This window comes from Spea bombifrons, chromosome 3 (assembly GCF_027358695.1).
Source record: "Spea bombifrons isolate aSpeBom1 chromosome 3, aSpeBom1.2.pri, whole genome shotgun sequence".
NCBI classification, from domain to species: domain Eukaryota; kingdom Metazoa; phylum Chordata; class Amphibia; order Anura; family Pelobatidae; genus Spea; species Spea bombifrons.
This window is the reverse complement of record NC_071089.1, coordinates 916239-1060417: the sequence shown is the minus strand read 5'-3', so window position 1 is coordinate 1060417 and position 144179 is coordinate 916239. Positions and strand designations below refer to the sequence as shown.

At 46.2% G+C, this 144179-nt stretch overlaps 1 protein-coding gene across 9 annotated transcripts; it reads left to right on the top strand.

Moving 5' to 3' along the window:
- The first annotated feature begins 72454 nt into the window (after nt 1–72454).
- VEGFA (vascular endothelial growth factor A) lies at nt 72455–107429 on the top strand. 9 transcript variants are annotated; one of them, XM_053458723.1, is made up of 9 exons: nt 72455–73015; nt 83013–83061; nt 85902–86098; nt 87010–87086; nt 87210–87242; nt 91327–91374; nt 94465–94596; nt 95763–95859; nt 96541–97807. In XM_053458723.1, the coding sequence occupies exons 1-8, from the start codon at nt 72950–72952 to the stop codon at nt 95830–95832; spliced, it is 672 nt and encodes a 223-aa protein (XP_053314698.1). In that variant the 5' UTR covers nt 72455–72949; the 3' UTR covers nt 95833–95859; nt 96541–97807. The 9 variants fall into 9 exon arrangements, with proteins under 9 accessions (XP_053314698.1, XP_053314697.1, XP_053314696.1 ...); XM_053458722.1 differs by having other exon boundaries at nt 72456–73015; nt 91327–91392; nt 95766–95859; XM_053458721.1 differs by having other exon boundaries at nt 72456–73015; nt 91327–91392.
- Nucleotides 107430–144179: the final 36750 nt, after the last annotated feature.

Sequence of the window (144179 nt, the reverse complement as noted above, 5' to 3'; positions counted from 1 at the left end):
CGAGTCCCTAGTTTATTTTATGTCACTTTTCCAAACCCCATCCGTGTTCTGCTCCGTGCGCTAAATAAACCCACGGCGTCTACAGAATAAAATAAGAAACGCATTAGGAACCATGGGAGCGGCCGTCTTAACTTCCTGTTCTCAGGATCTGCAGGATTATTCCTCCCCAATAAGTTATCTCTCCCCTATTGTTGCTGATTGGTCCCGGCAGCCTTTGTAATGGTGGGGGGAAGAAATATTGTAAGTGGTAGGAGGGGAAGTGGGCGGGGAGTGGGGCGTTCTCAACCCCGCCCCACGGGGCCCAGAGATTCTCATCTGTGATCTGGAGAAGCCGCGATTCCCCCCGAGGGCTCCCGGGCAGCCGACCCAGAAACGGAGTCCAGAACTTCAGGGACCCCGATCTCTTCCTGTGTTCCGCGTTTCCTGTTACTTTTATTTCCCGCTTGGCAGCTCGCTCGTCACATGACCCCTGTCTGCCTCCGATGTCACTTTATGGCTATGCTCCTGCCGAGGCTCCGAGGTGATACACAGAGGCCGTCGGTCACTTTATGGCTTTGCTCCTGCCGAGGCGAGGAGTTACACAGAGGCCGTCGGTCACTTTATGGCTATGCTCCTGCTGAGGCGTTACACAGAGGCCGTCGGTCACTTTATGGCTATGCTCCTGCTGAGGCGTTACACAGAGGCCGTCGGTCACTTTATGGCTTTGCTCCTGCTGAGGCGTTACACAGAGGCCGTCGGTCACTTTATGGCTTTGCTCCTGCCGAGGCGTTACACAGAGGCTGTCGGTCACTTTATGGCTTTGCTCCTGCCGAGGCTCCGAGGCGTTACACAGAGGCCGTCGGTCACTTTATGGCTTTGCTCCTGCTGAGGCGTTACACAGAGGCCGTCGGTCACTTTATGGCTTTGCTCCTGCCGAGGCGTTACACAGAGGCCGTCGGTCACTTTATGGCTTTGCTCCTGCTGAGGCGTTACACAGAGGCCGTCGGTCACTTTATGGCTTTGCTCCTGCCGAGGCGTTACACAGAGGCCGTCGGTCACTTTATGGCTTTGCTCCTGCCGAGGCTCCGAGGCGTTACACAGAGGCCGTCGGGCCTCATCTCCCTCATTCAGATATTTGGGGGGATTTTCCTGCCGGCTGGGTATCGATGCGTTTAATCGCGTAATAAACAGAATCGTCTGCATCCCGGACAGGGGGGGTAAATTTACATTTTGGGGGAGTTTTTTTGCAATATGGAAAGTATGCAGGGAGAGGGGGCGTCGTTAACCCTTCGCGATCCGGGTGGATCTGCCGTCATCAATCCTCTGCGCTTGGAGAATTTATAACATAAACCAAATTCTTCGGAGGGGCTTATCAGAGCGCAGCGCGTGTTACGTAATAACGGAGAGGGAATGCAGGTGTCTGCGCGGAACATTCCGGAACAGATGTAAACAATTCAGTACCTGGGAATATCTTGGCACATCGAGACTCGTGAGATGTTACAGATTATGAGATGATTTGAGACATTCTCTGGTTTCTAGGAATGGGGAAAAAAAATCACAGCAGGAATTTAATGGAGCGACAAGAAATCCATTCCCCCATCTCTATGATCTATCTGTCACACCTGGGAATATTCCAGGTTAAGTTACCCTCTCTCTTAGTGGGAGTGGTTTAGTGAGGGGGCAGGGCTAGTCATGTAAATGAGTAGTTTTAGCTACAGGTGAGGGCGGGGCTATCCCAAGATAGCTTTAACCTCATGGCAGTGGGAGGGGAATTGGGCAAAGATGGGTGTGGTTAAAGGCTGCTCCCGTGCCCCGGGGACAGATCATGATGACCCCGGGAAGTGAGCTCCGCCCGGAGACTCCAGGTGAAAGACGCTGATTGGTTCAGGCAGCCGTGGTGTAAGAGTCTGGAGGAGAAGTGATCACATGATGCTGGTCCTGCCACAGGCGGCCACCAAGTCCCTGCTGCGAAATGGCCCCAAATATCTAAAGCTTTCAGGGGTTTAATGAGTTAATGTACTTCACGTCATTCTAGACTCAATCTAAACCGAACTCATGACTTTATTCTCTCCTAGGTTTATGATTTTTGGTGAGTTCCTTAGGAACCCCGACTACGGGCCGCGTTGTTACCCCCATCAGGGGCCAGGTCTGGGACGGGAGCGGAGGATTATTATGCGTCTGCCGCCCGCCCGGCTAACATTAGAAGTCGTCAGAACGCCTGCCTCGCGGGGGATAAAAACTCTATACATAGATTTCGCTTTTTATGAAATTATTCCCCAAGCTTGTAATTAAATGAGGTTTTCCGCCCCGGTGAAATTCAGGTTTCGAAGTGAAAAGTGCCAATTTTCTATACGGCAGCGAGAGGCGCTGGCGGCACCGGCCCGTAATGTCATTAAGCTTTAAATAACGTTGACTAATGGCTGGTGTTCCAGTCGTGAATCTGTCGGCAGCTAAATATGACTTTTCCCTCCCCGTCTGCCTCTGCCTCGTCTCTACCGCAGAATGCATTCATCCTTTCAAAATAGACTTATTCTCTTCTTATTAATCTCTATTCATGACTCATCAGCCCAGCGGCAGTTCCGGGTATCTACTGGACAAATGGTTTTTATGAATGATTCTGTGCACAGGGTTTTTTAAACATTTTAATGATAATCCCTCCTCTCTACCGGTTATTTCTAAACCCCCCCCCATTAATTCTGCCTTTATTTAGTGGGCTCCCCATTTACGGGGCCCCGGGCCGTTGCCCAACATCCCTCCATATAGCCCTAATCTGCCACCTCCGAGGAAGATACGCACCCCCGCAGCTCCACGTTTCGTGCCCTTTCTGTGGTCCAGGAACCCTGGAGGCGATGATTGGCAGTTGGCCGCGTTCCAGGTTACTCCTTTGACGAGCGTCCAGAACAATACACGGAACTTCTTGTTGGTGGTGAGTTTATTGCGCTCCCTCCGCGGGGCTCCCAGGGGATGGCGGTTGGGACCGGGGCTGCAAGCCAACTATCAACAGCTCCGTCCATCGGCTACATCGCAGACACGGGTTCGTACCCCCTGGGGGCTTCTCCCATCCACCGGCTCCTAGTTTATTCAAGGCAAGCAGATAGGACCAGCTTCTAACCGTCCCAGCCAGGGTTCCAGGACCACAGGGAGGGCATGAAATGGAGCCCCAGGGCTTTACAGCCATACCTGCCTCTGGCTAACCCCAGGTCAAGGGGACAAACCCCGCTCCCTGCCCACTTCCCCTCCAGGAGAGAGTCCTGTGATGTCAGCCGGACCTCCTACCCGTATCGCACATGGGGGGTCCGAATACCCGGAGCCAGAGAGTTCCCGGATACACCTTCTCTACGGCATGCGTATGGTCCAGCAGCCGGGACCCTCACTTCGCCCCCCGGGGTCTTATCGTTATTCATCCTGTTACCCAAACAGCATGGCTTTAAACCTTATACCTCTGCACGCCCTGCCGACCCCGGTACCGGACACAGCGTAACACAATGGGGTTCTAGGTGTTTTGGAAAACCCACCAAAGGGGGTCCGCCGGGCTTTAGCTGAGGGGAGTTTGGGCAGAAGACGGGGTCTCCATACTTTGTGAGCTCTTCAGATCCAAGCGACCAGCTCGAGTATTACCAGGAAACACCGAGGGATCGCAATATGTATGAAGAAAGAGACGGGGGGGAGAGAAGAGAGAGAGAGGGGACGGGGAGAGACCTTTAAATACATAAAGGGTTAATAAAGGACGGGAGGAAATTTATTTCAAAGGAGGAGAAAAACTACAACAAGAGAGCGGAATCTAACACTAGAGAGTCAGAGACTGAGATGGAATGGAAGGAAGTTTTACTTTACTGAGAGGGTGGTGGATAAGTGGAGCAGCCTCCCAGCAGAAGTGGTAGAGGGTAATACAGTGAGGGGATTAAACATGCATGGGATAGACATACGGCTCCTGAATCTAAGACGAGACCAACGACTGATTAAGGTTTGAGTCTTTTCAGCAGGAGAAACAGCAAGTAGAAGGGCCGGATGGGGCCGATCCGCCGGTGGTCTCCGTGTTTCCTATCGGTCCAGCTCTGAGCGCTGGTCCAGCCGGTGGTTTATCGGCAGCGCAGCGAGGGGTTAAGCTGAGCGGTGTCGCGTTTCGCTCTCCGAGGGTTTGTTTCTCTGATTTAGTAAACAGAAGGCGCTTTAAATGCGTATTTTCTCCGCTCATCAAAGTTCTTTCATCGCCCCTCAAAGGTTGCGCTCGGCTGGCGTGACGCACGGACGCGAGAATCATTAAGAAAAAAGAAACAAAGAAACAGATCTGGATAAACACGGCTCAGAACGGGGGGGGGCTGGCGCGGAACGCGTGTGTGCAAACAAACAGATCCTGCGGGCGCGAGGGTATCTGCCGACAGCGAGCGGTAACGCGATAATACCGTCAACTGCAGAAAAAGTCAGGGAAGCTTGGGGTTTCTGCAGAACTTTTTTTTGTTTTTCCGACCCAATTTTCACCTTTACCATGAAGAATGGGAAATAAAGCCATAGAGACATGCGCGGTCAGGAACCGGCAGCCTGAAGGAGAAACGCGTCGGAGGAGGGGAATCTTTATTTCAGACCCGCTCGGGACCCGCGTTTTACCAGCAGCTGGTGAAATGCACTCCTTCGCCAACAAGGATGATAGGAATTATAGTCTGCATATCGGGGAAAAGGACCTGCCCTTCCAGGAGGTGAAATCTGCGGTACCAGCAGAACGACCCCAAATGGGTATTTTTTACCCTCATTTTATTGTGAAACGCGATGGAATTTATGGAAAAAATTAGCAGTAAAAATCTTTGGCCCTGAGTCCTCCTTAAATGTCCAAGAAATCTCAGCCGGTAACTCCCCTCCCTGTAAGGAGTACCTGCTCCAGAGACCTCGCCCTGCCTGTGATGTAATAGCCCTGGAGATGCCATCACACACCCAGCTGACCTGAATGAGGAAATGGAAAGTCACGAGCTGATTCGCTCATTCGCCTCCCACCGATTAGTCTGACAGCTCCTGGGCCGAGACGTTGAGGCAGACAGGTGTATCACACGGAACGTTCCTGCCGGGGTATATGTGCCGGCAGGTATCGTCTCCGTGGTTTTGTCGCCTGCAGGTGACGTGTCAGATTTGTTTTACAAATAATGATGTAATCGCAGTCACATGAGTCTCTCCCCATCATGTGACAGAAACATAGTTGGAAAACGTGTTATTATTGTCACCTGAGCTCGGCTCCAGCTGAGAGAACGTGTCCTGCGCGTAGTGGCTACTCGATGAACGCTGGTGGCCTAGGAAGCCTAGTCAGGTGGACGTGGTTTGGAACCAGAAGCTTCCATCTACCCTGAGCCCTCCCTTGTCGAGGGGTCTGAGGGTTTGTATGGGGGTAGGAGGGGAAATGGGTGGGGAGTGGACCTTGTCTGTGAGGAACGTTCTCCACCAGGACGTCAGGACGCAGCAGGGAAGATTTGTGGGGCCCCTGCGGCCATCCTGTAAAGAGCATCTTCTCACTGCAAATGGGCCTGTCTGATGTTTGGGCCACTGGGATGATCTTCCTCGAACATGCGTAGTCACGGGAACGCAAGAAGAAAGCTGAAACTTCTGCTCTTCTCTGTGGCCATACGCGGGCCTTGAAGAGCCGCATCTGGCCCGTGAGTCTCCATGTGGCCAACAGCGCTACTGAATTTGCACGTAGGCATTTTGTGTGTATTGATGGACCCCTTATGTACTATATGTAAGAACATAGAACCGGTACCCCAGGTAGTGAACGTTCCACGGTGTATGACATCACACAACGTGAACCATGTCATAATTTCACAGCGTGGGCGGCACAATAATCTGAAACAAACTAAGTTTTTTAACTATTTAAGACATGAGAAGGGACAGGGTGTCGCTTGGAAGACACCGGCTTGCTTTCTCCTGCTGGGGCCAAGGGGGCTGTCGTTGGAGGCCATGTTTAATTTTTTGGATACAAGGTAGGAATAGTTTTTGTTGTGACACCAGTGGGTTAACGATCTCGCCTCAGCAAACAAAGGACATTGTAATACGAGCTCCGAGGTTCAAATAAGTTCATTTCCATCCCAGGGAAAAACACTCTTGGCTGTTTTCAGCACAATTTGTGCAGCTTGTTATTCCACCCCGTAGGTCAACCTCCTAAATAAACTGTCCCTCCGTCTGCTGGTGAGTTGTGTCTACCTGGCTTTCAAGGGGTTATTAGGCAGTTAATCAGGGGGTAAATATTCAGGGTTTCCGTCTCCCCTCCAGGCTGATGGTCCCATGAAGGGGATATATTTTGGACACATGAGCTCCTCGACTTGGCCGGCAGCCGGGCCATTGAGTAGATCGCTGCCGGGGATGTCCCACCGAACACTCGATGGCCACTCAACAGCTAATCCTACTGTAACGGTGACTCCCCTCGGGTATTGGTGTACGTCGAGGTGGGGCAAAACCCTACAGGCTCCATATATTAACTCTTTAGCACACAGAACACGGCTGTTGGAGTCGAGCTGTCCCGTTGTGCTGTTGTTGCCGCTCGGTGCCACTTTTGTCTGGGCCGGTAAAAGTTTCGCAATGTTTGGGGTTTCTTACCGTTCTCCTGATTCTCTGCTTTCATCTTATGGCTTTACCTCCTCAGATGTTTTACACAGAGGTTGGGGAGGATCATCGCATGGATAGAAGACCCAGGCTTTCTATAGAACACGGCAACGGGGTCAACAATTTAAATGGAATTCCTTGGGATTAGATGGAAGGAGACAGGAATGTTCAGCTACGGAATCAGAGAGTAATTTCAATCCCCAAAAGTATTAAAGAAAACAACAAAGTTTTAGAATTCGGTTAATCGAACAAATGAATCTTTCATGGAGGGGGGGGCACTTCAGGAACAGAACCCAAAATAAGTGCGTTTAGTGGCAGCTGGAACGGGGACACCGAGGGGCATCCCGATGGAATTAGGTGACGCCACGGCCGGCAGCTGGAGGATGATTCATAAGATCCCAGATTCCTTTGGCCGTCTTCCTCACCACAAACAGTCTTCGCTTCTCAGGTAGTCTTCTCCGTCGCGTTAGAAAACCATAATTAGCGGGTAATGGACGCCCCCGGTTATTCTCAGAGAAGTTGTGGATTATACTGCAGTCTGATCAGGACTGTGTTTTTGTGCAATTACATAAACTGGAGGCCGAGTATCGCGGTTTATTTTCCCGGAGGACACGCTATTCATTAACGCGGTCATCTCCAATATAGGGACACCGACCAAGGGAAACCCCAATTTTAATCCCACCCCTAAAATCACTGAGCTTTTATGTCTACATAGAAGAAGACATCTTAACGGACCTTCACATGACCGAAGCCTCGAGATCCCAGGCTTTGTATGTCGATGGAAAGGGGAGGAAATTGGTGCATGTAGGAGATGCTCCTGAGCAGAAGTTCCCCGTAGAGCATGATATTAAGCAGTTACCCTCCTACCTGTTCTGTAGGGAAGCTAATGGTTAATACTGTTTTGTTTCTCTGTGACGTCTGGGGTGTTTGGGCTTCTTAGTCCTTGCTCTAAAAGGTAGGGCCACAGTGGAAACCAAGTCCCCAATCGTTCAGGAGAACCGAACAGGGACCCACTGAAGTCTTCGAGGTGTAATGGCGGCCACAAGGCACAGTATTCAGACCCCTGGCTCCACTGTGGGGTTTTCAGTGAGAAACCATTGCATGTGAAAAAAAAATCTCATCAAACGCACGATCACAAAACAAACCGCATGCTCATCGAGATCCTGTGCATGCGCCATAGCAGGCCCCCGGCTCCCCCACCTCCACCAACCATAGGCCAGAGCTTATTAAGACTGCGGTGGAAGGTGGAAGGGTCCAATGGTATGAGGGTGTGTTTACCGACCCAGTGGTGTACAACGTGCCCTCACGAAATCACCGTGCGCCGAGGCCCCCTGCAGAACAAGCCAGGGGACACCGATGCGTAGCTTGGGTTCCCTAAACCTGTTTGGTCTCCAGAGGGCCACACAATATCCTTCTATCACCGGACAGCTCGGTACCAACAGTCTGAGAGGAACCCGGGCTGTTCGTTTGGAGCTCTGGTCCAGTAAGACCTTTGTCGATGTCACCAGCTTGTCCTGGATTCCGCGACCTTCATAACCCGGACTCCTGCTGGAAACTATTTCCCCATCTGTATAATAAGCATGTTTGACTCCGTGACTCATCTCCCGTGTCACACGACTTACATTTCACCATAGCCCGGCGTCTCCGCCTCGGAGAATATGATGAAGCTGGGTCAGTTCTGATAATTATGGATCCCTCGTGGTGGGGAGGAATGTCCGAGTCAAGGTGTAACATGGAAAATATGAGGCCGATGACAAACCTGGTGCCGTCAACCCGATAACCTGAACGCCAATCACAGGAGGGCCTCTTTCTGATCCACGTTAAACCAACCTTCTACAACCAAACAGGTGATGGTCGTCACTCAGCACTGCGCATGCTCGGGCTCCCCGCTTACTGATGGCCCCTGGGAGCCTGATGGCCAACATCCGCAACCCTTTGCCAGGCGGTCCAATTTCTAGCATTAGAATGTCATGAAGCAGTTTTCTGTCTGTGAATAAATCCTGTTATGGCCCCCCCGAGAGGGGCACTTTTGGGTTAGGGGGTCCGGATTGATATGAAATAGAATGAAAATCATCCTGAAAACAATCAAATCGCCTTATTGGTAAAAGAAAAACATTTCGCAAATTTTCTCCGTACCGCGGGATTCTTTTCTCTTTCCTTTTTTTTTTATCATTTTCATTACATTTGATCGATTCGGCCATTCAAAGGACGACCCCCCCGAGACGTTCCACCCCCCCCCCCGAGACGTTCCACCCCCCCCCGAGAAGTTCCAGGAAGGCTGTCAGCCGTCAGTATCGGGGACCCCGCATTAAAAGCCCAGAGAAACGTCCCTTTACGCTGATTACTATCTTCCCGTAGAGCCCTCGCCCGCTGGGGTCCACGGGGTTAATCTCTGTAATGTATGTTTTGCCCCATTTGCCCCCCTTGGCGCAGCGCGAGCCTCAGCCAGCTCCGGGTTCTCTGATAAGTGAGATAAAAGACGATTCCATTGAAACTTTTAAGATCTTTACGAATTCTCAGAAGATCTGAATCTGATTTCTTCCCGGAGATAACGGCCCCCATTGACAGCCCCCCATTCCGCTCCTGGGGGCTGCAGTCAGGGGCCCGGCCGCTAAATATATATATATAGTGCTGGGATAATTATAAAAGCAGATGGTGGCTCTGGGCACTCTGGGCACACCGTGCCATCCACTGCTCATCATCACCTGTGCGGGGAGACTGAATAAAATCCCCTGCCGGCAGATCGGCCCCCGGCGGCCCCCGTCTAGTCGCCCGTTTCTCCTGCTGTAAAGACTCAAACCTTAATCAGTCGTTGGTCTCGTCTTCAGGAGCCATATGCCTGTCCCGCGCATGTTTATTACCCTCTACCACTTCTGCTGGGAGGCTGTTCCACTTGTCCACCACCCTCTCAGTAAAGTAAAACTTCCTGCCACTCTATCTTAGGCTATAGTTTTAAATCATTGGCCTCTGGTTTAAACGTAATCGGGGAAAGTTGCCTTTTCTCGCATTGCTAACTGAGCGGGAATTTCAACCATTTCAGAAAAAAGAAATCACTATTTTAATATTTATAAAAAAATATTCTGAATCCCCAAAAATCGTTTTTTTTATATATATCTCTTCATCTTGCTTTATCTTTCAATCAGAAAAAAACTATTTTAAATGCTAGAAAAATGAAATAATGTATTTATATATATATATTTTTATTAGAAAACTTGAAAGTGAATTTTTTGGAATGTTTTTTAGCAATATTTTAGATACGTCCATCTTCCTTTTTTTGTAATTACAAAAAAATATTCGGAATCCAAAAAATTGGATCAAAGAGAATCCCTTTATTTATTTGTTTATTTATTTATTGGTTTGTTTGTTTGTTTGTCTGTTTGTGAGTTTCGGAAGGTAATGGGCAGCAGCAGCCGTTAACAGCTCGCTCGTGTCGCTGGTCTCCGGCCGGGGGGGGGGCATTGCCCGCGGGGGTCCGGCGGTCGCCTGGCTGGGTGGGCTGACGTCCCGCCCGGCTGGTGACACTCGGAGTGCTGCCGCCCTCATAAACAAGTCCGGGATGTTTATTTACAAACCTTTAACGCGGATCATGTGTTTCGGCCATCAGGACAGATTAACATCCAAATATCTGTTTTCACTCCATTAATCTCCATTAGAGCGGCGAAGGCCCCCCCCGGCCCCCCCCCCAACACCGAAGACACCGAACTGACAGATCCCGTCCGCGGCCGCGGCTCTGTGTGGGGGAACCGGCACCTCCTCGGCCCCGGAACCCATTCATCTGCCCCCGAACCCGGCTTTGATGTCCGGAAGCGGGGTCATCGCTAAACGCCCCACAAAGTCTCCGCCGATTCGCTAATAAAACAGACTTTTTAAAAGTATTGTTATTGTGACTATTATTTCTTGATGTGTATATCGCCACCATATACCGCAGCGATGTACAATGTGTGATAGAAGCCCACTGAGCGGCCGTCACGTCGGTATAAATGAATCGGTTCTCTCAGGATGTCTCCTATGGATTATTATTATATACATTATTATATTATTATTTTATATTATTATTTTATATTATTATTTTATATTATTATATTATTATTTTATATTATATTATTATATGTTATTATATATATTATTATATATATATTATATATTACGGTATTATTATATATTATTATATTATTATATATTATTATATTATATTATTATATATATATTATATATTACGGTATTATTATATATTATTATATATTATTATTATATTATTATATTATATTATTATTTTATATTATTATATATTATTATATTATTATATTATTATTTTATATTATTATATTATTATATATATTATTATATTATTATTTTATATTATTATTTATATATTATATATTACAGTATTATTATATATTATTATATTATTATTATATTATTATATATTATTATATTATAATATTATATTATTATTTTATATTATTATATATTATTATATTATTATATTATTATTATATATTATTATATTATTATTATATTATTATATATTATTATATTATTATATTATTATTATATATTATTATATTATTATTATATTATTATTATATTATTATATATTATTATATTATAATATATATTATTAAATGGCGCCATCGTATTCCGTAGGGTAGTTTATAAGCCCTTCAGATCTAAGTTTCCTGTAGATTGTAAGCTCTATGGGTCAGGGTTTCGTGTCCTACTACTCAATAGTAAGTTTCTTTTCAGATGTGGCTTCCTTTATGCAATAGATTGTAAGCTCTTCGTGGCTCTCATAAAGCGGCCCCAGCATCCTTGTTTGGGCGATATTATTACCCACAATGCCTCGGCGCTAGGGGTCAGTTTCTGGGTGTGAGATCTCTGGGGTACGCTGTATGTCGGGTTGCCGACGGCCGATGTCCGTCTCTGTAGAGCCGTTCTGTCCCTTTGGCAGAGGCGGCTCCCGGCTGCCAGGTAGAATGTAGCGGCTCCCACGGCAGCCTCACCTCTGGCCGCGGCTAACGCTCCCGGCACAGCCACCTCTCAGTTGCCCCCTGAGCGCCCGGAAAGTTAGACATTCATGTGTTAGGGAGTGTGTGTTAGTGAGTGTGCGGAACAGTGGGTGCGATGTAGGGCGACGATGTAGGGCGACGGGGCGGTGATGGTGGGGCGACGGGGCGCTGTGTTGAGGCCAATTTATTCCTTTTAAAATTTGGCAACCCTATCTGTATCCCAACTCCCATCACACACATCCAGCGCAGCAGCAGCTGGAGGGAGTTTCTTCAGAGTCTATAAAAGGTTATTAACAGGAATCCGACGTTTCGCGAGCAGGGTCCGCGGATCAAAGACCGAGTTATTCCGGGGGGGATTCCTGAAAGATGAATGATTCCTCCTCTACCTGTCCACGAGTGCCCCGGGAATAAAGCTTCGCATTAACCCCGCGCGTCTCCCCCTGCACTGCCTTCATATAATGTTACCGCTGACAACGGGACGGATCACACAGTCTGCCCCGGTCACCGGCGGACTGGCGTCTGGAGTCCAGGTGGGTGTTAGGGGGGCAATTCCTGCTCCCCCTTCCCACTTCCCAGGAATATTCCAGATTATATTAATCCAGATGATTAAATCCAACAAATGATCGCGGATCAAATCCCGGCATTCTGTGCAGCCTGGAACACATGAAGCCTCAGAGGTCTCCATCTGACCCACGCTCACCACGGCCGCGCATTCTGGAGCTTTACTGCCCTCACTGTGAGACGTACGGGGGGGCAGGGGGACGTCTTTTGTAAAATAATATAAATCATTAAAGATAAAGAATCAGACAGGGATATAAATCCGCGGCCGGACACCCAATTCCTCGTAATAAAACCTGTTTCGATGAGTTTGGAAGACGTTCCATCGCAGTGAAAGCAGATAAATGTATCCGGCTGAGAGTTGTTATCGTGGCATTTTACTTGCGAAGCATTTGGTGCAATAAGCGACTTTCCGCGATGTGCCCTATAGGTGGCGCTCTTGGGCTTCCCTCTCGGTCGCTCGGCGTCTATACAGAGGCTGGAACGCGGGACACCGTTAGTTAACGTTATGGGGGGGTGAAGCAACCGATTGGGTTTAATGCCCCAAGGTAGGGCAAAAACTTAAAGGGCCAGTCCAGCCATCACATCCACTTTCATGCATATGACAGCCGCGCGGCCCCCTTAACTTTACAAGATGCCCCCGGATGCATTTGCCCCCTCGCCCCAGTAGCCAAACGCCCCCCCCCGGCGTGATATGCTTCCCCCGAATCAGCCCCAGCGACGCTAGATCGATAAATATTGCCAGGGGTCTAACGCGTTCCCTTTTATTTCAATAGGAAAACTGTCCTGGGGACGGCTCGGCAGTCCTGTCCCCTCCTGCAGTTTGGCTTTCGGGATGTGAGCTTTACTTTAACTGTAAGGAGCGCTGCGGACATTGTTGGTGCCGTATTAACCCCTTAAGGACAATGGGCGGTTCCTAAACCCATTGAAAACAATACATTTTGAGCCCGTACATGTACGGGCTTTGTCATTAAGGGGTTAATAAACGATAATAATGATAATAACAATAAACAACAATAATAATAAAAATAAACCATAATGATAATAATAATAAATAATAACAACAATAATATTTAATAATAACAATAAATAACAATTATACTAATATAATAATAATAATAATAATGATAATAATAACAAACAACAATGATAATAAAAATAAACGATAATAATAAAAATAATGATGATAATAATAATAATAATGGGTACGAGAAATGTAAACAATCAGTATGATAAGTGGGTGACAGTTGAAGCCCCCTGCGCCGCCCCCTCCTGTGGGGTAAAAGTATTTGTGGCAAAGATAAAGAGAAAAAAAAAAACGGGAAGTCATCTGCCAGCCGACGACTCCGAGCCGCCCGCCGGGGGATAAAAATAGAAGGAAAGATAAATATTGTAAATATCAAAGAAAAAAGAAGGAAGTGCCACGCGATCCCGGCAGGTGATGAAACCGCTCGGCAACGACACCGCCGCTTAAAGGGGACGGCGGACATTTACCCCCCAAACCGCATGAAACAGAGCTTTTCTTTAACATTGCACTTTTTTTTACCCCACTTGTTTTTTTTGCCTCATAATATAATATTTTCAGCCGTTTGTAGGATTTTCGCTCTGTTATCTGTGCCCCGATCTACTAAACCCCCCGACTCCTTATCATACTGCCTGTGGGGAACAATCGAATGGCTCAGTCTTAATCACCCAGCCAGACTCTCTGACTGATGAAAGTCTATGGAGGACGGACTTCATTAGCATCGCCGTAAAGCGTCAGCTCAGTTTTCCATGAAAATGTTTGCCTTTGAAGCGAGTAACGAGTACGTCGGATTTTCCGGGTCTTTTTAGCGCGGGGGGGGCTAGCCAGGTGACTCTCCGGCCGCGTCGGGGGGATCTGACGCGGCCTCCGCGTCGGGGGGATCTGCGGAGCTTCTTCACGCAATGGGGGTCCAAGTGCCTCTCCATCTCGCTGGGATCACGACTCCGTCTCAAGTCACAGACAGAGCAGCCTCTAGATTGTAAGCTCTTGTGCGCAGGGCCCTCCCAGTCATTTTGTGATATACTACTTGTTATGTTCTGTCTAATCTTTGTACAGCGCTACGGAATCTGATGGCGCTATATAAAACAATAAATAACAATAAAATCTTTCATTCATACTTTCTAATAATCCTGATTTTCAGGCTCTGTCCCACTGTCCAAGTTAGCTGCCTCAGAGGTCTCTTCTTTAGATGGAATTTGGTGGCGAATGCAGCTTCATCCAGTGAAACGACACCTTCTACAAACACCGATTCACAACATCTCAATGACACTCGTTTAACATTCCCTGCAGCGCTGTATACAGTAATAACCCCCAGCGCTGTATACAGTAATATAACCCCAGCGCTGTATACAGTAATATAACCCCCAGCGCTGTATACAGTAATAACCCCCAGCTCTGTATACAGTCATATAACCCCCAGCGCTGTATACAGTAATATAATCCCCCAGCGCTGTATACAGTAATATAACCCCCAGCACTGTATACAGTAATATAACCCCCAGCGCTGTATACAGTAATATAACCCCCAGCGCTGTATACAGTAATATAACCCCCAGCGCTGTATACAGTAATATAACCCCCAGCGCTGTATACAGTAATATAACCCCCAGCGCTGTATACAGTAATATAACCCCCCAGCGCTGTATACAGTAATATAACCCCCAGCACTGTATACAGTAATATAACCCCCCAGTGCTGTATACAGTAATATAACCCCCCAGCGCTGTATACAGTAATATAACCCCCAGCGCTGTATACAGTAATATAACCCCCCAGCACTGTATACAGTAATATAACCCCCAGCGCTGTATACAGTAATATAACCCCCAGCGCTGTATACAGTAATATAACCCCCCAGCGCTGTATACAGTAATATAACCCCCAGCACTGTATACAGTAATATTACCCCCAGCGCTGTATACAGTAATATAACCCCCCAGCGCTGTATACAGTAATATAACCCCCCAGCGCTGTATACAGTAATATAACCCCCAGCACTGTATACAGTAATATAACCCCCAGCGCTGTATACAGTAATATAACCCCCAGTGCTGTATACAGTAATATTACCCCCAGCGCTGTATACAGTAATATAACCCCCCAGCGCTGTATACAGTAATATAAACCCCCAGCGCTGTATACAGTAATATAACCCCCAGCGCTGTATACAGTAATATAACCCCCAGCGCTGTATACAGTAATATTACCCCCCAGCGCTGTATACAGTAATATAACCCCCAGCGCTGTATACAGTAATATAACCCCCAGCGCTGTATACAGTAATATTACCCCCCAGCGCTGTATACAGTAATATAACCCCCAGCGCTGTATACAGTAATATAACCCCCCAGCGCTGTATACAGTAATATAACCCCCAGCGCTGTATACAGTAATATAACCCCCCAGCGCTGTATACAGTAATATAACCCCCCAGCGCTGTATACAGTAATATAACCCCCAGCGCTGTATACAGTAATATAACCCCCCAGCGCTGTATACAGTAATATAACCCCCCAGCGCTGTATACAGTAATATAACCCCCCAGCGCTGTATACAGTAATATAACCCCCAGCACTGTATACAGTAATATAACCCCCAGCGCTGAATACAGTAATATAACCCCCAGCGCTGTATACAGTAATATAACCCCCAGTGCTGTATACAGTAATATTACCCCCAGCGCTGTATACAGTAATATAACCCCCCAGCGCTGTATACAGTAATATAACCCCCCAGCGCTGTATACAGTAATATAACCCCCAGCGCTGTATACAGTAATATAACCCCCAGCGCTGTATACAGTAATATAACCCCCAGCGCTGTATACAGTAATATAACCCCCCAGCGCTGTATACAGTGATATAACCCCCAGCGCTGTATACAGTAATATAACCCCCAGCGCTGTATACAGTAATATAACCCCCCAGCGCTGTATACAATAATATAACCCCCAGCGCTGTATACAGTAATATAACCCCCAGCGCTGTATACAGTAATATAACCCCCAGCGCTGTATACAGTAATATAACCCCCCAGCGCTGTATACAGTAATATAACCCCCAGAGCTGTATACAGTAATATAACCCCCAGCGCTGTATACAGTAATATAACCCCCAGCGCTGTATACAGTAATATAACCCCCCAGCGCTGTATACAGTAATATAACCCCCAGAGCTGTATACAGTAATATAACCCCCAGCGCTGTATACAGTAATATAACCCCCAGCGCTTTATACAGTAATATAACCCCCAGAGCTGTATACAGTAATATAACCCCCCAGCGCTGTATACAGTAATATAACGCCCAGTGCTCTTCCCTTCTCAAACACCACACTGAGCTGATGCTTTATGGCGATGCTAATGAAGTCTGTTCCTCCATAGACTTTCATTAGTCAGAGAGTCTGGCTGGGTGATTGAGACTGAGACATTCTATTGCCCCCCACAGGCAGTATGACCAGGAGACGCAGTGTTTAGTAGATCGGGGCTCAGATGACAGAGCGAGAATCATACAAACGGCTGATATGCAGCTGCCTGAAAACATAAAATTATGGGGCAAAAACTACACCTGGGGTAAAAAAGAAAACAGCGCGAAATTTATTTTTTAAAACCCCTTTAATCGGGTCGGACTCCCACTTTAAATTTTAATGTTTAATGATCTGGATTTTCTGAGCGATTCCCTGATGTTCTATAAATTACAGATTGTGAAAGAACATTAGAAATAAAACAGGTTTATTAAAGCTGTAAATAAGAGTTTGACAAATAAAATGAGTCAAAATCTGGAAGAATTGGAACAAATTCACGAGCAATTTTCGGACAAATTATTTTCTTATCATTTGTCATTTCTTTATAAGCTGTTTTCGGGATAGAATTATGACGTCACTTCTGGGAACGTCAACAAACCCTTCAGCCTCAATCTGTATCACATTAAAGCACCGAATCCATAACCTGCCGGCAGATCGGCCCCCGCCGGCCCCCGTCTAGCCAACCGTTTCTCCTGCTGTAACGACTCAAACCTTAATCAGTCGTTGGTCTCGTCTTAGATTCAGGAGCCGTATGTCTATCCCATGCATGTTTAATACCCTCACTGTATTACCCTCTACCACCTCTGCTGGGAGGCTGTTGCACCTACGCATCACCTTCTCATTGAAGAAATGCTTCCTTCGATCACACTTAGTTTTGACAGTCTCTCTGGGTCCATTTAATGAACGCCGTTCTGTCTGAGCGCGTGGTTTCAGCTACTAAGAAGTTTAAATATGGGTGAAATTCTAACAAAGCACGCGGGGGAATCGCAGGCAGGAGGAAAGTACCGGGAATTACGGGAAGTAAATAACGTCCCAGAAACTGCCCCGGCGTATAATCTACCTGCCCGAGAGCACAGTATCCCCGCGCCCTGGGGCAATTATTTGCTGAGGGTTGAGGGGTGGTGTTTGGGCTGAAATGTCTCACTAGTTGCCCCGCTGGCTGGTAATAAATCAGTTTGGGGGCCGTGTCGTTCGCCAGAGCTTACACTCTAAAACCTCGACTCTCACGCCTGCTTCTCGTTCTTTACATCAACTCATGCTGTCTCTTCTCCGGTCCATGCTGTCTCTTCTCCTCATGTCGTCTCTCCTCCGGCTCATGCTGTCTCTCCTCCGGCTCATGCTGTCTCTCCTCCGGTTCATGCTGTCTCTGCTCCGGTTAATGCTGTCTCTCCTCCTCATGCTGTCTCTCCTCCGGCTCATGCTGTCTCTTCTCCGCTTCATGCTGTCTCTGCTCCGGCTCATGCTGTCTCTTCTCCAGTCCATCCTGTCTCTCCTCCTCATGCTGTCTCCGGTCCATGCTGTCTCTTCTCCTCATGCTGTCTCTTCTCCAGTCCATGCTGTCTCTCCTCCTCATGCTGTCTCCGGTCCATGCTGTCTCTTCTGATGACTGATGTTTATCTGTCTCTTTAGCTGAAGTGACCCGCCGCGGACAGATTATCAGCGCTTGTGGCACTAAGTGCTCTGTGTTTGCTGAGCTTTCTGGAAACAAACCGGTGGAATTCGTTCTTCCCAAACAATCCGCTTCCCAAAAAACACCGCATTCCACCCAAAAAGCAGGTGGATTCAGACCACCGCACGCAAACCTCTGTGAGATTGGCCCTTACTGCCCGGGCGCCAGGGTCCGGGGCCACCACCGGAAATCTTGGGCCCAGTACATCCTTAACGACCTCGGCCCCCATGCCCCTCCCATCAGTCCGCCCCATGTCCATCCCACTGCCCCACCCATCCTCCCATAAGCACATCTTATGACAAGAGGGGCGGGTCTAGGGTTAGTGGCCCCTGGGTGCCATTTCAAGGCCCTCCATAACTAACACGCAAACCCGCGTAGACTCGCACTCACTCTGCCACCGTACACTTACACTCACTCTCTGTCTCCTGCTCCACCCCGTCCCAGGCGCCACTAACCCTAGACTCGCCCCTGACGCTCCGACACCATGCGCTGACACACAAACTCACAATGACATCATATGCTGTGTTGGCTCAGAAGGGGGTAGTTTGGCAGCTTTTCTGCTCCCCCGCGGTCCTCACACGGTATGCCAGGAAATGACATCATAGTCACTCAGACTCAGCACGTTGGGCCCGCGACGGCCTGGCGGTGTGTCTGGGGGGGGTTGGTACATCTGGTGTTGTCTCTACTACCACGGGGCACATAATGCACGGTATGTGACCCCACTGGGAGCTGCCCTACATACCCCCCCCCAATGTTGGTCCCAACTGCAACTGATGCCCCAGAGGCAAGAAATAGCTGGGAATTTTACGCAGAATTTTCCAAGAAATGAGTAATTTTCAGTTGGTAAAAAGATCCGGAAGAATTATGTATGAAATAAAAATAATGCAAAGCTGAAAAAATCGAACTATCTAAAAATAATAACATCGGCGGTCGCTGTCGCTTCAGCGTCTCCTTATTTTAATATCTCGGTTTATATCAGAGGTTTATCTGGAAGAACGCGGATCGGTGGCGACCTCTGTTTTATTTGCTGAAACAATCCCAGTTTTTCTGGATTATTCTCTAGAATGAATGTAAAAACGCTATTATTATTATATTATTATTATATTATTAATATTATTATTATTATATTATATTATTATTATTATTATATTATATTGTCTGCTGCAAAAAATTAAAAAATGTTTTTGGTTTTAATGCAGTGAGGAAAAGGTTAAACAGATTTTTTTTTTCCAATAAATGTCACAAATGTAATGGAATTAAACAAACGGCCAATAAAAATCTGTTAATTTGCAGTAAATGAAGAATAATGTTTCACGGGGAACGGATCAGTGACCTCTGGCAGGAGTGGTGGGTCCCGGAGCGGCGGACCCCGGAGCGGCTCTGCGCTCACACAGTACGGGGGGGGGGGTGGTTTGCTTTATCCTACGCCCAGATGTCGGATAAATGAAGGAGATAAATGGCCCCGCTTGGCCCTCACTTATCTCGGCTCACCTGTGAACACTCCGCATTCCTGGGGGGTTTGTCATTTTAAAACAAATGTCAAAAATAAAAGCTAATGAAAGATCAACAGCCCTGGTGTGTGGGGGGGGGCTGAGGGGCAGTTACTGGAAGGGGGAGGCAAGTAGTCACCCCCGGGGAGAAGCTTTACCCCGTGTCTGTCTCTTCGGTGGAAGGAGTTACCCCTGCCCCTGATATCTCACCCTGAAGTCATTTCCTCCATGTGTTGGAATATTTCCACCGCTGCGCTTGCCAACGCGACACGCGTGGGATACGTGACCTAAAAAACAGGCAAATCGAAAATGAACATATTTTACTATCCCGCGTCATAAAGCTTCTCCCAGTTTAACGCAACGAGGGCTGATCAGTGCCAGGCAGAGGTGGGCGAGCCGGCCGGGGTCACAGGGAGAGTCGAAGAAGAGCACGACGCGTTTTACTTCCATGACTGCCGAAAAGTAGGTTCCCTTTATCTGCAGACCTGGAGCCGCCGACGCTGTCAGTCATGCGATATTTTGGGTGACTTTCCCGGCTCAAACACCGCACTGAGCTGATGCTTTATGGCGATGCTAATGAAGTCCGTTCCCCATAGACCCTTATTAATTATAGAGTCTGACTGGGTGATTAAGACTAAGTCGTTCAGGAAATATGATAAGGAGGCAGAGTGTTTGTCTAATGGGTTGGGATAAGTTAACAATGAACCTTTATGACGTGCATTATGGGTCAATTTGTTTCCTCTTTTGGGAAGCGTCACCCTCTTTTTTATGTTGTCGCCAAATAAAGGAGGAGAGGATTACGAGGAGTAATGAGACGATTACCCCTTTCCGCTGCTTTCTGGGTGTAAGCCAATTGTTAACGGACATCTCTGTATCGGGCTAGAGATGGGACCGGAAGATGCTGCAGATTATATGAGAATGACCAAATGCAATAATAATAATAATAAAAACATGGACAAACTTTAAACGAAAAGTCTAAACTTCAGGTTAAGCATAAAAATGTAACTATTTCTCCCCAGAAATCATGTTCTGCTTAGACCTCCGCAGGTCCCGGGGGGTCCGACTCCCATCACGTCTTCATCACCTTTTTTGAGTTTGTTGCTACTTGAAGAAAGTGCACAAAACACTTGTCATTGTTAGAATTAAAATGCTGATGGGGACAGGGCTGGAGCCCTTGGCCCCCATAAATGTAAAAGGCCATCAGGAGAGACTTCTCAATTTTCCTGATTGGCTGACAATTCAGAAGCCTGAGGAGCCCAATGTAAGCTGCAGGCAGCAACCCACTGTGTATGTGGGTTAGGGTGACTGTGTGTGTAATGTCTGATAATAGAGGGGTTAATTGCCTGAAACTGCTCATGTCTGGTAATGAGGGGGTTAATTGTCTGAGACTGCTCATGTTTGGTAAATAACTAAGTTGAGGGCAGAGAGATGAGGAGGTCCCAGAAAATACATTAACTGCAGAAGTGCCGTGCACCATCTGGAAGCGGCGGTCAGCATCGGGAAGCAGCGGTCAGCATCGGGAAGCAGCGGTCAGCATCGGGAAGCAGCGGTCAGCATCGGGAAGCGGCGGTCAGCATCGGGAAGCAGCGGTCAGCATCGGGAAGCAGCGGTCAGCATCGGGAAGCAGCGGTCAGCATCGGGAAGCGGCGGTCAGCATCGGTCAGGTAGTTGATGCGAACATCAGCGGCCAATGTCACAAAGCAGCAGACACACCTGAGGCAAGTAAACCGGCAGAACTCAAATATCCTGATGTGCTTCGTAAGCCATTTAATATACATTTTCCATACTGAAACAACCAACCACAAAAACACAGATTACTTAACGAGAAGCTGCAGCTCCAATGCTGGAGCAGGTGAAAGAGGCGATGCATATTGGGGGAATTCTGCAGAACCCCTCCATAATACACATTTATTATTTACTGTCAGTTTAGCGGGCAGCCACATTTGGTTACCTTCTCCATGCACGGACAGGACCTGAGACATTATGTGCTTCCCTTCCTGGCTTGTAAGGGCAGATGTGAGGCGCACTCCTGTAATGGAAGTTTTTCCGCCATATTTTACAGACACTGTAAGGCTCTTCTGACTCTACTTCCGCCCCACTTGCGGTTATCTGGTGAAGATGGGGGCTGTTTTAATGGGATCCGGCGTTCAGCTCGTCGAACACAACCTCTCGGCAGCTGTAAATTTCCGCCGGTAGCCGCACTAAGTACGTGTTACTGCAGGAGATTCCCAGCAGATTAGGCGCACATTTATATAACAAGCTCCATAATTCATCTGGTTATCGTGTAATTACCGTGTCTCCAGCGAAATCCAATTGTACCGGATTATCAGGCAGATAGAGAGGATTACGGCAGGCGGCCGCCTCGAAGCGAAGGGAGATACCGTGTATTATGACAAGGGACACGTGCAGATATTCCCTACAATAACCCGAACTGCCCTCCCGTAATAGTAACTGCCCCCCACAAACCCCACAATTTACCCTCTAGTGACTTACTCTCCCGTGGATGTACTGTAACTGCCCCCGCCAATAATGCAAGCGTTATTTTGGACGCACTCGCTACATGCTGATTGGTGGAACGCCTGCGACACCCTAATATTTCAGAAATGCTACCCGGTTCACCCCTCCAGAACTCAGAAGGAACACATCGGCCTGAAGACCCCGTTGTCTTCTCTCAGCGGGGGCAAGAAGGCTGTGAATACTGAAGTTATTGGCGGGATCCATATCTGACCATCACCTCCTCAGGGCAGTTAGATATTTGCCTGATATCCCTTAAGGATCCGTTTCATCGCCAATATCGTATATCTCTATCTTCACTTCACTCCCGTTGGAAGTTAACCATGGCGGGACTCGGACATTAAAGCGCCGGGAGCGAATGTCCTTCCAGCTCACATGGCGTGTCGGCCGGACGCGTGGGAATAACTGCGCTGATCTGTGGCTCTCAGCGTGAAATTAATGAAAAACATTCACTCCCCGCAGGGCGAGACTCTGGGACCCCCACAGCGGTGTCCCCGCCATGAAACTAATTGCAATCGAGTTAACACCTTATAACGAGTCCGGTGACTTTGTGATTTATGAGGGTTTTTTTATCTGGGCTGTGCGTGTTTGGTTATTGTGTAACGTGCGCATGCGCGGGGAACACGCCACACAAAATATGCAAAAAATGGAATTCGCCGTGGAATTTAACTCCTGTCTTAAAAGGAATGAAGGCTTTGCGTTGGCTCCCGAGGGCGAATTCGGGTGATCACAGAGGAGTCCGGCGATTTCTGCGCGTTGAGAAGCCACAGAGTCATTGCTGACTGGATTATACCGATTTTTATCATTTTCATTTTGTTTTTTTTGGGACATTTTCTCCAAAACAGGCAAAAATCGAACGGGACGCGTTAGGGACCAGAGAGCGGTTTGGCTTAATTAGGGGAGAGGGTTGTGAGGAAAAAATGCTGAAAAACTGGTTAAAAACTAGAAAATGGAGAGTTTTCTTTTCTAATCACTTCTGACGAGATGAAAGGGCCCACGATGGCCGGGTTTTTCATCGCCCGGCATTTCCTCACTTTCTATAGGTAGCGCTGTTGGGTTTTGCCCCTAGCGGTAGGTTGTGACAAACGTTACTGCCCCTTTAAAAAAAAAAGTCTTGGGGTGAGAACCGAAATCCTTTTGGTTTCCATAAAATGCGCGAGTGAATCATGAACATGGCGCCTAAAGCACTTAATTATTAGATTGTATAAAAGCGGCAAGACTTGCCAGGACTTGATTGTCCTTCACAGAAAGGTGGGGAAGGTGAATGGGGACGGACCGCTCTCTCGTGGGACGGGGACAGGCGCTCTAAGGGTAATTAGCACTTGTACTAAAACATAGGTGGGTGCGACAGCCTAATCCCGTCTCCCAAGCAGCGAATGCCTTCTACTTTCCCAGCGCCCAGAAGTCACATCGCGCGGAATAATCTTTTTTTATACCCTGATTTCTAATAATGCTCACATTAAAAAATATATATGGGGGAGACGCGCCGTCTGCGGCCGTTCCCGTCTCCTGCTGATGTAACCGTTGTTAAAATCTGACTCATTAGAACTTTAAAACCTCCGGAACGCGATGCGAGAGGAACTTCAAATAAATGAATGAATTTTAGAAAGAAAGGAGGGAAAACGAATAATAATAACATTATTATACATACTGCGCCGATTCGCCAACAAGCCGCGGCACACAAACCCCTACCTGCGACATACGACGCGTGCCCATCGCAGACGCGTCACGGTTACTTTATGCTGTTACAGGTCGTGTTCGGGGGGCTCTCGCCATAAACCCACCAGACGAGGAGCATTTAGCAATTAGTGATGTCGGGTAATGCCCCGGCGGTCCCCTCGCGGTACCGGCGGAATTGTGTGGTTCAGCCAGCTATCATGGTTGGGGGAGGGGTAGAAGGCTATGGAGATGCCCCATAGGCCTAGGTGCAGGAGCGCCTGGGCCCCATGGTTCCCACAAGTCAATTTCTTACGTTAATAAATAAAAGTGAATTATTTTGCCCCAAACACCTCTCTGTGTATTATTTGCATGCTGGGTTCTATTACTTCAAAGAATGTGGAGATTGATCCGCCACGTGCAGGAGGGCCACACATGCTCCTTAGCGATACATCACGTATGCGGACAAACTGACTTTCTACATTAATAACCCCCATCCCTTAAAATAAACGTGATATCGTACCCCTCGGAACCAACCTGAGACATTGTCCCTGATCACAGGCTTCCCAGAACTCAGGGGGGGGGGTGGTACTATGGTGGTCCCACCTGGAACGACATTGATGCAATTCGATGGAAAGGAGTTCCCCGCCGAGTGATATATTTCTGAATATACTATATAAATGTGTGTCATGTGACCTGTAGCTGTAATACGCATCCATGGATACATTGTAACCTGACCATGAAGATCATAAAGATTCTCCACACACAAAGAGACATATAGAGGATCAGTAATACACAAATATCTGTGCTGTATTGTCTAGTAATGTCTTTTAATGTTTTTGTATGATAAAAAATAAAAAAATAAAAAAAAAGGAGTTCCCCGCCGATCATACTTTCCAAACCCTACGTATGTTACCGGCTCTACAAACGCTCTGCGTGAGGACACACGCCTCTCGTAACAAACCATGCCGGCAGCCATCTCTGACTGTTTTATTTGGAAATCCTGTGCAGGCTGCCGTCCGCCGGTTCTCCAGCGGAGAGATTTGCTCTTTACCAAAAGCTGCTGAAATTACATGTAATTCGGTAGCCGTTATTTAAATTTGAATGAATATATCTCAGTTCTGTTAGCTGCTTCTCAAAACACCTCAGTTCCTCACCAACAACACGAATAATCAGAACTCGCGCTCTCCGTGTGACGGCTTCCATCGTCGTAATGATTAAGGTCACCAACATGGACACGAGACATGTAAGCGTCACGGGAAGGAGACGGGCAGCCGTTCTGCCTCGGAGGGGTAAATCGTTCCAGTTCCAGCTGGGTTACCTATTGAGTATTTTCCTTAGAATCGGGTGAAGGGTTAAACACTCACCAAGTTTATACTGACGGGAACCTGTCTGCCTGTCTCCATCTAGACAGGCATTACGGGTGATCGTCTTTCTATAAATTACCTGTCCATGGCTGAAAGGTAGCGGGCGGGGGGGCGGGGGGGGCAGAGTCACTGCTGCGCACGTTATTTTGAAGCTCTGGATTTCGTGCAAACAGAGAGAAAAATCTGAAACCCCGCAAACCTTCAGAGAAACAGAAAAAACTCCAGGACTTTCCCCCGTCTGTCACCGGGAATTATAGAAAGGTTACTTTGTATCTAAAGAGAGAGAGAAGCTTCTTAACTTCCCGCGAAACAGATCGGCGGGGGTTTTAGGTGATTTCAGCACCGCATTGTGTTATAAATATTATTTATTTTCCATTTATTGGCACATTTTTGCAGCTGATCCCCGTACCGAGTTCCTGCTTTGGATTGCGTTTCACGTGTAGTATGTTCTCTTCGTCGTGTCTTAGTGCCCTTTTAGAAGCCTCTCTCGCTTTATGACCTGCCGTACATTACTGAGTGTCAGAAGCACATGACCATAGACCTATAGACTGAGAACATGCGCAACCCCCACCTCGACCAGAATACAACATCCCCGACAGCTGGACATAGCTTTATACTTTATTATTATTAATATTATTATTATTATCTTGTATTTATTCATAAAATTAACAAATTACGCAGCGCTGTACAATTTCAGTGGGGCAGTTAACACACAAAATCACAAATATACATTAATACATACATCATATATACAGTAACACACACATCACAAATATACATTAATACACACATCATATATACAGTAACACATACATCACAAATATACATTAATACACACATCACAAATATACAGTAACACACATCATATATACAGTAACACACACATAATATATACATTAATACATACATCATAATATATACATTAACACACACATCACAAATATACATTAATACACACATCATATATACAGTAACACAAACATCACAAATATACATTAATACACACATAATATATGCATTAATACATACATCATATATACAGTAACACACACATCACAAATATACATTAATACATACATCATATATACAGTAACACACACATAATATATACATTAATACATACATCATATATACAGTAACACATACATCACAAATATACAGTAACACATCACAAATATACATTAATACACACATCATATATACAGTAACACACACATAATATATACATTAATACATACATTGCAAATATACATTAATACATACATCATAATATATACAGTAACACATACATCACAAATATACAGTAATATATACATCACAAATATACAGTAACACACATCACAAATATACATTAATACACACATAATATATACATTAATACATACATCATATATACAGTAACACATACATCACAAATATACATTAATACACACATCATATATACAGTAACACACACATCACAAATATACAGTAATACATACATCATATATATACAGTAATACATACATCACAAATATACAGTAACAGACATCACAAATATACATTAATACATACATCATATATACAGTAACACACACATAATATATACATTAATACACACATCGCAAATATACATTAATACATACATCATAATATATACATTAATACATACATCGCAAATATACATTAATACATACATCATAATATATACATTAATACATACATCACAAATATACAGTAACACACACATCACAAGTATACAGTAACACGCACATCACAAGTATACAGTAACACGCACATCACAAGTATACAGTAACACACATCACAAACATACATTAATACATACATCATAATATATACAGTAACACACAAAATCACACATATACAGTAACACACACATCATATACACAGTAACACACACATAATATATACATTAATACACACATCATATATACAGTAACACGCACATCACAAATATACAGTAACACACACATCATATATACAGTAACACACACATAATATATACATTAATACACACATCATATATACAGTAACACGCACATCACAAGTATACAGTAACACGCACATCACAAGTATACAGTAACACACATCACAAATATACATTAATACATACATCATATATACAGTAACACATACATCACAAATATACATTAATACATACATCATATATACAGTAACACATACATCACAAATATACATTAATACATACATCATATATACAGTAACACACATCATATATACAGTAACACATACATCACAAATATACATTAATACATACATCATATATACAGTAACACGCACATCACAAATATACATTAATACACACATCATAATATATACATTAACACACAGGTATACCCCCCGTCGCCTAATACCCCGGGGGGGGGGACCATAGTTTTGTGTTGCCGCAGCAGGAGGCTTATGGTGTTTTTTCCATATTAGCTTCATAAACGTAATTCTATGAATTAAAACAAAGTATGTTTCAGCTTTTTGTAAACGAGAAGCATGGAAGTGTCTCCCAGCTCGCTGCCAGCATCACAGAAGCTGATATTTCAGAGCCAGAGGGGGAAAAAAACACAAAAAGGAATTCAGCTTTTTCTTTTCTTTTCTTTTTCCAGGAGATCACAAACGCCAAACTAATTCCTTCCGCTTGTGGTTTACGACGAGTCAAAACACCTCCACGCCGAATTCTCAGGGAGAAATTTCTACCAAAATGGAAGACGCTCGATATTTTCTCAAGAGTTTAAATCCGCCGAATATCCGAGCGACAAAATAAAGGAGAGAAAGAAGAGAAAGAAGAGAAAGAAGAGCGAGCAGAGAGACGGATTCTGTATGCGGTGAATGTGACTAAAAAACACGAATTATCCATTATAATGCGATATATATAATTATTATATTATTCATTATTATTTGTTATATTATATGCAGCGCCATCATAAAAGAACAATTTGGAACGTACAGAAAATTCCAAACAAAGAAAGTGACGGAACCTCAACGCATAATTATTATTCTCTTCCCGCAGCGCTCCTTACAGTCCCTACATTCAAAGGGTCCGACAAGAAGCGACCCGATGCGTTAGGGGAAGCGAGCTCGGCCCGAGGGCGCGGGTTCCTCTACACAGAGGTGCGCGTTTCTACAACATTTTCCCAAAGTACTGCTTTCCGTTCACAAAAAATTATTTTCATAAAAAACTCTCACGCGGTTCCGGTGGGGGGGGGCCATTAGCTACAAATATTACTCTTTGGGTACCGGAGATCATGCAAACCCATATGAAAGGGTTAACAGCTTCTTTATACCATGAGTTACATCGTAAAATAATAAGGATATTTGTGCGTTTGGGATTTGTGTCGTTTTTTGAGACGTTTGAATATAACGTAAGAACTCGACGAGGCGCGACGGATCCTCTATTTCATGATAAAAGTTAACGTGGGGGTTTAATCTTATTTTCCACATAATAACCCCCCCCCCAGAAGAAAGGAATTCGGCGGGAGAACAGCAGGTTCCGGATGAAGGAGGTTCGACCTTCATGTGAATGACCTCTTTACATTGATAGAAGTGGATGTTTTTCCTCTGGCAGGAACACGTATGATGCTGGGCTCCTGACACGCTCCAGCTGTGGCCGCTGAGGGGGGGGTGAAAATAACCTTTTTCGATGCATGTCCTAAAACATCCCAGATCCGCGGTGCCCCCCCCAGGCACTTCATCATGTTTGGTGACCACTTAATATCACAAGTGTTTCCTAAAACTGTATTTCTTCATTTGCGATTGTCACTCCGTCTGCTTTCTGTCAGAGGTTTCTTTGGAAAGTTCCGGGCCAATTATCCCGAGACCTTCGCATGGTCAGCGACATATTAACCCCTTAATGACATCGCTACATCGACGTGTCGGACATATTAGTAACAGTAAATAAAAAAGAAAGTTATTTTTCCGCTTCATGACGTATAAAGCTCTAGATGCGGCCGCCGGCTCCGTCCCTGACGGGGTTAAACAAATCGCATGCATTGGCGCAACTTACCGTCTGCAAAAATAAAGTCTGTCGCATTTATGGCAATGGTTTCAGGTTCTCTGGGATTAAGTAACATCCGTGTTTCAGATAAGCGGGAACGAGTTCATTTTATCCTTTTATCCCCGCGGTTTTTATAGCTTCTTCTGGGAAATCTCATTTTGTTTAATCGTCAGTAAATCCCCTTTCTGACACCAAGAGCACCAAAAAAACGCTAAAGGAAGGTTTTACCCGACATGAATGATCTCGTCTCAAATACCTGGGAAAAAGAATGTGAAATACATATTATTATTATATATTGTGTTATATAGCGCCATCATATTCTGTAGCGTTGTATATATATATACATATATATATATATATATATATATATATATATATATATATAGTTATATATATTATTTACTGTTTTATATAGCGCCATCATATTCCATAGTGCTGTATATATATATATATTATTTATTGTTTTATATAGCGCCATCATATTCCGTAGCGCTGTATTTATTATTTAGTTTTTTATATAGCACCATCATATTCCGTAGCGCTGTATATATATATATTAAGCAGGAAAACATTTATCTAATAGCAGGAAAAGTTTCCACGCGTTTTACGCACACGCTACGTATAGATATAAATATATAGAAAATGGCCGTCTGCTAGATTTGAACTCTGGCTTATGAAGAAAAAAATACATTTTCAGTATCGTGAAGATCTGAGTTGACCTTTTTTTGAAACGTACGCATAATTAAGAGAAGTCGCGGTCGCGGCGTCATTGTCCTGCTGGTTCTCTGCGATGTTTAGTAGATTTCCCCTCTGATTGTTTGCTCTGTGCTTGATCTCTAAACCTTGCATTCACTTCAGACTTAAAATGAGAAAACCAAAGTTATTGTGGAAATTTACTAAAATCCTTCCAGTCGCAGCGAATGAACCTGGCCGGGAGCGGCAGCTGCAGCGAGCCTGCTGGGTCCGTAGGAATATTCCATGGCTGGCTGTCCGCAGCGTTTTTATTTTCTTTCCTACCCAATTTAGCTCCGAAAATATAAATGAATTCCTGCAGATCCGCAGCGCTCGCCGGAGTGCAGACGCTCGGCGCGGGGTTACAATTATCCCAATACGGTTTATTAATCATCCACGCGCATGTTCATGGTTAATCACTGACATAGGAACATCATCTCCTAAATTAACCCATTATACCTGCGCCCATCCCGGGGGCCAGCTTCTAATGATTGTTTAGTAAGCCCCTCCTATTATTTCATGTAACTCCTCCTACTACGCATATACCCCTTCCTATAACTCCGCCTATAACTCATTTTATTATCCATCTTCTATTGTACTTCTATTGATCCATATAACCCTGCTTTTAAACCCTCCCACTACTCATAACCCCTCCCATTACTCCATATAACCCCTCCTATTACTCTCTTTACCCCTCCCTTTAACCCCTACATAATACTTCACATAAAATTCCTTTTACTCCCCTTAACCCCTCGTGTTACTCCACATTACCTCTCCAAACCTGCCTGCGTGTCAGAAGCCATTAATCCCGGATACACAGATCACATCTGCTCATTTTCATTTTATTATTTGCACAATAAAGTTCTTTTATAGTCGGTCCAGAAATTCCTGGCACTCGACGCACTTTGAAAAGGAACTTTATCTCCCCGAGCGTCGAGCATTATCTGCAGATTAAACTCACAAGCATCCAACTGTTTCCGACTCGTTACCAGAAACGTAGCGTTTACACGCCGATCGCATGTTTGGACACTTTCACCACACGAGACCTTTCCGTGACACCGAGCGTTCCTCATCGTAACCGGGAATCGCGACAAATAATAATGAGCACGGAGGGGCGGTCGGGAGGACCGCGGTCACACATCAGAATATATCGCGGGACGAGTGTCCTCCGTGTCCTCCTTCCATGGATGGAGTAAAAGATGATGAGGAAATAATCGTTTAATTCCGTATTAAATGCAGTAGTTCATACTCACCAAAAACGAACAAACTACCAATAACGGTAGAGATACGTGCACTGTACATATATAAACACCAAAACCTAATACAAGGAGAGCACGTAAGGAAAAAAGGTATATACAAAGTAAATCTTTATTAAACAATATGATTTAAATACATATAAAAAATATATATAATATAAAAGCATCTCGGCACCAAGACACATATAGGAAGGTACCTGTGAACGAGGGCACAGGACTACAGGAGCTAGGATGGAAATCCGTATGAATATAAAAGCACAAATAAGAAACACAAGGATGACCTCAGCGATAAAGTGAAAAGGAACAAATAAAATAACAAACAGCAACGGTGCATCGGTGCTCAAAAGTAAATAACCAAACCTAGAAACAAGGCTGAAAACAGCAAAAAGCCCGGTGATGAATGGTGCCGAGTCCAAACGTACCAACCCCAACGCACGTTTCGCTGCAATGAGCTACGTCAGGGGGCGTGCAGGAGTTAATACGACACGCAGAGGAACAGGTTCCTCAGTTCTTTGCCTCCTCGACTACGGTCTAATTTTACAGTAAAAAAAACCCAAAAACCTCCAATCTCGCACTGTGCGTATTAGGACTTTCTCTCCATATTCTGCTGAATGTGAGTTAATTAGAACTTTACTGTTTTCTCAGAGTCTTTGTCACTTTTGGAGAGCAGTCTCCTGGACGCCCGTCTGGCACCTAGCGATGCAGAGAGTGTTTTCTCTGACTGTCTCCGGCAGGGAGACACGCAGGACCTCGCCGGCGAACTCAGAAGACATTGAGACAGATACATTTGCCCTACAGTAGATGGTTTTCTACCCTACTTCAAATTGCATTAACCGCTTTACTAGCAGCTGTAGAGGTAAAAGGTCATTTTAGCTGCATATCTCCAGGTACCTCAACATTCAACCAGATGATGATGATGATGACGGGTGCGTTGACGGGTGCGTTGCGAGAGAGGAGCGTTTGGTGGGTGAGCAGCCCTTCCAGCTCCTTGACCAGCAAGTAAATATATATATATTTCTTCACAACTAACACAATGCTTACATGGCATGCCAGTCCCTAACCGGGACAGATTCACCTTGAGGGGAAATACATTATTTGGAGTAATAACCAGTAACTGAGCGGAGATTTTGAACCCAATTTCCCACCCGGTGCTCGTGGCCATAAACGCCCCATGTGGTCGGGATACCCAGGAGCGCTGCCTGTCGACACCTTAATCCTCCGGGTCGCAGGAGCAGGCTCCTGACACGCCTCACTCTCCGCCCATTCCCCCCGTAAGTGGAGGTGTGTCCCATGTCGGCAGCGGGAACACCCACTGTCGTTGACAGAATCACCCACTGTCCTCAGCGGGAGCGCCCGCAACATCATCAGAGCCGCCCACCCCCGTCAGCGCAAATGCCCGTGATGTCAGTGGCCAGTCCTGGCCGCGACCCGCGAGGGTTGGCTCCGGGTAGCCGGAGCCGAGAAGTTCCCAGGTAGGGTGGCCAGTCCCACATTTTCTACCTTCTACCTGTTCCTTCCCTTTGCACGTCACGATGTCCGGTTCTTTTCCTTTTGTGAATATTCCCACCCGGTGTGTATATCCGCTGTGAGCCGCAGCTGCCCCAGCGATTTATTGCCCCGGCACTTACAGCGTCCGCTTTTCATATGTAAAAGGCCAGGCCTGGTCACTGATTAAACCCCAAAGATTTTGTGTCAGTCATTAATATACTATTTAATATGTAAAACTGTTTGCTTACAAAGTTCGTTACAAGGCCTGGCTGTTATAAAGAGAACGCTTAATTAATTGACATACAATTCTATATAACTTCTAATAAACGACTAAACTATTAGACGAGTAAATAACGAAAATGACTCACATTTGGTCCTTTGGCCTCTTACAATTCTACAAACTGACCAGTAGGCGGATATATGGGGCATTTAGGGTATTTTTACCCCATTAGTAAATTCATATTAATAGGACCAGATTAATATTACAGTTGCCTCCCAACATTGCTGCAGTGCCATATGGGTAATTTCCCTGTGAGGTATAATGCCCCTCTTCCTTACCCCATATGTGCAATATCCGGGGTAGACCCCAGGTTTAGGGTTATTTGTTCTTAGGTATTCAATAGTGCACACATCATACTTTTTATCGGGATAGTGGTCCAGGCTGGGGTCATATCAGCATCTGTCGGGTGCATCGGGGTTTACAGGACGTTTGATAGGATTGAGAATGAATTAGCCTGCCTTGGATCCCCACTTTTTGGCGTTAGTTTTGTCTTTTCCTCCACTGCTCTGTTTATTTGGTATTAGGAGTGAGCGTGAAGGTCTATCAGCAGGAGAGAAGTGGAGGAGACCGTAACAGGTTGGGCTTCAGAGGCATCCCAAGTACCCAATACAGTTCACAGCTGAGGGGGGCCGGAGACTCCCAAATCCATTAAAGCTTGATGTCTACGTCGTATGTGATGGGTCTATGGTTGCCCAAGAGGGTCAGGACAGACCCAGGATGTCCCATATGAAGACATCATCCTACCAGTTTACGATATACCCAGCTCTCAGGTCTAAGAGGCATCTCCGCTCTTTTGGACCAAGAAGCCTCATACTACCAGGATTTACTGGATAACGGTCTCTGCCGAACTCATAACCGAGTATCGCTCTTCAGAACCTCAGCTGGGACAGCACCCTACCCCTGATCAGCTGAGGGGATCTGCTAGATGCCACGCGGTGTAGGAATTCTCACTGATGTAGATCCCAAGATAACAGGCTCTCTGTAACATTAATACAAGAAATTCCAATGATATTCCATGGGATGTACAAGTAACCCTCGAGGAAGAGAAACATTCCTCCTGAGAGACATTCTGTATCTTGAGAGTAGTAATCAAATAATATATTTGGTAATACTTGGCTGAGACAAGAAGACACAATGTTTACATTTCCTTTGAGGTTCAAGTAGACGATTTGACGTAACCGCGCATTCCTTGTGTGAAATGCAAACAATATTCTTCTGGATTTCAGGTGATACAGAAGTGGGTTTCCGAAGTACAGGTAGCTTCCTTTATACATTGCACACCAGTAACGGACAAAGGTTAGTAGATACGAGCCGGAAGCCAGCGTAGGCTCCATTAACGTTTGTTTCGGGGTCTCGAGGGGCCTGGTAGTCACTATTTTCATGGGGGACACGATGGTCATCATGGAGCGACACATCTAAATGTTTGATAGATGGTTTGGAAGTACCAGATGGGATTATCTAGGGCGCTGAGCCTTCAGGTTTTTCAAGACAAATTCCTACCCAATTCATTGATCTAAAATTTAGGACAAACAAGATAAAAAAGAGATCTTGGTGGTTCCCAAAGATTAAGCACAGGATACGTGGTGTTCATACACAAGGTTTGCTCAGATGCTTTCGCAGCTGTGTCTTGTTTAGAACTAAACTGACAAGTAAAAGTATCATCCGCATGTTTCCTGATTACATAAACCGTGCGGACGTGCGACCCCAGATCAGAGCTGTTTTCATTTCAGCAGAGGCAGGTCCTCATACTTTGGACGGGATTTACAGAAATTGGCCACATAAAATTACTATGGTTTTTATGACCCGAATGTGTAATTAAACTAATCAATCTGCAGCCAATCTGGAAATCATCGTTGACTAGAACCAAAGTAAATTGTTTGTTTTCTTCACGGACAGAGAAACATCTTGGATCTGTTTAAAAGCCGGGGTCTCTTCCTAGGTTCACTGAATTTTATTTTGTATCTTAAGACCAGCATATCTGTCTCTGCATCATCTAAACTCAGATGATCACGTTAGTCCTCTTCGGAAATCTGGAGATATTTGTAGGACTGGGTAAGCAGATCAAAATAGCGTTCATCATACATAAGAACAAGGTGATGCAGTTGCCAACGGTCCTAATTTGGTCAGCGGAATTTATGGTAAGACAGTTGGATGAAATTACTGGACCGCAAGAAACTGTCCCTGAGAAAGGCCCAAAAAGCAGCATTGTCAATGGACAAAAGGGGGGAGGGGGTTACTACATGGGTACAGCATGATATAATATCATAACGCATCCATGTAACATAGACAATGTAGGTAAATATAGGGTAGTTAAAAATAAAAAAAATAATTGTGCTTCATTTATAAAATGCAAGGGAAGGATTAGATACAGGGTAACTAGGGAGGTCAAGAAAGAGGAACAGCTGAGATATTAGAGATGTCTCCCTTGGGGCAAGGTCCTCTTCATCCCCAGGGGTAACACGAAGCGGGGCTACTGATGAAGGGAGACGTATGCTTACTTGATCCCTGTTGGGAATGAACAATCTGAAGTCAACTCCTGTGTTTGTAGAGTCAGACCACAATCCCAGACTTTGGACTTCACCTCCCTAGATTCCTTGTGTTGGTTTTGGCAAAAGTCCCACCGAGAAACCAAAGGCCTTTAATCCAATGGAGTGGGAGGGATGAGGAGACCACGCTCGTGTTTTCATCGTTCCAGATTGCACTGTGACCTCTCAATGGACTTAGTTCTGTGCATTTATTAATATTAAAGATCCAACACAAACAAAGCATGGATTCTGTATCTGTCACACTTCACCCACGGACTATGAAGCTAAACCCACCTAGAGGAACATCAATCGCCATCTCCAAAACACTATTCATTTCCTTCTAAGATATTTAGAGGTTCAATGACCCGAAAAGGTGCTGAGTTAGAAAAGTTACCACGAAAGACAGAACAGATATTACCCAAAAACAGATATTACCCAACACTTTACTATTATCGGTCCCAAGGATGGAGATCCTCGCACCTTGCGACCTCAAGTCCTCTAAACATTCCTCTCCATATATATGTTCCTCTATATGTAATATGTACGCACATCCTACAGAGGGAGGTGTGAAGTCTTACAGCAACGTGAGTAACAGCGGTAACAAAAAAAATCTATAAAGTATAAAAATCGATTAACTTTATGTTGTTTTAATAGCCAAGCGGATCCTCGCATGGAGCTCGTTCAATCCCGACACTTCAGTCCAAAACGACTTAAAAGATGATATAGGAAAATATCAGGACACAGAAGTCGACGTCAGGTGTGTTCTGGGAAATAATCGCTATCGACAAGCGATCCGATCCAGAACGCCTAACGGATCCAAAACTGGATTTCAAGAAATGAAATGATTACAATGATTTATTAGAAGGGAAGTCCGCTAAGATTTACTCGGTTTGGGCTTTAATGGTTGTGGGTAATAATAATAGTCATAGTTTCTGGCTCCCGACTCGCACTTTTCTTGATTTTTACTCGCTGCCGTATGATATAATAACCATCGAGAGCTGGGGAACTCTAAAAATTCAAAACATTTTCATGGTTACCATGCTTTAAAAATGACTCGGGTTCTCGGCAAACATTGGAGGTATGCGTTCTGGCCTTCAGACCTCCCTCTCGACGGAGGAATGCGTTGGTATGAAGCGCAGAGTTAATTACTGTTAAATATCAACAACTGCTGATAATATCCTGACAGCCCGGGCGGCGGAGACCCAATGAAATCACGCTACTGCCCTTTTCTCGAGGTCCGCGCCTTGAAAACCCGGTCCGAGTATCTGGGGCGGTTAACGCATGGTTAATGAGCACCCGAATTATGAGGAAACTTCAATGACTTTTCCTGCGCTGCATTTCTAGGGTAATAAATCCTTATCTGCAATGGCAGCGTTATTGGGGGAGTTTATTGCTGCTCGCCGCGGATTTTTCTGTTTATACTGTTAAGTAAATATATCGCTGGTATTGTACGGATCTCATTCGTTTCTGTATTGGAGAGGTTTTCATTTTTTTCCTTAAGATCTTAAAAGATAAAAATGAAAGAAGCGGGCCGAGCCGTCGGAGTGACGCGCTTTATGATTTGGCTTTGGGGTCGGGATGGCGGCCAGCGGCTACTAGAGCCCGATGCCCCTTATTACCCCCATGATTGTTATGATCATTTATAAAGTTACTTTTACATTTCAGTTACACCTTGTTTGGTCACAAATCTCCCAGTTACCTAATAATTACTATATTATTATACATATAATATTTGTTCCATTTCCGGTTTGAAATAGATACGAAGGTTCCAACGTGTTAGGAACGTGTCGCCCCTCATGTACCGCGCTGTGCGGAACTGACTTGCTGCCTCTGGTGATATTCTGGGATTTTATAGGGTTAAGAGTCAATAAAATGTGGAAGACCCTGTTATTCGGCACTGAACCCCCCCCCAGCCGGGGAAGCCTCATCTGTCGTATATTATTATTTCTTGACTTCATATTTCACGGCGCTGTACAATGGGTCAAACAGGACAACGCGTATCTACAGAATAACGCCAAAGTGACTATAAAGCGGAGAATAATTATTATTTTTACCTGTGTCGTCACATGTGACAGGTTGCAGCCCTCATGGAGATGAGGCTCTGGTCATACTAGCCATGTAAATACTTTCCCTGTCTTCGCCCGTTCTAACGTCTGGTTGCACACTCTAACTCCCGGTAAAAAAACTGTTTTTACTTTACTGAGAGGGTGGTGGATAAGGGGTTTCGCCTCCCAGCAGAAGTGGTAGAGGGTAATACAGTGAGGGTATTAAACATACGGCTCCTGAATCTAAGACGAGTCGGACAGCTGATTAAGGTCTTTACGGGCAGATTATTTGGGGCCGAATGGGTCGGATATATATCTCGTTGGAAGTAAAAGCATACGCTCAGAATATATATATTTTATTTCAAACACTAATAGCCAGCGTGGGTTTTCCATCAGCCGAGTGAACAACAGTCAGCCGTTCCAGATCACCAAGCCGTGGCGAATGAACGTGGCCTCGGTTCATCATCTAACAAGCGAGAAACGCAAACCAATTAACTCCGGTTTAATTAATCCCAGGACCTTTTAGGTTATTTGCCTCCTCGCGCTTTAAAGCCAAGAGCCATAAAGCGATCCCGCAGATCCCACGCTGGAAGGAATTTGAGACTGGAGGCAGCGGCCCCGCTCACAGATAGGAAGAGGAAGGCAGCTCCGGCGGTGTTTTGGCAGCCGGGGCCAGACGCGTTCCACCTGTGCGGGATCCCCTCTGATGGACTTTTTTATTGAGGCATTTAATCCGGAGTTAAACCCGCTCTTGAGCTTGTGTGTGTAATTCTCTCTGGCTTCAGGCTGGGTGGCAGTGGGAATCAGCGGGGGGGAGAGCATATTTACAGCCTGGAAAATCCATCCTCACAATCCCCGCTGACGCTGATGGCCCGGAAGATGTATAGGAACCGCACACAGCATATAAGTTATACATTATTGCCCTTAATGCGCTGTGTCTCCTGCGGACGGCCTTTTCATGTTCGTTGCAGCAAATCCTGTGACTGATATAACGCGTCCGTTATTTATATTTACAAACGCCGCTAGGGCTGCGTATTTTGTGTTAAAAATAATTACAGAAAAACGACTAGAACCGGCTACTGAAATTATTATCGGTTAGGTATGTAAATGCTGACACGTCGATATCCTGTATTATAATAAATAGAATACGGGGCAATTTCCCCGCTCAATTGGCCCAACTGGCCAGCATCGTCGGACAGACCCTGCCTTGAATGCCAGCCGTCAGCGGTGTACGGCGCTGATTAGAAACCGCCAGACAATTGACAAACCTATAAGTGACCACCAGAGAGAGGTGTGAGAATGGAGGTAAGGGACCACCAGGGAGAGGTGTGAGAATGGGTGTGAGAATGGACGGAAGTGGCCACCAGGGAGAGGTGTGAGAATGGAGGTAAGTGACCACCAAGGAGAGGTGTGAGAATGGACGTAAGTGACCACCAGAGAGAGATGTGAGAATGGAGGTAAGTGACCACCAGGGAGAGGTGTGAGAATGGAGGTAAGTGACCACCAGGTAGAGGTGTGAGAATGGAGGTAAGTGACCTCCAGGTAGAGGTGTGAGAATGGAGGTAAGTGACCACCAGGTAGAGGCGTGAGAATGGAGGTAAGGGACCACCAGGGAGAGGCTCGAAGACATGTAGGAGACACGTTTTTCTCGGAAGACCAAACATTCAAAACAGGGAGAGACAAGAAGTGTAACAGGGCTGGTTGGATAAACGGTAGAGGTTCTGAAGATGGCCACCAGGAGCCTTAGATAAACCCAGAAGACCAACAGAAATCAAGAAGGTGGCCGTAAAGAAGCCTGATGACCAGAAGATTTGCAGACAGACAAAAGACATGGAAGTGACCCGCAGCTATGAAGTCTGGAGAATGTAAATGTCCTACAGAAACGGTGTTTATGCCACACAACTAGAGCTAAAAATCTTCATGATTAGAGAGAGTGAATTATTACAAAAACAGGTCACCAGTGAGGGCGTCCATCTTAACTTCCTGCTATGTAACAGGAAGTCGTACCCGCTATGAAAAAACATGACAGCCATTAGAAGGTTGTATTCCCTAATTTCTGTAATGGACGTCTTGTTGTAACTGGAAGCAATCCCACGATTTCTGTCTGGTCTGTAGTGCGGACACCAAGTACCCGGATTCTATAATGCATTCTGCGGGGCAGCGCGTCCTTCTAATGAAATCACATTTTTTTGGTGCTTCTTTTTTAAGACTTCAGTAAACTAGGCTGAAAGTCAGAGATCCCACATAAAAGCTTATGTGACAGTTATTCATAGATCGGAGATAAGGCCATAAAGATGACTTATCAGGCGTGTGTCACTGCAAGACAGGAGTAGTGAATGACCCCAAAGTCATTGGCTGCGTACATCAAAGAACGCGACAGTCCACCGAGAATGTCTTATCAGATAAAGGTAAATTATCCCGTGGAGCACCACTTCATTCCGGGGGGGGGGGGGGGGGGGGGAGGGGTCCTGGGGTCCTCTACCTACACCCTGAATAGTTTGAGTCTCTGGGGGAAGAAATGATGCTGCGGGACTCATACGTTTAAACATTTCTGTTCTCTAACCCTCCGTGCCTTCAGATGAAAGATGTTTCCCCCGGTTCCACGAGAGCTAAAGAAAACCCCAAACATTGTAGTTCACATCTAGGACGTCCTTAATGACAGGATGCGCATGCTCTCTACCTATAGAGCATTCGCATAAAGGTCCATGAAATGTGTATAACATACCTTGTAACAGACCAGAGACTCTATAGAGAACGGCAGACCCAGGGAGACACGGATCCCACACACAGGGATTGTGGACAACCCCATGCCGTAGTTTGAGACTCCTATAGAAAGTAATATTGAATACTGGGAAGTATGGGTCCTTTATACACTGACTGGGGTGGACCCTGTGCCTACGTCCAAATTCTCTAACCCTCAGACTCTTCATATATCAACCCTTTAATATACCATAAGTTTATTGATTGCCAGGAGGAAAATATTCAGAAGTCACCTGTATTTAAGCAGGGATTCCAGCTGTGATATAGCAGGGAGGAAAGTACCAATCAGGATGCTCAGATATTACTAAATAAGTGTAGAATATTAAGGTATCGGCCCCAGACTGAGTGACACTAAGAATAGACCCTAAGACTAGAGTGAAAACTCACAAAATCGGCCCATTGACCCGGAGACTCTGAGATTAGGTTAAAAACCCTGAGACTTGGGTGCAAATCCTGACGGTTCCCAGCAGTAGAGGACTAGCATGGTGAAATGGCACTGGCACTTTAAGACCAGCAGGCGATGAGTCACAGGTAGGTGCAAAGTGCTTTTGGATTTCCCTGGTGTGTCCGATCGGGTCTGGTTCCTAGGTACGGACATGGGCCCTGTAGACAACGAAGGAGCCGCACCCTTTGGTATGATGCATGGCTTCCATGTACAGTGATTGTACCCTTTAGCTTTGACCCATGGATCCATCAGTCATTCTGTTATCTGTTTCTCCTGGAAAGCTTTAAAACATGCGCTGAACAGGGTAAAACAATGAGACCCCTTTTTTGAGCCAAAACTAACAACCACATGGAGTCTGACTGTGTGTCTAACACGTGTGTCACATATGTAACTCTCAGGGAGAGCCAAGCCGATGCCTCAGCCTGGGAGAACATCGCCGCGGAGGACACCGGGTTGTGACATATGGACACAAGCTGCCGGCCCAGCGTTAGTTTGGATGTCAGGGTTATAAATTCCTTCCCGCTATTTCCCTGCATCGACAAAGCAATCCCATAAAGTGAGCAAACATGGCTGGCATGCTCCCCTTTAAAGTGACGGCATTTGCCCAAATAGAAAAAGAGCTCAGACCGCGGGCTATCAGAGGAGGGCTAATCCTGAAGCGGGGCTAAGCATTTGTCAATATCCCCTTTGTGAGCCGGCTCAGCCGATGTGTTTGCGCAGGCTTTGTATACAGAGCAGATGGACTCCCAAGATCGCCGGCGCAGATGACCCGACAGCGTCCGTCTGCTGTAAGCCGTCGGCGGAACATCCAGGGCCTATTATTACTGAGATTACGCAGGGTTTGCTCAGTTCTTTTCCTCGGCCCAACAAACGTTAAACTTTCCCCGGCCGAAAGCATTTATAATCTTAGCACATAAGGCTCTTAACAAAGAGGGCACATTCCTGGAAACAAAGGCTCAGGGGGGTGATTCGGGATCAACAAGGAAGGAATTTTCTAGATCGTCAGTAGAATATTCCCAGGAAATTGCTTTCATTTGGGAGTTTCGGGGTGAAAAGCCTTAGAAATGGTACATTGAATATTTCGTTATTATTAATGATGATTTATATAACGCCCTCATATTCCACAGCGCTGGATTTATTTATCTGAGAAATGTCTTATTTGGTAAAGTGATAAAGTTATAATAATTGAGCCCCATATTGTGGATGGAGGAGGGTGAAGCACCACAGAGGATAAGGGAGTTCACTGAAACAAAATGACATAGAACCAGAACACTGGGGGTTAATTAACATTGGGTTCTCTAACTGCCCCCCAGCAGGAGACCCGGGGCATCTGATTCTGTAGGGGTGGGAGTTTGTTCTCGGAAAGGGAGCCGCGCTGACAGAAACCAACAGCAACACAAAATGGCTGCCAACCATAGAGACAGGAAGAGCTGGCGAAAGAGCGTCTCTTAAAGTGATACTACACCATAATGAGGGGCTTTAAATAACCAATTGCCAGTCCATCAATTACCCCAATACCAGCCGGGATTATCAGGCCAGATCCATCTATCTACATCCATCCATATCTATCCATCCATATATCTATCTATCTATCTATCTATCTATCTATCTATCTATCTATCTATCTATCTATCTATCTATCTATCTATCTATCTATCTATCTATCTCTATATACTGTGCTATATATATATATATTGTATATACAGCCTGGGAGAAAGACATGACAGGGGGATATGATAGAAACATTTAAATACTTAAAGGGAATCAACAAGATAAAGGAAGAGAGTTTATTTAAAAGGAGAAATAAAACCACAACAAGAGGACAAAGTCATAAGATAGAGGGGCAAAGGTTTAAAGGTAACATCAGCAAATATTACTCCACTGAAAGGGTAGTGGATGCATGGAATAGCCTTCCAACAGACGTGGTAGATGTGAATACAGTGATGGAGTTTAAGCAAGCATGGGAGAGGCATAAGACCAAGCTAGATATAGGATAAGGCCGGGGACCAAGGAAAGGACTCAGAGGTCGGACAGACAGACAGCTCCTGAGTCTAAGACGAGACCGACTACTGAGTCTTTACAGCAGGAGAAACGGGCGACTAGATGGGGGCCGGATGGGGCCGGTCTGCTGGCAGGTTCTGGGTTTATATAATTTTTTTATGACTGATAAAATCTGCTGCAGGATATTTTTGCAAATTTGCAGTGTTTTTTCCCCATTTTTTTAGGTCCCTCCTATAAAATCCAGACATTTGCCAGCAGATCAGAGTCACTCGGCTCGTCTCTGTCGGCTTTGGGTGGGCCCTTGCTCGGTCTGCCCCACAGGTCCTCATGTCACCGCGCGCCTCCGGGGTCCCTTCCGGTGGCACCGGGGTCTTCACCAAGGCCGTCTCTTTAGATACGGGCTCCTCGAGGTGCACTTCATTTGTCATCTTGTGCGCAGCAGGACCCTGTTCACCTGTATTAAAGCAGGGGGGCCGCACGGGAGGAGTAAATAGACCAAAGGCGTGGGGGCTTCTCAAATATTATTTGGGGGGTGTCGAGTAATTGTGCGGGGGGGGCTGGAGGGGACAGATTATTGAATAGCGTAAAGCGGTAGAAAATCTAAAAGGCAGGTGGGGGGTGGGGGGCAATTAAAGCGCATTATGTTTCATTACCCCTGAAATTGCCCAACACCCGGCTGCCGTCAGCCAAGTCATTACTTGATAATAACGAGAATTTGTTGGCGCGCCGCCAAGCTGGCACCGGCCGTATTACCCCAATTAGCTGCGTTTCAGTTCTTTTAGCCCAATCTGTAATTAAAAGAGAGTTTTTTTATATAAATTTCTAGGTGGGCGAGAAGGTCGCGGACGGGAGCTTCCTGCTGATGAACGGGCAAATTCCTTCAATGTCTTGTTTGATTTAAAGCCCGGAGAACAATGGCAACCAAGAGGCTCGGCCATTATTTGCTTTAACCCCGCGATGCCCAGAAGCCCAGGATCCGTCCCGGGCAGACGACAAGGAGATGCCATTCCGGCCCTCGATGAAGACGCAGCTCTCTACAGAGCGACGCGCCCTTCCCTCCGACTTCTCAATGAGTCCTTGTTTGCCCAAGAGCTCAACGAAAAAGATCCCAGTATAGGTTGGGTTGAAACGGGGGGGGGGGATGGTGCGCTCGCCCCCTAATTCCATTTCTAAATGCTGGAGAAATAAAGGAAAAAAATGAAAAGGAAAAAAAAGAGCTTGTTTATTTTTCATTAGGGCTCACAGCTTTCTATCCGCAGAACAAAGAGGGTGCGATCCGCTCAATGGGGCATTGTGAGCCGGGGAGGAAGGCTGGATAATTAGGTCTGAGACGGACCTGTGCGTCGGCCGCGGCAGCGATCGAGGAGAATATTAGTTATCGGACTGTACGCCCGCTGTCCGCGTTTAACATAATCACATCATTAGTTTCCTTAGAACAAAAGCCGGCAGCGGAGACCGTCGGGGGCCTTTATTTAAAGGAAGTTCGAGGACGAGCTGCTGAATGGTCACCGTCACCCAGCTAATTCACCGCCGGCGCTTTAATCTGCCGACGACTTTCTGTTTGACGGGAATAATGGCACAGCGAGGGTCTCCAAAAAAAAAGAAATGAATATTTTTCTATCAAAGAATTCAAAAAGATTCATTGAAAGAAATTGCAGAAGAGGCTGTTTGGCAGTGAAAGGGGTGTTGTTTTATCACCAGATTGCGGACCCTCCATATGGCTCAGAAGCCCCCCAAAGGGGTCAGTGACATTTTACAGAACTATGACAACTGCTCCTATCAATAGCCGCCGATTGAAATGTAACGTTCCTCTGGTTAGCGTTCCCACGGGGGGCGTCCGCCGGCTCATACGTGTAATCGCTTTAATAAATCTCATTTTACTCGTAGATTCCAGGAACGTCATATATTATTCCTTAATCGGCCCCCGCGGACACGTTTCTCCGCACCGAAGTAATGACCATGTAAATGCAAACATTTACATTTTGTTTTAGAATTTTAATTTTAAGTAATCTCCTAAATGATCTATTAAAAATAACATTTCTATAAATTACTAAAGGGCGCAGCAGCCGGCCGGGTTAGAAACCTTCAGCTAAAACGCAACGATTCATAAACAGAACGCAAAAGATCGGAAAAAAATCTTCAAAATCTAAAAATTTGTCAAAATATTAAATTTTTTTCCAAAATCAAAACATTTGGCAAAATATAAAAATGTATCAAAATATTAAAATTCTCCAAAATCTAAAAAAAATTGTCAAAATATTAAAATTCTCCAAAATATAAAAATTTTACAAAAGATAAAAAAATCATTAAAGCATTAAACAGTTCTTCATATTTTGTTTGTCAAAATATAAAAATTCTTCAAAATATAAAAAATTGTCAAAATAAGAAAATTCTTCAAAATATAAAATTTGTCCAAAATATAAAAAATTTTCAAAATAAGAAAATTCTTCAAAATATAAAAATTGGCCACAATATAAAAAAATTGTCAAAATAAGAAAATTCTTCAAAATATAAAATTTGTCCAAAATATAAAAATACTCAAAAATATTAATATTTGCCAGTATTTTTAGCACCAGCACCCAGCACCGACTTCGATTTTATTAACCCATTAATCGTGTTGCAGAGGCGTATATATTGCATGACAGTTATATAGCGCCAGCAGATTCCGTAGCGCTGTTTTATATATATATAGTGAGTATAGTGCTTCAGACATTGGGCTGTCATTTGTATTTACATTAGTAATGCGGATGCCGTAATGTAATTATCTCTTTAAGCGGTAACCATGGTAACTGTGTGACGCCAGATGCACTTTAATAAATTAAATATCATTAGGAAACATGATAAATGTTACTCGAAAATCCTAAAATACCCCCCCCCGTCTCCCGGGGATTAAGAGCTCAGCTGCCCCACACCTGAGCACAGATGGGGCAATTAGCATCTCTGCCGAGACCCACCTGTGCTGGAGAAACGGCCACCTGTGCAAATGAAGCAGCCACCTGTGCGCATGTATGAATCCGCAGCCAAATAATTCTAATGAGGTTCTCCAATCCTGCCCAGCGCGGTGTGGAGATATCGCCACCATATTCCCAGATTCATGGCCATCACCGCAACCCCCCCCCGTACCATCAGCTGCCTCGCAGGGATCTTTGGGGCCCGAGCTCTCTGTTTAGGAAGAGTTAAGGGGTTAATTGTATGTTAATTGGGAGAAATTCTAAAACTCCCGGTAGGATTACGGCCCCGGAGGACAGGGCTGCACAGCGAATGTTACGTTTCACACATTGGACATAGCTGCCAGATTTCCTGATTTATCCTGCATAGTCCTGCCTGTGGCACCGGCTATCATTCTAGAGTCATTAAAACAGACACCGAGTGGCCTTAACCAGGGTTGGGGGGGCAGTTTCCCAACTTGGTTGTGTCCCTGGCTACTGGGGTTATAAAGTAACACCCAATGCAGGGGGCCCCTACCGGTTTCGTTGAGGGCCCCTAACCCCCATAGTGTCCATGCATGGATAAGGTGTGTCGGAGGTACACGGTGGCTCATGGTGGCCACCACGTCCCTCTAGGGTCTTCTGTGTACCGCCGGTGGCGGTGAGGCATGTTGATGCCCCCAGGGGTTGGTAATCCTCAGCAGAGCCTCCTCTTAGCATGACGTTCACGTAAGGGGTCTCTTTGTGGCGGGCCGTGTGGCAGACCTTTCTCTAGAGCATATATCATATGGGATCATTCAGGCTTCCAGCCACCAACTAACAGCAGGGACTATAAATCAGTTTAATTTCCCCTCGCGGGGCTTTTGTGAGATGGAGGCATCTGCAAACATGGAGAGAAATGTAAATGCTGCCCCGTCTCACACCTAGAGAAGAATGGAGGTTTGTGCGGCTGAGTGATAGGTAAACACGCTCTATCTGCCCATCTCCTCTCCGTGTCTCCCCGGCTTTTGTGGCTCCGAGTCGTTGTGTCCTGCACCTGGTCCTCCCCATTCATTCCACAATGAAATTCCCAGCTCTGGAATGCGAAGAGTCGCCTGTCCGGGATCCACAAATACACGGACCCCCCTGCGACCCGCGGGGAGAGACAGCGGCCGCTAATTTATACCCTCAGACCATCCCAGTCTTCATTGCTTCTCTCCCTGGGATAAAAGGGTTAACTTGGGACTTCCCAATGTTTAAAATGAACAAAAAAATGCCATTCAAGTAAATGGGGAAAAAAGTTGGCATCTGTGGCCATTTTATGTAAAAACCTGTAATAAATATTAATTAAACCAAGAAAATACATAAAAAAGCCAATTGTAAACTCAATATATGGCCCCGCACTGATAACGACTTAATGGACAGAAAATGGAAGACAAAATGGGTTAAAAAAGCACGACAAGCGTCCACGCCTCGGGTAGCATCCAATATGGCGGCTCGTTCAGATATGTGCTGAGTGACGTGACGTTCTATTGGACACGGGAGATCTGATACGGAATCTGGACAGTAGAATCACTTGCGACCCCCCCCGCCGTCGTCCTTCCAGAAATTTCTTTGCCCAATCAATAGATGCGATTCTGACTACCGTGTGAGGATATTTGTTTGGCGTCGGCTTCTTCGTATGGCGGGTGGGAAATGGTCGACAAATGGACCCTCTCAGTAACTGACTGAATACGGCCTTTTATTTCGAGCAGCCGGGACATGCGGCTCTGCAACCTGCCCCACAGCTGGCGTTCGACGGCCCTTCAACCCATTATCACCTGCTACAGCCAAAGGAACCCTCTACCCTTCGTGACTCCACTGATGAAGGGCTCTATCTACCAAAATATGGCAGGTCAGGGATGGTCGGAGATGGTCGGAGATGGTCAGGGATGGTCGGAGATGGTCAGAGATGGTCGGAGATGGTCAGAGATGGTCAGGGATGGTCAGGGATGGTCGGAGATGGTCAGAGATGGTCAGGGATCGTCATGTCCTTCTGCCTTGACCTATATCTATTCTAGGCAGAGAAGATCCTGATTAGGGGTCGCCGTCGGATAACGTCTTGGCCCCGGCACGGGGAGTCTGCTCATCACTAGTATTAGCCATCAAAGCGGACATTCCAAGACTTTTCCACCGATTCCTGCCTCATAGTACAGGACTACCTCTAGGACAATCTATTAAATTAAACATTACAAAAAAACCCCCATATTTTAGGCATTTAGCCCAATTTTAGTAGGTGATTTTCGGCCAGTCTTATAAATTGTCAGGATGTCATCATTTCCTGCGTGTAACCCCATCCCATCTGATTGCGTGATATCTATAATCAATCAATGCCCCATCCATCACGCTTCACAGCGCCCGCTGTCCGAGCTGTCCGTGGGTCACAATGGCTTAAGACGTGAAATGGGCCGCGATTCTTCCTGGGAAGACCCCGCTGTGTGTTTACCGACCACCACCCGCTGGTTAACGGACCCCTGAGCATTATGACGGGAGCTCCACCGGCTTCCTGAATGTCCCACCTTACAGGCGATCAATAACCGCCCTGACACGAGACTGACACATCCTGGGAGGCAGGAACACAGAGGGTTCATTTGTTGGGTTCAATACATTAAAGGCTCATTAACCCTGATTCTGTGATACAGTGAGATGTCTGTCCATGCGTGGCACCGGGGGGCCGGTTACATCTCAGAGATATACACGCAAGATGCAGAATATGAAAGACCCCCCGCGGACCCCGTGATATTCATTGAGCCTTCTGCACCCTCTTCATGCCCCTTTAGGGTCTCCTCGTGCACCAGCAGTTGCCCGGTAAATGCCCCCCCCCGCTCCCTAACCTGCCCTCTCCTCTGGAAGCATTTGATGTGGTCCTTATCAGTTATGTTCACAGCTCTGGTGTAACCCAGATGAATGGCGGCTCTGGTCTGGAGATAAAGAAGCGGAGGGGGGGCGGGGGTGTCAGGCCGCGTGGGGGCCACACACAGTTAGGGAGATGTAAAATAAAACAGAACACGCTAAGAAATCCAGGCCACGCTCGCATTCCTGTGACGGGCAGGTTGCCGACGGCCAGGGACCTGTTCTTTTTAACCCGGGAAACCTCAGCGTGTATCTGATGACAGGGAATTAGCCTTCCACGTGCGGCACATCACCCCCCCCCCCGCGGCACATCACCCCCTCGGCACATCACCCCCACCCGGCACATCACCCCCCGCAGCACATCACCCCCTGCGGCCCATCACCCTCCGTGATCACCCTCACATCACACCCCGAGGAACATCACGCTCCGCGGCACATCACCCTCACTCACAGTACACCAGGAATCGGGGTGTCAGAGGGCGAGAAGTGGCCCCCGATCTGCAGGCAGTAACCCCCGTAGTGAGAATGCAGAGAAATGGAATCTGCGGCCGGTTAACGATCACAATTTACCAAATTTTAGACAAAATTCAAAATTTCATGGGGTTTTCGGGAATTGGCTGCCGTCTTGGCGGGGTGAAGGGGCATTATCTCTGCAGCGGCGGGGTGAAGGGGCATTATCTCTGCGGCAGCGGGGTGAAGGGGCATTATCTCTGCGGCGGCGGGGTGAAGGGGCATTATCTCTGCGGCGGCGGGGTGAAAGGGCATTATCTCTGCAGCGGCGGGGTGAAGGGGTATTCTCCCTGCGGCGGCCGCGGGGTGAAAGGGCATTATCTCTGCGGCGGCGGGGTTAGCGTGCAGCGCTGTACCAGCCCGTGTCTCTCTCCTGACATTTTACCAAATATCTAGAACCTGCCGCCGGCCCCGCATGAAATTAATCAGCGTTTAGTGTGTGAAGGCGGCCCGACGCACCCCGGCGGCCCCTACTGAAAATAAATGGGGCCCTCGGTGGCAGAGAGGGGGGGCGGTGTAATTTGGGGTCATTTTTCAGTAAGATGCATTTGGCAGCACTCCGCGTGTGACATGCAGACAAAATATATGTTCTGTGTGTTTTAACTCAAACCGCCGGCGTATAACCCCATGACAGGGGTCAAAAAAAGCCTATAAACCCACCCATCCCCCCAAAAGAGGGAGCGCTGCCTCCCCCAACACTCTCAGTCACATCGGAGCTGTCTCTAAAACACAGGCTGTCTGATAAGATGGAGAGATACCAGGCAGATACTGGGATGTTACTGGGATTCCTTCCGCTGGCACTGGGGTCCAAACTGGTTCGGGATACCCCTCTTAACCCTATCAGTGCCAGCAACCAATGGAGCCAGCCATGCGGCCTGATCAGCGCGTGTTCTCCAGCCAAGTGATGTCACTCAGCGTCTCGCCACGGCAACGCCCAAAATCTGAACAATTACAAGAAAAATACAAATTCTTACTGATAAATTATGAGTTTTAATGGATAGACGGGTGAGAGGTGCGGGGATCTACGGGTCGGGGGGATTTAATGGAAAGACGGGTGAGAGGTGCGGGATTTACGGGTCGGGGGGAGTTTTAATAGATAGACGGGTGAGAGGTGCGGGGATTTATGGGTCGGGGAGGGTTTTACTGGATAGACGGTGAGAGGTGCGGGATTTACGGGTCGGGGGGAGTTTTAATAGATAGACGGGTGAGAGGTGCGGGGATCTATGGGTCGGGGAGAGTTTTAATAGATAGACAGGTGAGAGGTGCGGGGATTTGCGGGTTGGGGAGAGTTTTAATAGATAGACGGGTGAGAGGTGCGGGATTTACGGGTCGGGGAGAGTTTTAATAGATAGACGGGTGAGAGGTGCGGGGATCTACGGGTCGGGGAGAGTTTTAATAGATAGACGGGTGAGAGGTGAGGGGATCTACGGGTCGGGGGGGAATTTTAATGGATAGATGGGTGAGAGGTGCGGGGATCTACGGGTCGGGGGGGAGTTTTAATGGATAGACGGGTGAGAGGTGCGGGGATCTACGGGTCGGAGGAGTGTTTTAATGGATAAACGGGTGAGAGGTGCGGGGATTTACGGGTCGGGGGGAGTTTTAATGGATAGACGGGTGAGAGGTGCGGGGATCTACGGGCCGGGGGGGGGTTTAATGGATAGACAGGTGAGAGGTGCGGGGATTTACGGGTCGGGGGGAGTTTTAATGGATAGACGGGTGAAAGGTGCGGGGATTTACGGGTGGGGGGGGGTTTAATGGATAGACGGGTGAGAGGTGCGGGGATTTACGGGTGGGGGGGGGTTTAATGGATAGACGGGTGAGAGGTGCGGGGATTTACGGGTGGGGGGGTTTAATGGATAGACGGGTGAGAGGTGCGGGGATTTATGGGTCGGGGAGGGGTTTAATGGATAGACGGGTGATTTCTTATGAAATGAGTCAGTAGCAGGCACGTGGTTCGGTCCGATCGCTGTCATTAGTCTGCCGGTTGTTGCCCCGGATTGCGCAGGCTGAGTGGCCCGGGGGCAGTTCCCGGTATTCAGTGATTCCGGCTGCTGAAGTTCCCGGTTATCGGAAGAGGAATCCCGCCATATTTAGTGTGAATAAAGTGTTGTGGGGGTTGTGCGGCCCCCCTCTGGGGCCGGTTAATGCTGTGATTCTCGCGGGGGTCTCCCGGACGGCGCGCAGGGAATTGGAACTTCGGGGGTCTTCTCCTTTATAATTCTTTTTTCTCAGGACAGGGAGGAGGAAATATAAAATATACGGGGCCGGTTCGGACGGGTGGATTTTTTTTAATGGAAACCAGTCCGAGGAGGGTAGTGGATACCTTTCTGTGGACCCGGGTCACATAGTTAGCGTCACGGTGAGTGGGTTCTCCTTCGAGGGCCCCAGACCTTGTGGTTCTACCACCGGGCGGCAGCTGAGTGGACGCCGTCTGCCATGTGTCAGGTGGTTACCCCGCCGGTTACCCCGATGGTTACTCCGGTGATTACCCTGATGGTTACCCCAGTGATTACCCCGCCGGTTACCCCAGTGATTATGCTGATGGTTACCCCGGTGATTATGCTGATGGTTACCCCGGTGATTATCCTGATGGTTACCCCAGTGATTACCCCGCCGGTTACCCCGGTGATTATGCTGATGGTTACGCCGGAGATTACCCCGATGGTTACCCTGGTGATTATCCTGATGGTTACCCTGATGGTTACCCCGGTGATTACCCTGCTGGTTACCCCGGTAATTACCCCGATGGTTACCCCGCCGGTTACCCCGGTGATTACCCCGTTCCCTCCAGTAACTAGTTATTGTAACCAGAGGCCGTTTCACTAAACCCGCCGCTGCGAAGTGTTTATTCTTCGGGGTAATCGTGGGCTTCGGGGCATTTGAAAGGATGTTGAATGTTTGCTTTATAAAAGTTGCGTTTCAAGGGTTTCTAAACGTTTGATCTTCGGCCGTCGAAGTGAAGGAGGAACAAAGAGACTGGCGAGCAGGAAAAGTCCCCGAGATCTACTTCACAGGTCAGACCCCGAGCAGCGCCGATTCGGGGAGAGATAAGAGCGTCACGGCCGAGCCAACCACAAACTGTTCCAGATATGGACCAAATTTCAGAAGCCGCGCATGTTTAAATCCCCTCGCTGTATTACCCTCTACCACTTCTGCTGGGAAGCTGTTCCCCATAACCACCACCCTCTCAGTAAAGTAAAACTTCCTTACGCTTATGTGTTAAAAGATATCACTCCAAGTGTCTAAACTGCCAGCTCCTCCTGTATCTGCTGCCAGGCAGCTTGTGTTAGGATGTGACCCCCGGACTGAGGGTTATCTAAATGCTATTTAAATGGTATTCCAGGGGCCGCGACCCCCATCTGTAATAATCAGAGTGCGGAATTACACAGCCTCCATCCTGAGCACATCGTCTGCAGGGACCCCTTCATTCAACCTCCCTTCCTCAGAGCGCTGGGGGTTATATTACTGTATACAGCGCTGGGGGGTTATATTACTGTATACAGTGCTGGGGGGTTATATTACTGTATACAGCGCTGGGGGTTATATTACTGTATACAGCGCTGGGGGTTATATTACTGTATAAAGTGCTGGGGGTTATATTACTGTATACAGTGCTGGGGGGGTATATTACTGTATACAGTGCTGGGGGGTTATATTACTGTATACAGCGCTGGGCGTTATATTACTGTATATAGCGCTGGGGGTTATATTACTGTATACAGTGCTGGGGGGGTATATTACTGTATACAGTGCTGGGGGGTTATATTACTGTATACAGCGCTGGGGGTTATATTACTGTATACAGCGCTGGGGGGTTATATTACTGTATACAGCGCTGGGGGTTATATTACTGTATACAGCGCTGGGGGTTATATTACTGTATACAGCGCTGGGGGTTATATTACTGTATACAGCGCTGGGGGTTATATTACTGTATACAGCGCTGGGGGGTTATATTACTGTATACAGCGCTGGGGGTTATATTACTGTATACAGCGCTGGGGGGTTATATTACTGTATACAGCGCCGGGGGGTTATATTACTGTATACAGCGCTGGGGGTTATATTACTGTATACAGTGCTGGGGGTTATATTACTGTATACAGCGCTGGGGGGTTATATTACTGTATACAGCGTTGGGGGGTTATTACTGTATACAGTGCTGGGGGTTATATTACTGTATACAGTGCTGGGGGTTATATTACTGTATACAGCGCTGGGGGTTATATTACTGTATACAGCGCTGGGGGGTTATATTACTGTATACAGCGCTGGGGGGTTATATTACTGTATACAGTGCTGGGGGTGTTATTACTGTATACAGTGCTGGGGGTTATATTACTGTATACAGCGCTGGGGGTTATATTACTGTATACAGCGCTGGGGGTTATATTACTGTATACAGCGCTGGGGGTTATATTACTGTATACAGCGCTGGGGGGTTATATTACTGTATACAGCACTGGGGGTTATATTACTGTATACAGCACTGGGGGTTATATTACTGTATACAGCGCTGGGGGGTTATATTACTGTATACAGCACTGGGGGTTATATTACTGTATACAGCGCTGGGGGTTATTGCTGTATACAGCGCTGCGGGGGTTAGATCTTGTCGGAGAAAGTTAATGCCCCCGCCGTTGGCTCTAAGGGTAAAATAGATGGGATGGGGTCGGGGGGGCTGGTTATGGGGTCTCATGAGACTTGTCGGTGAGTTTGGGTCGCTTTCCTGCACACATGGGTCACAGGTAGTGTGTGGGGGGGGTAAATCTTCCGTACAGGTGGCCGGTTGGCATCGGGGCTCCCAGCTGTTGCTTTAGTAGGAAGGATGCCGTTGGCCTCGGCTGTCAGCGATAACAGGACAGGAAGCCGCTGCCGGCTGCGCAGGTTTCTGGGTGAAAGTCGAGGACGTTAATTGTGAAAACTTCCTGCATCGGAGGCACAGAACGGCCCCGATGGACGAAGAGGTCAGGGAGGAAAGCAGCTGCTCGCCGGGAACCCACAGGATTTTGTTTCAGGGTTTAAACACTTTAATGTAAGTCCTAGAGGAAGCTGTATCATGGTGACTGCAAGCTCTTCAGGCGAGGACCTGCTCAATACCCTCAGGTCTGCCATGGAGGGCTTGTCATCTCCTGATCAGTAATATTAGTTTTAATTAAAACTCTTCCAGCGCGTATTTATTTGCAATAAAATGGAACGTCGAGGTGCAAGCGGCCACAAACAGGTTAATTGCCCCCCCATACATGCAACCTGCTCCGGCACTGCATGGGTTAATGATTCCATTGACCTGTTCAATCAATGAAACACACAGAGAATGAATGAATGTTAGGTATAGTGAGTTGTCTGAAACCATGGAAACGGTGCAGGATTTATAAAGCCCCCCTCTGCATTTCCCCTCCCCCGCTATCTCTTCCATTGCAATAAGCAGTGTTAGAGCACATGGCGACTGAGCTGGGGAGGAATATTTCATTAATTACTTTGTTCTCTCCAAATGGCACCAAATTCAGTAGAGTGTTAGCCCCCTGGAATTTGTCATCGGACTCTCGCAGCTTCTTTCCAGAATAATACTCGCCATTCGGGGGGCGTTTGTCTCATTAGAAAGTATCGAGTCGAGTATCGAGTATGCAGCCAGAGACCCCTGGAGTTTGTGAAAAGTTAAAAAATGTTACCCCATGAATTACTATGGAAACCTTACATTTCATCCCACCAGCTTCACAACATGTGCAACTTTTCCTGTGATGTCACAACCAGTCACATGACAGTCCAGCCACCATATGCAGGAGGAGATCTATGGAGGAGATACATGGAGGAGATCCATGGGGGAGATCCATGGAGGAGATCCATGGGGAGATCCATGGAGGAGATCCATGGGGGTGATCCATGGAGGAGATCCATGGGGAGATCCATGGGGGTGATCCATGGAGGAGATCCATGGGGAGATCCATGGGGGTGATCCATGGAGGAGATCCATGGAGGAGATCCATGGAGGAGATGCGTTCTCTACGGAAAGGACATATTTGCTTAACAATGTGCATGAAAGTGCTTGCAAAGTACTTTCAGACTCATTGATTGCTTAGGGGGCTGCCGGGGATTTTGGAGAGACTCTTTAAACTGCGCCATTGGTCTATTCCTAGATAAGAGAATCCAGGTAAGGAGTGTAATGTGTACACGGAGCATGGAATCCCAGGCATCTGCAAAGATTCCAGTAAGATGTCTTGCAGGAGGAAAAAATACATTGCCTGACAAATAACGGATGGGCTGTTTACATTAGTTTAGGAGGTTTCCATAGAACCAGAGAGCGAGGAAAGGACCCGGTGGTACTGACTGCAACGTTGGGCATCGCGGTAAAACATATCTCACGGAACATTCCCCTGTTCTTCTCTTGTCTTTCCGTGAAGCGCTGTCAGCGGCTTCGTTAGTGGCATCTAAAAAATAAACCGGCCAAAAAACGTAGCCCTCCAAGTAAAACTTCACGGGAACAAAATACTCACGATGTCCTGTCTGAAACACACAGGAGGAACCAGGAATAAGAAGGTTCCATGCAAAGGTTACAAAATGAGACCCCTCTGGAATTTTCCTGACCTTCATGTCCTATCATGCCAGCCACAAGTCTTAATGCATGTTGGGCCCTAATTAACTGAGAGATAAACAGGACGGGACCAGAAGTCAGAGAAAGACTACACCCAACGGCCAATGTGGAGGTCCTGGCGACAAGCAGATCAAGCTCATCAAAAGAGAAGAGATGGCTGATCAAAGGTAGATGACAGAGCGTCTGCATCGTATCCAGCAGACAGGCTGCACCTCTGCACCCCGTCAAGACATTTAGGAGATAATAGAGGACAAAGTTACTTAGAAAATTCTTTGAGCAGATGTGGCCGGTCGCTCTGCAATGAACCGCATGCCTCCCGAGATTGGCGCACCCAGGGGACCCTTTCTCAAGGATCCCCATGAGCCCCCTCTTGTAGCTCTTAGCCTTCTTGGATCATGGGGTTCAGCCAAGAGACAGGACCCCACCAAATATGCCAAGGCTCACCAACCAGCAAATAAGAAGGTCCAGGAATATTTAGCGTCCGATACAACCTCTTAGAGAGACATGGATGGCACTGAGAGGATTGTGGGTGTTTTAGTGTTACTGATGGTGAGGTGTAAGGTGTGAACGTGGGGACCACAGAATTAGTTAATGAAACTTAAGGAATGTTTCATTAAAACCAGGTTCCAGGTGGGCTCATCTTTCAGCCTATTATCTTCTCCTTCCCTCTAAGTTAACACACAAAAACCCGAGTCGTGAATCCTCCCCCATCAAAGGTCGGCCCCTCCTGGGATCTGGTAGCCATTTATTGCATGCTCTTAAAAGGGATAACAGGGTAACCGTCACGCTGAACATATCCAGTAAATGTCGGACATTTCTCATCATAATCTGATGCAAACTTATCTCAGAGGAGGCTCTGGTTCTCTGGGTGGCCATTGTTGCTCAGCTCCAGAGGCTTATCTTCCGTGATGCTCCTCTCTCGTGGTTACCTGGCTACTGAGAGTCCAATTTATGGCAGCCAAAGAGAACCTTCCATGGAAACGAAGGATAATGCTGCCCTGTTCTTGGGTTGCTCTTTAAAATTGGATCGGGACCTTGTACCACCCCTGGCAGCCCCTCCTGTCCTGTTTGAGACTTGCCTCCTGGGCAAACTTTCATTGGCTACACATGGGTTGTGAATGGCTTCCTTGCTGAGACTTTGGCTGCCGAGCTTCACTGTAACCTTATAACGTTCTTATTGAAGTTGTTACATTGCAACGTCAGGTTCTAATTGGTAGAATGGTAACAGAACAGGGCTGCGGGGTATTTGCAGGTCATTTGTGAGCTACCCTTAGGGGTGCGGGAACCCAGACATGGCCGAGGGCCGAGCAATGTCTGAGCTCTTACAGCATCTAGAAAAATGAGCAGATTACACGGGACCGGCGGCTTTAAGCTGCCGGCGGGTTCCGGCTTTCTGGGACATTTGAATGCTAAGGCAGGAGAAAACCGAGGATTGTTTGACCCTCGCCACGTGACACCGCGAAGTGTTTGCCCTGCGTGTGCTGCAAACACCCAGCGTTAATGAGTCCAGTTATCTATCGACATCATTTGTAATGTGACGGGCAGGTTCCCCACCCCGACGAGCCCCTGCCAGCTGTATTTTCTTTCTTCCTCTGTGTTCTCTGAGCTGGACTCCCCACCTCTACTTCTCTTTGATCTCCACACTAACTACTGTGCGCCTCTATCATCTGCAACATGACAGGGATACAGCGAGACACGCACAGAGTTCAACCACGGGGCCCTTATGGCTTTTATACGTGGAGTGAGTGATAAAGCAGACCCCTGACTGATAAAACATTGAGAGACGCGAGATAAGAGATCACAGACTCACGGGAGAGGCGGAGCGCGGCCGCCGCGGGCAGTTACACCGAGAAACTGTTTCAGAAATACCCTTTTCCTTTGTGGTTTTTCCGTTGATTATTATGTAACCAGTTAAGAAGCCGAAATCCCGTTCTTATAAGTTCCTTTTTGAACATTTCTTTGCCTGTTGGGCTGACGTAACCCGTGGGCGACATTTATCACCCGCCGCGGACTTCCAGGCCATTACTTTTCACTTTCCAGAAACAGAATTTGCCCGTTAAATATCACTATTTAATACGCAAATCATACTATTTAATACGCAAATCATACTCGTACGTGATTTTTGTCCAAAACATTCTAAAATTAAACAAAAGCCACTGAGAAAACGTCCTCTAATCATCAAACGTTAAAAAAACGTCATATTTACGAATGTCTGGTAAGCTTCAAGTTGGATAAATAACACTTTTATTGGAAAGGAAAACGTTTCCGTCCACTCAACAACCAATCAGAATTGCAGCGTACGATCAATAATAATAATTAATATAAACTAATAATTATTAATTACAGTAAAACTCATCCCCGGTAATAGTAATTATTGTTCTGTGCCGGTAGATCGGCCCCATCCGGCCCCCATCTAGTCGCCCGTTTCTCCTGCTGTAAAGACTCAAACCTTAATCAGTCGTTGGTCTCGTCTTAGATTCAGGAGCCGTATGTCTATCCCATGCATGTTTAATACCCTCACTGTATTACCCTCTACCACTTCTACTGGGAGGCTGTTCCATTTATCCACCACCTTCTGAGATACTCAACATAATCCTCTATTATGCTAATAAATAAAGTCTTCTATAGGAAGCCTTTTTTACGTGAGGTCTTACAGACCGCAGGAAATGATGGCGTGAAATTGGTCCGACCCGTCCAGCCTCCATCAAATAAAAATGAAAGGAGTCCTTCCGGCAGATTGCGGCAGCAGTCAATGAACGTTGTTTGGGTTGTCAGGAGGAAGTGGTTAGCTGGCAAGGACCTTAACTGTTTCCCCACGTGGCAATGTACCTTGACAGCGGTAATAAAGTTAGACACGTCTCGTTCATGTGATCTCATAAAAAAAAAAGCCATTAAAGGATTTTCAGAAAGTTCTGCGTTTTTTTTTACACAGAGCAGAATCCTAAAACAGTCCGTTTATCGGTCATTCCAAGAGACGAGAGCGATTATTGGTAATTATGTTCGTTTGGTATTTCCTGTGGAACGAGGATATTTTATTAAATGATTTTTCTTCTTTGGTCTGCAATATCCATAATAATTTGTGATTTAAATATTTTTTTGTGATTAAACCAGTATCTTGGCTTTTATCTTTAAAGGAAAAAAGGAGATAAAATATATTTCCGTGTGGCCAGTAGGTGAGGTCACAGATACACTGTCCAGGGATGTGATGTCATCCCAGACAATGACACTACTTCCTGTACTTGGCAGAGAGGTCACCTCCAGACATCAATATATCAACTTACAGGTTTTTTTCTTTGAGTCATCTGATCTTAGGACACACATTTACTCGCCCTGTCCTTTACCCCACAGCCTCCATCCTGCCACTTCCTATTGAGTTCTAGCATGGAAAGGTTAATCGGCCAAATTTCAGTTGGGACTTTATAGTCCTTCTTCGGGATGACTAGACCTGGATTACTGAGAAAGAGACGTTGGAGGACATCAGATATTGACCAACTACTAGAGCTCGCTGCACCCGCGGCAGACATGATACGTGTGCTCTCTGCACCTTGGGGGTCTTAAAATCTGATACCTAGTAGACGTAGCCTAGAATACTTTATGGTATTCGGAAGGAACAGTTGCCTCTAGGGGCATTTGTTGAGCACAACGTTGATGATGAAGGTACTTGACTGCAGTGACTTCTACACGACAGCTTGCAGCCCCGTAAGGAGGAATGATCTGCAAGCTGATGTCACAACCCACGGGGTAACTGTCAGAAACGGCGCAGGCCCTGCAGAATAAGCATTATAACACGTATGCTGTAACCGGCCTTGGAACACAGTCTTTCCAAGTGACACTTTCCACCATTTTTAGAACATCTTAAGCAGATGTTTTTTCCCACCACCCGTTGGCCGCCATAACTAGGGCTCCCAGTAGCCACGAAACCGCGAGAGAGGCGCATCAGAGAAACGCCGCACTTGGGATAAGCCTTTGGGGTGAAGGAGTTTGTTGAACAACAATGGCCACGCAGAGAACTGGAGTAACCCCATGCGCCGGCCGAGGCACCGAGATGCCGAGTTTCCTCTGTCACGTCCCTCTCGTCACCGAGTCGCGCTCCTGACTCACGTACAGTATGAAAGGTGTCCGGGTGAACCGAGTTAATGATTTTATATTCCTGCCAACCCTTTCATCCTCAGATCGAGCGTGTGTGTGAATTACTGTGTAAGCAAATAAACGTTATCTTCCTGCAAGCGGCCTGTGTTATGAGAACAAAACTAAATGAACAATATGATTCACACTTGTATGTTCCGGTATTTACATACACCGGCCACAAACGCCACGGGGGCCCTTCTCCTTATTACTATATATAACTCAGTAGGCCAATGTGATGACCCATAACCAACTTCTATATATATAAATATATAGAACCCGGTTCAGTATAGCCCCATCCTATATCACTTACTGTTACCCACCATCACATCCAATGAATCCATATAATCTATTTGCCTATTATTTTATGAAACCCTACATTTATACAAACCCCCATTTATTATTCTTCTCGTTTACCGTCTAAACCTTGACCGGACTGGGGACGGCCGGGCACCGGCACTTTAAGGCCGCCGGCCGCCGAATACATCCAGCCTTATGTTACGCCTCTGTTCTCTCAGCGTCTATCCCTCCTGCCCCAGCATTTGCCCTTAAGCCCAGCTTCCTACGTGTAGCCCGGACCGGAAGATACGAGATAGTCCATAAAATGTTTACTGGTCACAGAGTCATCCGCGGCTATAAATGTCGTTGTGGCTTGAAACCTTCCTTCATTGTAATTTGTAGCAATATGCTATGTTAACTTATATCTTTTAAAGCAAACATATATGAAAGATTATGTCTGACCTAGTAAATCGTCGCAATAAAGCGAGGTTTATGCTATCGACGCCTCGACAAATCAAAAAACGGTAAAGATTTGGAACAAATTGACTCTTTGTTGGTTTTGCGACAGATTAAAACCAATTGTAACACAAATTACAGCGGCACACAGATCACCACTCGATCTGCTGCAGGAGTGGCAGCTCAAGTGAGTGCTGGGCGCAGTCAGCCCGCGGGCCCCCCATGCTTATGGCCGGTGTGCCAGATGGCCGGTCCAGGCCTGATATGGGCAAAGGTGAAACGGGGGCAGGTGCCACTGACATCATCATCCTTTTAACCCTTCCGCCCAGCGAGCAACAGGGGATGGCCGATCGAGGGGCAGCCATTAAAATCTGTCCTATTACAGTCACTTTGTTACTGGGTTCATTACGTGGCACGGGAGAATGATGTCATGTGACCCGAGGCGGGGGGTGGGTGTTACAGTGACGGTGTTTACATATAAACATTGTTCACAATTTTACGCCTCTTCTGAATTCTGGTTTAAAAATTGCGCATTTCTTTTTTATTTTTATTATGGACACACAGTTGGGCCGAATGGTTTCCATGTTTCCAAGCGCAGGGTGAAGACGGCCGTTTTGTAAGCATTTGCTTCGTCTGAGTATACCACGTGCAAAGAGATGCGTTTAGCCAATATCTGGGGGGAAGGGGCAATTAATATGGGGGGAATTCCGTGGAAATTTAAAGGGACCTCTGAGCTACCATATGCATTAAGGGGGATTTGGTGGCAGCCTAAACTGGTGATTGTAAAATGTACTGGGAGTCACGCTGTGTGGGGAAAGGTTTCATTACTTAAAGGAACTGTAACAGTTCGCTTGCTGTCCTGGGGACCATTCTGTGCCCCGGGGGGCCATTCTGTGCCCTGGGGTCAGGGTGTTCTGTGCCCTGGGGGGGCGTTCTGTGCCCTGGGGGGGCGTTCTGTATTATGTGTCTATTGTAACACGTTTTAATTTGCATAAGGAAGTGATAAGACTGATGTTGATATTTTATTTGTTATATTGTCATCCCGGTTACTTCATAACTGTTTGTTTTAAACAAGGAAATGAGTAACATGGAAGAGAGACGTGTATAAAGGTAATAAAGGTAATTCGCTTTTATCGGGGTTGTGAGATCCTAAAAATATCTTTTAAACGTTATTTCAGTCAATTCCAGGAAGAAAAAAACTGCATGTGCAAGATGGGGGAAATTGGGGGTAACTGGGGAGACCATAAGAAAATTGGGCAGTGAGGACCATAGAGTTTGTGAAAGCTGGGCAGGAGAGACCACAGAGTGGGGGATAGATTGGCATAGACCACAGAGATCAAATGTGGTAGAATGGCAGTCACATGACCAGGCCTTTATAAGCTGCTGCTGTCCCTCCATTTTCCTCAGACAGTTGAGAGAATTGTAGGTTATCCTCACCCTCAAAAAATTATAAATACCCAGAGAGGGGCACTTTTCTTTTAGGGGGTTATTAGAAGAAAAATAATTAGTTTTATTTACCCTGTTTAATTATAATTAAGTATAAAACCGTTTCCTGCTGTTTCTATACACATTATTGGCGCTTTTAGGGCTCTAGAACCCTGTGATACCCTCATACCCAGCAAACATTCTGACCTCCTAGAAAAGAGGGGCATCAGGGAAGGGAAAAAAGGGCCTCAGGGGAGAGAAAAGGGGGCATTTGGGAACAAAGAAGGGGTATCAGGGGAGGAGAGGGCACAGGAGATAAAGAGGAGAGGGACAGATGGGTTTGGGGCCCGATGTCCGGCTAATTTAAACAGTGACACTTGGGATGTAGAATTACGGGGCTGGTGTGAATATCATCCATGTAGTCGCCCCTCCTAAGCTTTAACCTCCAGCTCAGTCGATTTTTTGTGGCATTTTCTTGCATTTGTATTTGTACATATTTCCTGGTAATCACATTTCCCAGTAAAAGTATTTCCTGGTAATTGTATTTCCCAGCCGCTGTGATCGCCGTTATAAATGCCTGGAGCCTCCCTCTATTTTTTAATGAGTTCACGTAGATCGTGCAGCCAGGATTTTAATGTTTTCTTTATTTAAATGTGAACAAGTTGCATGCGTGTTATCTGGCACACGTGTAGTATGTTTCACTGATCCTGGCCAGGTGCATGCTCTTATTTCTGCTATTCGCAGATTCGAATTTCCATGGAATCCCTCTCTTTTCTGGCGAGACGGTTTCTTCCAACCTTCTTGCAGAACCTGGAGAATATTTCCCCTCCTGTGCGCTCTCTTCCATAAGCCGTGGATGCGTTTGAAGCTGTGTTTGGGCAAAGCCTGTGTAATTTAACACTAAGCACACTTGGAAACCAGATCTGTATCATACATGATAGCGAATTGGAGATTTCTAAGACAATAAGCAGGAGGAGACTGTTGTGGTTTCAGAAGCTCATTTATATAGTTTAGGAAGGGCTTTTGTCAGCCTAATAAATCTTAAATCTGGTACTGGTGGCAAAAGCTTAGCTGTGTGCATGCTATCCCCCGCTTATGTTCTAGGCGTCTCCTTTCTGTAGCACGCGATCAGAGCATTTATCAAGCCGTGCTCTGCTACATGCAGGAGGTTATACTGGCAGTCATTAAATCAGATGGGCTGAAAACTCTAAAACAACAGATCTCGCAAACGAGAGGCTTTAAAGAGCCAGGCAGGTGATGTTTAGAGTAAGAGAACACATAAAAAGAGACTACAGTACAGACCGTCGGGGGAGACTCTGACATTTTGTCAGTGGAAGAATAACAGTACATTCATAGCGCTAAAATATCTGCCTCGTTTGATGTAAGTAGATTGTTAGAGCGTAAGAGCAGACGTCCCTTTCCCTTTTGCACCAGTATGTATTAACTTGTATTAATTTTGTTGTCCAATTGTATATTGTCGATTTTTATGTTAGCGTTAATTTTATTTGTGTCCTCTATTGTAATAGCGCTACGGAATCCGCTAGAGATCTGTTAGTAGAATGTAATGTCATGATGTAAAGATTGACATTTAAGGAAAATATTAAACAAAACTAAAGTATTGTGGGGTCTGTGAAGATGGAGAATGGGAACGGTTCTAGATGAGTGAGGGAGGCACAAGTGCTGGGTTGGGAAGTAAAAGTGAATTTGGAATCTGGGGTACGGGTTCAGTAACTGAGGATAGAGAAGTGTTCTTTTGCGATGGGGTGCGATACTATGGTTTTTGACTGTTCTTTACAGTGGAATGGATGTGAACTTGCTGTAGGTGCAACACAAAGTGTGAAGACCAGAGTTGGAGAAACTCATGTTAGGTGGATAGGGAGACATGACTATATTAGCAAGCTAGGAGGACTGGCATGAAACTGGAGGAACCCATGTTGGATGGGTAGGAAGACTGATATGAAGCTGAAGAACATATGTTAGGTAGTTAGAAGGACCAGCATAAAGTCAGAGGGACCCATGTTAGTTTGGTAGAAAGAAAGGCATGGAGCTGGAGCAACCGGTGTTAGGTTGGTAAAAGAATCGTCATGAAGCTGGAGGAACCCGTGTTAGGTGGGTACAAGGAGTGGCATTAAGCTGGAGGAACCCATCATAACTATTGGAAATGAAGACTGCCCTGTAGAGTTCTGTGTATGTCAGCGCTACATGTATTAACAGACATACATGTATCTGCGAGAGATCGCAAATTCTATACATCTAAATTTGGAAAGAAGTGTGTTTTTATGTTTCTGGCAAGTCTTTCCATCTCCAATGTTTGACATTAAGCAGAATAATGTAACAAGCTCAGAATAGTGTTTACCATTCTGAAGAGTAACCAGGCGCTCGCTAAATCAGCTCTAGACAGGTTTTGCCTTATAAACTCTCGGATTCTTTGAGACTTTGGCGATGGACTCTGTAAATGTTCGTAGGAGTTTAGCCTGATACAGTTGCCTATTGGTTCTGGAAGTCAAAATTGGGTAAACCCACCAAACTCCATTTGCTAAGATCCAGGTAGCGGACTGCTTGCGTTCAGGAGGGCTGCAGATGATCAGAACAAGTGATTTTTGGATTTTGTTCTGTGGATAAACAGGTTGCAGTTTTGGTCCCAGAGAAAAAGGAGCCCAACATCATCAAAGAACTTATCAAGATACCAGAGGACCTTTCTCAGATATAATGTGACAAAGTGACCACTATAGGATGCCTGTGAGACCCTCCTTGCTTTATAAATACGCAACAGAACGCAAGACATCGCAGGCTACTACTGAAACTGTCCTGCGAGTAACGTAAGAGCAAAGATACCACGTCACTGCACAGTGAGCAGATACAAATAACTGGTGAACCTGCTGTCCACGCTCGGTTTAACTCTCATAATGCTTAGCCAAAGTCTGTGGGCATAGCCTGTCTTACTGTCCATGTGCGTGTGCGGGATGTATTTTGCTACCGAGCGGGATTTTTGGGGAAGACGCCTGCACGCACCGCTTTGGCGTGAACCTCATCCCCTTATCACACGTTAGTAATTGGCAGTTTCATCATGCACATTCGATACCTCAGCTCAGTCTGTTTACAGCTGGGAGAGTGCAGAGTCCACGCTGCTTCTCTCGGCTTAGTGAGGAAGGTACCCCAGCCCATCTCACCCTCTCGTTGGCCATGTTCCTGATTTTAATATTTTGGCAGCAAGAACCTGTCACATGTGAAAAGCCGGCCAGAGTGCGAGTGAGGACAGCGTGAAGTCAGTGACTTTGCTGAAAGGCCACAGTACAGGAGACTGTTTACCCCCCAAAAAGACAATTTAACCTAGACCCTTGGCTTTACCCTCAGCCTAGATCTGTTATCAGCTGTTTATTAACCCCCTGCTGCCTGAGGCACCTGTAACATAACAGAAAGTCTGTGCTGGGAAGTCCATTTAAGAAGGATTACCTGTCAGACTCTCTCTATAATGATTTGCAAGGTAGCTGAACACTGATGTTTTGGTAGCATACATGTTTCATGCTAGTCCTACTGAGCGTGTGCAAGAAGCATACTAAGGGATGCTTTCATGTTTTCAGTAGCCACAGCTGGGGGAGGAGTTTTTGGACATGAAAAAACTGCAATACTGCACTTTTACTGCAGTATTACTGCACATTTACTGCAGTTTTACTGCATTTGTACTTCACTGTACTGCAGTTTTACTGCAGTTATTTTTGTACGGAAGTACAATTGCAATAAAGCTGCAGTACATTGAAGTACAATGCAGTATAATTGCAGTTAAAAAAAAAGGGCAGTAAATGTGCAGTAATAATGCAGTACAGTGAAGTACAAATGAAGTAAAACTGCAGTAAACGTGCAGTAATACTGCAGTAAAAGTACAGTATTGCAGTTTTTTCATGTCCAAAAAACTGCAGTAATTTTTTGTAAGGGGTTAAGTGAGACAGAAGCTGGGTTTTACCTTAACTCCATTGTTCATGTAAGAAGATGGTGACTCCACATTTCTGATGTGTCTATCTAACCCAACGTTGAAGTTCAAGATGGTCCCCAGGGAGTGCAGTCGGGGGTCATTCTCTTACAGAGAGTGACCAAAACAAGTCCAAGCTCCTCAATAATCCTATTCTATCAGATCCCGTCCCAGCAAATTCAGCTCCTGTCTGAACGAGCGAATGAATGTAGACAATATTTAGAAGTGCGGATCCATCAAAGGAAAACCATCATACTAATTATTGTTTAGGAATTTTCTTGGGATAGTGCAGTGTTTGTGGAGATAACATGAGCCCGTCCATGACACCAGGTGCAGCCATGATAAGCAGCACGTGATTATCTGATGACTTCTAAAGATCTTTAACTGATAACAGAACAAACAGCGCTTTGCTCTGGAATTACCCTTATGGCTCAGTACTGTCCCTCGTATTCCAGGCGAGGATTGCATTGAAATCAGCGGGGCCCTGAGCAACGCGGACGGATCTGCTGGTATCCATCGGGTGCCAAGCGTGCGGGGTAATAGTGAGGTGCCACATGCTGTCAGCTGTGTAATACCTGGGTGGAATTCATTAGCACTATACTGGGATTTATGCTATAAATTTACATGCGCTGTTAATAAAAAGCCCGGTACAGCTCTAATGGAGTAGTAGTTTCCAAATGCCTGCCGGCCTCCATCCCAGGCCAGTGGTGTGTGGCTGCCAGCCGGATGCGTGTCGGTGTGCGGTCTGCTAGCCCCTATGCCCATGGGGCGTGCCCATGCCTGGGAGCATCCAGGAGCCAGCCCTTTTTGGATGGAGATGGGCGGTCTCGCTGATGTCATTGGACGGTCCTGCAGCGCGCGTGCGTGGCTAGCGCTGAGGTTAACCGGGAAGTTGGCAGGGAGTGAAGGAACGCCGCTCCCGCGACCCAAAGAAGCAGAGCTTCATCCCGGAGTCTCCCAGTTATGACAATGTGGGAATACATGGGAATACATACACACATATGTGTCTACGTGCATGTATGACTAACGATATAGAATGGCAATTACTGCAGGGTTTTGTTTTTAATTTATTTTTTCCTTCATTAATTGGGGAATAATAGATATTATTGGCCATCAGAACGTACAGAGAAAATACGATTCCATATCTGTACAGAGATACGAGACCTTATCCAACTTTCAAAAAAAAATTTACAATTAATCTTATGCGCTGTATCTTTAAGCCTTCCTATGATGACATATCATGATGTCACGCACTAAACAAAGACCATTATTCTGTGAACTTCATGTATTTTTTTATGTATTTGTTGGGAAAAATAATTGTAATTCTTTTAAATAAAAAGTAAAGTTAAAAAAAAAAAAGATTTGTCCGTATGCCGTGTGCTTTAGATGGATTTACCTACAACCTTTTCCTTCGTTTAAAGACGCAGTGCCACCTCCGTCCTGGAAATAGCAAATTTATATAAAACATTGGTAATAATGAGAAACTTTGCCCCAGCCGTATTAGCTCGATTTTGAGAATGCCCCGATTGGTTTAAAGGTACGGTTGCCTTAGCAGCAGAAATCTGTCCAATGTTTTTGTACTTTTATGAAATACAAAAAAAAACAATCTGCTCGGATTTCTGGTGGTTCCCAAGGTCTTTTGAGGTGGAAAAATAAGGGAGAAAAACACAAAGTGATAAAAATCTGTGTAATGAGCATTGTTATCTGCAGCTGGTTCACTATAATTCTCCTGACCCCGAGACGTGGATTTCAACCTTTCTCTTAAAGGGATCCTACCATGAAAAATACTTTTTTGTTTTTTTGTATATTTTGTTTGCGTTACCTTTATTTATAAAGCGCCCACAGATGCCGTAGCGTTGTCACAATACGGGGAGAGTGAAAATTACCGATAACAATAAAATGAAATTGATAATAATATTACCGGAGGGCCCCGCTCCTGAGATCTCACAATGCCAGGGTTAATCCGTGGCACAGCTTAAATTTCACTTTATGGCTTTGCCTGTGCAGAGATTTTACGGAGTCAGAAAGAGACTCTTGAAGAATGACATTGCTGATGAAATTCCAGTCAGTAAAGTGGAAAGGACTCCCTCCTGGGCGCTCTAATATCTTCATGTATACGACCCCATATGTCTGCCTGGATAATCTGCTGTCATCTCGTTCCCAGCGGCTGAGAGTGATAACTTAAAACATGTCAAAGGATTTAAAGCAGAAACACCTACTTCAAAGGCCGGGGCATTACCCCTCGTCAACAGCTTCCCTCCGCCAGCCGATAACGCTCTCCCGCAATAAAACAGTTTATAGATAATAACAATGTTTGAATCGATTGGACCTTCCCAAAATAATATCAGTAATAATATAATAATTACAACAATAAAGTGCGCCATAAAGTACAATAGTGTCTGGAGTGCATATTTTTATTGACTTTTCATGTTATTTATCAGGAGGCCTTTCTGTAGGAGGAGTGCATTGGTACGCCGCAAACCACGGATACCGGATTGGGGATTGGCAGAAAGGGGCACTATGGCAGCCAGCAGCGCTTACTATGCTTATAGCTGCATACCTCCCAACAGTCCTGATTTTCATGGGCCAGTCCTAATTGTCAGGCGCGGTTTCACATGGCTGCCCCACTGTCCCTCTTTTGCGGGCAGTAGGCATCATGGGCTGGCTGAGGAGATCCTCTGACCAGCCCAGGGAGGTGAAACCAACGGAGGTCTGTTTTATGCCAGCACGGCCGCCATTGCAACTCCCATGTGACACCGGCCATGCCCTCTTCTGGCTCTGGCGCCACCCACTTCTATCCTTACCACATCCTTACCACACCCCCAGCACAGACAGCTGAAGGAGGGTACGTAGCTGCGACTATAATCCCACCGCAAGAAGTGATGCCGGTTAATTTACAGATTGGATTTGTGATGGAATTTACCGCAAACGGATTTACCGCGAGGTAAACTAACAGGAAAAGTGATGGAATCCGAATTAGAATTCCTCTGAGCAGGAAGTTAATGAAATGCTTGATAATAAAAACATTCCCTGACGTGACCTCACGATGGATTCCCGCACGATGACAACCGCCATACCTGGGTTTGACCCAGAGAGCTCCTGAAGAAGCACGGTGTCTCCGGGTCAACACCCGAATCCCCCCGCATTTCACCTTTAAATGGGCGGGAACGCCCTCGACGTCAGCGGGAATGAGGGCAGGCTCCGGAGGCCAGAAGTTCCCAGGGATGCTGCCAGCAGCGACCGTAGTTTTACTGCTCCTGTCTCACGCACAAAGCCGCAAAGCAAAGCGGAAAGCTGAAGACTGGGGCACCGCTTTCAGTAACATATCATCCCTGATCTAGTGTCATATATGTTCTAGAATTTACTTTTTCTGGATACATTGTGTTCTGCCCAAGTACCAGAAATAAGCTTTTTTTCCCTAAACGGTCTCTTTCCCATGATGCCCGGTTTAGGATTGTTCAGTTTGATGGATCTTTCTTAATATCTCTGGAACAAAGTGTTTGATTTTATCAAACAAAGAACTAGCAAAATAAATAAATTTTGGGCAAAGTGATTGTGAATAGCACATCTGACATGCTGGATCTAACAGTATAAACACCTGATCAAATGAGGATCTTTTCTCTTAAAATATTTAGAGGCTAGCCCCCCTAAATGCAAAATATCTGGAACCAGGTTAGATCTCAAGAAAGAAATGGCTGATTTTATCAAATTTTGGGCAAATGAATGACGAGGGGGCTGACCAGCACCATGAACATTGTTTCATGTATATTAAAAGAACACTTCATTTTAATTTGGGGGGCTACCCCATGCCTCGTACCTCTTCGAGAATATAACCTGAAGTTCCTGGCGCCACCTGCTGGTTGAACAGAAATGCTTAGTTTTTACTTTGGATCCAGTGGTTCTGGGATTATCTGAGTTTCCGATGTATAAGTATGTATTATTGTGTCTATATTTGGGTCCACTTGTAGGTATCATACGGTTAATGTAACTTAGTGTTACTATGCAGATGGAGTATTGAGCCAGGGGGGGGGGTGTTCTATCTCCCCATACGCCCTGGTGCTCTCAGTAGGGAGCCTGGTGGTTGTTCTTCTGTTTGTCCTGGGTTCTCTCCTGAAAGCCCAGATTCTCTGGTTGGAGTTTCCGTGGTTGAGGAACCCATAAAACGTAGGACGTAAAGTAAAATATGATACCTGAAGACATTTTCCTGAGATCTGGGCCCATGAATAGTCCTCCTCTCGGTGACTCTGGATCTTGCACAGGCGTTAGACTTATCCCAGGCTCTTTGGTCTTCTGTAGAGGTCACAGTGAAAGTACATGTTTCTCAGGAACCGGACGGAATATACGGTCACGTTGTCCCTCGGAGCACGTCGGACGTGTAATCACGCTTCCCCCGTGGTATGAGATTTACTCACATGCAGTAAAAGTCCGGCTCCGTGAGTCAATCCAAAGTTTATTATTAGTTGGTTAAAGCAAATGCATAGATCAAATAGTCACCAATCAGTGCGGTGCATCCATGTATACCTCAAAGCTCGCCGTTCAGTGTCCCGCACCAATACGTGTGTAACGGGTGTCACATGGTAACGTTCTATACGGAAACCTGGCGGCTCCGGCTGAAACAAGGAGATCTGGTGTGCGAAATCCCTGCCCTACGTTCGGCTCAACGTATGCAAATGAGGGGTCTTAATCTGCTGGTTGGTGGGGGTGGTCCGTATAAATATTGATGGCTACGTAAGTAAAAGTTTCCTTGCTTTGACAGAACCTTAGATAATTGAATAGTCTCCGGTGATCAATCTACCTTGTCTCAGCAGGAAGCTGCTCAAGGGCACAGAAGGAAGTCCAGTGTGCGCAGAAGAATTGCCTCCCCATCGGCCCTTAAAGTCTTTTAAGATAAAATTGGTGTTTGGATCAATATTTGTGAATATCACGTCTGTATTAATCAGATGAAAGAAATCTCTGCTTTAGCTTTAATTATCTTCTCCAGATTTCAGAATAACCTTTGGAATCTCGACCAGGAAAACAATCTTTTTTTTTTTTCCGAGGAAATCTTTAATAAACGTAAAAAGCTGATTCACGGCTGCGTGTTCCTATAATAACAGAGGGGATCGTGTCGAATCATTAGCAAAAGGAAACGCCGGCTTTCTCAGGGGGTTATTATTCACACCAATAAGGAGAGGATACACATCTGGCTTTGGTGATAAACGGCGTGAAGGGCGGCTGTTTATTTGGACCTTGCTCTGGTCTTTTAACCCGACAATCAGGCCCAAGTAGTGAAAAACACAGATTTAGGGCGCTCCTCCGCTGTCCAGCAGGGGGACCCACAGAGCCATATATCGCAAGCAGTATTTCGGATCCAGGGATATTAGTCCAAGGGCAGAAAGGCTTGGACTGTCTGACTGCTGTGAGCTCTAACTCCCAGGATGCTCAGCCAACCCAAATACTTATCCTTGGTTTGTACACAGATACGGGATCTGATATAACATGAACAGACAGAATTAGAGACAGGCAGTGTAGGCCTCTCTGTGCTCGTAGACGTGACACTCTGTACCTGCGCCCCTAGGCCGTAAATCCTGTACATGGGGGGGGCTCCAGAAAGCTAAAGCCACAGGAGAGATTAAGCCAATGGTTCACGGGGCAACAGGAGGGGGTATGGTTATATTAGGGTATAAATATGGCTTATACTTTATGGATTGGGGTGATTTATTGCTATGAACACATTTTTGTGGCAAAAGAGCTAGAAGCGGGTTATTACCAGGCAGTGTACAGCGGCAGAGAGGGGCAGCGGCAGAGAGGTGCAGCGGCAGAGCGGGGCAGCGGCCACTTTTCGCTGTCCTGTTTACTGCCCTGGTCCAATGATGACCCCCTACAGTGACAGGGTGACCCCGCTGGCATTGTATGGATGAACCAGCACTGACCACACATAACATTGTGAAACATCTTCTGCTGTTGTGCAAATAGCAGGGCAGCTTCCTGAGCGCGGGGCGTCTGTCTAATGACAGCTCGGGTTATATTGCACTCTGACTGTAAGCTCTGCGGGCAAGGGGCTAGTTAACTGCTGCCAGCGCCTGTTCCACAGAATGGTGATGATATAAATGATTGTATGTGTGAACTCATCAATCTGCGGTCCGATTATTTCTCGGTTTATTCCGCCCCTCTTATTCGGTTAGAGACGCCGCATACTTTCCACTCATCTTCATAAAAATGTAGGATAAAGTTTCCGACGTCTCTGTGAATGAAGCCAAAGGGGAACCCGCGGTGAGTCGGTTTGATAACATAAATCACGTGCGCTGATTCACGCTCAGCGCTACGATGCGTTTCTCCTAAATTCTGCCTATTAACCCTGCGTGCACCCCCAAGGCACCGCACGCCCATCGGCCCCCGCCAGGGGGAATCCAGAGAGGGCCACCACGCATACAATGTGTTTATGCCCCGAGCACGGGGTCTGCGGGTGCCGATCGTGGCCCCTGCAGCAGCGCATGTATCGCTGGAGAAGCTGGAGCCGTTTCTCTGCGCTGCAATTGCTGATACTTTTTATTGATTTAGTGGAAAAGAGAGAGGGAGGAGAGAGGGAGGAGAGCGGGGAGGAGAGGGCTGGCTCACGCAGGCATCAGGCACAGAGGCACAGAGACAGCACAGCAGAAGGACAGCAGTGCTCAGTGAGTGCAAGCCGCAGACTCCACTCACACGCAACGAGTGCCAGAGGTGGACTTTCTCCCGGCTTATGGTGGATTTCTCAGCGGAGGGGCCCCTGCTGCACTCAGCCCAAAGCATTGACCGCCCCGGTGCCGGGTTCCCCGCAGACGCCCGCGATGGATTGAAAAGTTTTGCTGCCTAAACTTTCTCCGGGGATCTGTTACAGCCTGTTACCTGCTCGCAGTTCTTGGGGAGGGGGGACGTTGGATTTGGGGCTCGTGTTTGCGCATGGTTCTGGCCGCCCTGTGATCGGGGGCTGGTGATTATGGAGTGTGCCTGACCCCAGCTACTTGGGGAGAGCAGATCTGAAGTTTAAAGATCCAGAGGGGATTGGGGACACCTCCCTAGAGCCCTCTCTGGAGCTCCCAGCAAAGCCAATTCGGAATATCTCATCGCTCGGACCCCTGCGGTTGGGACTTGGAACCATGAACTTTATAATCTCGTGGATCAAGTGGAGCTTGGCTGTAGTGGTTTATCTGAGCTCTGCCCAGGTAAGAGGGGCAGGAGATCACACCACCCTGGGAGGGGGTGGAGAACACGGGGCACTTACTGACCAGTCCCCACAAGCCCCCTAACAATAGAACTTGGTGTTGGGGGTCCGTGACCTCGCTGAAGGGGTGTGACAGCTCAGGGGGGCGTGTTGTGGGGGCACATGGGATTCCTCCAGGGGGTAAAAGATCAAATAGAGGGGAAGCCCCGGTGGAAGGAGAGAGGGAGCTGGGACTGAATGGGGAAAGACGGGGTTAGATGTGTGTATAACGGGGCATCGGCCAAAGTGCCCCCCCTGGGAGGCAGAGGGGGTATTAGAAGTGTGGATTTTGGAGAGAGTTGCGGAATTGCCCCGATATTTAGATAGAAACTCTCACGGAGGTCCGGTTAGGTTTTGTAATTGCTGTGGGGAGGTGAAATGCCAGCTCTTGTGTCCAGGAGTGGCTCACGTCCTGCTGACTGCCTGTCACACCGAGCGGCTATGATTTATTCCCGGCTTCTTCTGTCTTTAGGATTATTTTTATTCTTATTACTGTTATTATTATTGTTATTACTATTATTATTATTGTTACTATTATTATTACTATTATTATTACTATTTTTGTTACTATTATTATTGTTGTGGCCCCAGGGATTTTTAACCCTTTCCTTGTGTGTTTCGAGCAATGACTGCTATGTTACAATTTGTCTTTGTTTAAAGTACCAGCGTAGTCTGCGGCGCAGTCCCTCGTTCGGCGTTTAGATCGCGTGATCGCCCGTCGCCGGGGTCACTCGGGTTGCCGCTAATTGTCCCGGGGCGCTTGTAAAAGAAATGTCATTTTCTCCCTCATTATCCATCTGAAGACAAAGGGGGGAAACAGCTGGGAGTATCGCGGCGTGCGGGGGGCCGAGGCTGCTCCGCCAGATACATTGTGTCTTTTTCTTTTTTATATATGTGTCCTCTGCATGCTGTAGCGCGTTTAACCCTTTATAAGCCAGAGGCAGCAGCGTAATTCATGCTGAGATTGTTAGGGGGGGGGATCCGCGACTCCATGAATGTTGTCAAAATGGTGTTCCAAAATTAGGCTTAATGCCTTCAAATCTCCCCTGTAAGTGGCATTTACCCCCAACCCCCCCACGGGGCTCTCTAACTACCCCAGCCTCTAAAAACCTGAAAACTGCCAGCTGGCCAGAAACACGTGGAGACGGGAAACTTTGGATCTTTTTTTTCTTGGTGGGGGTTCTGACATGTCTGAATATCAGCCGGATATCGGCACGGATCGGTCCGTTCTCTGCGTTCCTCCGCGCCTTCTCAGCACAAAATGCCCTTTTCTTGTAAAATGGAGCATAGAATCGAATTCTAGACCCAAACGGGGCTGCGCTTCCCCGTCCCCGACAGATATTTTATCGTTTGCCGTGCAAAGCATTTAGTTTGCTGCCAACTTCTGTGCTGCGTCTGCTTGAAATTGGGTGATGCAACCAGCCGGGAGAAAGCAGGAGCCGAGAACGTATGCGAGTATCGTGTGATTTTGTTTTTTTTTCTTGGATGAATCTTAAGAAAAGTTCAGATTTTGTAACACATATTGCGGTTTGTTTTTTCCCCACGGTATCTACCAGCTCTACTGGGCTGCAGATGCGGTCAGAGACCCGGTGGGATTTGTATTGAGACATTACATTTTGTTGGGTTACTATTAGGCGGGAAGGAGACGCTTTAAAGACAGAAAAATGTAGAACTGGAGGCAGTCTGTGCGACTTCGGAACGTCTTCTCCTGATCCTTCAAACCTGTCTGTCCTTCCAGCTCTGTCTGGTTAACCCTTTCAGGGTGTGGGGGGGGCAGATTAAGTAACGCGCTTGCGTCTTTGTGTTCGAGAATGAGCAGGTCCCGGCTGCATATATTATTATTGTTAACTCCAGAGTGAGTCTGCACGAGGCTCCTGACCATGTGGGCTTACAATCTATTCCTGTAATAACATGCAAGTGGTTATAATGTAACATCTGATTGCGCCGAGGCCCGGGAGACGCAGGGTTTTTGAGCCTTTATTGCCATAGCTACGCTACGGAGAGGAGCGAGCGTGAGTCGGCGTGTGAGCGGACTGTTAATGGGTCACTTTACAGTTTTCCTAAGGAAGGCACTCAGCCCTTTTTTTTCCGCTGGCTACCCTTTTCATTAATGACGACAGATCAGTAGGCCGGGTTTCAGAATTCCGGCGGGGTGCACGTACACTTTTTTCCAAATGTAAAGCAGCCTTGAGACTGACTGAAGGCTCTAAATCTCTTTCATGTGACCGGCCCCGATCTCCTTTCTTCCTAGCTGTTTTTTTTTCTCGCTCTCCCCCTCTCGCGTTTCACGGCTCTGAGCCGCGGCTTGCAATGTCCTTGAATGTGCTGAGCCTCCTGCTAATGGCTGCGGCGGCTGGGGGCCCGGCAGCCTCCACTCCCCTCTCTGGGCCGCCTTTCCCTCCTTTGCTCTGCCAGCCGGCGGTCGGTCGTTAAGCGAAGGGCCTCTCGTTTATTCCACATGTTGCCTTAATTGTTTTTCCAACTGTTTATGTTTATAATGCGTCCAACTAACGAGGAGAAACAGGGAAAGGCAGCCGGGCAGAGGAGAAAGAAATACACTCAGCCCCCCCCCCAAAAAAAAGCCTAAAATAGAGAAATTCACTTTTTTAAACCCTTTATATGAAAATGTATTAAATATACATTTTTTTGCATGCTTTTTTAGTCAGATTAAGCTGGTTTATCCCAAGTGTTTTTGCTTTATTTTTATGAAACCAGTATAAAGCACGGGGGGGGGTGTTATATACTGGTTATTATGGTGCAGATTTAATAACACTTAACCTGGGTTAACCCTTTGGGACTGGGGCCGGCACGCACCCCAGCTTCAAATTAAGCCAGATCCCCCCCTTTTTTTCCCCGGCAGATACTGGTAATCCTAGCCGAGGAGAATGAGATTTCGTGGAGGGCCGATGGGGGCCGTGGGCAGACCTGCTGGAGGATACATTCTCATGCATTCATTCAGTTTCTGGGGGTAAAGCGGTGGGGAGGCGGGGGCCGTCCGATAAAAGGGAGAGGCAGCAAATTTTGTTAGGTGGAAATATTTAATGGAGAGGGGGGAGGGCGGCTCATTGAACATGTTGGGCTGGCTGTGCCCTTCACAAGGTCACCGGCTTCCTTCTGTAACCTGTTATTTTACCTTTTAAAGGTCCTCGGCAGCGAAGTGTCACATGTGTGACTCCAGATGAACTTTGGTGCACAGTTAACCCTTTGAAAGCCTCGGGGGGGGCACAGTGCGTCGTCCGCAGCGGGCCGCTCCATGTTTTTACACAAATTCCTTGTTTTATGAAGCAGTTAAATAGTCTTTTGGCTGTAAATCTAAATTTTGTGTGTTTTGACTTTAAAGGTTAATTATTCCCATTCTGAAAAAGTAAAATAAGAATAAATGAGAGCCCCACCAGCCCCCCCGTATATCCAGTCTTAGGGAAAATATACGTAAAAAGCCCTTTATTATTCTTCTGCTGAGGGTTTATTTTGTGGTTTTAGCCATTCCTGGGGAATTGATAGGAATCCAGTCCTGCTATTCACGATGTCCGCTTCCCCTGCAGGAAGGTTTCATTAAAGCACCGAGGGACAGATAGAAAACGTGGAGCGGATTCTGGTGTCACTATGCAAAATTCCAACTCTTCCAGGAGTTTAACGGAAATAAAGCAATTTGGGGTCCGTGCCAATATTTAGATTTTCTGTTATGCCTGTTTTTATGACAGCTCATGACTGAAGGGGTTAATGCTGTGCGTCTGCTCGTTGTGTTTGAGGCAAAACGGAAACAGCTAACAAAATGACACAAAACGCGATGACAAGTGTTTAAACTGTGGACAAAAGGAGAGGCAGCGAAACAGTCCAATCAGAGTGAGGGGAGAGGCAGGCTTTGCGATGACATCATACAGCTGGGCACATATTCTCAGCACCCTGTGCACTGTGTGTTCCGTGTAACGGTGTAAGAGCTCAAAAATCTGCACGGTAATGACATCATTAGAACAGTGAATGCAAGTGATGACATCACTGTGTCCTGTATACAAGATGGACTTTATTTCAAAAGGAGGAGAAAAGTTACAACAAGAGACCGGAATCTAACGCTAGAGGATCAGAGACTGAGATGGAATGGAAGGAAGTTTTACTTTACTGAGAGGGTGATAGATAAGTGGAACAGCCTCCCAGCAGAAGTGGTAGAGGGTAATACAGTGAGGGGATTAAACATGCATGGGATAGACATACAGCTCCTGAATCTAAGACGAGACCAACGACTGATTAAGGTTTGAGTCTTTACAGCAGGAAGAACAGGGGACTAGATGGGCCGACGAGGGACCTGCCGGCTGGTTATGGGTTTCTTTTAGGAATCGATGACAGGAGGGACAGACGCAGTAATGACATCATGATCCGGTAAATATGACCTCAGAAGAAGGCAGCAATGACATCATGAGACAGGTGCAGCGAGGTGTGAACGGGAGGGCAGCGGATCCTGTATCAGAGTCGCCGTTATTCTCCTTGTTATTATCGGCCTTTTCTATTGGTTCTTTATTTCTTGTGAATTTCTTAATGCCCCTCCCCCAATACGTGATAAAATGAGGGTTTTTGGCTTTTAAGCCCCCAGTAAATCTGTGGCATGCGTGCATTATGGGGGATAACATGCGCGTTGTTGTTACGCAGATCCCTTAATATCCCTCGACTGAGCGGCTCAGACAAGCCCACGGAGTGTGAAGATCCGGCCGCAGGAGGGTCAAGTGGCCAATTATTTCCGTGACCTGCCACTTCTCGGCTCCGTGTGGAAATTTAACTCTTTGAATGCCATAGCGGTGAGCAATGCTGCTGGCACCTGAAGCCTAATTAGCTTTCCAGTAAAGCTTTGTCAGCAGGACTTCCACGGCTCTGCCGCTGGGGAAAAGGTCACGTCAGACGGCAAAGACTCTGCCGACGGTACGGGCGGGAGTGCTCATCCTCCGCGCCCGTGGTAGGGGCTCGCTGTGCCCTCCGTGGATGGTTGGCATGGACTGAAAGTACAGGGAGGGTACACCCCCTCTTTTGGGTCTCTTTCAAGTCCTTGTCGGAGATCTGTTCGGCCCATTCTAGGAGACACCGGGGAGGAATTCCTGAGCTGACGGTTTTCAGCAGAGGCAGTGTCTAAAAAATCCCGGCATGGATTCCACTCTCCCTGACTACGGACAGGTGCAAGCTGGCCTTGGCCGTCCTGCTTTGACCGACGGCGCACGCTGGCCAACTTAGCAAAACTTCAGCCCGGGGACGGGAAAACCGAAATCGCATTATTTCCCATAATGCCATACATTTCCCAGTTCCCCAGCCGCGGCTTGTGCTTGCTTTGGGAAGCTTTGTGGCAACCGGGTTTGGCTGGGTTAAGGGTTAAAATGTCTAGGTAGTATTTAGAAAAATACTTCATACAGTTTTCTAATTTCTGCTCCATCATTAAGTTTTTAGTCTATAAATAAAGCAAATCAAACATTATTATTATTATTATTGTTTTCTATAGCACCATCAGATTCCGTAGTGCTGTACAACGATAATATACAGAAACAACAGGTGAGGAGGGCCCTGCACCCAGAACTTACAATTTAAATATAATATAAAGAATAATATATTTCTTATATTAAGGTTTAAAACAACAATAAGAAATCCAAAGCTTCCCTTCACAGACCTGCTTGTTGTGGCGGGGAACACAAAAAACAAAATGTCTGCCTCCACGCTGCCTCAGTTTTACTCTTTTATCTCCTTATCTGTATGTCATCATCCAAAAAGCTAGCAAAAAGTGCTTTTCCCCACTGCTTTTCCAGGAGGGTATAATCTTCATCCAACGGAATTTAATTCAGTGTTTGCCCCTCGACCTTCCAGGGGTTAAAACATGTCAGCCTTGGGTGTCTGCAGCTTTTTCGCGCTGATCTTCGACTCTGAGTGCCTCCCTGTGGCTTCCCGGCCCAGCTGGGACTCGAGGGAAATGTTAGCGCAGGAACCTGACAGGATTACCCGAATATTTTTTTATTCTTTCAGATTATTTTTTATATTTTTTTTGGTGATTGGCCAAATGCCAGGGGATCTGTTCAGCTTGTGCTATATAAGCAGGGCTTCCATTGGCCATGCCACTCGCCTGTAACAAGCTCCGGGATTGGGCAGCGGCGTCTGCTGCTTTGGTTTTATTCAGGGTGGTGATTACCAAGGGGCAAGAAGGAGATTTCATTCAGAAATTGCTTCACCCTTTCATTGCCAAACTGGCAACAAAGGATCAGCAAAAGTGTAAGAACGACGCATGCCATTCGGCAGCCAAGCAGAAACCAGTTAGGAGCGAGTACTATGGATCAGTACGATGCAGCCCTCCCGACCCCTTGTGGCACCTCTGTCTTTGTCACCGATCCCTAATTTCCTGGAGGGCTTTATATTCAGGTTGAGGCTGCCATAACCTTAATTCTTAGGGTGTTTATATTTCCAGATTTTCCCTATTATATATATATATACATGTGTGTAAATATTCCTTTCCCTGCGACGCCGTCGTGCCACAGCGTGGATTTAGATCATAATAAATGTTTCCCCGATCCGTATTGACGGCCAGGGCAAGTCATTGGCTAGTGCGTTCTGTCCTGTTGCTATGGGAACAGAAGCAGTCGGCATGGGAAATGGCCCAGATGAAGCATGGAGTCTTGCACCTCTGGTAATCATGGGGGTTAATGGTTTGTGGGTTAACGCCTTAGGTGCCGCACCAGTTGGGTAGCAATGCTTTGGTCAGCTTTCTGGGATCACAAGGGTTAATAGGAAGGTGTCACACGGGTGCTCGTGCCCGGAGCAATAACTTGCGCAAGTCAGCCCCAGGTGGCTCGGGCTGCTGACCGCGGCTCTTGTTTGCGCGCTGCTGCTGGATGAGACTTTGGACCCAGCGAAGCCAACTGTAACCGAGTCAGCAGAGCGCCGGCCGCCAGCCTCCTGCCCTCCACGGCCATGTTTGCTTTAACACCAGTGACCTTCGCCTTCAAAGATGAGCCACCAGCGGGAGCGTTACTGACGGGAAGCGGCCCGGATTCACTAAGCGCTGCCCCCCGGGCTCAAAGATTATCCACAATGACTCCTTTATAGAGTATTAATCCAGTTTCTGTTACTGTACGCAGTGCCGGCAGGGGGGTCCGGGGGTCCGGCAGTAATGGCCGCTACTTAAGGTGTTGGGTATCCGCCAATCACGTGCCTGCGTGGAAATAGTTAACTTTGGGCGGCTGAGAGGTAAATCCATCAGGAGCAGAATAAACAAGCAGGAGTCCCAATTAGTGGAGCTGTAAAGGGAACCATATGGCCGATCCCCCCCCCCCGCCTGTGCTTTTAATTAAGTCACATCCACACGGGGGTCTCTCCCACGTTAATGCATCCATGCTGTATAGATACTGGGGTAATTAGGGAGAGTCTATCTGTATTGTCTCTTAATTACCTCTGGCCACCTCTCCCTGGAGAACAGTGCCTGCAACCACAACTCTCTCTTTTTTCGATTTTGTCCATTCCCTGTGAAATCAGAACTTGCATAAAGTGAATTAATTAGTTAACCTCCAGCTCCGACCCCGTGTGTCTCCCACCGTAATAAGCCACTCTCCTGACTCCCAGCCGTCCAGTGAAGTACGTTTCTTTGAAGTTTGGGGAGTCCATGGTCAGATCGATAGAGACTCGAGAGGCCTTATCTGATCAGCACCTCCCCGGCACGATCTGTTATACAAACCCTTTCAACAAAGAAACTCAGTGTTTTCTCTTCCTGGCCGTGGGAGAGGTTGGTCAAATATTTAAAAAGGTGCAAGGTCGGCCATTGGCCTCTTTAACCCTCCTCTCCCCACTTCCACTGACGCCCTCTCCCCACTTCCACTGACGCCCTCTGCCCCTCGCAGGAAAAATAAACACACAAAACAAAATTACGATTTCCATTCGGACCGCTGTGTGTATACATATAGGGGAGAGTGAGTGAGAGTGAGGGAGAGCGAGTGAGAGCGAGTGTGCGCAGGCACAGGGTGGTTACTCTCTGTATATTTGTAGAGATTTGTATAATGCCGAGATTCTTCTTCTTCATTTATTGAATACTACATATTCAGTAGCGCTGTACAGTATAGGCGGGGGGGTTATGGCGGGTTTATACCGTGATATTGCTTAAGGTTCAAGCTGCAGTTCCACCGGCAATTTTTTTTTGCTGGGAATGGATAATTGTCATGTGACACAGAAGCAGTAGGCGATAGTTGAAATAGGGGAGCGGAGGATGCACTCGGGTTCCACGTCTGATCCCCTCTCTGGCCTAACGATCAGATCAAGCAGCTGACACGGCGATGCTTGGCCAGTGAGATGAAATCATGTCCTCCGGCGCCAGAGCGAAGTGCGGCCGAGACACTTGTGCTTCCTGCGGGAGGTTACACAGGAAGTGCCGGATCGCTCCTTCAGGAAGTCATTGAAGACCTTCTGCCGCGATAATCGCATCTCCTTTTCCTGCAGGGAGTCCTGTTTGGATGCCAAGAGGTTCTCTATCAGAGCAACTGATTCGTGTCTCTAGATCCAAACTGAACTGTGTCTGACCAGTCCTGATAACGCAGTCACACCCCCTACATTACATACAGACCCGCCGCTGTCTGACCAGTCCTGATAACGCAGTCACATCCCCTACATTACATACAGACCCGCCGCTGTCTGACCAGTCCTGATAACGCGGTCACACCCCCTACATTACATACAGACCCGCTGCTGTCTGACCAGTCCTGATAACGCAGTCACACCCCCTACATTACATACAGACCCGCCGCTGCCTGACCAGTCCTGATAACGCAGTCACACCCCCTACATTACATACAGACCCGTCGCTGCCTGACCAGTCCTGATAACGCAGTCACACCCCCTACATTACATACAGACCCGCCGCTGTCTGACCAGTCCTGATAACGCAGTCACATCCCCTACATTACATACAGACCTGCCGCTGCCTGACCAGTCCTGATAACGCGGTCACACCCCCTACATTACATACAGACCCGCTGCTGTCTGACCAGTCCTGATAACGCAGTCACTCCCCCTACATTACATACAGACCCGCCGCTGCCTGACCAGTCCTGATAACGCAGTCACACCCCCTACATTACATACAGACCCGCCGCTTTCTGACCAGTCCTGTATGACACGGTGCACGTCGCGCAGGACAGGCAGTCTGACTGGCACCTCCATGAAGCATGAGATCAATCTTAAAACCAGCAGAGAGAACAGATAAAAATAGCTCCTTAATGGAGGCACCAAGACCCAGACAGAATACGGTGCCTGTACCAACTATCCCAGCGATGAGCTGAAGGGCTGGCACTTCATTCTGTTGTTCAATGAAGTTAGTAAGTGACGGGAAATCCGTCCCCTGTAACCCCCTATACCACGTCCATGTATGGGAGCCTGGAGCTTCCTAATGTTAATACATTTTGGTTCGTAATGAGCCACCGAAGCCCCGAGCAGGAGATAAACAGGACTGTCCACAGCGGCAAGCAGAGCCTTTAACCCAAATTTCAGGATGAATATCCAGACGCTACGGGGGAGGGGGGGTCACTATTCTGCGACTTCAGCCAAAATATGACACAATCTGGACGATTTAGGGATTTTGGGGGGGTTTGCACTAAACCATTGGTTGTGGCTGCAGAGGGGTTTATTGGTCGGTGTTTAGATGGTGAGAGGGGAGTTTATTCTGTGAATATTTCAGTAAATGGCGGGTGGGCGTTATTGCGTTTGGAACGTGGACGTGGTCTCTATACACGTGGCAGGTCTTTGTGAAATGGTGCTTTATGGAGAGATTGCGATAAGATGTGTATAAGGTCCAGTATAATTCACACTGGTTCCCAGTCCCTTCTCCACCCCAATGCAGGAGTTAAGGCCCTGTCCCTGGGTCCCGGGGCAATAAATGTTTGTTTGACTCTTGGGGGGGGGTTCTGCCGATAGGAGTTCTGACTCTTTTTTTCTGTTTCTCTCTCTTGTGTCTTCAGTTGTCACGGACGGCCCCCACAGCAGGAGCGGATCATAAACCCACAGAAGGTAAGGAGAGACCCTTCTCAGTTATATATTTCATTTTCTCTGGCGCTTTTGCCCGGGATGCAAGAATTTTTTTTTTTTCTACAAGTTCAGAGAAAGGGTTAAAACACCTTCGCAGGCAGTTATTATGCTCTTTTGATGGCTGCAACATTAACCATTTGTGGGTGGAAAAATGCTGCCACCTAGGCCACCTCCAAGAGATGGGCAACCAGGCGTCATGGCTGCCCTCAAGTGCTTCTTTTGCCAGTTGCATGAGTGGGTGGGGCTACTATTAAAGTATCCTAATAAGCCAAGTATCCTATCAGGAAGCTCAGCATCTGCTGCTGCATATAGAGGGGTTGCTCTGGTCAGAAGTGTTATAATTTTTTGATGGAACCCTCTTTTGGAGCGAGTTGCCCCTTTTGGGACCATTTGCAGCCCCCCCTCTAGTTACCTCTGGGTGTATCTTTATACCCCGAGGCTGTCGTTGTGGGAGGTCATGGGAGGAAGGTATAAAAATGGAAGTTGTTTGTCAGCACTTTCCACCTCAGCAGATCACGTCTCGCACCTCAGACCTTATCTGCTGACATTGAGACGCCGAGCAGGCCTGGAGGTGAGAGGCGGGAAGTCCTCCAAGCCGTAATGGCGGGCTGCCTATAGGATCACCGGCTAGGCCCGGAGTGACCCCATACCTCCCCCTTGCTGGTAGTTAAGCGATGGCCTTAAAAGGGTTAAGGGAGCGGGTCATATGTGGTAAGAGGGGCAGGTTTTTTGGGGGCCGCTGGTTTTGGCTTCGTGGCTCCCGGTGACAGCGAGCTCTGCAGACAAAGCGTCGGGTCGGCGGCCTCCCGCCCGGGGGAAGTGAACTCAAGTGTCTTGTTAATCCGTATTATCGGGCGAGACGGATCCCGCTAATATCTGACAGAGAGACGGCAGGGATCACTCGTCTCATTGTGATCTTTCTCCCTGTTATTACGCAGCCTGCGGGCGGCTCACGTGGCCTCATTCCGGTTATTTTAAGCTGGTGAAACGTGGAGAACGTGCGGCAGGCGGCTCGCGGTGGGCAGAGCCCCCCCCCGAATGCATTGTCACGACTCAAACAAACGCAAATCCGCGTTACCCGCCGGCCCGACGTCACGCTGGTGGGACGCCATCAGGGGGTGGCAAAGACGTTCACCATTTTAACCCTTTCATTGGAAAAGCTATAGTATAGGTGACGTCTTGCGGGGGTTCATGTCTACTAAGCTGTTCAGGGGAGGCTGAGAACCCCTGGTTACAGATACCCCCCGGGGGCTCGGGGCTGTAACCTCTGGGGTATCCTGTATTTACACGCAAACAGCTGGCAGCCACGCACAGATTCTACTCCTGGCGGGTGAAACGGCCACCCCGAGGCAGTGGCAGGGGGTATCCGAGGCTCGTGGGTGCTTCTGTAAATCAGACAGTGAGACCCCTGACTGAACCCTTACAGAAAGTTATGGGGATTATGTATAAAGGGCAGAGTAGGGCAGTCGCCATAGTAACTGGATTAACGTCCAGGGTATGAGTTTTAGGCTGAGATGGTGGCTGGTAATCCAGCCTTCCAACCTTCTGTGCCAGGTGTCATGTTGAATTTGCCCTGGGCAGGTGGGCATCAGATTTTGACCCAAATTACGCCAAGGCCAGTATAGGAGAAAAGGGAGTCCGGAGGCTGTGAGGCCGGTGCGGGCATGGAGGACGTGTTCTAACGCTAATGGGGCAGCCGGGAGACCGGGCCGTGCGTCCTGCGTGCATTTCCCCCGGGGGGGGCCAGATTTCCAGCTGCTGCTCTGGTGGTCTCTGTTGGCCGTGAGGGGAGTCAGGTTTACAGTCTGCAAGTTAAAGGTGGGCTCCTTGCACATACCTCATCACCAGCACTGAAAGAGTTAAAAGCTGTCAGTGTCATGGTGATACAACCCCTAGAATTGTCTAGCAAGAAAGGGGTTAATGCCAATATATTACAGGAACGAGAGCCTGCCGTAAATACTGTAATAGATGGACGGGGGGGTCTCGATTTCACACCCTCTTTGTTTCAGGCGAAATCATTTGGGAAGCCATAATTACGTCCCTGAGAAAAGGGGCCACGGGGCGAATCGATTGGTTTCGCAACAAGTGGCCGTCATCACGGGGGGATTCTGACAAGGGGCAGTTTAATAACACGAGGGGGGGGTAAACCAGCAGCTGGACTGGGACTCTTCTAAGAGCCCCCAGTTACTGTCAGGGAGGCTGGTGGGATTTTAAGGGTTTTAACCGCTAATCCGCTGGCCGGCGGATGCCGTAACTGCGAGAGAATTTCTCCTGCTAATCCCAGCGCCATGTGGCCAGAAGTATTCGGACTGGGAGCCTTTGTCCGCCCGCCGAGAAATGCCGGTCTAATGAGCTCCCCGCGCATGGAAAGCGGATTGCGTTCTGAGAATTGCTGCGGCTCCCGTCTTACCGGGGAAGGTTATTTTAAACCGCGACATTTTAACGGGGTTAATTAAGCAGCTCTAACGATCAGGCCGGTCCCGCCGTCCTTTTTAGACCCCGTCCTTTTCTCGTGGCGTCTCGCTGAATGGGCTGATTCATCATTAACGATCAATAAAGTGGGATTGATGATCGGTATCGCCGGCGCTACGAGGAGCGATCAATGACTCCGTCTCCAATGTAATGGCCCTCGCTGGGTGGCCATGCGCGGCTGCGCTTTCTGATATATCTGTCACGGTATGACACGGTTAGGGATCGCCATCGAATGTATAGCCCTAGGCACCTGCCCTACGTTAGGGATCGTGTTAAATTGCCCCCTCACCCTATCTGCCCTGGACGAGGGGCCGTATTAAATCGCCCTTCTCTTTGTCTTCCGAGCGCAGTGGTGCCGTTCTTGAAGGTGTACGAGCGAAGCATCTGCCAGGTGCGGGAGAACATGGTGGACATCTACCAGGAGTACCCGGACGAGGTGGAATATATCTTTAAGCCGTCCTGCGTGCCCTTGATGCGGTGTTCGGGATGCTGCAACGACGAGAGCCTGGAGTGCGTGCCGACCGAGTGCCACAACGTCACCATGCAGGTAGGTGGCCCGGGCGTGTGGAGCGGCCCCCCCGGCCCAGCCAGACGCCTTTCTACCCCCCTCTCATTTTCCTGCGGATCCTAACATGTGATGCGCGGGGGGGCGACACTCGTCCCAAGGAAGATCCCCCCTGTGCCGTAGCGCGGTATTACATGCGGTACCCGCGCCCCGTCTGAGGGAAGTGGGGCGCGATCCGGGACACGTGGAGACCTTGTTTGGCGACAGCCGTCTCCCGTGTGAACCTTTCTGCCCTTTGGGTAAATATTGTGAGCTGAGGTTTTTCCAGATTAAATATTTACGAAGCTTTGCAAATCAGCCCGAATCCCAGTGGCCCTCGGCACGGTACATAAGGGCGAATCTGCGGGGGCCCCGGAGGGGCCGGAGCTGCGGCACCGACCCAGACCGCGTTCCCAGACCGCCTGCCGTGTCACTAATGGTGCATCTGCCAAATGACTCTCCCGGCATTAATGCCTTCTGGTGGGCCGGAGGGGCCACGTCCTGGTTGGCCCCTAAATGTTAGCTGCCGGCCCTAATGCCCGTTTAGCTTGGTCTGTAGGTGCATCTGCCCCCCCCCCGCCATCGACCTAATTTAGGTTTGACAAAGAGTTGTGTTCACCGGTGGCCCCTCCGGCACTCGTCGGACTTTTCATTTTATTGCCCCCTCGCCGATAAAGTTCACCGGGTTTAGCTGGACGCAGGATTAACATTCCTCCGGGGGCCGCGCAGGATTTTAAAGGGCCGGTACCCCCTCATCCTCCATTAAACAATGAAATATTTGGGTTGATAAGGATTCCATAGGACCCCAAAGGTTCTGTCTGCCGGGGGGTCTCCGGGGGAATGGGGGGGTCCCGTCCCCTGCCTACGTCTGCCGCGAGCCAGAAGCTGAAACAAACTCTTTTTGTGTCCCGCAGATAATGAGAATCAAACCTCACATAAGCCAGCTCATCATCGAAATGAGCTTCCAGCAGCACAGTCAGTGTGAGTGCAGGTGAGAACATGCGCGGCGGCCGCTCCGTGGCTTCGCGCTCCGTGGCTCTGCGTCCGTTGCATGCGCAGATTCGCTTTCGCCCGGTTTCTAAAAGTATTTCTTTTCTCGTTTTCTTCCCCGCAGACCAAAGAAAGACGTAAAAAGCAAGCAGGAAAAGTAAGTGGCCGGATTTCTGACTCGTCCTGTTTTTAACCCTTTCCCTTCTCCGTGTCCAACTCCCCTGTCAAACTATGTACTGGGATTTGATGCCTGCCTTTAACCCCGCGGGTGCCGTAGGGTTCTGATCCACTTCCAGGGCCCATCTGCAGTCACGGGGCCCAAAAAAACAAAAAGAAAACCCCTAATATTCGAAAGGTGGAATTTTAACATTTTGCCGTTTAGTTTCCTTGATAATAGAAACACAAAAAGTCAAACTACCCCTCGCAGCTGGGGCCCTCGCTCCGGGTCAGTTCATAGGGGCCGTTACCCTGATGATAGGGGCCGGCAGACGGTATGGGGGGCTCCGGCTTTGAAGATCCTCCTTAGCGTGTAGAGCCACATACATAATACATGCCAGGAAAACCTGGTTATTTTGTTTAGAAGCCTTTGGAATGCGCAGGTGCCGCGTGTGAAGCGGGTCGGGTTTATACACACAGAGATCACGGCCCCATCCGGCCCCTGTCTAGTCTGTAAAGACTGGAACCTTAATCAGTCGTTCTTAGATTCAGGAGCCGTATGTCTATCCCATGCATGTTTAATCCCCTCGCTGTATTACCCCCCCTACCACTTCTGCTGGGAGGCTGTTCCACTCATCTACCACCCTCTCAGTAAAGTAGATTCTTAGATTCAGGAGCCGTATGCTTACGCCACGCATGTTCAAATTCCCTCACGGTATGAAAGATGCGAAATAACGGCTTTCAGAAAGGAAGGGTCTCGTCTGCATTTAAAGTGTCCCCCGGCTGGTGACCGCCTGTGGGGTCTGGCTGACCAAGCGGCTGTCTGTCTGTCTGATCTGGATGAGCTGGTGTTGGTGCACGGGGGGTTAACACGTGGGTCTGCAGCTCGTCTCGCCCTTTGCTTTGGTGGAGGTTTCGGGGTTAATTGTGGTTTTGAGGGGAATGATTTGCGTGTCTAACCTGTGATCGGGGGAGGGGATGCGTGGCATTTCGTGGCATTTCGTGGCTCCTCTGTGAATACAAATCATCCTCAGTTTTTTCGCATTATTTGCGGGGAACGTTCTTTGCATTCATACGGATTTTATTAACCCACGCCGGTCGTCACTTAATTGTTTGGGTTTTTCTTTTGCACGTTTCCAGGTTTAACCCTTTCACTAAACCCCTGCAATTTCATAATAATTATTTTTATTTATTTTTTTACGCCACTGAATTTTTTATTACGTTCCCGGGACTTTGGGGCCAATAATTAAATGAAGAAATTCACAATTTTTCTAATTTTATTATAACAATAATTTGAGGGAGTCCCTGACATGCAGAAAGCGTGTAACGTGTTTCGTGCTTTGGCGACACGCGTTGAGCACAGGCATGTCCGGATACGCCGGGCAGAGCTGTGCGTGCGCGGGTTTAGGACGTTGTAAAAACGCAGGCTTTTGATATAAAGGGTTTCCTTAGATCTTGAAGCCCCTACCAGCCGGTGGCAACTTGTAGCCGAGCTCTCTGCCGAGGGGTATAATTACTTAGGAGGAGGCCAGGGAGTGGAGGCCGCGTTACCTGACTTCTCGGAGGCTTTTAGCGGAGGTCGTTAGCGTTTAAAGCGGCTCTTGGTGCCGGGGCGCGCGGAGCGGACACTCCGAGTGTTTCTCCTGAAGTGGAATTCGGAGTGGAGGAGGAGGGTAGAGAAGGGGAGAGAGCGGCCCGGGGGGGACGTGACGAGGGCGTTTTCCCAGACCCTGTTGGGACCTGTCGGCTGGCATCGCGGCAGAAAACATAACGATTCTCTCCTGCCGCGGCTTGCAGGGGACACCAGGAGCCAAAGAGTTAACCTCTTCAGATCTAGGGCCCCGCCATGTTACCCCGGGGGCTGCAGAGCCGGCTCCAGTGGAATGTGCCGCACGGCCCTCAGTCACCGTATACCGGCAGGGAAGAGGTTAATGAGTATAGTCAGATGTTTCACATTGTAAGTGAATAGGGGCCAGGAGCCAAGCGCCATGGGGGGTGGGGGGGTAGAGTCCCAGGCAGATCAGAGGTTTGGGGGTCAAGGTTAAAGCAATGGTGCCAGAGGGTGCGACCTGACGGAGCCCACCCAGACAGCCTGTGTATGGATCCATATGGGGGTCTTGCTCTGCCCCCCCCCGGCGGACAGGACCACAAGCCGGTGCAGACAAATCAGCACCACTGTTAATTTAGTTACCCCATTTAAATGCCCCCAGTTGCACTTTTCATATAGAGGTGTCACGTGAGATAGAAGGTCCCAGAATGCCCTGCAGCAGGAAGACGTTCCTATTAATATCGGGCCGCGTGTGGGAAAGGTCACCTCTGCTGTCCACGGGCCTTCATTGCGTGGCTAATGTTACCGTTGCCACCTCCCCCTGTGCTGCGGTGACCAGGCCCAGGACACCCTGCGACTTCTCTCTAATCCTGTCCGTACACAAAGAAACGCCTTGCCCTCCTCTCTGGCACACAAAAGGTTAATCATCAGATGTCTCTGCAGTACGTCGCACCGAGACAATCTGCCGGCTCCTCTGACCACTCGAGCTTTACAGCCGCAGGGGCCACCGGACCCACTCACAAGCGCGAGTGCCTTTGTCGCCTGCATACGGAGGAGCGCAGCCGCTTTCTCTTTGTGTCCGGACGGAGCCATTAGAGAAGGGACAGCGCAGGGGCAGGTTCCGTGCAACCCCAAACAAAGTGCCCAAAATCTGCCCCGGCAGCCGAGTCATGCTTACGGCAGATTATATTTATTTACCAGGAGGGTGAGAATCGGCCCAAAAGAACTCTCTCCCCTGTCTAACCTTTGATCCTCAGGGTCCCAGGGGTGAACAGCGAAGGGTTAATAGGGGGATTAGTAGCGGCTGGTAATGCAGTGAAATTCAGAGCGAGTGCACGGGGTCTGCTCCCGGGGCGCTTGGGTTACAGCGGGGCGGCCGCATGGAATCCGTCTGCTGTCACCTCCTTAATGCCCCGAGCGGAGTATTACTGCCTCTGACAGGATGACAATAAGCATCCCTGCCCTTATCACGCTGCACAAGTGCCCTGACCCTCGGGGAGGGATAATATTTACCCCCTTAGGAGCCTTTTGCCTAGATCTGGAGCTACCCCCCCAGGCGGTAAAAGAGTTAATTTTAACCCAAGTAACCTAAGACGACTTTGAAATAGTGCCACATTGCCACACAGAGGAGGGGCGCGTTGGCATGGAGCCTGCGCAATAAATTACGAGTGTTTACAGAAGGAGAGGTAAAGTTTACCCGCCGCCCAAAAAACAGCATTATGTTTCTCACCTGCCATTCAATCCCAGCGCCCCGTCCCACGGTGCACTCACCCAAACCCTGTCCCATTATATACTCCATTGTACCATTATAGAATCCCCCACACGCCATCCCATAATAATTCCTCCTTCCTAGTATATACTCCCCTATCCCATTATAGAATCCCCCAACGCCATCCCATAATAATTCCTCCTTCCTAGTATATACTCCCCTATCCCATTATAGAATCCCCCACACGCCATCCCATAATAATTCCTCCTTCCTAGTATATACTCCCCTATCCCATTATAGAATCCCCCAACGCCATCCCATAATAATTCCTCCTTCCTAGTATATACTCCCCTATCCCATTATAGAATCCCCCACACGCCATCCCATAATAATTCCTCCTTCCTAGTATATACTCCCCTATCCCATTATAGAATCCCCCACACGCCATCCCATAATAATTCCTCCTTCCTAGTATATACTCCCCTGTCCCATTATAGAATCCCCCCACGCCATCCCATAATAGATTCTTCTATTATAGAGTCCAGTACCCCATTATAGAATCCCCTACACTGCATCCCATAATTTCTCCATCGCATTAGATAGCCCCCCTATCCCATTACACAACCCCCCGCCCCATTCCATTATAGATGCCTCCATCCCATTAGGAAAACTCCATACCCCGACCAGTAAAAGGATTATTCCGTAATGCGGAATCTGTATTTCCACCGGAAGCGTCAGCTTTTTTTGCCCATTTTTTACGGTCTAGATTTTTTGCCCTCCCTTTCTGTCTCTCTGTCTCTCCCTCTTTTTTATTTTGTTTTCTTCCAGAAAAGCAAAGCGAGGAAAGGGCCTTAAAAGAAAGCGCAAGAAAATCCGGTACAAACCACAACGCTTGTACGTTTGTATCGTGTGCTCACTAAATGTCCAAATCGGGCACCCTCTCTCTGCCATCGTATCCCATCACCCATTAATAATTCACATTAATCCGCTTGTAGCATGTCAATCGGGGCCGTGTGATATGGGGGAGCCCGTCAGAGCTCATCGTGTAATTGGAGAACGTGTTGGTGGTGGCGGTGTGATGCGCGAATCCTGTTTTTCTGTTTTAATGTCATCATGAGATTTCCAGTTCCATTGCCCCGTGCTGGGCATTTAGTCGGTCTGGCTGGGCATTTAGTTTGGTCCATCTGGTCCAAGCTTATCTCCCACCGGACACCACAAAGCCTTTTAGAGCCGGGGGAACGTCCAAAACTCGTGGCCAACAAATACCATCATTGACTCTACAGAGGGGAAATTTTAAGCCCCAAAATAATTGTAATGATTGAGATGATGGAAAGTCCACTCGCTACTCCACAAAGCGGTGGAACCAGGGCCGCTTGGACCTTCCAAGTCTGAAGATCTGGAGAAGATGTGAAATCGGAACTTTGTTGATCTAGAATCACGAAGATTTATTCCTAATAGTTGGAAGATCTTCAGAAAACCTTGGAAGGCCCTCAGCCGTCCCGTTTTTCAGATAAATCTCATGATTACATTAGGTTTGGGCGGTAATCCTGAAATAAAGTGATCTGCCTTGTGACCGTCTTATTGGTGTTGGGTCTCTGTGCGTTTGCGTTCATCTACATCACTGCTGGGTATGTGTATATTCAGACTGCAATGTATTCCTTCCCGTTGTTCGGGTCTAAGGGTTACCCACCATTAGACATTCAGGGGTCCTAATATTTATTTTTATATAAGCCGTTAACCTCTGTAGTAGATCTGTTTGATTTTTGAGTCCCTGTTGCTGGTTTCCAGTAGCCTGGGGGAAGACATTTTGCTGGCTCCGCTCACTTCCTGCTGTACCTCACAGCTACTTCCTACTCTGAACACGTAGGGAACCTTTACAAATATTTCGAGACATGAGTGACTTTTAAAGCCCCCAATTATGTTATTTGGGGGCTCTGAAAGCCGTAAAGGTTACAGAAATTGGGCTAGAGCTTCCTCTAATCTTTTAATTGACCAATAAACTGTGGCCGTGTATTCCCTGTAAGGTGATTGGCTGCAGAGAATCCCTTCAGAGATTAATAAAAACCTTTCTTTGGTAGAAGGAAAGAAATCGATAAATGTGAAGAAGGGATTTGAATGGCGCTTGATTGCTGCCGGCAGCGCGGGGGATGATTACGGGATGATTGTCAGTCCTTTGTGATTCAAATAAGTCTAAGATTTGGGATTTCAATACCCCCCTCTTCCTCTGAAAGCCAAGCGTGTAGCGTGTTCTGCACCCGTATGGTGACATGAAGGGGGATCCATCAAACATCAGACCTCAAAAGGGCCCCGGGAAAGGTCATCACAAGAGACCTCGGCCCTAATTAGCGAGCCGTCACTTAAAGCCAAAGCCGGCGCGCTCTCGCCCATCAGTGTCCTCACACAACCTAGCACTCTCTGAGCACTAACGCCATGGGGGGGGTCTGTCTTCCGGAAGTAAAGGGGGGGACCTAACGAGCCCCAGCGTATATCTGCCCCATTAAGAAGCCTTTAGCAGGGCTGATAACTAGATGTCCTGCTAGGCTTTGGCGGCAGCTCGTAAATTGCCCCAAGGTCATTTAGAATGTGTTTGCAACACCAGGAATAAACGCATGCGCGGATTTATCTCGAGGAAGTCTCTGCAAGGCGTGGGCCTCTGCCATGTGAGGAAACCTCCATCACCCCGAATTATTTTAAGGGTGAAACTTCTCTTCTGATTTACGTTTAAAAATACCCAGTTTATCTACTCTGGCCTAGCAGTTCCAATAAAAGAATCTTTACATTATTCAGATGATTTTCTTAAAACTCCCAAAAACAAGCCGTACAATGTAAAAAGTTATTTATTTTTTTTATCCTGCTGGGGGAAACAACTTTCCCTTGCTCTAGCCTTTTTTTGAGCAGGAAGACACAACAGGAAGTGAGGCGTGCGAACGATAATTGCTTCCCCAAGCTACCTGAAAATCACTCCCTACTTTATAAAAATCCACGCAGCGGATTCTCTCAGCGTAGGGCAGCCTTCAGTTTTAATTAAATACATCATCACTTCATTTTGGTTTTAACCCCTTCAATATCAGAAAAGCACCTTGTACATGGTTTGCCAGGCAGGAGTTATCTTGCTTTTTTTTGTCTTTTCTTCACCGTTTGCCATTTCCTCTTTATTTCTAATCCTAAAATTCTGCATTTGGAGGGCTTTTCCATTTGGAAATGATTTCAAGCTCTTCTTTCCTCTCCCTGCAATCTTCACGCAAAGTACTTAATGCCTAGCTTCAAATTTTACATTTTTATGAAAAAACTAAACCTGAATTTATCTAAAAAAATATATATTTTTTACTGTACGGGTGGATCGTTTGGGCTCTTTGGTGACTGATGGGAAACCCCCACGTCCCACCCAAACCTTACACTTCTTTCCTGATAATAAATGCAAAATTGAGATTTCTGCAGAAAATACAAAATTTGAGTCTTTAATGTCAATCAAAATATATATATTTTTTTAAATTTTGCTCCTTCCAAATGCAGCGTTTTGCTTTCCAATGCCATGTCCGCTTCACTTCGCCTCTGTCATTGTCGTTCTGAAAAAGGGGACACGTTAGCTTTTGGGTTATAGATATTTTTGTAGGTTGAAAAAAAAATGCAAATTTTAAATTGGGGGCGGCCGCCCGCTTTTAGATCATTTCTTTAATATTTTTGCTAAAAGGTAGTAGTTTGTCCGTATGACGAACGATGGGGAATCTATAAGCTGGTGGCCGCCATGTTTAATGGAGTGCCATTATGAGGTCACATTGTCCGAGGTACCCCTACAAGCCAGGGTGGGCGTTCCTAATGCCGTTCGTTAGACGCGGAGTCGTCGCCCTGGCTCGGTACGGGGAGAAAATGCTTGTATTGTTTTCTGGAGTTATTGCATGTTGACGTTTCTCTTGCTGAAGCTTCTGTAGCTTAGTTCTCTCTTTTTTTTCCTTTTGCTTTTTGCAGTCATTGTGAGCCTTGCACAGAGAGGAGAAAACACTTGTTTGTCCAAGACCCCCAGACCTGTAAATGTTCCTGTAAATACACAGACTCACGTTGCAAAACGAGGCAGCTTGAGTTAAACGAAAGGACTTGCAGGTTGGTTTCTCTCGGGCGCGGGAAATGCCCACATCCACATCTAGAGCCGCTTCTTCCTGCTGCCTTCTGCTCCAGACTCCCTCTTTATGTCGTAGGCTGAACCCCCCCCATGGCTGTCGCTGTATTTCGGACCCTTCCTGTGTGGTCCCCCATTGGCTGTGATATATACGATCTTCATGCACACAGAGCTCCTTTTCACCAATAAACCTCCCCGACGTTCACACGTCACGGGTTCAGCGGGAGCAGGCAGCGTCACACATGGGTTCGCCCCGAATCAATGTCAGGGGCAACTTTTATAGATTAGCTGTAGGCGGCTTATACAGTTTAAGGCCCCCCGAGTTAATTTTACATTTACAATAAGTTCATACACAAAATCACAGCATGGCAGAGTCCATCATACACGGGGTATAACGGGTTATGGCGAGGGACTGTTTAGTGAAGTCGAAGGTAGAGTCCTACACACGGAGGGTTATAGTAGGTTTGGTCGGGGCAGTTGAGGGTAGAGTCCTGCACACGGAGGGTTATAGTAGGTTTGGTCGGGGCAGTTGAGGATAGAGTCCTGCACACGGAGGGTTATAGTAGGTTTGGTTGGGGCAGTTGAGGGTAGAGTCCTTCTCACGGAGGGTTATAGTAGGTTTGGTCGGGGCAGTTGAGGTTAGAGTCCTTCACAAGGAGGGTTATAGTAGGTTTGGTCGGGGCAGTTGAGGTTAGAGTCCTTCACACGGAGGGTTATAGTAGGTTTGGTTGGGGCAGTTGAGGGTAGAGTCCTTCACATGGAGGGTTATAGTAGGTTTGGTCGGGGCAGTTGAGGGTTGAGTCCTTCACACGGAGGGTTATAGTAGGTTTGGTCGGGGCAGTTGAGGGTAGAGTCCTTCACACGGAGGGTTATAGTAGGTTTGGTCGGGGCAGTTGAGGGTAGAGTCCTTCACACGGAGGGTTATAGTAGGTTTGGTCGGGGCAGTTCAGGGTAGAGTCCTTCACACGGAGGGTTATAGTAGGTTTGGTCGGGGCAGTTCAGGGTAGAGTCCTTCACACGGATGGTTATAGTAGGTTTGGCCGGGGCAGTTGAGGGTAGACAGAGTCCTCTACACTTGGGATTTGAGAGGTAGCGTTAAAGTGTGAACGGTGAGAGGTCTCCACAATCAGTGCAGTATGTTGTCTTTCAGTAGGAGAGACAAGAAGCCTAGAGCAGGACAACCCTATGGGGCCCCTCTTTCTGCTGACCTCGCTCACTAACGCGCTCTGCCACCTCTGTGCAGCAAAGTAAGTTACCCCCAACTAACACTCGCCCGACCCGACTCCCACTGCCGGCAGCTCTCCTGCCACCACCGTTAGTCTTTGTGATCCATCCCGTCTGATAGGTGGTCGAAGTCCTCTCTTTGTGATGTCTGGGGATGTCTCTGAGCCGGGGAGGGGAAGGTTCAACACTGGACCCGAAGCCACGGAGGACATTTTCTGAGCTGATCTTAAGACCAGCTCCAGATCGCTTCAACACCCCTTCCTAAATCTAATGTATCTGCGTTAACTACTGGGGGCCCAATTCAGGAACCTTTCCATAGCCCCTAAGCCCAGATTATATGACCTATAATAAGTCCACTTAAGAAATGTCATTCGGTCTACATTTACCACGTCTCTAAAAGTCCTCTGTCGGATGATTCCCAGTTTCTTGAAGCCTCTTCTGCGTTGATGACCCCGTAGCATGTCCATCGTAGTAATGCCACGTGGTGCGGATTTAATTCTAGGCATGATTACGGGTCGGTCGGGGCTGCTTTTGTTTTTAATATCTTGTTCAAATACAGAATTTTTCCTTCTTAAAACCCAACTTAAAGAAAGTAAATCATAAAAATCTTCTTAATTTTCTTGTTACTCCTGTTTTTTTTTTTTCCCCTTAAACATTTTTTTCTTTTTTTCTTCTCCCCAATTCCCCCCCCTCCCCCCGTTCAGATGTGAAAAGCCAAGACGGTGAAAAACGGAGAAAAGTCTCCCCGAGAGAGACGAGACAGAATCGAAATGAAGGAATACACGTAGCACAGCACTTTGATACCTAAGCATTCCGGAACGAGGGAGAAGATGACGCTACCATCCGCTAAAACCATTTCTCCTTCTCATATCAAATTCGATGCTGCTAAAACACCGAGAGCCAGAACAGCGGGGTCATATATATACATGTTTTTTTTTTGTTTGTATTTTTTTGGGGGGATTCCTATAATTATATTATTATTATTATAAGTAAATATAGATATCTATATATATATGTATATATCTATATGGGATTTTTTTTTCTATATGTGTACTTGCTGGACTCTTTTGGCCAATCTTTAGTAATAATAATAATTATTATTTTTGAAGCTGACATGTGGGGTTTAGCTGTTGAAAAGAGGCTAAACCCTAATATTATTCACTTTTCTGCATGGATGTTTGGGTTGGTTTTTTTTTTATGTCACTATCTACGCTAAACCCGCATTTACAAGACGAAAAATAACAAGTCAAAGGTCAAAGTAGCCCTGCTGAGAACGGCTGAATTCGATCCTCTCGGAAAACCCAGCCCATGCGCTCTACAGAGAGAAAGAGAGAGACTGGAGAGAGAAGGTTATGGTGGAACCCGACGGCGCCATGTTTTCTGGCCCTGCTATCACGGAAAGATGGTGTGTTCAAACATTTAGACTCTGGGTCTTTTGCAGCAACGAGCCCAAAGTCTTCTTCAAACCACACAAAAAAATATCTACAAAAGGAAAGAAAGGTTTCATTTATGTGACCTCTTGGCTCCGTTATACCAGGCAGGTGCTGAGCCAGTTCCAATCTCATCTCTGTGCTCTTACAACGTCCGGGATTTCAGAGGAAAGATAAAGAGTGTGGACCAAATTCAACGCCACGTGGTACATGGAGATATCATTTCGAGACTGGTCTGCTTCCGTGGAGGGAGACCACCGTCAAAGTGGAACTGTGTAAATTGAGTAACTGCTCCGTGAGGAAGACTCACTCATAATGAGTGGAATTGCTATAATATGAGTAAGACTCACTCAGTGAGTGAGCATTGTTTTCTGGATGACTTTTTTTGAATGAGTGAGGCTGCCTTCCAGGGATTTTGCTCTCAGACTCCACACTCGGAAGGGGTTTCTTTATTCCAATCACAGAACCAGGACTGGCTCAGCGTGTCTGAAAATCCAACGCCACACCTGGAATCTCGTCAGAAACGCACGAAAAACAAAAACACGATGGAACGGAACGATGCGCGTAGCCAGCGATGAGTGCTAGAGCTGCAGAACCGGAGTCTTGGGACACGTTCACTGTACCCTTCTGCATGTGTCATGCGTGTATACAGATACACACACGTGTTGGGAATATACTGTCCCCAGGGTCAGCGCACCATGGCTTGGTCAGTTGGGGGGGCTGGCCGCGCATGCACCTGGGGCAGCCGATGTGTTTTTATTTATTGTTTTCTGTTGGAAAATATTGAGCTTTCCTGTATTTGGTTCCCAGTTGGCCACTAATCACGAGACACCTTGAGGAGGACACAGGGACCTGTGCTGCTGGAGGGAACCCCCGTGTAGGGATTGGGAATGGGGTAACAGGCCCCGTTAGTGAGTCCTTCGTCCGACTGTATCGGCACGTGACGTGAATCAGGGTCAAATCCAGGAAAGGCAAGAGCTTCTGCAACACAGACCTCTGCAGCAGTGAAAGGGTTATAGCATGGTGAATCTCCCCAATCTGCCCCGTTTCCCGTCAACGATTACCTTGTTAATTCGAATTGTCCCAGAATCTGTGACTAAATATTCCGGCTAATCCCAGAAAAACGTCCTAGAACCCAACCGGTTAATTCTCATTCACAACAGGCAGAGCTGCACATTGTTATCTATAAACCAATTAAAGACCCACGTAGAACATGCGCAAGCCAGCGAGCGCGAACAGTATATTGGATCCCGTAGGTGTGTATGTGTATATTCACATACGTGTGTGTGTATATGTATACAGAGATGCAGAAGCGTTGGATCATATTTCTTATTTAATATCCCTTTTGTGCAGGAGGGCTCAGTGTTTCTATTTAAATTTCAGATTATTTATGAAAGAAATACATGGATTGTTCAATGTTTTTATCTCTTCTCTGCGTTGGTCTTTTAATTTCTTCCTCTCCCTGCTGTCCTTTTTGAGAAGCGGGTGAGCTATTGGGTCTTGTGAGGGTGAATGGTTTCACCGTTGGGTATGGAGCTCCAGACCGGCGCGTTTCGCTCTACACATCCAGAGCATTGAAACACTGCAGCCTCGCTAGCTCAAGCGAAACGCGCTGACCCTGTCGACATCCTTAAGGCCCTCTCCCTCCCATCACCCTTTAGTAGCCCCAGGTTAGTCTGTGCGCGAGGTACGTTTATTGGGGGGCAGAGGTAACCGGCAGATGCACGTTCCTACGTGCCGTTCCCCAACGTTAAAATAACTCGAACCGATAAACTAGGCTAATAGTATTATTTATTTATTTATACTGCTTCGTAAATCTGATGCAATTAATTAGGGATGAAATGTGCAACGGGCAAAAAATAAAATTAAGAAGATCTCCCGTGATTGGGCGCCTTGCAGTCCAGAGACGTATCATTTCTGTGTCACCGTTCATACCAGAGTGAACCCGCGTGGCGCCCTCTGCCTTCATTACACGCTGGACTAGCTCGTCCTAAGTATTTTGGGTTTCTTAAGGCTACGGCCGAGTCCTGCTTAAGGATAATGTACGATGAATCCTCAGACGCACTATATAGACGTGGGGGCTTGGGATAATCTAAGCTATATGTACGCTTGAAACATATTAAACCCCCGCCCCAGCAAGAACCGCCATATATAATCATAATGGTGTCGTCAGCCTCTTGTAGTCTTTCCACTGGAGTGTGAAGATGACGCGTTTTGCTTCCTAAGGGTCCGTTTTAGTTTTTTGGGGGGTTAAGTCGTGTTCTTCCAACTTGTTTGATGCCTTGTATTAGAGTGGGAAAAATTGTAATTTGCAGTATTAATGGTCTTAGTCTGTGGCCTCCAATGGAGGCTACTAAATTGTATTAACAGGCTATGAATCCAACTTCAGCTTCTATGGGAAGCAGTGAAGGAGGGTGAGTGGTTCCTCTTGCCAGAAATGGAGTTTGGCTGTTCATCAAGGGGTCAGAGAACTTAAGCAACCCAATAATCACAGTTGTTTCTGTATTAATTCACCAACTGATGGTCTGCTTAGTCCCATCTCTTAAATTCTTATAATATTACCTGTCCACCCATTGTGGCATCCATCCTGCCATGATGACCACCCCAACATGATGTTCATCTAGCCATAATGTCCACCTTACCCTGATATACATCCTTCCATAATGTCCACCTCACCGTGATGTCCATCCTGCCATAATGTCCATCTCTCAGTGGTTTCCATTCCTCCATATTGTCAACCTTACCATGATGTCCAACCCGCCATAATGTCCATCCCGCCATAATGTCCACCTCACCATGATGTCCATCCTTCCATAATGTCCACCTCACCACGATGTCCATCCTGCCATAATTCCATAATGTCCACCTCACCATGATGTCCATCCCACCATCATGTCCACCTCACCGTGATGTCCATCCCGCCATAATGTCCACCTCACCATGATGTCCATCCCACCATCATGTCCACCTCACCGTGATGTCCATTCCTCCATAATGTCCTTTCTCCCATGTTTTGTCCAATGGAGAAACTTCCTTATAACCAGGGACCCCTGAGGTAACAGAAAATGACGTCCATGTCACTATACATATCAATATAAAATCGCACTCATTTGTGTTAATTGGAACCAACAAATATGCCTCTGTTCTGCTCTATTTTAGTGGAAATAAATGTCATTTTATCTTTTAACGAACATAAGATGTCTCAACATTATTAAAACCCAAGAGTTCATTGTTAAAAATTTGGAGAAAATCAGAGGAGAATCGGAGAGAAACGAGCTGTGTCCGCGTCGGTCTGTTTTTGTTTTTTTTGCGTTAGAGCTGCATACTGACAATTTTTACCACTATTTTACTAAAACTATATATAATAACCCTAAGGATATTAACCCCTGTCATGCCAGAGGGGCTTTGTAGAAGGTGCCTCTTGCAACTGAGAAATTGATATATGTATATTTGTGTTCAGTTCCTTTTTTTTATAAATAAAGTTTTAAAAAGACAAAAAAGTAACTATACGCTAACAAATCTTTCTCCTTTTTTATGATTGTAATATTTGTTTCTTTTTATTTATTGGTGCTATCATTTGTAATTTGTGCCGAAAAAAACCCCCAACTCATTAACTCACTTTTTCTTTCCAAAATTAATATTCTGTAGAAACCATATTTATTTTTTGAAAAGTATAAATATATAATTCAAAATGGCCTTGTTTGGTTTGTTTTTATTGTGAATCCTTGAACTTTGTGTATATTTAAGCGCTTAAACATTTAATGGGGGTGACATTCTTTAAACAGACGAAAATCCTGTAGTTTGTCACATTTTACCTCTTTTGTAATTTTTGGGGAAACTTTTAATTTGAAATTCTCCTTATAGGGGAAAAAAATCTTTAATACGGAAACTGATGAAGCCCAAACGTTTCCGGGTTTCTTTTCACTGTATGTGGGGTCCGGTTTCGATGGTCACCGAGGGGTTCCATTTCATATAAATTTCGCAATGAACTAATTCTTGCCGATACAAGAACTTCTCTCCGCGCTCTTTGGAATTTGTTTCAAAATCAAGTTTAACTGCAGGAATTCATTATTCCAGCCCCTGTCGCGTGCAGCTGCCATCTTCTGACATATATATTAAAAAAAAAAAAAACAGGAAAAAAAATCCCTGGCAAGAGTATAGCGTCTCGGGTGCTCCTATTACATTCTGATTTCTTTGGGGTGAAAGTTGTGTAAATTTGGCTGATAGATCCGCTTTTTGCACACTTTTTTCCACATTGAGCACCAGCTGCCCCAAAATTTCCACCCCTTTACAGGCCATGGACGGCGACGGCCAGACGTTTGCTCTGGAGACTGAGGTCCCCTCGGACCAGCTGCGGTTTATGTCTCATCTTCCATAAAAATAGACCTTATACCTCTTTGGTTGATATTTGGTCAATGTGAACCTTTAGGGTAACTAGCGGGGTTGGCCATGTTTCAGACCGTGAATGCTGGACCTCCGGTTGAGGTCACTCTTGTGGACCGGCTGCCATCTTCCCCTCCGCTCGCGAAGACAGACTCTGTCTAGTGACATCGCATATGTTCTCGTGGGAAGCAGAATGACATCAGAGGAAAGATGGTGGCACTCAAAATCCAATCTACCTTGTCAACACATTGTGTCTGGCATCTCTGGACGACAACAACTAAGACATAAACTCCCAGCATTGCGAAATTTGTCTGGTTCTCCCCATCATCTATTTTGGTTTCTTTTCCTGGCGTCGGCTCTAATGTTACCTGTCAGTTTCTAGAGATTTAATATTTTTTTACCCCCTTGGTCCTCAAAATCAAGTACCCAGTGAGTCTTGATAAGTCCTTCTGGCATCTAACCGGTTAAGTTCCCTTTGTGGAGCCCCGACCCCGCTGTATATAAAGTTTCGCAACTAAACCCCCGAGATGTACCTGCGTTCACAGAAACATAAACAGCATCATTTTCAGTTACATAACACGAAGCTTCTCACGGAAACGTGTGCCCAGAACATACACTCGATGTGTTTTTTCATGTTCTGAGCTCATATTCAACAAAAAAAAATTGTTTTTTGCAAATACGAGACACCGAGACAAGGACATTTTCATACAAAAAAAAAAAACATTTCAGGGAACATCCCAGAAAGGTTAAGGTGAATGCAGAGGTTGATTCAGGCTATATCTGCTTCACGAGTCAAATGACTGAGCAAAAAGATTTGCTTCTGTACAAAGATTACATTTCAGGACGGGTGACTTAGTGACTTAGATTCACCCCACTGATCGAGGAGAAGCAAAAACCCCACATGGAAAGAATTTCTAACCCTGTATATTCCTCATATTATATATTACATGCTCTCCGGCCCGTATAACTAATGCCGTCCTTATAACCCGTTATATCCCTGTATATTCCTCATATTATATATTATATACTCTCCGGCCTGTATAACTAATCCCGTCCTTATAACCCGTTATATCCCTGTATATTCCTCATATTATATATTATATACTCTCCCCCGTATAACTAATCCCGTCCTTATAACCCGTTATATCCTGTATATTCCTCATATTATATATTATATACTCTCCGGCTGTATAACTAATCCCGTCCATATAACCCGTTATATATCCTGTATATTCCTCATATTATATATTATATACTCTCCCCCGTATAACTAATCCCGTCCTTATAACCCGTTATATCCTGTATATTCCTCATATTATATATTATATACTCTCCGGCTGTATAACTAATCCCGTCCATATAACCCGTTATATATCCTGTATATTCCTCATATTATATATTATATACTCTCCCCCGTATAACTAATCCCGTCCTTATAACCCGTTATATATCCTGTATATTCCTCATATTATATATTATATACTCTCCGGCTGTATAACTAATCCCGTCCTTATAACCCGTTATATCCCTGTATATTCCTCATATTATATATTATATACTCTCCGGCCCGTATAACTAATCCCGTCCTTATAACCCGTTATATCCCTGTATATTCCTCATATTATATATTATATACTCTCCCACCTTATAACTAATCCCGTCCTTATAACCCGTTATATCCTGTATATTCCTCATATTATATATTATATACTCTCCGGCCGTATAACTAATCCCGTCCTTATAACCCGTTATACCCCCTGTACATTCCTCATATTATATATTATATACTCTCCGGCCCGTATAACTAATCCCGTCCTTATAACCCGTTATATCCCTGTATATTCCTCATATTATATATTATATACTCTCTGGCCATATAACTAATGTCGTCCATATAACCCGTTATATATCCTGTATATTTCTCATATTATATATTATATACTCTCCAGCCCATATAACTAATCCTATCCTTATAACCCGTTATATCCTGTATATTCCTCATATTATATATCATATACTCTCTGGCCATATAACTAATCTCGTCCTTATAACCTGTTATATCGCTGTATATTCCTCATATTATATATTATATACTCTCCCCCGTATAACTAATCCCGTCCTTATAACCCGTTATATCCTGTATATTCCTCATATTATATATTATATACCCCCCCGTATAACTAATCCCATCCTTATAACCTGTTATATCCCTGTAAATTCTTCATATTATATATTATATACTCTCCGGCGTATAACTTATCCCGTCCTTATAACCCGTTATATACCTGTATATTCCTCATATTATATATTATATACTCTCCGGCCGCATAACTAATCCCGTCCTTATAACCCTTTATATCCCTGTATATTCCTCATATTATATACTCTCCAGTCGTATAACTAATCCTGTCCTTATATCCCGTTATATCCTGTATATTCCTCATATTATATATTATATACTCTCCCACCTTATAACTAATCCTGTCCTTATAACCCGTTATACCCCCTGTATATTCCTCATATTATATATTATATACTCTCCGGCCCGTATAACTAATCCCGTCCTTATAACCCGTTATATCCCTGTATATTCCTCATATTATATATCATATACTCTCTGGCCGTATAACTAATCTCGTCCTTATAACCTGTTATATCCCTGTATATTCCTCATATTATATATTATATACTCTCTGGCCGTATAACTAATCTCGTCCATATAACCCGTTATATATCCTGTATACTTCTCATATTATATATTATATACTCTCTCGCCGTATAACTAATCTCGTCCTTATAACCTGTTATATCGCTGTATATTCCTCATATTATATATCATATACTCTCCGCCGTATAACTAATCTCGTCCTTATAACCTGTTATATCCCTGTATATTCCTCATATTATAGATTATATACTCTCCAGCCGTATAACTAATCCCGTCCTTATAACCCGTTATATCCTGTATATTCCTCATATTATATATTATATACTCTCCCCCGTATAACTAATCCCGTCCTTATAACCCGTTATATCCCTGTATATTCCTCATATTATATATTTTATACTCTCCGGCCGCATAACTAATCCCATCCTTATAACCCTTTATATCCCTGTATATTCCTCATATTATATACTCTCCAGTCGTATAACTAATCCTGTCCTTATATCCCGTTATATCCTGTATATTCCTCATATTATATATTATATACTCTCCGGCTGTATAACTAATCCCGTCCTTATAACCCGTTATATCCCTGTATATTCCTCATATTATATATTATATACTCTTACTCCGTATAACTAATCCCGTCCTTATAACCTGTTATATCCTGTATATTCCTCATATTATATATTATATACTCTCCCCCCCGTATAACTAATCCCGTCCTTATAACCCATTATATCTCTCTATATTCCTCATATTATATATTATATACTCTCCGCCCATATAACTAATCCCGTCCTTATAACCCATTATATCTCTCTATATTCCTCATATTATATATTATATACTCTCCGGACATATAGCTAATCCTGTCCTTATAACCCGTTATATCCTGTATATTCCTCATATTATATACTCTCTTGCTGTACAACTAACCCCGTCCTTATAATCCGTTATATCCCTGTATATTCCTCATATTATATATTATATACTCTCCATCCATATAACTAATCCCGTCCTTATAACCCGTTATATCCCTGTATATTCCTCACATTATATATTATATACTCTCCGGCCGTATAACTAATCCCGTCCTTATAACCCTTTATATCCCTGTATATTCCTCATATTATATATTCTATACTCTCCCCGTATAACTAATCCCGTCCTTATAACCCGTTATATCCTGTTTATTCCTCATATTATATATTATATACTCTCCCCCGTATAACTAATCCCGTCCTTATAACCCGTTATATCCCTGTATATTTCCCATATTATATATTATATACTCTCCATCCGTATAACTAATCCCGTCCTTATAACCCGTTATATCCCTGTATATTCCTCACATTATATATTATATACTCTCCGGCCGTATAACTAATCCCGTCCTTATAACCCGTTATATCCTGTATATTCCTCATATTATATATTATATACTCTCCCCCCGTATAACTAATCCCGTCCTTATAGCCCGTTATATATTGTATATTCCTCATATTATATATTATATACTCTCCGGCCGTATAACTAATCCCGTCCATATAACCCGTTATATCCCTGTTTATTCCTCATATTATATATTATATACTCTCCAGCCGTATAACTAATCCCGTCCTTATAACCAGTTATATCCCTGTATATTCCTCATATTTGTGCTGACTTCCTATCATCTAGACTTTTGCTTTTAGTTCAGGGTTTATTCATTAATGGGGGCTGTGATTACATTATTAAACCCCTGAAACCAAAAGTGTGCTGTTTAGAATTCCAGGATATCCTAATACGAGACAAGGAGATCTTGGATTCACTCACTAAATGATGACATTTTTGTTACTGTATACAGCGCTGGGGGTTATATTACTGTATACAGCGCTGGGGGGTTATATTACTGTATACAGCGCTGGGGGTTATATTACTGTATACAGCGCTAGGGGTTATATTACTGTATACAGCGCTGGGGGTTATATTACTGTATACAGCGCTGGGGGTTATATTACTGTATACAGCACTGGGGAGGATATTACTGTATACAGCACTGGGGGTTATATTACTGTATACAGCGCTGGGGGTTATATTACTGTATACAGCGCTGGGGGTTATATTACTGTATTCAGCACTGGGGGTTATATTACTGTATACAGTGCTGGGGGTTATATTACTGTATACAGTGCTGGGGGTTATATTACTGTATACAGTGCTGGGGGTTATATTACTGTATACAGCGCTGGGGGTTATATTACTGTATACAGCGCTGGGGGTTACATTACTGTATACAGCGCTAGGGGTTATATTACTGTATACAGTGCTGGGGGGTTATGTTACTGTATACAGCGCTTGGGGTTATATTACTGTATACAGCGCTGGGGGTTATATTACTGTATACAGCGCTGGGGGTTATATTACTGTATACAGCGCTGGGGGTTATATTACTGTATACAGTGCTGGGGGGTTATATTACTGTATACAGCGCTGGGGGTTATATTACTGTATACAGCACTGGGGTTATATTACTGTATACAGTGCTGGGGGTTATATTACTGTATACAGCGCTGGGGTTATATTACTGTATACAGCGCTGGGGGGTTATATTACTGTATACAGCGCTGGGGGTTATATTACTGTATACAGCGCTGGGGGTTATATTACTGTATACAGCGCTGGGGGGTTATATTACTGTATACAGCGCTGGGGGGTTATATTACTGTGTACAGCTCTGGGGGTTATATTACTGTGTACAGCGCTGGGGGTTATATTACTGTATACAGCGCTGGGGGCTTATATTACTGTATACAGTGCTGGGGGTTATATTACTGTATACAGCGATGGGGGTTATATTACTGTATACAGCGCTGGGAGTTATATTACTGTATATAGCGCTGGGGGTTATTACTGCATACAGAGCTGGGGGTTATTACTGTATAAAGCACGGGGTATTATTGTATACAGCATGGGGGTATTATTGTATAATTTAACCGTATTACTCGTTTCTCTCTATAAATCAGGTTTGAGGAGCAGGAGTTCGCAGGAAAACTCCTAAGACGAAAGGCGAGGAGTGAATGGAACACAACCCACCTGAGACCCTCCGCCGATACGTGCTGACCATGGCAAACTCAGGGGGGTAAGTACACGTAGGAGGGGGGGGCAATAAGAAAAATCACAATGTGAGAGGACGGACTGGGCCCAGTGATTTTAGATGCTGGTCAGAATGAGAGCCGCGGGGCAGATGCTGCGCCTCCATCTTTCTCGGTGATATTTCTGTGATTTCCTCTCCACCCGCTGTAAATACCTGGGAACGGCTAAACTGCTCATCAGAGAGGTTAAAGGGGTAATAAACCGATCTCATGCCCCGCCTCACTATAATATAACTATGGGGGTACATAGGGGTAGCATCTTACAATGATTATAGGAGTAATTTTGGAGCAGCCGTGGTTGTAGCCGTGGTTACAGCCTCTTCTCCTCGGTCCTTGGTGTTACAATGCGACGGGTTTCCATTATCATGCAGTGACATGCAGGACGCCGTGTCTGTCGGGGGTTAATGAGACACGCTCTAGTGTTTACCAATACACAAAGCAATGCGGGTCACCCCCAGTTCCTCCTCCCCGAGCCTTTACGCCCGGCCACTGCCTCCCTGCCCCAGCCAATCGCCGGCCGGCGTTCTGCCACTGCCAGTTGACCAGCTTCCAGTGCAGAGGGTATGCTGATGTCGGCCCGTCCTTCTGATTGGTTGGCCGGGGTGGAAGTATTGTCTCGGAATGTATATAACATTGTTCCATCTTCACCTCCTTCCTAGGGAGCGTTGCCAAGCTCGGGGGGGCGGTGTGAATGGTGGCCTGTGTGGCTCTGCCAGCTTCTCACAATCCCATCGGGGGGGGGGAGGTGCTGACCCTGAGAATTCTCCCGCTCTCCGCTCCGACACATGCTCCGCTTTCTGCCTCCATCCTGGGACGAGCTGGAAGTGGAGGCCTGGAGGAAAACGCCAGGGACCGGTCACCGCAGATCCACGACCGCCTGCCGGTGCGTCCGCTGGGGGCCGACGGCTACCAGTCAATCAATAACTTCACCAAAACCAAAAATAATGCAGAACGGGACGATCTAAATATTATCAGAGCTGGGGAATTCCGGGGCATTATCCAAAAACCTTTCCGAATTATTTCCTTGCCCTGAAATTTGGGTTTTTAGAGTTTACTGACCACATGCCGGGGGGGGGATTTTATTTTTGCAGAATTTGTCAGTAAATTATGTTCTATTAAAAAAAAATCAAAAACTTATCTAGTAAAAGAATATGCCAATTTTTGGTGAGAAAGAGAACTTCAGGACAGGAAATTGATCGGACAATGCTGCTTCTGCCACAGGCTGCCACCTATCACTTTTAAGCTGATTATCTTCACAATCGTTTCACTGCATCTAGATTGTAAGCTCCTGTGCCCAGGGCCCTCCTTACCTGTTGTTTCTGTAAATCAGGTTGTTACATACTACTGGTTATGTCCTGTTTACACATTGCTGCGGAATATGATGGCGATATATAAAACAATAAATAATAATAACACATTGTACAGTGCTGCGGAGTATGACGGCGATATATAAATAATAATAATAACACACATTGTACAGCGCTGCGGAGTATGGCGGCGATATATAAATAATAATAACACATTGTACAGAGCTGCGGAATATGATGGCGATATATAAATAATAATAACACATTGTACAGCGCTGCGGAGTATGGCGGCGATATATAAATAATAATAACACATTGTACAGAGCTGCGGAATATGATGGCGATATATAAAACAATAAATAATAATAACACATTGTACAGCGCTGCAGAATATGATGGCGATATATAAAACAATAAATAATAATAACACATTGTACAGCGCTGCGGAATATGATGGCGATATATAAAACAATAAATAATAATAACACATTGTACAGCGCTGCGGAGTATGATTGCGCTATATAAATAATAATAACACATTGTACAGCGCTGCGGAGTATGACGGCGATATATAAATAATAATAATACACATTGTACAGCGCTGCGGAGTATGACGGCGATATATAAATAATAATAATAACACATTGTACAGCGCTGCGGAGTATGACGGCGATATATAAATAATAATAACACACATTGTACAGCGCTGGGGAATATGATGGCGATATATAAATAATAATAATAACACATTGTACAGTGCTGCGGAGTATGACGGCGATATATAAATAATAATAACACATTGTACAGCGCTGCTGAGTATGACGGCGATATATAAATAATAATAATAACACACATTGTACAGCGCTGCGGAGTATGACGGCGATATATAAATAATAATAACACACATTGTACAGAGCTGCGGAGTATGACGGCGATATATAAATAATAATAACACATTGTACAGCGCTGGGGAATATGATGGCGATATAGAAAACAATAAATAATAATAACACACATTGTACAGCGCTGCGGAGTATGACGGCGATATATAAATAATAATAACACATTGTACAGCGCTGCGGAGTATGACATTTCAATAAACAGATATATAAATATTTCAATAAACAGATATATAATAATTTACATGACATTTATTGATATGGCGCCAGCAGACGCCGTAGCGCTGTTACAATCATTGGAATGATATCAAATAACAAACTGGTATAAAGGAGAAGAGGCCCGGCTCCCGGGAGCTTACAATCTAGTGGGTGGGTGAGGGGGAGGTGAAGCAGTAGGGGAGGACGGCTGGGATGGGGATGAGCTGATCGGTCCGGATGATCTGCAGAGGTTGTTGTTCGTTCGGATGGCTGGTGATTGAGGACGGATTGGAGCGGGGAGAGGGAGAGACGGGGAGAGCAGTTAGTAGGGAGTTGCAATAATCCAGGCGGGAAATCACACGGCAGCGGGTGAGTCATTTGTTTCTAGTGCGAGGAACGGTTGGAGACGGGAGATGTTTTTCAGGTGAAGGCGGCAGGATTTGATGAGGGACTGGATGTGACGGATGAAGGAGAGTGAGGTGTTACACCAAGGCAGCAAACTTGGTCTATCGGTTGGATGGTGGAGATGTCGGGAATTGTGAACGGAGTGGATGCCGAGATTACCATAAACTTAATAAACAGATAATATAATAAATAATCATAATAATAATAATAAATAAAATAATAATAATTAAAATAAAATAATAATAACAATAATAAATAGATAGATAATACTTATAATAATAATAATAATGAATAAATAAAATAATAATAAATGAATAAATAATAATAATGAATAAATAAATAAAATAATAATAAATGAGTAAATAATAATAATGAATAAATAAAATAATAATAAATGAATAAATAATAATAATGAATAAATAAATAAAATAATAATAAATGAGTAAATAATAATAATGAATAAATAAAATAATAATAAATGAATAAATAATAATAATAAATAAATAAAAATAATAATAAATGAGTAAATAATAATAATAAATGGATAAATAATAATAATAAATGAATAGATAATCATAATAAATGGATAGATAGAATAATAATAACTCGAGGCTTCGGGAAGCAATGTGGACGACGTCTCTGCACAGAGAGTTCTGCCAGTTCTGCCGATTACAGGCCTGTGCCGGACCCTGCGTATAATTACTGGATGTTCCGGGAAATCACTGTTATTTTGTGCTCCTCACAGAACCCGGATTGTCTCCTCAGGACCCGGAGCCACCTCCCAGGCCAGCTGATGACGCGCTTCTGGAGACGTCTGTCTATGAACCTGTAGGTATGACGCCTGCGGACGTAAGTGCGGAGAGAGACCTCAAACAAAGAAGAAACCTTTATGGGACACGCAAGCTCAACCATTCTGCGTGTAACGAGAACCTACATGTGTGTTACTACCATCTGTAAAAGAGACCTCTGAGCTTCAAAATGATGATTCCAACAGAAGAAGACACCTTTGGGGTCCTAATCAAAGTTATCACCTCTGACTTAAGACGCTGGACCTTCAGCTTTCTTCATTGTATTAATAGAGCGCCAGTAACCGGCATCACCTGGATTACGGCTCTGATCTCCCCGTGTCTGCAATTAAAACCGGATCCACCCCTTACGCTGGGTAATTTAAGGAGCGGCACGACACCCCCTGCCTCCTGCATGATCTATAAACGACCCCTAATCACATCAAGAAAATTGCACCAAAAATAACTGATCAATAATCAATAAAGGGCAGAATGTACCCCGGCCCCCAGCGGCCTGCGTCTGGTCATGTGCTTCTCGTCCGTGAGCCGGTAACGTCAGCCCTGAACGGTGATTGCGGGTATCGCTTGTGTAACACTCATTACTTTTACAAGTTCGAGGGTTGGCCCCGGGCGTCCGATCGCCCTGATCACCCGTAGCGTAGACACCAGGCCCTGATATCTACCATGCCTTCTAACTAGAGGAGCCACACGGTGTCAGCCGCCTCTCCGTTATGGCGTCACATTCACAGATGGCGTCACCCTGACCTCCCTATAATGGCGGCAAGGCTTGATGTCTACAATGGACAACAGCTAACGCCCCACCTGTGCTGGAAAATCTACACATAGACAGGGCCACGCTGCCGAGGACGGGGCCACCCGGGCAACTTAAGGCCAGCTACATTGTTAGGGACACATAGTGCGCAGCCGGCAGATCGGGTGACTGCATGATGCCGAGGACCAGTGTCCCACCAGGCACTCGTCTGGCCAAGCAGACGTATAATGAGACCTTCATGTTGTGGCCATTCCCAGAGCTCCAACTCCCACCGGCAGCAGCCATCACAACAATGCCGCGTTACTAATAACTTGTTTTGGATCGGGGAGTCTCTGTATGTGTCTCTGCGCTCTCTTTTGTGACTCCACCAGCTGGCTTTCTCATACCTTCATCCCCATACCACGCATGATACGGTGCCGTTATCACCTCCACGCCGGCCTCACACGCACCGCTATCACATGTTTTCAGAGACCAAGAATTCCACCGCTTTAGCGTTGATTAGATTAGGCTGCGGACTCCGAGGGACCCCTTCCTTGCCAGAGACGGATTATTTCAGGCCAGTCCTCATCCTCCGTCTCTTCTCCCCCCGGTCCAGTCTCTACTCTCCACTCTCCCCTAATACCTCAATTCCTTTACTGCCCCTTCCCCCAACTACTTACACCCTGAGTTTATTGCCCATCTTCTATTACTTGCTCATTCCCCTTGTGCCTCGTCCTCTCTCGCCCTAATTATTACCCCAGGTACTTACCCTCCTATGCTGCATACCCCTATATACCACACCGCAGCCCTATACCGTCTCAGTTATAACGCTCGCCCCCATATACCACACATCCTTACAAGGCACTACGTTTCCCAGCCTTCAATGAAACAAAAGAGTGATTCGTTTTTCAGATCAGATATCGATCTCAGCTCTTTCGTCAATACATTTAGGTGGTAAATAAGTGGAGCAGCCTCCCAGCAGAGGTGGTAGAGGGTAATACAGTGAGGGGGTTTAAACATGCATGGGATAGACATACGGCTCGAGACCGACGACTGATTAAGGTTTGAGTCTTTACAGCAGGAGAAATGGACAGACTAGACGGGGGCCGGATGGGGCCGATCTGCTGGCAAATTCCGGGTTTGAGGGGCTGGAGCCTCTGGGGCATTTTATAAAGTGTTATTTCTCTCCTCGGGTTGGGGTCCGGGCAGCCGGATTGAACGCGGCGTAAACCCTCCGTATTGTTTCGTTTGTTCGGACTCCGTCTGTCTCTTTCCCCGGATCCTGCTGCCCGCTCTCTCTCTCTCTCTCTCTCTCTCTCTCTCTCATTTCTATATTTTCTCTTGTTTTATGTCTTCCCTTTTTCTTTATTCCTTGTTCCCCAATTATTTTTGCTGTACCCCACTTTTTACCCTCTGTGCCCACCCTTTCCCTCTCTCTTAAACCCCTCTCCCCCTCTATCTCAATCTCTCCCCTCTTTGTCTCATTCTCTTTACCCCCCTCTATCTTTCTCTCTTCTCCCTCCTCTCTGTCTCTCTTTATTCTCTGTCTTCTCCTCTTATCTCTTCTCTGTCTCTCTCTTTACCCCTCTATGTCTTTCTCTCTTCCTCTCGCTATATCTTCACCCCTTTCTGTCTCTGTCTTCTTCCCCCTCTTTGTTTCTCCTCCAATGCCTCTCTCTCTCTCTCCCTGCGTCTCTCTCTTTCCTCCTCCTTTTGTCTTTCGCTCTCTATCCCTTCTCTCTTCCCTCATCTCTGTTTCTCTCTTTACCCCTCTTTGTGTCGGTTTCCCCTTCCCTGCCTCTCTTTCTCCCCTTCGCCTCTCTCTCTCTCCCTGCGTCTCTCTCTTGCCTCCTCCTTTTGTCTTTCCCTCTCTATCCCTTCTCTTTTCCCTCATCTCCGTTTCTCTCTTTACCCCTCTTTGTGTCGGTTTCCCCTTCCCTGCCTCTCTTTCTCCCCTTCGCCTCTCTCTCTCTCTCCGTGTGTCTCTCTCGTTCCTCCCTCCTTTTGTCTCTCTCTCTCCCTGGCTCCCTCTCTCGCGCAGACGTGCCGGTTTGCAGGTAGTGCATTGACCTCAGATAAAACTTATTATTAACATGCGCTGGGAATGGAGCTCTGCAGCCCTCGCAGGCACGTGATTCCCCCTCCCCCTGCGCGGACGATCTCTCACGCAGTCTGCCTCGGGACTGATCCCCTCGGCCACGGGCAGACAAGTCACAAGCTCCAATCTACTCATTCCTCAGCATTAATCGCACCAGTTAACCCATGGCCTGACCCAACTCTCAGCTGCATTAACTCTTTGGGTTCAAGTGGGGGATTAACTACATCTAGGGCAGAATTATCCCGCAGCGACCCCATGAACAGCATGCAAACCGACGGACAGAAAGAATTCCCGAGCAGGGGACAAATGTGGCCTTTAACACTATCCGTGGGAATATTAATCAGCCACAAACAGCACAGTATACACAAAGGAAGCGTCGTAACAATGGCCTCTATTCACTAAAGTGCGAGCGCCTGCAAGTTGGCAAATGTGAGTTTGCAGGAGCTTTTGGTCAAAAGTCCCAAATTCACCAAAGCCGCCTGGCATTAACAAAAAATAAAAACCAACTCACGGAATGGTGAAGGTGCGAGGTCTGATGTACCGGTCGCCTGGCAAATCGGCATCAGTAAGCAATTGGACGCTGCCGCCGGCAGAGGATATCCCGACCGCACGCTGCGTAAGCATAAAACCATAACCTGTGGCTGCGCATATCCAGCGGTCGGCTGCACGTATGTTATTAGATGGCTAATGGCCTTGAAGTGCCAGGGCCACCCGGTCAAAGAATTGTGGAACTTACAAGTCCTCGACCATAACGAAGGCGATAATGTGAACTACGTTGCACCCCCTCGCATGCCCTCACCTGTAATAGTTATAAGCGCAGGCACTCGCACAACCTCGCACTCACACATTCATATATCTGCACATTGTTTCGCGAGTGTTAGTGTGAGAGGGCATGTGACTGGCGTTGGCTGTGGTCAGTTCAGTTAACCCTTAACTCGACTGACCACTTGACCGCAAAAGGATAAGGAGGATTATATGGAGTAATAGGAGGTGTTATAGGGAGAGTTATTTGGTATTATAGGAGGAGTTATAGAGAGGGTTATATAGAGTAACAAAAGGGGTTATATGGAGTATTAGGACAGGTTCTAGGGAGGGGTATTTACAATCCCAGACTGCCCATTTATATATATATATATATATATATGTGCATTTATATAGTTACCTTGTGTGCATTAATTGTTAGCTCTGCTGCCCAGAGTCTGTATTAAATCTTTTACATTCACGCTTCGGTTCATTCCACAGAAAAGCCGCTATTATTCTGAAAGTGGAAATGTTGGAAAAACCTGCGCAGGTCACATGTTTGTCTTTCCTAAGGCTGATTAGATAGCGACAAACGCTCTTTCATCAGCTCCGGGCATTGGCACGGCCGCCCCTATCGCAGGGCAAATCGCAGGGCATTTTGTAACGGGAGCACAATTACTGTACACGGGGTAAATGTACAAACCCAATACTGGGGTCAAACGCCCTTCACCCCGAACGACAGGGGGACTGTCAGCTACCGCCTCGTAGTTTGAAGAGACTCTTGGCTGAGAGTGATGTGACAGGAGTTATGTTTCAAACTTCAATGAATATTCTTATTTGCAGATTTGGTTCCATTTGTTTTTCTTCAGCTTGATTTGAGCTTTAATTTGTTCTTAAATCTTTATCTCTACTTCAGGGCAAATATCATCTTCTCTCCAGTTCCCCTTATAATTTACATGCATGCCATCAGCCAATGGCTTTAAACCTTATTGACACACTTGGGCTCATTGATTGGATGATAGGTAGACTTATCACTGCCGGACCGGACAGCTGCTTGTTACAGTATGTCAATGTCTCCATCAGGTTGTTGTTGACACGGAGGCAGCCGCCGCAGGGCCTGGTGATGATGGGATCCGTGAAGTCCTGTTGTTGGGTTGGGATCTCATGGCCATGATGTACCTACCTTTGCCACATTCTGCCGAGGAGCCACCCTGAATTCAAGACGCTAAGTAAAAAATAACGAATCAAGTCCTAGGGAAGGTCAAAGATCCCCCCAACCAAAAAGTCTACAAAAGACGAATGATATCAGGGGGCCCGAGAGGACCAAAACCTACGTTAGACTCAACTGCCATAGACAGGGTCAGGTTTAAAGACCCCAGAATTAGGGGTTTCAGGATTGTGCCTTTTGCTTTTGTCCAGTTAATTTCCCAGGGTCAGGGGCATATTGGCTTCACGTCATGATGGCAGTGGCGTCACACGCACATACCCGGAGCAGAGGTCTTCTTCAAAGCAACGAGGGAGCAGAAGCCTCCTGAGCTTCCTGGATTCTCAGGGTTGGGCACCACGCTGGTCGCATTAAACATGATTGCACTAATTGGGTACATGGACGACATAAATTAAAAATGCATCACAAGGTCAACCAGTTCAAAAACTTTAATTTCTAGCATTAAACAAGTTGTGATGGGTTTGGCCCAAATCTTCTCCCTTTAGACTTTTGTCTCCCATTTTTCTCCATATATAATAAAGACAGAGGAACATTTTTGAAAGATTTGGAATCAGTTTAGAGATCATTTAATTTATGTAAATCTCTGCATTTTGCCTTTCGGTGCATAGTCAACCCATCTCTGTCCTGGGCTCACTAGACTTTAGTCCTCCCCACAAAGCTGCCAGGGACCATCAATGGGGCAAAAAGGGCATAATCATGCAGATTTATTATACTTTCCTTTTTTTTTTTGGAGAGTTGTCCATTTAAAGCTGGAGGTTGTGGGAACTTTTCTGGATAGGTCCTTCTCCTGGTGATTGGGTGGAAGCGGATTATGGAGAAATATCTTCTCTCTAACATTTCTCCCACTGGCTGCAACTTAAAAATCTGTTCCCTGGCGCGGCGCCCACTCTAAACTCTTCATGTGGTTCTTGGCTTGCTAAGGTTAACCATGATTACAGTCTGTGCGCTCGGAGAGATGTACTAACTCACAGCGGAGACATTTTGGGTGGCCGTGAGACGGACAAATTGGTGTCGTCCTCGGCCTTTGGCGTCGCTGGCCTTTTGCAGATGGCGTCACGGAGCGGTCTTCCCTCAGAACTCGGATCCATCTTCTATTTTTGCAGCAGGAAGCGAGTAAAAAGACAATGAAAGTCGCGTTCGAGAGACAGCCGGACGGCAAAGTGTCAGTCTCCGGAGCCGACAGTTAGCGGATATTTGGCAGCCTTATAGCCGGAGAAAAACTAAATCGAGAATCGCAAGGATTTCTGTCTGTTTTTTCTGGGTTGTTAAATCTACAGCTAACACAGAATTTGGTTTAAATCCAGAAACAACATTTTCAGAATCAATAAGATGAGCGCTGTGCATGGGCGGCCATATTTATGAAAGCCATTGTCACCTGCGCTGGCGGGGATCTATATGTATTTTGTTGTTCATGATGTCAGATAATTTGGTAAATTTTTCTATCAGTTATTTCCATCGTCTCTTGGGCTAATATTATGTTGATTGTGTTATATATTATTATAGATATTTAAACCTGAGGACCAAAAACCCAAATTACTGCCACCAGCTAAACCCAACTAATCGGACGGTGGCAATGTACGTCCTCAGAGGAACACCCCATCTGTCTGCTGGATTGGGACTCATGGTTGGGTTATTCCTAGTCTACTCCTGGATAATAAACAATCAAATCAAATAGTTTTTGTTATCTTAGTTTTCTGTAATCTGAGGTTGGGAAGCAACTTTCCAGACATGGAAGGTCTCAGTAGATCAAGATGAGCATCAGATGGAGGCTCTTCATACAAAGTTCTTCCAATCTTCCTACCAGGTTTAGACCGTCGCCCATAAAACCTCCGGGGTTCTCTGGCGGATGTTTATGTTATTGCCACAGCTGGGGTCTCCCGGACAAACTGTGATGGAGTTGATCCAAGTCTAAGGAAAGTTAACCCTGAGTCTTCTTAGGTAAACAAACAAGAGAAGAAAGAAAAAAACAAAAGAGGCTAGAGAAATAATCTAACGCTTAAGAACATTGCGAGAGACTATGTAGAGTTAAACACTGTTTAACCCTTTATTGCTTATTCCAGTAGTAAAAAATAATAATAATAAATTCTTCCACGACACAGCAGGAAAAAAACAAAACAAAAAAAGGAAAAAAACCTCAATAGAGTAGAGGTCACTTCTTAGGTTGGGTAGAAGGACCTCATGAAGCAGTTATCGTTATCTACTCATTAGAACAAGTGCTTTCTTAAGACATGTAGTTGGGAGTTTATTTTCTAAAAATATGAGGCTCCAACACGGCAATTAATGTCTACAAAATATATTTCTGGTCTGGACCTCATCTGTGAGATCTTTATCTCATGAGCAAACGAGATGTCACCTCATTAATGATTAGAAGACTATTAGCTTCAGCTTGAAGGACTTCTCCCTCGAAACTGTGCAAAGGGGTTACAGGAGAGACCCCTACGTGGGTCCAGCTCAACGCTTTCTGTAAATAGTCTCAGCTCTGATGCGTTTCGCAAACAAGCTGTTTCTCCAGCAAATTACCCGGATAATTGTGATTCTCGGTAAGGTCCAACAGCTGAGAGTGATTTGGGTTCCTGTTTAATTTTGATTTTATCTGAAACTATTATGTTTTCTTCCCGAAAGCCTTGGGGTGCGGCAGGGAGAACGAATGGATGTTTACCCAGAGACTGCAAGCTGCCCGAGCACAGAGAGAGAGGGAGAGAGAGAGAGAGAGAGAGAGAGAGAGAGAGAGAGAGAGAGAGAGAGAGAGAGAGAGAGAGAGAGAGAGAGAGAGGGAGAGAGAGAGGGAGAGCACACAGATTAGAAACAAACCACAGACACTTTGTGACGCTTGTTTTGAAATCTCTGATGTCGATCCGGTTCTCGGTTTGTTCTGATGTCACAATGTTACAGCTGAATAATAACAATAATAAGAATAATAATAACTGGCATCTAATGGTAACCTAACAGTGGGGCATTCTGGCTTAGAGCATGTGAGGTTGGGAGCAACAGTCCCTCTGCAGTTCATGGATCAAGGGTAATCTCTCATTTCCTCGAATGGCCCGTTTACACTATGGAGGGCTGTGCTCTATGGCAATGTACCTGGCGCTGCGCATCCATCTGGATATGGTGACACGTCCTGGTGCTCAGCAGTGAGGAGCAGGGCTAGACACCAACACGTAGCTCATGGTGGACATTAACTGGGGTCTGTGGTGGACAATTTAATGACGTTCTATGGACCTCAGAAACCTGGCCGGGGACGCTGCCCAGGGTCATGCCTAGGGGAGAGCGTAACATCCCTGCCTGAAAGTTACTGTTTATTGTATTATGGCTGTTACTGCTGCTGTTTTCTTAGCTTGTCTTCTGTCACCGCGTGGCCTGTGTTCCTGCCTTGGGAATCATGGAGTGAGGAACCATCTGCTGGGCATGCGCTGCTGGCTGTTACCCAGGTGGTTTGGATGGCCACTGGGGGCATTTCTTAACGTTATTACCTTAAGCCGTCATAGTACCGTATTTGCTCGATTATAAGACGAGGTTTTTTCCAGAGCAAATGCTCTGAAAAATACCCCTCGTCTTATAATCGGGGTCGTCTTCTAATCAGACCCCAAAAAAATGCTGGCGCCATGCTGCTTACCGGTCGCGAGCAGCGTCTCTTCTGTTAGAAGCAGGGCAGGAAGCTTGCAGCGTCCTCACAGAACTCTATCTCCCCCCTCCCTCCTCTGAGGGCGGGGCCAGAGAAGTTGCTACAGCCGGTCCCCTGCAGAAGTCTGCGAGTGGGAGATCTGCAGTTCAGGTAAGGGGGTGGGGGAGGGTTTTTGAGTATGTGTGAAGTGTGTGTGATTAAGGGAATGAATGAGTATTTAAATGTTTGTGAATGAGTGTGAGTGTGTGTGTGATAGCATGGATGTGTAAGGGGGGTGGGGGTTGTAGCATGGCATATGGAGGCTGTAATCCCACTGCTATCATCCCCAGGTTCCAGCATGTACTGGCTGCCTTGGCTTGATAGGAGTGTGATTGCTGTTAGCAGTTTGATATATATATATACCGTATTTGCTCGATTATAAGACGAGGTTTTTTCCAGAGCAAATGCTCTGAAAAATACCCCTCGTCTTATAATCGGGGTCGTCTTCTAATCAGACCCCAAAAAAATGCTGGCGCCATGCTGCTTACCGGTCGCGAGCAGCGTCTCTTCTGTTAGAAGCAGGGCAGGAAGCTTGCAGCGTCCTCACAGAACTCTATCTCCCCCCTCCCTCCTCTGAGGGCGGGGCCAGAGAAGTTGCTACAGCCGGTCCCCTGCAGAAGTCTGCGAGTGGGAGATCTGCAGTTCAGGTAAGGGGGTGGGGGAGGGTTTTTGAGTATGTGTGAAGTGTGTGTGATTAAGGGAATGAATGAGTATTTAAATGTTTGTGAATGAGTGTGAGTGTGTGTGTGATAGCATGGATGTGTAAGGGGGGTGGGGGTTGTAGCATGGCATATGGAGGCTGTAATCCCACTGCTATCATCCCCAGGTTCCAGCATGTACTGGCTGCCTTGGCTTGATAGGAGTGTGATTGCTGTTAGCAGTTTGATATATATATATATATATCAAACTGCTAACAGCAATCACACTCCTATCAAGCCAAGGCAGCCAGTACATGCTGGGTTAAAAGGCATATCATGGGGCTGAGTGGCATATAGGGGGTTAAAATGCATTTCTGGACCTCCAGAAATGCATTTTAACCCCCTATATGCCACTCAGCCCCATGATATGCCTATATACCTCCAGAAATGCTTTATACCCCCCTATATGCCACTCAGCCCCATGATATGCCTTTTAACCCCCTATATGCCAGAGTGGCATACAGGGGTATAAGGCATATCATGGGGCAGAGTGGCAAATAGGGGGGTATAAAGCATTTCTGGGGGCAGAGTGGCATAACTGGGGGGGGCAGGTTGGCAAATAAAAGGAAATTTAAAAAATATATTTTTCTCAATCATAGCTTTTATTAAACATGAAAATAATTTACATGAATTAATATTTACTGGTAAAACTTTTTCCCTATAGGGTAGTCTTATATTCAGGCTTTTTGTTTTTTTCCTAAATTAATATTTTGATTTTGGGGGGTCGTCTTATAATCGGGGTCGTCTTATAATCGAGCAAATACGGTATATCAAACTGCTAACAGCAATCACACTCCTATCAAGCCAAGGCAGCCAGTACATGCTGGGTTAAAAGGCATATCATGGGGCTGAGTGGCATATAGGGGGTTAAAATGCATTTCTGGACCTCCAGAAATGCATTTTAACCCCCTATATGCCACTCAGCCCCATGATATGCCTATATACCTCCAGAAATGCTTTATACCCCCCTATATGCCACTCAGCCCCATGATATGCCTTTTAACCCCCTATATGCCAGAGTGGCATACAGGGGTATAAGGCATATCATGGGGCAGAGTGGCAAATAGGGGGGTATAAAGCATTTCTGGGGGCAGAGTGGCATAACTGGGGGGGGCAGGTTGGCAAATAAAAGGAAATTTAAAAAATATATTTTTCTCAATCATAGCTTTTATTAAACATGAAAATAATTTACATGAATTAATATTTACTGGTAAAACTTTTTCCCTATAGGGTAGTCTTATATTCAGGCTTTTTGTTTTTTTCCTAAATTAATATTTTGATTTTGGGGGGTCGTCTTATAATCGGGGTCGTCTTATAATCGAGCAAATACGGTATTATCCAGTTGGGTTAAAAAAGTCAAATGACTTCTTATAAATACGCGGGCAGCTAGCGGGAAGCCATTGTCAGCCTTTCCGTCCCATTAATGTCTGCCATTACGTGACTTTTTGCTCTTAATGACGGTTAATTTGGGCTCGCTGAGTCTAGGGAATCGCTCAGCCGTCCAACACTTCGCAGAAGCTGGGAAACGGGGGCCGGATGAGGGCCGATCTGCCAGAGGGTTATATATATTTCTATACGTTTTTGGGACCTCAGAAGTCTCTTCTTCAAAAAGTTTGCATAACTTTACATCTTTTTCAAAGTTGGCCCAATAAAAGGTTTCGCCTGCGACTGAGGACTCCGTGTTCGATTGACCCCAAATGACTGTAACTTCTTTGTTTACCGTTTAAAGATAATTATGATGCGTTTTTCTTTTTGTTATCGCTTCGTATAAAAGAATTGTTGGCAGGAATGGAGCCGGTGGCGTGAATGGCGGATATCGGGCCGGGTCAATGAACGAGGCTGCGGGGGTTAAGCGCGTTACTCCGCGGCCAGTTAGATCCGGCTGGAGCTGTAATAATATTCTTTATTGTGTTTACTGAGGATGATTAGTAAAAACACCATTATTGCGGGTATAAATCACCCGTATTTATCTAACTGTCCACATTGTTGTAACGAGCGGAGAATATGGAAGGAGCGGCCGCCGAGTTGTAATTAATTCCGGAGCGGACTCTGCGCTGGGGAGTGGGACCGCAGCAAAGAAAATATATTACAGAAAAACTGCAATTAAACCATAATATGTTACCACGGAATCGTCACTAATCCTTCATTGACACATTTTTTTTTACTCGTAACCCCTTGTGTGCCGCGGGCGTGCGCGACAAAAACCCAAATGTTGCTGATTTTTCACCAGCTCTGCGAAACAACAAAGAAAGAAGAATAATAAATTCCGGTTTTTTTGTTGTTAATTAGAATCCCTCCCCGTCTCCAACTAAGATCCCTTTCTAACAGGTCAGCGTTCTGTCGGCGGCCCGGTAAAAAAACTGGATGACGGCCAACGCTAACTCGACGAAATGAAGAAGAAAAAGCGATGGAGACGTGCGGCCGCTTCCTATTGGTTGATCAAGATACATATATATTTATTTTAAAATGCCCCCCCCCTCCTCCCCGGAATTTAGACATTCTAAAAGAAAAATGGAAGCAAAACATGGGGAAATCAGTAATTATCAGAATTCTGAACGGTAAAATCCAGTTAAGATCCAGAGATTCCATTTTTATTACTAAAAAAGGTCTGAAAGATTTGTAAAGTGCGGCAGAATCTTCAGTATTATGACTGAAGGATAATAAAAGACGACTATCGTTCGTTTCGGTCCGTTTAGGGGCTCCGGGAATGATTTGCGGGTCGCTGTTTATTAAGCGTTGGCTCTGTCTGCGGCCGCCGCCGTTTACATAGAACTATATAAAGCGACCGCGGGCCGTAGGGATTGCTGGAGCCGCCGGGGCCGTATAACCCGTCTCCAGCTCTGTATACAGCGTCACAGACTTCACCGGCCACAGCTATTTCCACACGGCCACGGATTGTACAAACTGACCACAAGATTATATCAGCGGCTACGCGCTGCCTATACTGGGTCCGGCTTGGGATAAACTGTCGTGGTCTATATATAGGGTTGCCACCTGGCCGGTATTTCACCGGCACAGCCGGTATTTAGAGCACCCTAAATACAAAAAAATACCGCCAATGCAATGGCCGATATTTTTTGCAGGGCAGACCGGCAAGGTGATTGGCAGGAGGGGAGCACCCCTTAGAGAGCTCCCGCCGCTGTGTCTTTAGCGCAGTGCTACATGCCGCGACGGCGTGATTGGCGGAGGCTAAGCTCTGGAGGGAAAGTGATGTTTAATTTCATGACGTCACTTCCCCCAGCGCTCTGGAGTCTGGCAGCATCCGCAGACCGGCCGGCCTGCGCAAGCTCGCTGCCTGCGGACTCGGAGGAAAAAGCCTTATGTGCCAGCTCCTGTCTGCACTGATAAAAGTGAACTGAGGTAGGTGCACATTATGTTTCTGTGACAGGAAATATTGGGGGGGTAGGTGTACATTATGTTTCTGTGACAGGAAATATTGGGGGGGTGTAGGTGCACATTATGTTTCTGTGACAGGAAATATTGGGGGGGTAGGTGCACATTATGTTTCTGTGACAGGAAATATTGGGGGGTAGGTGCACATTATGTTTCTGTGACAGGAAATATTGGGGGGGTAGGTGCACATTATGTTTCTGTGACAGGAAATATTGGGGGGGTGCACATTATGTTTCTGTGACAGGAAATATTGGGGGGGTGTAGGTGCACATTATGTTTCTGTGACAGGAAATATTGGGGGGGTGTAGGTGCATATTATGTTTCTGTGACAGGAAATATTGGGGGGGTAGGTGCACATTATGTTTCTGTGACAGGAAATATTGGGGGGTAGGTGCACATTATGTTTCTGTGACAGGAAATATTGGGGGGGTAGGTGCACATTATGTTTCTGTGACAGGAAATATTGGGGGGGTGCACATTATGTTTCTGTGACAGGAAATATTGGGGGGGGTGTAGGTGCACATTATGTTTCTGTGACAGGAAATATTGGGGGGGTAGGTGCACATTATGTTTCTGTGACAGGAAATATTGGGGGGGGGTAGGTGCACATTATGTTTCTGTGACAGGAAATATTGGGGGGGTAGGTGCACATTATGTTTCTGTGACAGGAAATATTGGGGGGGGTAGGTGCATATTATGTTTCTGTGATGTCACGCATATATAATTAATTATGCAAATTAGCGGTATTTTTTGCAAGAAAGGTGGCAACCCTATCTATATATATATACTGTCCACAACTCTATATATACGCTCAGACACTGTATACACTGGGCACAGTCCCATATAAACTGTCACGGTCCAAATATATATATATACTGTGTATATAAAATGTATATAAACTGTCCACAGCCCTATGCAAACTCACACACTGTAATATTGCTTACACTCTGTATACACTGCCCACACACTGCGTACTGTCCATACACTATATACTGCTCACATGCTGTATATACTGTAATCACACTGTATATACGGCCCATACACTATACATATATATATATATATATATGTTCTTATCACATACTACATATGCTGTTCTCACTCTGTATATACTGCCTACACACCATATATAAGACTGTATATACCGGGTACTCCTCATAAACTGAATACACTGCCTACACACAGTGTGTACTGTCCATACACTATATATACTGCTCACACTCGGCATATACTGTTCTCACACTGTATATATGGCCCATACACTATATGTATATATATGCTTCTCACATGCTGTATATGCTGTTCTCACACTGTATAGATGGCCTATACACTGTATACATACTGCTCACACACTGTATATACTGCCCATGTACTATATATATATATATATATATGTTTATATGTATATATATTGCCCACACACTGTATATACTGCCCATGTACTATATATATATCTATATATATATGTATGTTTATATGTATCGCCCTCACACTGTATATACTGCCCATACCTCGTATAATCTGCTCTCAGTAACCAGATGACGCTTAGTGGCGTTTCTGTTTTGGTTCATTAGGCGCGAAGCTTCATTACTTGTTACCCGTGGGATGCCGTGTTCTGTGTCATGTGTCATGCATGTTTTCTGGTTGCTGGATAGCAGCCATTTGGAGAAGGTTAACTAGAAAATCGAGACAGTTTCCAGGTACGGTTGATCGTCAGCCTTGTGGTTCAGCTATAGACCTGTGACATGTTCCAGGGCTACCCTACAGCGTCTGCTCTTCTTTAGGTAACGCAGACATTTCCAGGTGTGAATTTAACTGAAAATGCACCAGAAAACACAAAATTCTTTAAATAAACGATTTGTCTTATTGAACGCAGGATCTGCACTTTTTCCCCAAACACTCCAAAGGGCCCCTCTCTGTGCAATTTATGGGAAATCCCTCAATTTGCTCACATCCTCGACCCAGGGCAGGGCAGGGAACACCTGCCGGCCGCCATTATAACAACGGAGCTGCCGCCCGGCATTATCCGGCAAACAGGACCAAGCCACCCGTTAACCTCTAATATCTCACATAAATAACCCATTTTATTCTAATCACATAAAAACAGCATGACAACTATTAAGAAACATTTTCGGTTTCTATGTCAACAACCTATCAGTGCTTCCTTTTGCATCACATGACAAAATCACCAGAAAAAAAAAGTGATTAAAGAATTATTTCTGGGTAGGGTTTGGATGTTCAGCAGAACCCAGAATGGGGCTTCTTATGTTGTATTTAATTAGCAGAGTTGGCGGAACAGCAGCTTTAATTCCGAGTATATTGCCCCCAAACTCATTGTTGTCCAATTAAAAATTCCCAAAAGATCCTGCAGTATTCAGAACCTCCCCCCAAAAATACCTTCTGTTTGTTAAACCTGCAATCCGCTACATCCTGGGATAAATAGAGAACTCAGGAGAAGACCTCTGGTTTAAATCTAGAGACATCGGGGTAAGAATTGGAGACCTTGGGGTTAGATCACAAGACCACTGGGGGAGAGATAAAGACCTCTAGAGACCTCGGGGTAAGATCTAGAGACCTCGGGGTGAGAGTTGGAGATCTCGGGGTAAGATCTAGAGACCTCGGGGTGAGAGTTGGAGACCTCAGGGTAAGCTCTGGAGACCTTGGGGTGAGAGTTGGAGACTTCAGGGTTAATTCAGCTATAAAATGTGATTAGTATTTCCAGTGCCTCTCGATTCATGGGCCGCTTGCATGCGCTCCCAATGTTCTGCCCCTGGAGCAGATTAGGCACTTAATTACCCCATCCTCGAAGCTGGGATGAGCCTCTGTCTGGGGAGGGGGCATTCTGGTTGCCTCGTGGCTTTTACTGATCTCTGCCGCAACCTAAGTATTCCAATAATGAACATACTAACAGACGCCCACTTTTGAGCGTGGGCAGCATTTTGGGTAATTTTAGATAATTTTAGGAGTAGGCGGAGAGCAGGTAGCGGTGGGTGGAGCTTCATAGGTGAATTTTAACTGGTAGGTGAGACGGATTAACAGATATGTTACAATATTGCGTTTAGTAACTCGTGCCGTTAGTGCCCTCTCTGGGGGCAGGTTTACTACCCACTCATTCATTAAATTGTTGTTGCCCCAGTAAAGGGGTCAAAGCTCTTCCTTCCAGCTGTAATCATTAAACTTGGGGAGTTTTCTCATATCTCGTTGGCTCGCTCCCCATCGTCATAAAAACTGAATATAAAGCACAGCAGGACACGGACCAATTATTACAGGAGGGTTAATGATCTGACCCGCGATCAGATAACGCAGCCGGATCAACGCACTGCAGGATAACAGGGATGGTCTACTAAATGGTGATAAATATCAGAGACATCTCTCCGAAAATGCCTTCTTTGGTCCCCAAACCCCTGTGCACCTCTTTCTTAACTTTATCCCCTCTTTCCTCCCGCTGTTGCCCCTCTTCTCTAGTGGGTCAGAATGTTTGCTGGGTATAAGGGTATCACAGGGTTCTACAGCCCTAAAAGCCCCGATAATGTATATAGAAACAGCAGGAGACGGCTTTATAAATTAAAAAGGGTAATAAACCCTGTTATTCTTCTTCTAAATGCCCCACTCCGCTACATGAATACCCCCTAAACAAAAATGGTCACCCTGGAGATGTGAGGAAGTGCGCATGGCCCAGCCTTGATGGAAAGACATATTCCAAGATATTTCAAACAGAAGAAATATCTGGACCAGAGATCATAGAGGTCAGTAATAAAGTTAACACCTGTTATATATTCCTCATATTATATATTATATACTCTCCGGCCGTATAACTAATCCCGTCCTTATAACCCGTTATATCCCTGTATATTCCTCATATTATATATTACATACTCTCCGGCCGTATAACTAACCCCGTCCTTATAACCCGTTATATCCTGTATATTCCTCATATTATATATTATATACTCTCCCCGGTATAACTAATCCCGTCCTTATAACCCGTTATATCCTGTATATTCCTCATATTATATATTATATACTCTCCGGCCGTATAACTAATCCCGTCCTTATAACCCGTTCTATCCTGTATATTCCTCATATTATATATTATATACTCTCCGGCCGTATAACTAATCCTGTCCTTATAACCCCTTATATCCTGTATATTCCTCATATTATATATTATACACTCTCCGGCCGTATAACTAATCCCGTCCTTATAACCCGTTATATCCCTGTATATTCCTCATATTATATATTATACACTCTCCCCCGTATAACTAATCCCGTCCTTATAACCCGTTATATCCCTGTATATTCCTCATATTATATATTATATACTCTCCGGCCGTATAACTAATCCCGTCCTTATAACCCGTTATATCCCTGTATATTCCTCATATTATATATTATATACTCACCGGCCGTATAACTAATCCCGTCCTTATAACCCGTTATATCCTGTATATTCCTCATATTATATATTATATACTCTCCCCCGTATAACTAATCCCGTCCTTATAACCCGTTATATCCCTGTATATTCCTCATATTATATATTATATACTCTCCCGCCGTATAACTAATCCTGTCCTTATAACCCGTTATATCCTGTATATTCCTCATATTATATATTATATACTCTCCGGCCGTATAACTAATCCCATCCTTATAACCCGTTATATCCTGTATATTCCTCATATTATATATTATATACTCTCCGGCCGTATAACTAATCCCGTCCTTATAACCCGTTATATCCCTGTATATTCCTCATATTATATATTACATACTCTCCGGCCGTATAACTAACCCCGTCCTTATAACCCGTTATATCCTGTATATTCCTCATATTATATATTATATACTCTCCCCGGTATAACTAATCCCGTCCTTATAACCCGTTATATCCTGTATATTCCTCATATTATATATTATATACTCTCCGGCCGTATAACTAATCCCGTCCTTATAACCCGTTATATCCTGTATATTCCTCATATTATATATTATATACTCTCCCCCCGTATAACTAATCCCGTCCTTATAACCCGTTATATCCTGTATATTCCTCATATTATATATTATATACTCTCCGGCCGTATAACTAATCCTGTCCTTATAACCCCTTATATCCTGTATATTCCTCATATTATATATTATACACTCTCCGGCCGTATAACTAATCCCGTCCTTATAACCCGTTATATCCCTGTATATTCCTCATATTATATATTATACACTCTCCCCCGTATAACTAATCCCGTCCTTATAACCCGTTATATCCCTGTATATTCCTCATATTATATATTATATACTCACCGGCCGTATAACTAATCCCGTCCTTATAACCCGTTATATCCTGTATATTCCTCATATTATATATTATATACTCTCCCCCGTATAACTAATCCCGTCCTTATAACCCGTTATATCCCTGTATATTCCTCATATTATATATTATATACTCTCCCGCCGTATAACTAATCCTGTCCTTATAACCCATTATATCCTGTATATTCCTCATATTATATAATATATACTCTCCCCCCGTATAACTAACCCCGTCCTTATAACCCGTTATATCCTGTATATTCCTCATATTATATATTATATACTCTCCGGCCGTATAACTAATCCTATCCTTATAACCCGTTATATCCTGTATATTCCTCATATTATATATTACATACTCTCCGGCCCGTATAACTAATCCCATCCTTATAACCCGTTATATCCCTGTATATTCCTCATATTATATATTATATACTCTCCGGCCGTATAACTAATCCCGTCCTTATAACCCGTTATATCATGTATATTCCTCATATTATATATTATATACTCTCCCCCTGTATAACTAATCCCATCCTTATAACTCGTTATATCCCTGTATATGCCTCATATTATATATTATATATTCTCCGGCCGCATAACTAATCCCGTCCTTATAACCCGTTATATCCCTGTATATTCCTCATATTACCGTATTTGCTCGATTATAAGACGAGGTTTTTTTCAGAGCAAATGCTCTGAAAAATACCCCTCGTCTTCTAATCGGGGTCGTCTTCTAATCAGACCTCAAATAGAGGTCTGATTAGGAGACTGAGATCCAGATCCCCCGCACCGCTGCAGGGGACCTGGATCCTCCTGTCTCACCCGACCCCCCCCCCCCATCATACACACACTTACCGGTGCTTCCTTGCTTCCTCTGTGTTGCCGGGGCAGCGGGTTGACGTCTACACGATCCGCGTAGACAACGTCCGCTGCAGCCGGAAGGAGGTGTGGCTAGCAGCGGGGGTTGTCTGCGTCCGTCGCATAGACCTTCCCCGACTGTCAGAGATCAGAGAGCTGATCTCTGACAGCCGGGGAAAGTATACGCGACGGACGCATACAAACCCCCGCTGCTAGCCACACCTCCTTCCGGCTGCAGCAGAAGGCGACGTCAACCCGCTGCCCCGGCTGGAAGCACCGGTAAGAGAGGGGGGAGAGCGGGGGAAGGGGGATGAGAGAGTGTGTGTGTGTGTGTGTTAGTTAAATGGGGGTATAGGGTGTGTGTGTGTGTTAAATGGGGGCATAGGGCATTTCTGGAGTGGCGTTAAGGGGGCATTTAATAGAGCACTCTGCCTCCTGAAATGCCTTATACCTCCCTATATGCCACTCTGCCCCATAATATGACTTTTAACCCCCTAAATGGCAGAGTGGCATATAGGGGTATAAGGCATTTCTGGAGGCAGAGTGCTCTATACAATGCCTTTTAACTCCCTTAATGCCACTCTGCCTCCTGGAATGCCTTATACCTCCCTATATGCCACTCTGCCCCATAATATGCATTTTAACCCCCTAAATGCCAGAATGGGATATAGGGGTATAAGGCATTTCTGGAGGCAGAGTGGCACATAGGGGGTCAAAAGGCATACCATGGGGCACAGTGGCATATAGAGGGTTAAAAGGCATATCATGGGCCACAGTGCCATATTGGAGTGGCAAGCCTGGGGGCAGATGTGCGTAACAGGGGGGCAGGTTGGAAAATACAAGAAATAAAAACAAAAAAAATCTTTTTCTCAATCATAGCTTTTATTTAAAAAAATAGTTTACATGAATTAACATTTACTGGGAAAACTTTTTTCCTTTGGGGTCGTCTTATATTCAGGCTTTTTCTTTTTTTCTTAAGTTAATATTCAGATTTTGGGGGGTCGTCTTATAATCAGGGTCGTCTTATAATCGAGCAAATACGGTATATATTATATACTCTCCCCCCGTATAACTAATCCCGTCCTTATAACTCGTTATATCCCTGTATATGCCTCATATTATATATTATATATTCTCCGGCCGCATAACTAATCCCGTCCTTATAACCCGTTATATCCCTGTATATGCCTCATATTATATATTATATACTCTCCGGCCGTATAACTAATCCCGTCCTTATAACCCGTTATATCCCTGTATATTCCTCATATTATATATTATATACTCTCCGGCCGTATAACTAATCCCGTCCTTATAACCCGTTATATCCCTGTATATTCCTCATATTATATATTATATACTCTCCGGCCGTATAACTAATCCCGTCCTTATAACCCGTTATATCCCTGTATATTCCTCATATTATATATTATATACTCTCCGGCCATAAAACTAATCCCGTCCTTATAACCCGTTATATCCTGTATATTCCTCATATTATATATTATATACTCTCCGGCCGTATAACTAATCCCGTTCTTATAACCCGTTATATCCCTGTATATTCCTCATATTATATATTATATACTCTCCCCCGTATAACTAATCCCGTCCTTATAATCCGTTATATCCTGTATATTCCTCATATTATATATTATATACTCTCCCCCGTATAACTAATCCCGTCCTTATAACCAGTTATATCCTGTATATTCCTCATATTATATATTATATACTCTCCCCCCGTATAACTAATCCCATCCTTATAACCCGTTATATTCCTGTATATTCCTCATATTATATATTATATATTCTCCGGCCGTATAACTAATCCCGTCCTTATAACCCGTTATATCCTGTATATTCCTCATATTATATATTATATACTCACCGGCCGTATAACTAATCCCGTCCTTATAACCCGTTATATCCCTGTATATTCCTCATATTATATATTATATACTCTCCGGCCGTATAACTAATCCCATCCTTATAACCCGTTATATTCCTGTATATTCCTCATATTATATATTATATACTCTCCGGCCGTATAACTAATCCCATCCTTATAACCCGTTATATTCCTCTATATTCCTCATATTATACTGTATATTATTTACTCTCCGGCTTGTATATAAAGGGATCTATTGGATCTGGTAGCGCGGTCTCTGTAGGGGCGGATTCCACATGTTTACTGTTCTTACTGTAAATAATTATTTTCGCTGCTTTCGGTGGAATTTCCTTTCTCTGAGTCTGAATGGACGGCGTCTCGTTCTTTGCGCGGTGCTGTTAATGAACAGATCATCGCAGGGCGGTTTTTGTATTAATACAATATATAATAATAATAATATAATAATATAATAATAATAATATGATATAATAATATAATAATAATATAATAATAATATAATAATAATAATATAATAATAATATAATAATAGCGAGGCGGCCACAGAATCTGCTGTTTGTTCCTCCACCTTCCAAGAATTCTAATAATAGGAAATGTATAAAAATAAGAATTGTTGACACTGTTAATATGTAAATATAAGACCCGCTGGTGCACGCGGTTACTTTCCACCATACGGCTGACGAGAGAACGTTTCCTTATCATTCGATTACTTTGGGTATTTATAGCTCCAGCTTTCCTGGTCGTCAATAATTATGAAACAGAAGCTGATCTCCTAATATTAGCTCAGCGATCAATCATTTACAGGCCGGAGCCGCGTGCACCGGAGGCAGTATGGGGGTGCAGCCAATGCCAGTAACACATAAATCGGGGGCCCCACGCCGGCCATATACCTCCCGATGCCTATCATTATCTGCCCCCGGAGCAGCGGCCACGGCTCCCTATGCCTGGGAATACTTTCTTTTGCCGGGGGGGGGGGCATTAGTTCCACATTGAGGTTTAGTGCATCTCAGGACAATGTATAATGTATATTCTATACAGACAGCGAAGCGTATAGAGGGCCCTTCCGCATTTTAATGGAACGGGAAGAGGCGATGCCAAAAGCTACAGACTATGGCGGAACAGGTGAAAAAGAGACTTGTGCGCCGGCGGAAAGTTCACGTTCGTTTTCGAGGGGGGGGGGTATTCGTATTCGATGTAATTCATCCAAAATTTTCATTTTTGGAAATCACATTAGTCTGTCTGGGTTGCCATGGAAACATGAAATAACCACAAATCCCCAAAAAGCAGCCGCCGGGGAATCTGTATGTTTGACGCGCAGGTACAGATATGGCGGCTCCTCACGGAACCTGAGCGAAATCCCTCAAATCACCCGTTTTATCATTTTAGAGAATGTTTTGGGGGCTCCGGGTCCAGCGCTCTCCTCTCCGGCAGTGAAGGGGTTAAGCGTGTGAGGCTGGTTAGTCTGTCCTGATGATAAATTCTCTTCTTAGTTATAAATATTTTGGTTTTTGTTGTTTTTGGACAGAACGCCCCATTTCGATGTCAGTCCACGAAGCGCGACGTGCAGCCCCAGCGGGAATCACTGCTTTCCCAGAGTCATCCGGAGCCCTGCGCTGGCTTTGGGAAAATGTCACAGGGGCCGGCTTACTGATTTATCTATACATTATACAGGGGCCGGCTTACTGATTTATCTATACATTATACAGGGGCCGGTCACTGATTTATCTATACATTATACAGGGGCCGGTCACTGATTTACCTATACATAATACAGGGGCCGGTCACTGATTTATCTATACATTATACAGGGGGCCGGATCGCTGATTTATCTATACATTATACAGGGGCCGGTCACTGATTTATCTATACATTATAGTGGGGCCGGTCACTAATTTATCTATACATTATACAGGGGGCCCGTCACTGATTTATCTATACATTATACAGGGGCCGGTCACTGATTTATCTATACATTATACAGGGGGCCGGCTCGCTGATTTATCTATACATTATACAGGGGCCGGTCACTGATTTATCTATACGTTATACAGGGGCCGGTCACTGATTTATCTATACATTATACAGGGGCCGGTCACTGATTTATCTATACATTATACAGGGGCCGGCTTACTGATTTATCTATACATTATACAGGGGGCCGGTCACTGATTTATCTATACATTATACAGGGGGCCGGTCACTGATTTATCTATACATTATACAGTGGGCCAGTCACTGATTTAACTATACATTATACAGGGGCCGGTCGCTGATTTATCTATACATTATACAGGGGGCCGGCTCGCTGATTTATCTATACATTATACAGGGGCCGGTCACTGATTTATCTATACATTATACAGGGGGCCGGTCACTGATTTATCTATACATTATACAGGGGCCGGTCACTGATTTATCTATACATTATACAGGGGGCCGGTCACTGATTTATCTATACATTATACAGGGGCCGGTCACTGATTTATCTATACATTATACAGGGGGCCGGTCACTGATTTAACTATACATTATACAGGGGGCCGGCTCGCTGATTTATCTATACATTATACAGGGGCCGGTCACTGATTTATCTATACATTATACAGGGGCCGGTCACTGATTTATCTATACATTATACAGGGGGCCGGTCACTGATTTATCTATACATTATACAGGGGGCCGGTCACTGATTTATCTATACATTATACCGGGGGCCGGTCACTGATTTAACTGATCTATGAATGGTAAAGAATATTAAAGAACCAACACAAAAATAACATTTTGGGTAAAATAACTTTCTGTTGTGTTTTAAAATCTCAGAGTAATATTGTGAATAATTCGCAGTGGCTGCAGGTGAAACGCTCTGAACCCGAACCTGCCCCGGGTTGTGCTCAGGGGCCCCGTGGCCCCCGTGCGGCTGAAGCCTCTCTCTGCGCATTAAAGAGAAGAATGAGCTTTTTCTGACAGTTATTGCTCTCGAAGCCGGGCACTAAAAGCCCTTTTTACCCCACGGACGGGATGCCGCGGCCCTCGTCTCCCAGCTGCGGCCACAAAGGAGAGAAGAGAGGGGGAACAATTAAAGCTGGAATCCCTCCAAACAACTCCAGCCTTAATGGGCTCCCATTTCCTCCCAATAATGGCCCTCGGGAAGCGCACAGACTTAACCCCTTCCTGCCGGGAGAGGATTCTGCACGGAGACGCGCCCCGTACGGACACAGCGCATCGCGCTCGCCCTGCAGGAGCACAAAGAGTTAAAGGGGAGATTAACCCCTGAGCTGCTGCTGGGAAGTAGCGTGTGAGCTTTTCGTGGCGTGGAATATCCTCGTGATCTGTGGCTGGCGGGGTTATTACTGCCCCCCACATAACCGGGGTCGTCACACGGGGCCCCTAATGTAACGGGGTCTTTGCTGACTTGTTTTACTTTACTGAGAGGGTGGTGGATAAGTGGAAGAGCCTCCCCTTTGATTGGGGCAGCCGCTGGGAGGCTCTTCCACTTATCCACCACCCTCTCAGTAAAGTAAAACTTGTACTCCTCTACTCCACATGTTCCCGCTCCGGCTCGCCCAGATGATGATATTTTCCTAAATGCTGAATATTGGCCATTTAATAACACAGACGGGTATCGGCGACCGAACCCTGAGAATCTGCCCTCTCCCCCCAGAGAATCTGCCCTCTCCCTCCTGACAATCTGCCCTCTCCCTCCTGACAATCTGCCCTCTCCCCCCAGAGAATCTGCCCTCTCCCCCCAGAGAATCTGCCCTCTCCCTCCAGAGAATCTGCCCTCTCCCCCCCAGAGAATCTGCCCTCTCCCCCCAGAGAATCTGCCCTCTCCCTCCAGAGAATCTGCCCTCTCCCCCCCAGAGATTCTGCCCTCTCCCCCCCAGAGATTCTGCCCTCTCCCCCAGAGATTTTTCCCTCCCCCTCCTGAGATTCTGCTCTCTTGTCCTCGGACCCTGAGATTCTGCCCCATTCCCACCGAAGCCGAGGATTGTGGGTAAGAACCAGAACCTGTGATTTATGAAATGGGGGAACGGTAGCCCCCGACTGCCCCGACGTTCTGAGACTGAACATGCGGAATAAAGCGACTTTCTCATGAGTGAGGACTTTCTCAAGAGTCCCGAAGTGCTCCGGGCCCCGAGACGCTCCGCTGAGCCGGCGTTTGAAGAGCGTGACGGCGAGGAGAGGGAACTTGGCAGACGGACGCAGCGGAGGGCACAGAAAATACGCTGCCGAGGCAAAAAAACACCAGAATCCTGCGACAATCTGCGAACGCAGCGAAAAACATGTATTTTACCAAACGGTCCAAAAGATACAAAGTCAGGACCTCAGAGGTCTCCTCTTCACATGGACATATATTTTTAGATTTCATTTTGGGTTGAATTGCTGCAGAATATTCTCTCCGATCCCCCCCTGGATTCTACAAAAATAAATAATTAAAAATGCGGGAAAACACCTTATTCTGATTTAACCAAAATGCATTATTATGCAAATATCAATATTTAATACATTTCCAAGCAAATCGATGACAGCGGCCCTGGCGGCGGGGGTCTGACGCACGGTGACGGCATTATTAAAGCGGTACGCAGACCGCATGACATCACACAGCAACCAGTAACAATAATCACATTAATGGTTAATAATTAGCCGTCGGATATTCATATGGAGAGAGACGGCATGACGGCTCCTCGGGGGAGGGACCTCTTTGTACAGCCCTGTGGAATATGTTGGCGCTTTACACATATGTAATCAGGGTGTCAGCCTCGAGGTCACAGCCGGCAGTCCCTACTACTAGTCACCCGATTACAATCCATACATTTCCAATGGTTGCCTGGCGTCGGGGGCCGGACGCGCAGGATGCCCGGCGACCGCTTTCTCTGCAGCTCCGGGGGTCCGACATCTGCTGTCCACGAGCCGCGCTCGCCATCTCTCCGGGGCGGCCCGTTGGTGATATACGCGTTGGTGTTCAGAGACGCTGCACAGGTTCTTCACGTAATTAGTAGTTACAGTGAAGCACCGACCTGCCGCAGCTTAAAAGAACCCAAAAGTTCCCAGTCACTCTGCTGCTGGATTCACGCCCCGGGGTGAGGGGTCGCTGGCCCCCGAGAACCCCGTGATTCTGTAATTTATCCCCATAAACTGATACTTTCCTGGACGCAGCGTCCGCCGCGGGAACTTTGTGCATTGTTAGTGGATATGGCCCCTTTCCTGCTCCCCCTGCTGCCCTGTGGCCAGGGGCGTGCTGGGCCGGGGGGCAATTGCCCCCCAGGCCGCCCGAAATCTTATCTAAACGGCCGCTGGGTGCTGATGCCGCCGGCCGGCGCTACTATAATATTTTTTTTTTTTATTTCATATGGCAAGCTGATTCGGCTTGGCATATTAAATTTTTTTTTAAAAGTATTAAAGCAGCGCCGGCCGGCGGCATCAGCACCCAGCGGCCGTTTAGATCAGTTTTCCAGCAATCTGATGGCCGCATAGTGATGGGAGGAGCGTGAGGGGTGAAAGCTCCGCCCCCTCGCACTCAGACTGCTGGAGCACCGGATGTCCTGTCACTGGCATCCTGTTCACCTAGAAAACGGTCTGCTGCTATTAGAGGACGGAGGCCTAGACGACCCCCCAAGTAGAAGAAGTAGAAGGTTAGTAAACCAATTAATTTTTTTTACAAACTATATATTTTTTTTTATTCGTTGTATCTGTGGGGGACAAACAACATAGTTCAGCTCCCCAGTGTCACCTCTGCCCCCAATAAGCCCCTTCCAGTGTCACCTCTGTCCCCTTTCAGCCCCCCCGTGTCATTGCTGTCCCCATTCAGCTCTTCAGTGTCAGCTCTGTCCCCAGTCAGCCCACTTTAGGGTGTGATCCTGGCAGGACACTCATATTCGCCTTTACAATGTCCCTGCTGCTGTGTACTACACTTCCCATAATCCTCAGCCAGTATCCTGGGGGGCATTTACCTGGCTGAGCATCAGGGGGACATTAGGTTTTGATTTTTTTTACCATCCTTTGTTGCTATTACATTTACTTATGTTGAATCATCTTTGTATTTTTATGCGTTAGAAAATCAGGAAAAGATGGGCATGTATTGTGGGCTGATTCGTTGCCACAATGGGCCACTTGACTTGACTTGCCCCCTAGGCCTTAGGCTGCCAGCCCTCCCCTGCCTGTGGCCCTCCGGGGCGATCACGGAGGCTCCCGGTAAAGCGATTGGGGCTCTCTGTAACTCCGCGCTCGTTCATTCAGCCCTTTGTCGAGCAGCGGAGCGGCTGTGAGACCTCTGTGGTCTCTTCCTTTGCCAAGTGAGGATTTTCACAGACGGCGCTGACAGATCTGATGGGAGATTTTACCGTTTAGGGGGTAATAAGATGCGGCCCTTTCATCTAAATAATGTCCTTGTGAATGGTAAAGGTTCTACAGACTTGGGCAAAAGCAACGCATTAAAAACATTGTGGGGGTAGATAAGTGGAACCGCCTCCCAGCAGAAGTGGATAGAGGGTAATACAGTGAGGGGATTAAACATGCATGGGATAGACATACGGCTCCTGAATCTAAGACGAGACCAACGACTGATTAAGGTTTGAGTCTTTACAGCCGGAGAAATGGGTGACTAAACGGGGGCCGCCGGTGGCCGATCAGCTGGCGTCTGGTACAGGAGGCGTGGGGGCCCCTGCTTTTTGGTTGATCAGGGACTGATAGAAGGAACAGCGTCATCATTTAGATTTGGGGTGACATCCGTGGTGTGGGGGTCCATTAATGAATGAATTTCCAGCCAGCGTTGGGTTAATTCTGCGGAGGTGCCGCGTTCTGCGGGGTTCAGGTCGGGTTTTGGGTTCGTTTCCCAGCATATAATGAGCGGCCGCCCTTCCGAGACGTTCCCAGAACGAAATATTTTTATCCGAGTCGCAGAAAGCGAGACGGTTATTTACATCCCGACAGTCACCGGTTCCCGTGAGACGCCGAGAGACTGACAGAGACCACAATGCATTCAGCCTCCTTCTGCTGGGAGGCTGTTCCGCATATCTACCACCCTGTCAGTAAAGTAAAACTCCCCTCCATCCCATCTCAGTCTCTGACTCTCTAGCGTGAGATTCCGCTCTCTTGTTGTAACTTTTCTCCTCCTTTTTCTCCTTCTTTGAAATAATTTTCCTCCCATCATTACCCCCAAAACTCATTACCCCCCCCCCCCGGGAGAAACAGCCCTTGGAGGAGCCGGTATTTTCCTCTGCGATGTCCGACGCATCACTCTCAGCCGAACGAGCGCGGATTGGGAGATGTCGCCGATCCCGCAGCCCCTTCCAGACAGTCGTAAAGGGATAGATTGACGACACGGTGTGCAGTTACCATGACATCATAGCGTGATAGCATACATCATAGCGCCCTCGGGTCTCGGCAGTCATGGGGTTGTAGGTGTGCGTCGGCGTAACCTTCCGAGAGTGTGACAGGAGGAGTGAAGGGTAATTCAGGGGAGGAATAAAAGGAGCGAATGGAAGAGGAATATCCTAGGACGGCGGTATCTGCGCCGAGCGGGGGAGGGGAATGGGGTATCATCAATAACCGCGATCAATAAGAGGGGGTCCAGACCCGAGAGCCGCCTTCCAAGCCTTCGTCACTCTCCGGCCCTCCGGCCCTCGCTTCTTCATCTCAAGTCTCTTCAATACCCTGGTGTCATTTTCATGCCCCTCCCGACGTCGTCTACTACACCCCCCCGATGTCTTCTATGCCCCCCAATGTCCGAGCAGTTCCTGCAGGTGAATGTGGACCTTTCCCCCGGGGGCTGTGGGGCTCCTGGCCGGCCGGCCCTCCCGTGGGCCGCCTGACTCAGCGTTATCCACAGCAGTAAGTTTGAGGTCGTTGAACTCTTGTTGACAGAGACGCTGCGGGTAATTAGCGGAGCTCCCGGCGCGGTCCGTCCTCCTCCTCGTGTGAAGCGCTGCTCCCGGCGCCGTCAGAGGATTTCTCCCCGGATTCTTTCATGTTTTCCCAAAAAGCGGCTTCCCGGGGATTATCTTTTACAGATGGGGGGGCAATTGTTTTCTCTGTCTTTGCGGTACTTCTGGGCATTTAATCCTAACTGTCAGTTCATACAAAACACGGAGGTCAAACGTTCCCCAACCTGCCAGCAGATCGGCCCCCAGCGGCCGTTTCTCCTGCTGTAAAGACTCAAACCTTAATCAGTCGTTGGTCTCGTCTTAGATTCAGGAGCCGTATGTCTATCCCATGCATGTTTAATCCCCTCACTGTATTACCCTCTACCACCTCTGCTGGGAGGCTGTTCCATGCACTCGCCACTCTCTGAAACACCCTCTTTTCATGGGGAGAGTCGCAGGCAGTCACTAGCTTTGGGTGAAGTTACCCCTTTGGGTGGCAGATGACGTCTGCAGACCCCCAGTGTCTGGCAATACCCCCCCCTTGGTACTGTAACCTGGGGTTGCGAGGGCAGTTTGTGATTTATTTCGCTTTTATAAAATATATAATGTAATTTGCCAAATTTCGTCAATTCGTACAAACGTCCAAAAAAATGAGGAGGGCCCCCCAAACGACACACTCACTCTCACTTACTCTCACTCACTCTTTCTCATGTTCCCTCACACTCCCCCTCAACGTCTCCCTATCTTCCACATAAAGTGCAGAGAGAGATATATACAGAGCCCATTGCCGTACCTGGGAACATTCCCTCGCTTATTACGGTGGGCGGTCCCACTGATTACGGTGGGCGGTGCCGCTGATTACGGTGGGCGGTCCCGCTGATTACGGTGGGCGGTCCCGCTGATTACGGTGGGCGGTCACGCTGATTACGGTGGGCGGTCCCGCTGATTACGGTGGGCGGTCACGCTGATTACGGTGGGCGGTCCCGCTGATTATGGTGGGTGGTCCCACTGATCTCGGTGGGCAGCACTTCTTCCAGAGTTCTCTGGACCAATCCCGGAGAGTTCCCAGGTATGGCGATTGCTGGGTATTTGTGTAACTTAGGGGGGCGTTTAGAAGAAGAATAATGGGGTTTGTTTGCCCCGTTTAATTTATAAAGCCGTTTCCTGCTGTTTCTATACACATTATCGGGGCTTTTAAGGCCGTAGAACCCTGCGATCCCCTCATACCCAGCAAACATTCTGACCCCCTAGAAAAGAGGGGCATTGGGGGAGGAGAGAGGGGCATCAAGGGGGAGAGAGAGGGGCATCGGGGGAGGAGAGAGAGTAGATCGTTGAGAATCAGGAGAGGAGAGAAGGGCATCTAGGAAGAAAGAAAGGCATCAGGGAGGAGATGAAGATTTAGGGATTGGGGGTCCAAAGAGGGATTGGCCAATCTAAATGGGGACACTTGGCCAATTAGCAGCGAGGTTAAGGGTCAGTTACACGGAAATAAATATCCAGAAAATACGGAAGGGATCATTTGTTCTGATTTATTTCAACATCGTGATTACAAACCCCGGACCACAAACTCCAGCAGCAACTACCAAGTAAATAATTACCCGGAGTCCAGGCAGACTGACAGCAGCTGGCCACCTCTGGCGAGGTACGGTTACTGGCGGGTTTATCACAGGTGCCCCTTAAACTCACACAAAGTATGTTTAAAAGGAAGGGTTTTCTAGACTCTGCCCCTGGGGAGAATATAAATTGGGCTCCCACTTTAGGTCTGGTTCTGGATCAGTGTTACGGAGGAACTGCGGGATTATTCCTCCCCATTTAGTGTTTTTTCCCCTGTTGTTAAGTTGCTGATTGGTTTAGGCAGCCAATGCTTGAAGGGAGGAAAATGTAGAGACTTTCTAGATAATGCTGGCCCTACCACAGACCACTGAGCTCACCCTCCATGAGCTGGACACATATCTCCAAATGATCACCAAAAGTAAAGCACAAGCTTTGTGTAACTTTAATGCAGGGATTTATTTTAATCTAAAAGCTGTGAGACTTCCTCTTTAATGTAGACCGCACATGACAGATAACAGGCAAATGCGGTTTCACGTTGATAAAAATAAAGTTACGCAGTTGGCAGGGAAATTCGGGATGGAGAAGGACTTATGGGCTCTAAAAAAAAGCCAGCAAAGCTTTATTAGTTACATCTGAAGCGCAGTGACAGCGCATGAGCAGTAACGGGTACCGTGACCACACAAAGCAGTAGGAAATGCTTGCTGGAAGTCTGGGGTAATGGTTCCCCCACGGATAAAGTGTTAAAAACCAGAACAAAAACACATTTACAGAAAGACAAACAAAGAAATACATTCTGAAGAGGGATTTACCCAAACAGGCATCGCGTAACCCCAAAAAGAGACCAATTAGAGGTGACCCGAAAAAGAGACCAATTAGAGGTAACCCGAAAAAGAGACCAATTAGAGGTGACCCGAAAAAGAGACCAATTAGAGGTGACCCGAAAAAGAGACCAATTAGAGGTAACCCGAAAAAGAGACTAATTAGAGGTGACCCGAAAAAGAGACCAATTAGAGGTGACCCGAAAAAGAGGCTAATTAGAGGTGACCCGAAAAAGAGACTAATTAGAGGTAACCCGAAAAAGAGACTAATTAGAGGTGACCCGAAAAAGAGACCAATTAGAGGTGACCCGAAAAAGAGGCTAATTAGAGGTGACCCGAAAAAGAGACCAATTAGAGGTGACCCGAAAAAGAGACCAATTAGAGGTAACCCGAAAAAGAGACTAATTAGAGGTAACCCGACACAAGAGGAGGTTTCAGGTCGATATAAACGCGAGTGCTGATAAAAAAAGACTCATTTTCTCCATGACAAAATTACCATGAAAATGCTCTTTTTCACACAAATTTGCAGACAAGAAAGTATCAGGCAAAATTCCAACTACTTTCTGTGCCATTGAGCGCCCGGCCGTAGCCGAGTGACTGGCACGCACACAGCAGTGCGCGACTATACAATGCGTCTACAAACGGGCTTTGTGCCACCATGCCAATCCCGCGTGGAGAGCGCGGACTCATCGGATCACGACGGGGTCTCTTCCTTCTTCTTTAACGCCGTTTAAACGCGCCGCTCGCAGCCCAGACTTTGAGATGGGCCACCATTTGAAGATCAGTGTCTTCTGACAGTGAGGACATTAGAGTTACGTCACCCACGGACAGGCTTGAGGACTTTCTTCTTGGAAGAAGTATAACTTGCCCCACAGCGTTTGTCTCCATGAAGTGGGATCATTCCAATGGATTTAGCACCGATGGCCGGCTCCTTTAATGCATAGCGGGGTGTTTTGTTAGTAGGGAAAGGACCGTGTGGCAGACTGAAGTGATACCGGAACGCCATCCACTGCTTGGGCCAAAGCTTTGTGTCTTTGCTTCTTTTTAGTAAATTGTGTGTTTGTGATTCCTGTTCTCCGCCGGACGTACCGTTCACATGGCTCATAGGGTTCATGGTGGGTAAAGAGTTGGTAAGAATTGTCTAATGTTGGATGAGTAGGATACCGAGGGTTAGAGCCGATTGAGTTTGAAAACATCTTCTATCTGCGGTGAGAGACCCACCGGCCTATAGTATTGAGAAATAAAGCCTGTAAATGAGCCGTATCGTATGTTCAACGGATGATCCGACATTACGGCAAAGGTCATCTCAGGATCAGGAAGCTGGAGACTCCCCAGAGCTCTCTCCTCAATCAAGAAATCAGAGGTAATGGGTGGACGAGGATGCAGAACCATGAAGGTTCCTTTGGATACCCCAACTGTTTAGATGGATAACGTGAAATGCGCTGGAAATATTCAGGGAGGAAAAACGAGGATCCCGCCCCCCCCCCATCCACCGGCTCTAAACAGATGTTTGGAGAAGGGTTTGATGGCGGAGGAAGCGTCGGGACAGATGTTGGTGAAAAAGCATGGAAGGAAGCCAGCGACTGAAGGTTAATAGTCTTTTGGAACAGGGGCTCTTGGCTTCTGGGGACCCCACATGACATCACATGATACCCATGATGGTTAATGCTTGCTGCCCTTCACCAACCATATTACGGCTAAATTGCCCATGTGGTTTTTAAATGAAGGCTGTTAGCAACCCACTGTAATTTTATTTAACGGCGCGTGTGATGTTATGGTCCGAGGTCACGTGTAGCTTCCTCCAATCCCTACATATAATAAAGCCTATGTAATTAACCCGTGGTCACATATAGTTGTGAATCGGCCTATAATCATCTCCCCCCCTTCTGATCTCCGACTGTCTATGATTTTGTGACCACAGACAAAAGGGCAGAAAGCGGTCAATGTTTGAAGGGTGGGAAGGAAGTTCATCCAATTCCTGATCTATCAAGAACCTTCTTAGAAACATGAAAAGGCAGTGGGGGTCCCTGTGGTCAAATGTTTTGGGGTCTGGTACTGCCCCCCCAGGCGGTGCATGGTGTCTGAGGGTTTATTATAGGAATATTAGCTCAGATCGCAGGCTATGGTTTCTCTCCCAATTAGCTGAGCATTATGTCCACCATGACCCAACCTTTTTAATAATAGCGATTATCTTCTTCCTGCTCTCCTGCAATATCCCCGGCTAATTATTCTATTTGTTCATCC

What these genes read in the sequence shown, in the direction of transcription:
- VEGFA (XM_053458721.1), top strand. Translation starts at nt 72,950, where the DNA reads ATGAACTTTATAATCTCGTGGATCAAGTGGAGCTTGGCTGTAGTGGTT. An exon ending in CACAGTCAGTGTGAGTGCAG is followed by an intron (nt 87,087 to 87,209) that starts GTGAGAACATGC and finishes TCTTCCCCGCAG; the next exon opens with ACCAAAGAAAGACGTAAAAA. An exon ending in CGGTACAAACCACAACGCTT is followed by an intron (nt 91,393 to 94,464) that starts GTACGTTTGTAT and finishes TGCTTTTTGCAG; the next exon opens with TCATTGTGAGCCTTGCACAG.